At 39.6% G+C, this 144179-nt stretch overlaps 3 protein-coding genes across 4 annotated transcripts in view; all 3 read right to left on the bottom strand.

Moving 5' to 3' along the window:
• Positions 1-53105: 53105 nt before the first annotated feature.
• Positions 53106-83216, bottom strand: LOC127426168 (actin-binding protein WASF3-like). Its single transcript, XM_051672773.1, has 9 exons — positions 83163-83216; positions 79020-79192; positions 65760-65894; positions 64914-65067; positions 64644-64761; positions 62964-63145; positions 60849-61136; positions 55124-55440; positions 53106-54347 (listed from the first exon to the last, which is right to left on the bottom strand). The coding sequence occupies exons 2-9, from the start codon at positions 79150-79152 to the stop codon at positions 54190-54192; spliced, it is 1485 nt and encodes a 494-aa protein (XP_051528733.1). The 5' UTR covers positions 79153-79192; positions 83163-83216; the 3' UTR covers positions 53106-54189.
• Positions 83217-88611: 5395 nt separating this feature from the next.
• On the bottom strand, positions 88612-136523 carry LOC127426182 (E3 ubiquitin-protein ligase RNF167-like). Of its 2 annotated transcripts, XM_051672829.1 has the most exons (10): positions 136324-136523; positions 130455-130583; positions 109160-109240; positions 108927-109067; positions 102856-102943; positions 102269-102359; positions 94675-94780; positions 93894-93987; positions 90982-91062; positions 88612-90289 (listed from the first exon to the last, which is right to left on the bottom strand). In XM_051672829.1, exons 2-10 carry the CDS (start codon positions 130542-130544, stop codon positions 89841-89843), a joined length of 1221 nt encoding a protein of 406 aa, XP_051528789.1. In that variant the 5' UTR covers positions 130545-130583; positions 136324-136523; the 3' UTR covers positions 88612-89840. The 2 variants fall into 2 exon arrangements, with proteins under 2 accessions (XP_051528789.1, XP_051528780.1); XM_051672820.1 differs by lacking the exons at positions 130455-130583; positions 136324-136523 and adding an exon at positions 111953-112066.
• Positions 136524-143638: 7115 nt separating this feature from the next.
• Positions 143639-144179, bottom strand: part of LOC127426366 (sperm-associated antigen 7 homolog) — a 13395-nt gene continuing 12854 nt past the window's right edge. Inside the window, exon 7 of the mRNA XM_051673141.1 lies at positions 143639-144179. This exon is cut by the window's right edge and continues 129 nt beyond it. The gene's annotated coding sequence lies outside the window, so the exon portion shown is untranslated.

Raw genomic sequence — 144179 nt, 5'->3', positions numbered from 1 at the left:
AACGGCCCTCAACCATGACATCATCGGGAGTAGAAATAACTCTGAGACCCTTCCGGGACTTTGCTTGCCATGTGTAGATGCAGCTCATTGCTGCTCTCAGGTGTAGCCTGAAGTAACATCCGACTTGAAACTGTGGCCATACAATCTCCTTCGCGCTGGACGAGTTGAGATTACTCTGTGTTCCACCAAATACTTTAAAGGATCCGAAGGAGACCGCCGAGCAATCCGCATCTTCATCCGTTTGCCTGCAGAAGTGAAGAGAAAAAGATTTCTCTTCCATCTTCAATCAAGTCGACATCGCTGATTTCTCCGCCAGCCCGCCAAGAATCAGCAGCCATACCGCCCGCCGACAGAGCAAGGAAACGGCCTCCCGTCATCACCCGAGCCTCGAGGAAGTTAAAGGACGGATGAACACACATTCTACCTGCATCCTCATATGATTCAAGTAAGAGGTTTACGTATGGGCAGAGATAGAATATTATAGTGTGTTGTTCTTGTGTATCAAGGTTATTACTTGTACAGTTACGGACCGCGAGTCCACTCATTGCTGCTAATAATACTCAAGATATTACTGTAATGTACTGTTATCATGAATGAGATCTGCTGTGTTGTAGTCCAACCACATTGGACTGTTGTGTATTTCTGCCATCACGGGTGAGACCGGCACACTGAGTTTATCCTTTAAAGAACCAAATACCGCGGGATGGTTTACAAGCCATCCACCACGTCTCTGAGTGATAAACTAACAGCTGCTTTCTCTCCCACGATCGCGAAACCGGCTTTGGTGCCACCACTTTAATCTCTCTCTCTTTCTCTTACTAACCACACACACACGCAACCCGTCACAAACATTCTCACACACACTTTTGGCTAGTAGATAACTTCGTGATAAAGCTCAGCTTTGTCCCTAAGTTATCGTACAAGCGGAGACACCCGGTAAACGGGCAGACGCCATTGACCGGCTTCTCTCCGCCCACATTCGCGGCCATATTTTCTGGCCGTAAATCTCATGTGACGTACTGTCCACGAGAGTCACGTCTGCCATTTTGTGCGTGTCACATCTTACACACACACACACACACACACACACACACCTACCTTCCTCACGTGTTATAGGCTTATTTTGGCTACCATATCTAATCATGTCACTGTTTAGTATGTAGTTGTAAGTCGGAAGTTTATTGACTGCATTGTATTGATTATTAATTGATATTAATGCATAAATAAACTTTGTTATATTTCAAAGAGAAGTGTTTTGGTTTGTTTTGCATACACCTGTGTCAAATGCTGACAGGGGATGTCAGTGCTCGGATTCAAGCCTTCATTGTTTCTTTTCGAAGGTCGATATTCTTCGGATGTCGATTTTCCTAAGAGAACAATCTAATATTGAGACTGTTATACTGTATGGTTATTAGTCCCTGATTCCAGGGTGGTGCCCCGGCGATATTAATCCTTATTAATATTCTATTGATTTTGATAATTGATAATTAACTTTGATGATTGTTGAATTTGAAGGATCAATAAGCTAGTGTTAATTATTAAAATCAGTGGAACATTGATTAGAATTAATGATTATCTTTGATAATAATTAATATTCTATTGAATTTGATGGTTATCTTTGATTGTTGATGTGAAGGATTAAAAGAGCTAACATTGATTCAAATCAATGTTTTATTAATTTTAATAATCGATCATACTCTTTGATAATTATTAATTATTGCTAATAACAAAACCCGCTCCTGAACGTAGTGCACTACATTTACTGGTGCCCCGTATGAGGCTTTAATGAGTTAGATTATATTATTTAATTTAAATATTAATTAATAACTAAATAAATAATTATTAATTATTTCTGATAGTAACACTGATCTAAACAACCAGTAGAACCTACAGCTGCATTTTTCCATTGATTTGCACTTTGATTATTAAACCGAGTAAATGATAATTTAGCGCTGTGATTTTTCCAAGAAAGCCATCCTTTACTCCTCGCCTCGCGTAACACATGATCTTTATCGGATGATCTCAGAAATTTGGCCAGAATTGATCAGGGCCTGCCTCCCTCCATGGCTCACCAAGCAGGAACCCTGTGAGCTTGCTCAATTTCCAGCTTATGGCCTGCTATGTCGAGCAGATTCGGAAGGAGCCCATCTAGGAATTTCACCATATCCTGTCCTTCTTCGCCCTAAGGAATTCTGAGGAAACGGATGTTATTCCACCAGCTATGGTTCTCCATGTCCTCCAACTTCTCCCAGACACGCTCCAAATCCACCGTTGTCGCTAGTAGATTAGCAGATAATTCCCTCTCCGATGACTCCAGATAATCGATCCGTTTCTCGACATCCCCCACTCTTGTAACCACCTCAGTAAACATCGCCTCCATGGCAGTGATCGTTAGACGTATCACAGCAAGATCCTCCAAGTAAGCAACAACCATTGTCAGCATTGCTGACATGTTCAGCATCTCTCGCCGCATTTCCCGCACTTCTACACATCAAATCTCACCGGTTTATGTAATTAAAAGTGTTAAAACTAGCAAAGTGCGCAGAGCTCACCGTTCACACGTCCGATCCTCGCATGGCGTCACGTGACTCTCTGTCAGAATCAAGAATCAGAATATGATCTATTTTTAAGAAGTAACGTGTTAAATATTGGGGATGATTCAACTCACTAAACAAATGGAAATTTGGTCATTAACATTGTACCTGGACACTCATCCAAGGATTCAGCAATATATTGGTTTCTGGCAAACTTTTAAGCACTCATAAGAGAAGTCAAAATCAAATCAAATCACTTTTATTGTCACACAACCATATGCACAAGTGCAACAGTGGGTGAAAGTCTTGGGTGCAGTTCCGAGCAACATAGCAGTCATGACAGTGATGAGACATATACCAGTTTACAATAACATCAAATTTACACAACAAAATTTACATATCTAATATACACAACACAATAATAATATACAATGTACAGTATACAATACACACAATATAGAATACATATTAATATAGAATACACATGCAATAAAAATAGTATATAAAGTGTATATAAAATATAGAGTAGGTTGTATTGTACTGTATTGACATTCAGGCTGTCGGTTGATAGTCAGTTGCCAGTAGTGTTGTTAAGAGAGAATATAATTTATGACAGTCCAGTGTGAGATAATAAGATTAATAAAAGTGCAGTGCTGATGTATATTGATCATGAGAGATCAAGAGTTCAAAAGTCTGATTGCTGGGGGAAGAAGCTGTCATGGAGTCGGCTTGTGCAGGTCCTGATGCTGCGATACCACCTGCCTGATGATAGCAGTGAGAGCAGCCCATGGCTCGGGTGGCTGGAGTCTCTGATGATCCTCCGAGCTTTTTTCACACACCGCCTGGTATATACGAATGTCCTGGAGGGAGGGAAGCTCACCTCCGATGATGTGTCTGGCAGTTCGCACCACACTTTGCAGGGATTTGTGGTTGTGGGCGGTGCTATTGCCGTACCAGGCAGTGATGCAGCCAGTCAGGATGCACTCTACAGTGCTGGTGTATAACTGTGCGAGGATGTGGTGATTCATTACAAACTTCCTCAGCGTCTCAGGATGAAGAGGCGCTGATGAGCCTTCTTCACAATGGCCTCAGTGTGGACGGACCATGCGAGTTCCTCTGTGATGTGGACACCGAAGAACTTGAAGCTGCTGACTCTCTCCACTGGTGCTCCATTGATGGTGATGGGGCTGTGTTCTCTGTCTTTTCTCCTGAAGTCCACCACAAGCTCCTTGGTCTTGCTGACGTTGAGGGAGAGGTTATGCTCCTGACACCAGAGTGTCAGAGTGTGCACCTCCTCTCTGTAGGCTGTTTCATCATTGTCAGTGATCAGACCTACCACCGTCGTATCATCAGCAAACTTAATGATGGCATTGGAGCTGTGTGTTGCCACACAGTCATGTGTGTACAAGGAATACAAAAGTGGGCTGAGAACACAGCCCTGCGGGTCTCCAGTACTGAGGGTCAGTGATGAGGAGATGTTGCTACCCATTCTAACCACATGGCGTCTGCTTAACAGGAAGTCCAGGATACAGCTGCACAGCGAGCTGTTTAAGCCCAGAGCCCAGAGTTTCACATAAAGCTTGGAGGGCACTATGGTGTTGAATGCTGAGCTGTAGTCTACAAACAGCATTCTCACATAAGTGTTCCTTTTTTCCAGGTGGGAGAGAGCAGTGTGTAGTGTAGATGCAATGGCATCATCAGTGGAGCGATTGTTGTGGTAAGCAAACTGCAATCAAAGCATTAGCTGATGATGGGGGTCAGAGCAACAGGACACCAGTCATTTAAAAAAGTGATTTTGGATTGCTTTGGTACAGGCACAATGGTGGACATTTTGAAGCATGTGGGGACTACAGACAAGGAGAGGGAAAGGTTAAAAATGTCCATAAAAACACCAGCCAGTTGGTTCATGCACGCTCTGTTGACACTGCCCGGAATGCCGTCTGGACCCACGGCTTTACGGATATTCACCCATCGGAAGGATCGGGTTACATCCGCTACAGAGACGGAGAGTGAACTAACCTCTGTAGCTTTGGCCGTGAGAGCTATCTCCACAAGGGCAGTGTTATTTCCCTCAAAACTACAATAAAAATTATTTAGCTCATCCAGGAGAGAGGCAGCGGTGTTCACGGCGGAGTTTTTATTCCCTTTGTAGTCCGTGATGATATTAATTCCCTGCCACATGCTTCTAGAGTCGGTGGAGTTGAACTGTCCTTCAATCTTGTCCCTGTACTGGCGTTTGGCTGCTCTGATAGTTTTGCGGAGGGCATAACTGGCTTATTTATGCTCCTCCGCGTTCCCGGAATTAAAAGCGGAGGTCCATGCATTAAGTGCCGTGCGAACATCACTATTAACCAATGGTCTCTGGTTGGGGTAGATCCGTATTGTTTTGGTCGGAACAATGTCTTCTACACACTTTCTGATGTAACACGTTACGCTATCAGCGTAAACCTCGATGTCGTCAGAGGCGGACCGGAACATCTCCCAGTCCATGTGATCAAAACAGTCTTGTAGCGCAGAATCTGACTGGTCCGACCAGCATTGGATCATTCTGAGGGTGGGTGCTTCCTGTTTCAGTTTCTGCTTGTAAGCGGGCAGAAGGAAAACGGAAGAGTGGTCTGATTTGCCAAATGGTGGGCGGGGGAGTGATTTGTAGCCATTCTGGAAGGGACAGTAGCAATGGTCCAAAACCCGGTCCCCTCGTGTGTTGAAACTGATGTGTTGGTGCGATTGATTTGAAATTGGCTTTGTTAAAGTCCCTGGTCACAATGAACGCGGCCTCAGGGTGCGTGGTTTCCTGCTCACTTATACTCTCATACAGTTCCTTGAGTGTCCGGTCAGTGTCGGCTTGTGGGGGGATGTACACAGCAGTGATAATGACCGCTGTGAATTCCCTCGGTAGCCAGAATGGTTGACACAGAAGCATGAGAAATTCCAGATAAGGAGAGCAGAAAGACTTGATAGAATGTACATTCCTCCGATCACACCAGGATTTGTTGATCAAAAAAACATACACCACCACCTCTGCTTTTACCTGAGAGGTCTTTCGCTCTGTCCGCTCAGATGCACTGAGAACCCCGTGGGTTTGATGGCTGAGTCTGGAATCTCCGCAGACATCCAAGTTTCTGTAAGGCAGATAATGCAGCAGTCCCTCGTCTCTCGTTCAAATGAGATCCATGCTCTCAGCTCGCAAAGCTTGTTGTCCAGAGATTGAACATTTGCTAGTAGAATACTGTGTAGCGGGGGTCGATTTGCACGACGTCTTACTCTGATGAGAATGCCGGCTCTATTTCCCCTTTTCCTTCTGCGTTTCCTGGCATGTTTGTAAAAAGCGGGTCGGCATTGAGGAATTTGAAGTCCTGTTTTTGGTGTGCAATTGCAGAACCAATGTCCAAAAGTGTTTGTCTATCGTATAAAAAAAGGCAGACAACATCCAAGACAAAAAAAAACAACTTAAGAACTGTAAACAAAACAAACAAAAAACTGCAATGTTGTGTCAGAGCTCGCAACGCAGCAGCCATAATCAGTGCCATCTTGAGTCCAAAGTCACTGCTTGTCTGAAGATTTTTTTCTTTTTTAGAAAGTCGGCCACTTTTTTAAGCAGTTTGGCAGCTGTTTCTGGTGCAAAGAGTAGGCTGAATGTTGATTCTCTGTAAATTCAGAAAAATATAATTTTTTACTGCAATTCACCTTTAAGTGGATTCAAATTACAAACATTGCCATGAATATCTGGTCAAATATTTAATGAATGCTTATATGAATTTTTTGGTCAAATATTTATTGAATGCTTATATGTATTTTTTGTGAATCAAATACCATGGTGAATAATTGATTAAATTATATGAATCTTTCTAAAAACCTAACTTTCTTAAAAATGCTTTATGCTTAAGCTTAAAACCAGTAACTTAATCTACATGACAATTTCATCGTCACTAGTGTGGTTCAATAACATTATCTCTTTATGGGTTAGTTAACCCAAAAATGAAAATTCTCATAAATTTTATCACCCTCATGCAAACTTCCTGTTCCGGTTGCTGCCGGCATGCTGCATGAGTCTGTGTTTGTAGCTTGCTAGCCTGCTTAGCATTGCTTATTCTTATACGTTCACTGTTTTATCCTTTGCCATTTTACCGCATGCTTCGGTTTTTCTGCTTTTCTACTGTTTCAACTGCGTGTATTTTACAGTGCGCACCCGTTTCTCTCTTTTTTATTTTCTTTTTTTCCGCTTGTCTACATCTCACGTCTCGATTGCGTGCACACAGATTATTGCATCAATATCAAACATCTGCTGATCAGGAACCACATCAAACCACATCGATCTCAAACCCCCACTGCTCAAGAAAAACCATAACAACAACAACAACAACAAAAAAAACAACTGCTGTAAGTCATGGCATCCGCTCATGTTGTTGCTTCCTGCATTGCATGCCACATGTTTACTATAGCTTCATTTGTCAGCAGTGAGTGATTCACATGTGATAAATGTAAGGAATTAGTCAGGCTGACGGAGAAGATTAATGAGTTAGAGACACGCATCCGAACGCTAGTGTAGGTCAGTGAGAAAGAGAAGCCTGTAGATACCGTTTCGGATGTGAGTAGAACAGCAAGCAACACACACTTTGGTTCTGGCTGTAGAGCCCCTGCAGCGGGGCGTTTGCGTAACGTCTCAGCAGTATACTCATAGGGCAAAGCGACACCACTCTCCCATTCCTGTTAGGGTTTCCAATCGATTCTCCTCACTCAGTGATGCACCCACTGAGAATCATGTTGAAAGAACCTTAGTAATAGGCGATTCTATTGTAAAGAACGTGGAAATAGAGACTCCAGCCACTATTGTTAAATGCATTTCGGGGGCTCTGGCATCTGACATCAGATCAAATTTACAAGTGCTGGCTAATGCTAAATGTAGATTTTCAATTTTCTTTTTATGTCGGCACTAATGATGTCTGGCTTCGCCAGTTGGAGATCACTAAAGATAATGTTAAAGAGGTGTGTGAAATTGCAGAAACGATGTCAGACACTGTAATATGCTCTTGCCCCCTCCCTGCTCGTCGTGGTGATGTTTATAGTAGATTAGTGTCACTGAATGGCTGGATGTCTGAGTGGTGTCCGGAGAATAGCATGAGATTTATAGACATTTGGAAGAGTTTTTGGGGTAGACCTGACCTGCTAAAGAGAGACGGACTCCATCCCTCCAGGAAGGTGCCACTCTCCTCTCTAGTAATTTGGCTCATTGTATTAATAGTGATAGTTTCTGACTAACTGGGGCCCAGGTCAGGAAGCAGACAAACTGGTTAATCCGAATGTCTGCTAGCTGCCTTGAGACATCACACAGGTCACATAAACTAAAACACAGAGACTGCATCACCTAGATATCATATAGAGACTGTGTTTGTTCCCCAAACTACCAAACATAAACCTCTCACTAAATAATTTATAAAAAAATTTGATTAAGGTCAAACATGAAAAAAAAAAATTAAGATAAACATCATATAAAGGTAGGGCTACTTAACATTAGATCTCTTTCTACCAAAGCACTAATTGTATATGAAATTATTACAGATCATAGTTTGGATGAGCGCTGTTTGACTGAAGCCTAGCTTAAACCAGATGAATATATTAGGTTAAATGAATCTACTCCCCCAGGTTATTGTTATAAACATGAGCCTAGTCTGAAGGGTTGAGGAGGAGGTGTTGCTACAATTTACAGTGAAGTTTTTGGTGTTACTCACCGGACAGGATATAAGTTTAAGTCTTTTGAAGTAATAATGCTTAATGTGACACCGTCAGATATAAATAAAAAAATCTCTGTCGTCTTTTGCACTAGCTACAGTATATAGATCACCCGGGCCATATTCTGATTTCCTTGGTGAATTTGCAAATTTTCTATCAGATCTAGAATTTACTGTAGATAGCTTTAATTGTTGGTGACTTATGAAATAATGAAAATTACACATTGGGATTAGCATTTATTGATATTCCCAACTCTCTTGGAGTCAGACAAAATGCGACAGGACCAACTCATCACCGTAATCATACGCTAGATTTAATTCTGTCATAAGGAGTTGATGTTGATACTACAGAAATTCTACTGCAGAGCGATGACATCTCAGATCATTACCTCGTCTCTTGTGTACTGCGATCAGCTAATGTCACACAATCTACACCACGCTATCATTCAGGTAGAACTATTATTTCGACCACTAAAGACAGCTTCACTAATAATCTTCCAGAATTGTCTCACATATTCAGTAAGCCAAAAGGTCTAGAATAGAGGTGCCTAAACTTTTTCCTATGAAGGGCCAAAACTCAAACTTGATGAGGGCAGTGGGCCAAAAGTAGACATTGCATATATGAAATTGTATTATTTTAAATATTTATATAAATATTAATACTGCAAAACACACAGAACTATAAAATTAAAATGTCAAGTGTCCTATGCTTGTATAATGCAAATAATTGATTTCAATATAATTTTTATGTATGCTGTGTCTCTCTCATTTGTGAGTCACTTTGGATAAAATGTCTGCTAAACGACTAAATGTAAGCATCTCTTAAAACATGGTTACTGTCTCTTTAAGAACAGCGCATCTCCTCACATTGAACACACGGTAGTTCTGTGCGGTTTTGGAGAGAAGAAGATACAATGGCATGACGTAATACTATCAAGTAGGATATTGTTTTGTTTTGTGACAAAGAAGATATTAAAGATATTTCTTATCATAGACCTAGGCTACACATTGTCCTGGATTTCATTCAGTATTACCATTTATTGGGACTGCCAAATGTAATAGGATTATTTAATTAAACAAAAGCTGTTAGCCTACTTACTTTTATTTTACATTAAAACTGTTTTCCTGTTGTGATATCAAAAACTTGAATTGTACTTTTGCTTCTTTTCTTAAGAGGTGTTGGATTAATGCATTACATTATGAAAGGAAATAAAAGCTACAAAGCACATTTCTGCAAATTAAAAAATTGAGAGGCCTATTAATTTCGTTGACTCCAAAATATGATTATGATTAAGAACCTGCCGAAATATGGCATTGTATCTTATGGTTATTAAAAAAACTTTCAGCTATCTGTTTTTAGGCAGATACAGTGAATATAAAAAGTCTACACACCCCTGTTAAAACAGCAAGTTTTTGTGATGTAAAAAATTGAACAAAGATAAATCACATCAGACTTTTTGCTCCTTTAATGTAAAAATTACAACCTATGCAATTCCACTGAAAACCAAAGTGACACATTTAAAAAAAAAAAAAAAATAGAATAACCTAACTGCATAAGTGTGCACACCCTTTTATAATTGGGTATGTAGCCGTGTTCAGAATCAACCAATCATCAAGCTAATGTGAAACAGTACATGCCTGTCTTCACCTGAAGTGACTCTGATTGACTTTAAATAAATCTCAGCTGTTCTTGTAAGATTTTTCTGACATCTTCTTGGTTGCATGCTACTACAAAAGCCATGGGCCACAAAGAGCTTACAAAGCATCAATGGGATCTCATTGTTGAAAGGTATCGCTCAGGTGAGGGCTACAAAAAAATTTCCAAGGCATTAGATATACCATGGACACAGTGAAGACAGTCATCAACAAGTGGAGAAAGTATGGCACACCAGTGACATTATCAAGAACAGGACATCCCTCCAAAATTGATGAGAAGACAAAGAGAAAACTGGTTATGGAGGCTGTCAAGAGGCCTACAGCAACATTAAGGAGCTGCAGCTCTTTCTGGCAAGTACTGGTTGCTCCATACATGTGACAACTATCTCCCGTATTCTTCATCTGTCTGGGCTATGGAGCAGGATGGCAAGACACAAGCCTTTTCTGATGAAAAAAAAAAACATCCAAGCCTGCAAAAACCTATATCCAGTCTACCAAAACCATGTGGAAAAATGTGTTATGGTCTGATGAGACAAAGATTGAACTTTTTGCCCAAAATTGTAAAAGGTATGTTTGGTGCAAAAACAACACAGCACATCAGCAAAAGAACACCATACCCACGGTGAAGCATGGTGGTGGCAGCATCATGCTTTGGGGCTGCTTTTCTTCAGCTGTAACTGGGGCTTTAGTGAAGGTGGAGGGAATCATGAATAGCTCCAAGTACCAGTAAATTTTGGCACAGAACATTCTGGCATGTGAAGAAAAATGAAGAGATCTTTCACCTTTCAGCATGACAATGATCCAAAGCACACATCCAAATCAACAAAAGAATGGCTTCAGCAAAAAAAAGATTAATGTTTTGGAATGGCCCAGCCAGCCCTGAATTCTATAGAAAATCTGTGGGGGGACCTGAAGAGGGCCGTACACAGGAGATGCCCTCACAATCTGACAGATCTGGAATGTTTCTGCAAAGAAGAGTGAGAAAATATTCCCAAGTCAAGATGTGCCAAGCTAATAGATTCTTATTCAAACAGACTGAGTGCTGTAATAAAATCAAAGGGTGCTTCAACTAAGTATTAGTTCAGGGATGTGCACACTTATGCAGTTAGGTTATTCTAAGTTTTTTTTTTTTTTTTTTCTGAAATGTGTCACTTGGGTTTTCAGTGGCATTGCATAGGTTGTAATTTTTACATTAAAAGGTGCAAAAATTCTGATATGATTTATCTTTGTTTGATTTTTTACATCACAAAAACTTGCTGTTTAACAGGGGTGTGTAGACTTTTTATATCCACTGTAGTTGCAAGTAAATGAGATATCCTCACCTTTGACAAATGAATTACAGTATGATGCACACAGATATACACACCCCAAAATGGGTTTTAGTCAGAATAAGAAGATGAAATATGAAGAATTAGTTTACATCATTACTGTTTTTGTCTAGCTGGCAAGGCAGAAAAGGGATTTTTGAGAGTACTGGTCTGTTCACTTATAGTGTTTGTCATAATGTTATGTGGTGTTTGGAGTGAATGGAACCATTGTTTATATTGAAATGCTCCCTCACCTGACTTTATCAAGCCCGCTTCACGGGTGAGCTTCAGTGGTCGTGTTCACGGGGATATGAAATGCTGCACGACATATAATGCACGTTCAAGCTTGGGCACCTCTGGTCTAGCTCCACAGTACTTAAGTGACCTTCTACCATGCTAAACTCAGCAAAAAAAGAAACGTCCTCTCACTTTCAACTACTTTTATTTTCAGTAAACTTAACGTGTAAATATTTGCATGAACATAAAAAGATTAAACAACTAAGACATAAACTGAACAAGTTTCACAGACATGTGACTAACAGAAATGGAATAATGTGTCCCTGAACAAAGGGGTAACAGTCAGAAGTAACAGTCAGTATCTGGTGTGGCCAACAGCTGCATTAATTTGCCAGTTCTTGCTGTGAGATGTTACCCCACTCTTCCACCAAGGCACTTGCAAGTTCCCGGACATTTCTGGGGGGAATGGCCCTAGCCCTCACCATCCGATCCAACAGGTCCCAGACATGCTCAATGGGATTGAGAGCCGGGCTCTTCGCTGGCCATGGCAGAACATTGACATTCCTGTCTTGCAGGAAATCACGCACAGAACGAGCAGTATGGCTGGTGGCATTGTCATGCTGGAGAGTCATGCCAGGATGAGCCTGCAAGAAGGGTACCAAATGAGGGAGGAGGATGTCTTCCCTGTAACGCACAGCATTGAGATTGCCTGCAATGACAACGAGCTCAGTCCAATGATGCTGTGACACACCGCCCCAGACCACGACAGACCCTCCACCTCCAAATCAATCCCGCTCCAGAGTACAAGCCTCGGTATAACGCTCATTCCTTCGACGATATACGCGAGTCCAACCATCACCCCTGGTGAGACAAAACCGCGACTCGTCAGTGAAGAGCACTTTTTGCCAGTCCTCTCTGGTCCAGCGAAGGTGGGTTTGTGCCCATAGGCGACGCTGTTGCCGGTTATGTCTGGTAAGGACCTGCCTTACAACAGGCCTACAAGCCCTCAGTCCAGCCTCTCTCGGCCTACTGTGGACAGTCTGAGCACTGATGGAGGGATTGTGCGTTCCTGGTGTAACTCGGGCAATTGTTGTTGCCATCCTGTACCTGTCCCACAGGTGTGATATTCGGATGTACCGATCCTGTGCAGGTGTTGTTACACATGGTCTGCCACTGCAAGGATGATCAGCTGTCCTTCCTGTCACCCTGTAGCATTGTTTTAGGCGTCTCACAGTACATACATTGCAATTTATTGCCCTGGCCACATCTGCAGTTCTCATGCCTCCATGCAGCATGCCTAAGGCACGTTCACGCAGATGAGCAGGGACCCTGGGCATCTTTCTTTTGGTGTTTTTCAGAGTCAGTAGAAAGGTCTCTTTAGTGTCGTAAGTTTTTATAACTGTGACCTTAATTGCCTACTGTCTGTAAGCTGTTAGTGTCTTAACGACCGTTCCACAGGTGCATGTTCATTAATTGTTTATGGTTCAACGAACAAGCATGGAAAACATTGTTTAAATGCTTTACAACAAAGATCTGTAAAGTTATTTGGATTTTTACAAAATTATCTTTAAAATACAGTGTCCTGAAAAAGGGACGTTTCTTTTTTTGCTGAATTTATATTCCATCACATTCATTACGATCACAAAATTCTGGCCTGTTAATAGTTCCTAGAATATCAAAATCCACAAAAGGAGGAAGATCCTTTTCCTATTTAGCTCCAAAACTATGGAATAGTCTTCCTAACACTGTTCGAGACACACTCACTCAGTTTAAGTCTAGACTAAAGACTCATCTATTTAGCCAGGCATACACCTAATTTATCCATCAACTCACAATTAGGCTGCTTTACTTAGGTCTGCCGGAACCACAAACATTTATCAGAAAAATGTCTCAATCTATAACTCTGCAATAAATTGAATGGCATCTACGCTAATATTATTCTATTTGTCTACTCGGGATTCATATTACCAGAGCCGGCCAGATACAGCTCCGTTCCTGCTTGGCGTCGGACTCCACTGCTACGAGTGATGACGACAAACTACAGCCAGTGCTAGCCAGACATCACTTCAGTCTTTTACGATGGAGTTCAGAGATGCCAACTCCAACTGTAAGACATCAGATACTTCATATGCCACTGCCTGAACCTTGGACTTAGGATGGACCCCACCAAACCTCACCAAATGACCTTCCGGCTGAACTGCGATGCACCTCATTAATCTCTGCCTGCATCACCTTTGTTTATTGATGAACTACAACTGATCAATAAGTCTTCACAAAAGTATTTTTTTTACTGTAACTCTCCACCTTCACATTCTTGTCATGTTTTGTTGATTTGCATTCTTTGTGCATACCACCACCTACTGGGCAGGGAGAATTTATAGTAAAAAAGGACTTAAATATTGATCTGTTTCTCACCCACACATATCATATCACTTCAGAAGATATAGATTTAACCACTTGAGTTGTATAGATTACTTTTATGCTTTTTGATCACCATTCACTTGCATTGTATGGATCTACAGGGCTGAGATATTCTAAAAAATTTTGTTTGTGTTCAGCAGAAAAAAGTATGTCATACACATATGGGATGGCATGAGGATGAGTAAATTGTGAGAGAATTTTCATTTTTGGGTGAACTATCCCTTTAAATTTGATTTCATCCATACTTACCAATGGGATCACTTTCTACTCTGGAATCCTTGTGGCCATCCTAAAGGCTAAAAATAAAAACAAACCTCTAATTAATTAATTGGTTTTAATTAAAAGTTCCATTTTTAAGATGAACACAAAACCATTATCATGGTCACAATTAGCAACTGTTAGATACATGCAACTTAATGAATAATACTAATAATAAGGGTTGCCAACGGTCGCCGGTGAGGGGGGACTCCCTTCAACATTGAAAAGGATTGCATGCGTGTTAGGAAACAGGAAGTTCGCTGGCTGGGGCTTTTGAAGCCCCTTTAACACACTGTAGGGCTCTGCTGGTTGTTTAGATCAGTGTTACTATCAGAAATAATTGGTAATTATTTCTGTAGTTATTAAGCAATATTTAAATTAATTAATTGGATCTAACTCATTAAAACCTCATATGGGACTCCAGTAAATGTAGTGCGCTACGTTTAGGAGCAAGTTTGGTTATTAGCAATAATTAATAATTATCAAAGATAATTATTATTTATTAAAATCAATAGAACATTGATGAGAATCAATGTTAGCTTTTTTTAATCCTTTAAATCAACAGTAATCAAAGATAATCGTTAATTGTTAACATCGATGAAACATTAATTAAAATTAACACTAGCTTATTGATCATTCAAATTCAATCAAAGATAATTATCAATTATCAAAAATCAATAGAATATTAATAAGGATTAACATTGACGGTGCACCACCCTGAAATCAGGGACTAATAACCGAATATTAAAACAGTCTCAATATTAGATTGTTTTCTTAGGAAAATCGACATCCGAAGAATATCGATTTTCGGGAAAAAAACAATGAATGAAGGTTTGAATCCGAGCACTGACATCCCGTCAGCATGACACAGGCGTATGCAAAACAAACCAAAACACTTCTCTTTGTAATATAAACAAAGTTTATTTATGCAGTAATATCAATTAATAATTAATACAATGCAGTCAATAAACTTCCGACTAACAACTACAAACTAAACAGTGATATGATTAGATATGGAAATAAAATAATCCTATAACACATAAGGTGTGTGTGTGACAGTGTGTGTGTGTGTGTGTGTGTCAGTGTGGTTAGTGAGAGAGAGATGATTAAGTGACAGCCCGAAAGCTGATTTCGCGATAGCTGGAGATAAAACAGCCGTGTTCATCACTCAGAGACACGGTTTTACGAGCGGGGCTCGTAAAAGTCTCTTGTTATTTGACTCTTTAATGGATGAACTCAGTTGCTGTCTCACCCGCGATGGCGAAAATGCACAACAGTCCAATTTGGTTGGACCACAATACAGCAAAACAAATTCGTGATAATTAATACCCTGAGTATTAATAATGAGCGGACATGGAGGTCCGTAAACTGTACAAGCAAAAACCTTGAAACACAAGAATAGCACACTATAATATTCTATCTCTGCCCAGACGTAAACCTCTTACTTGAATCGCATGAGGACACAGGTAGAATGTGTTTTCCTCCGTCCTTTAACTTTGACCCGGTTCCTTGAGGCTCGTGTGATGACGAGAGGTCATTTCCTCACGCTGTCGGCGGGCGGTACGGCTGTTGATTCTCGGCGGGCTGGCGGAGAACTCAGAAATGTCGACTTGATTGAAGATGGAAGAGAAATCTTTAATCTCTTCACTTCTGTAGGCCAACGGATGAAGATGCGAATTGCTCAGCGGTCTCCTTCGGATCCGTTAGAGTGTTCGGTTGAACACAGAGTAATCTCAACTCGTCCAGCGAGATGGAGATCGTATGGCTACAGTTTCAAGTTGGACGTTACTTCCTTAAGCCACGAGGTTGCACCAGAGAGCAGCAAAAAGCTACATCCGTATTTGGTGAACAAAGTCGCTGGAAGCCACTTTGGAAGCATTTCAGAATTAGTCCTGATGATGTCATGTTTGAGGGATGTTCTGTTGTGTGCCTCATCCAATAGGAGTTGAGTGCTCGATCCTTTAGTGGGCAAGGCTTCATGGATCTGTAGTCTGTTTTGGACTCCCTTTGTTTGATTTTGGCGCGACTTTTGTCAGTAAAATTTACGACTTAGAAGGAGGGGGCTTGAGGAATGTTTTTGACTGTTAAGCCTGCCTTTGTCTTCTATCTGAATACATGAGGCCCAACAACACTGTCTAGCTACATCGGGCGCGCGTCCATTGACGCGATGCGACGCAGTGGCTTGAGGCTGTCTACACTGGATGCGTTGATGCAAAAGTTATAAACCATTTAATTGTCTTGATAGCAGGAAAACGGCGTGTGCAGTACAAAAAGGAGAGTGGCATCCGTTTACTCTCACAGCTTCATTAATTATAATGTGATCTATCTGCTTTTGAAGCAATGCTCATGTCCGGTCATGATATCATCATTTACAGTGATGATTGGCAGTGGCACCTGCAACATATGAGGGTGGTCCTGAAGTCGTTGAGATGGGCGGGACTCACGGCAAACCCTAAGAAGTGTGCAATTGGATGGGTGGAAATATGGTATCTGGGCTTCCACTTGGGTTATGGGCAGGCGCGGCTACAAATTGATAAGATTGCGGCGATTGCAGCCTGCCCAAGACCCAAGACCAAAAAAAGGAGGTGAGTTCCTGGGCTGGCTGGCTATTATCATAGGTTTGTGCCTAATTATGCAACCGTCACCAGCCCGATGACTGATCTTACTAAAAAGGGGGCACCAGATCCGGTCCAGTGGACGGAGCTGTGTCAGCAGGCATTCACGCAAGTAAAAGCTGCACTCTGTGGTGGGCCATTATTACACTCTCCTGACTTCTCTCTTCCTTTTATCTTGCAGACGGATGCATCGGAGAGGAGGTTGGGAGCAGTACTGTCCCAGATGGTGGAGGGGGAGGAACGCCCTGTGCACTACATTAGTCACAAGCTCTTGATGAGAGAGACTAAGTACAGAACAATCGAGGAGTGTTTGGCCATCAAGTGGGTGGTCCTCACCCTCCGGTACTATCTGTTGGGACGTGCTTTCACCCTCTGTTCGGACCACGCCCCTCTCCAGTGGCTCCATCGCATGAAGGATGCCAACGCGCGGATCACACATTGGTATCTAGCTCTCCAGCCTTTTAAATTTGAGGTGGTCCATAGGCCGGGGGCGCAGATGGCTGTTGCGGATTTCCTCTCCAGAAATTGGGGGGGGGGGTTGTAAGTGACAGGCCAGATGGCTCCCTGGCCTGAGTTGGGCGATGGGGGTATGTGGCGATGGGGGCGTGGCTGAGCGATGTCTGTGGAGAGCGAGGCAGAGCGCGTGAGTGCGGAAGGGTTGGCACCTGTATTGTGTTTGCAGTGACAACGGAGAGTGATTTAAAGGGTGATCCAGACCGCCGGAGGAGAGAGAGAGCCAAGGCTGCACGTGTGTGTCAATGCAGCGAGCATTTGCGTTTTAAGCTTTTGAGTTTGAGAAAATAAAAGTCCCTTTTGAGTTTGATTCGCTGTCTCTCACTTCCTCCTTGAGAGAATTAAGAACTTTTGCCACACTATCCCTAAATTTGACAGAATCTTATTGAGAGACAGGAATCTATTAAGAGAATTCTTATTTATAATTCATAAATATAGCAGCTGACTTTCCATCTAATTGGTCTTGACAAAACCAAAGATAAAATTACTTAGTTATCTTGAGACAGGATTATAATACCTCCAAACTGTAGTGAAAAGCCATTCAAAATCTCTACACTGCAAAATTCAGTATATTTTTATTGTATACAGTCTTCTTATTTTGTGTATACTGTATATTATGATTTTTTATTTTTTTGTATACAGTCTTCTTATTTTGTGTATACTGTATATTGTATATTATTAGGTGTATATTGTGCTGTCTAACAAGATGTGTAAACTGTGTTATGTGTAAATCAGATGTTTACTGTAATTGTCATACTGCTATGTTGCTTGGAACTGCACCCAAGACTTTCACCCACTGTTGCACTTGTGTATATTGTTGAGTAGGGTGACCATACGTCCTCTTTTTCGGACCTTAAAAAAGCATCCGCCGGGATTTTCTAATTCGGCTTTAGTTGCATTATGATGTGCATCTGGTCTAATACTTCATTGCGTGTGCGCGCATATTTGCTTGCAAGTCCCGCCTTCTCGCACACCAATTGGTCAATTATAAGAGGCTTGCAGCAACTACGGGACAAATTCCTGCCTGTCAATCTCTCCGCGAACGCGCGAAGCGCTGTTGTGTTCGGCATCAAATGGTTGCTTGATAGTAGCAGCAAATGACAGCTGAGTGGAAAAAATGCCCAAACGAAAGTGCACATTTACAGAAGATTTGCACAAAAATTCCCATGCTTTCGTCCAGGTCGAGATCCGTGGGAAGCAGAATGTATGAAATGTAAAGCTGGCACTTATGTGTCAGTTGCTAATAAAGGTGCAAGTGATTTAGAAGCACACATTAGCTCTGCCAAGCATAAAGGGTCAGCAAAAGGTGAAAGTTCATCAGGTAAATTAACGGACTACTTTTTGCGACCAGGTAAAATTATCACATTGCTTCATTTTCCATGGCCATTCATAATACTAATAGTAAATGAAGGTACATTCATGGCATCAAATATTTTAATTTAGTACATGGACATTCAAAAGAATGTTGGAAATTTTTATTTATATATGTTATGCTAATAGTGTCTTTTTCACTGAATTAAAGTTTGCATTCATAGTAACACTGTTTTGAACCCTATTATTCCACCCCAAAATGGCTGCCGACACAGGTGTAAACTCATTAAATATTTGTATAACTGAACTGCAGTATATCAAAGAAACTTTCACATGTCAAGCATCACACAGTAACTCTAAGCACTTATTTATTACAATTGGCTTGGACGACAACTGCAATAGAACACATTTCAAAGAAAAATACAAACAGAAACTCACCAAATCCATGGTTCTCAACATACTCCAGATCAATCCACCATAAATATCAAATATTTTGAAGTAAAAATCTATATAAATTCGTTTCTGAAACTCATAAGCAATCATTTTAACCAAATCTTCTTCTTAAAGGAATAGTTGTACTTCTGTTTTAAGGACCTGACAGAGCGCTATCTTCTTCTAAAAATCTTAATTTGTGTTCAGCTGAAGAAAGACAGTCATTCACATCTGGGATGGCATCAGGGTAAGTGAATAATGAGAGAATGTTCATTTTTGGGTGAACTATGTCTTTAATTTCCTCCCATTCAACTTTAATCAACTGGTCTTCTCTGACCTGTCAGCACGCACTCTCCCACCTCCAAATTTTTAAAGGGACCACGCACCTTTTTTTCATTCGTGTTCCATTTGGACTTATCCATTGATGTATTTTGTAACACAGGCGCTGCGTCCGAATATCTAAGTTTTCTACTATATAGTATGCCAAAAACGATATGTCAATGGAGTAGAATGTCCGAATCCACAGTATTCAAGAAGCAGTAAGCAAGAACTACCCAGATGTCCAACTATTTCCAGCAAGATTTTTAAGTGCAGATCGACTGGACATTTAACGATCCCATATTCCCTCGGGAGTTGAGGTGACTTCATGTTCAAAACACTGGATTTAAAGGAACGGCGGTGAATCGCGAGGTGGGCGCCTCTTCTCAACTGTAAGTGCTATATATACACCAAGATAATTGTTCCTTGTGCTTGAATGGGGCTTGTTTAACACAACCAAAGCAGATAGTTTTCGAGGTTATTATGTCATATATTCGGGTCACGAGACGATGCCAACGTCCCCGGATGAAGTATGTCTGAATTTTATTCATACTACTTGCATGCATACCTAAAAGAACGTACTGTTTTGCCAGCAGATAAGTGCACCCTTCATCAAATACAGAACATTCTGTGACAGTACGCTGTGTCGGACGCAGCAAGGGTGTCATATTATTGTTCCTTTTATACTGTGCATATTGCATTTGTCATTTTGTATTTTTGAGTTTTGTAAATCTAAACCAGATTAAATTGACCATAAAGAAGGATTACTGTAGTAGATTGACACCCAGGTAACTATTATTTCTAAAATGAAATGAATCAAATACAGTAAACGCATAGGCTACTTCTCTCTCAAAAATGGCATTTCATGTCAAAAATGTTTACCAAAAAAGTAACGCTCTTGTAAATTATTTCAAAGAACATGGTGCTGATGTAAATCTCAAAAATAAATCAGCCTCATGTTTAAATGTATAAGATTTATGTGTGTATTTAAAAATAAAATTTTAAAAATAAAATAATATTTTGGGTTTGCTTTTATTATGCCAGGCAATTTAAGAGCTGAAAAGTGTTAATGGTTGCATTCTGCAATAATTTATTGCATGTTAACTCATGTAATATTTTAATGTTGACTAAAACAAGGTGATGCTTTTTTTATTTAATTTACTTAGATCTGGACACATTTAAATTTTCTTCAGTGTAACAAAAAATGCCACATGTCAAAAAAATGTATTTATCCAAATTTGTGTTGCTTAGGAAACAATTTACAATATGTAAATGTACAATTGAAATATATGCATGACATGTACATTCAAGATTATTAATAAGTACATTTGATTGTGTTTTTGAATCACATATGTAGTAGCACTAAAGTGTGTTTTAGTAGCAATTCAACTGTAAACAAGTAGCAATGTAGTATATACGCCAGCACATTTAAGATATTATAAAAATACATTTTAAGTGCAATTTGAAATATATTTTAGAATTGCAGACTTATTTGAAATAAAGTTACAGTACAACTAATATGTAATTAATTACATCCAACATTATACTTTAATATATTCTTAATACATTAAAATATATTTTAAATATATTTAAAGTGCATTATAATATAACATATTTAGCACTACTTTTATGCTACTTAAGTGGGTCAAAAAGCATTATTTAAATACAACTTATTGCATTTAATATACATTTAAACAGTACTTAAATATAACATAAATGCAATTAACATGCATGTGTCTGAAAACAATACATTCAGTTCACACTTAAGTATGTTTTTTGAAAGTACATTATTTCCATTGTACTTGTTTAAATATACTGTATTTCAAACGCATTATCAGATAATGTCCTGGAAGTGTATTTCTTGAAAATATACTAAAGAATATTTTAAAATGTATTAACTTTAAATGTAATTTCAAGTAACACACTATAATTAAAATAAGTGTACTTTTGTTTATATGTGCTTTAGTATGTTAGTCAATAAATCCAATTCATTATACTTCTTTAAAGCACACTAAAAGAGTATTAAAACATAATGATTTAAAATGTATTTTTAAAATAATAGTCTTAAGTTAACATTAATGCAAAGTGCACTTTTTAAAAGTGTGCTTAAGTACGTTAGGAAAAAATACTCTTGAAAGTGTACTCCCTTCAAGTACACTAAAGTATCCTTTAAATTTATTTAAATTATATTGCCTGTAAGTATACATTATATGGCCAAAAGTATGTGGACACCATATGTGCTTGATGAACATTTGATTTCAAAACCTTAGGCATCAGTTTCCCCCTTTGCTGTAATAACAGCTTCCACTCTTTTGGGAAGGCTTTCCACTATACTGTATGTAGTAACATGACTGCAGGGATTTGCGCTTATTCAGACACAAGGCTATCAGTGAGGTCAGGAACTGATGTTGGTCAATGGGGCCTGACTTACAGTTGCTGTTCCAGTTCACCCCAAAAGTGATCAGTGGGGTTCAGGTCTGGGCTTTGTGCAGGCCAGTCAATTTCTTCCACACAAGACACAGTAAACCATTTCTTTATGGATGTCACTTTGTTCACAGGGGCATTGTCATGCTGGAACAGAAAAGGGCTATCCCCAAACAGTTGCCACAAATTTGGAAGCACGCAAAGAAGCCTTTACATAAAGAAACATTAAGATTTTTTTTTACTGGATTTAATGGAGTAACCAAATTCGTTAAATAGAAGGAGGTGTCCACAAACTTTTGGCCATATAGTGTACTTTACAAAAACTTTTTGGATTTCAAGTACACTCCAAGAACACATTTATTACACTTAAGTGCACTTATTTTTCACAAGGGTCCGCATATTTGCAGACAGTACATGATATAAGTATGATATTTTCCTTTTTATCATTAGACAAGAAAGTAAAAAGTTACAGGAAAATGCTGAGGTGAAGCTGATAGAATGCATGCTTTAGAGGAAGAAATATGAGCACTCACAGGACACTGGATTTGCTCAAGTTTTGTGAGGTTTGTTTATTAGATCTGTTTAAATGAGGTATTGGCATATTTGCAGACGGTAGATGATATTAGTTTTATTGATATTTGCCTTTTTATCATTAGACAAGACAGTTAAAAGTTACAGGAACTGTTGATGAGCGAGAGTGAAACATGCAAGCACTTTATGACTACAATATGAGCTCAGACGCATGTATCACAGCTCTGATATGCGGACCATTTAAATGAGACTGTGTTGCACACTGGTCTATTATTGTACTAAACACCATGTCATGTAACAAAAAAGTTAACTGTTCACTGTTTACATGTCTCAGACGCTTCACGTGAAAGCAGGCGATTCTCTGCACCCTCGCGTCCTTAAGAAACAAATCGACCAAACTGGAAAATGTATCGGCGATGTATCGGTCGACCAATAGCGACAAGTATGGGATTACATTCCATCAACAAAAACATTCTTTGGATTGAATACCCATGCAATGCAATACCACTGAAGGTCTACAGCCTGTAAAACAAGCTCCATGCTTGATTAAGATTTTTATAATTTGTTTCAATCCAAGTGCAGCACATGTGCTAACAATGGGGTAGTCATGATGACGGCATTCGTCCATGCTGCTCTGGAAAGCTAATCGCGACAAAATATTCATGGGGAAAAAAAATACTGATAAAATACAAAACCAAAAGCCTAAATATATCACTTAATACTAATTAATTATAAAGCCATTAACAGATTCTCGCACTTTTACACACAAAACCTGAACAAGAGCACCTTCAAGGATAACTCTACTTCCAGGTCAAAGAACTCTCACTCAAAATCTCACAAGCCAATGAGAACTCCTCCCGCCCACACAAGAGTGTTGTGCCAGAACTGTGAATGAAAACGTCTTGGTTACGTTACATACATAACCTCGGTTCCCTGAGATGAAGGGAATGAGACAATGCATTTATTAACGCATATGGGGAGTGCCTTCCTACACGACTTAGTTGAAACTTCTCTACAATAACGACAATATTCTAATATTGGCTATGGTGTTTGAGCCCCGCAAATTTTGGCGCGAAGCTGTCTGCTATAAAAGCAGGTGCACAAACAACATTTCCTCAGAATTTTCTGACTGAGAACTAGGAGCGCATCACTCATATCTCAAGAACTCTGAGTCTTGTAGTGCGGCTAGCGTTCGCAATGTCTCGTCCCCTTCGTTTCAGGGAACCGAGGTTACGTACATAACCGAGACATTCCCTTACGACTCAGTACATTGCATTTATTAACGCATATGGGGAACAGAATACCATCACGCCACACTACATGACATAACCTCCCAGAAAGGAAGCATGATGCCGCAGTCTCGTGGGATGGCGACCGACATGAGTATACCGCAGTGAGTGACCCTTGTTTTGGGCCAGGAGGGGAGCACTCAGGATGAATATATGAACTATAGTCATTAAGTAAAAAATTAACTCCTTCACGAACCCAGTAGGAAAGGGAGTTTATTTATAATGTAAGTGCTTGTGACTTATGGTAAATTGCAACGGCCTAATGCAGGAGGTTGTGTAAAAGATGGGGAGCTCATCCTAAAAGGGAGGAGCATAAGTATATATATTTGGCCAATGGATAGCAAGCACTCTAAACAGGGAGGACTTGTGAAGAAAGTGACATTACATCTAGGTTGTAAAACCTTGTGAATGTGTTTTGAGAGGACCATCCTACTGCAAAACATATGTCCTGTAAGGACACACCATTCGTCCATGCCCATGAGGAGGCCATGCCTCTAGTTGAGTGTGCTTTAACACCAATTGGGCAAGTCTTACCCTGCGACTTATAAGCCAGGGCAATTGCATCAACAATCCAGTGAGAAAGTCTTTGCTTGGAGACGGACATTCCTTTTGTGCATCCTCCATAGCATACAAAGAGCTGATCAGACAGCCTGAACTGGCGTGTATGCTCAACGTATGAGTGTAGTGCCCACACAGGGCATAACAAATGCAATGATTGTTCCTCATCCGAATTAAATGGAGGAGGGAAGAAGGCCTGAAGGTGATCCACCTGCGCTCTGAAGGGCGTGGTTAGGACCTTAGGCACATAGCCTTTTCTGGGTTTGACAGTGGCTCTTGAAAGACATGAAACTCCAGACATGAACTGTCGATTGATAGTGCATGCTGACCCGTTTTACTGAGGCCAGAGCCAGCAGTACTGTGGTCTTAACAGAGAGCAAGCGCAAATCAACAGAGTCCAAAGGCTCGACTTTGAGTACCAGAGGGGACAGTGGGTATTCCCCACTGAGACAAATAGATCATTTTCTGCTTTGTCGAATATTTCCCAAATCCTCAACACAGTTTGAGAATGAAGTCTCCATTCGCCCGGTATCACCCTTTGGCGTGACAGTAGGTCCGCGCCATAATTCAGGCAGCCTGGGACATGACGTTCGCTCCATAGGAGGCGCCGACGTGTCAGTCTCAACAGTGAATTCTGCCTTGGCAGTTTATATATGCCACAACTGTCATGGTGTCTGAGTGAACCAGGACATGACAGTTCGCTATTTTTGACTGAAAAGCCTTTAAGGCTAGAAATACAGCCGATAGCTCTAGGTGGTTGATGTGCCATGCTTTCTTCACCCCTGTCCAGGTGCCGAAAGCCGGGCGTCCGTCGCACACCACCTCTCAACCTGTGTTGGAAGCATCTGTAGGATGCCGCAGCCATAAATCCCAATGCTTTCTGAAACAGCTTCAGTGGAAGTGTTTTCCCCAGTTTGAACTGAGACAGACACTGTACAATGGCCTGAACGCGCTCGCTCGTGAGGTGCGCGCGCCCGCTCGTGGAGTCAAGGCTGACTCCTAAAAAGGAGATATGTTGGCTGGGAGAGAGCGTGCTCTTCGCCCAGTTCACATTGAGGCCCAAGCTGTTTGGATGCAGAAGCAGTAAGTCTCTGTGCTGGCATATCAGAGCCTCCGATTGCACCAGTAATAGCCAATCATTGATGTAGTTCAAGATGCGCATGCCGCTCAGTCTCAGAGGGGCGAGAACTACTTCGATGCACTTTGTGAATGTGCAAGGAGCCAGAGACAATTGATTTGAATTGATACGCTGTTCCCTCGAACGCTAATCTCAAAAACATCCTGCGATGTTGTACAATTTGGATATGAAAGTACGCATCCTTCAGATCTATCGACGCAAACCAATCGTGTGGGCGTACATGCGATAAGATCCGTTTCCGAGTAATCATTTTGAATGGGCGCTTTGTGAGTGCGCAATTTAAATGTCTCAGTTCCAGGATCAGCCAAGGATCGGCCAAAACCCGCCATCTTTCTTTGTGACAAGAAAATAATTGCTGTAAAACCCTTTTTGGGCTTGACAATTTGGTACAATCTCTATCGCGTTTTCACAAGGAGATTGTGTATTTTGGCTCGTAACACTGGCGCGTCTTCGGATGAAACTGTGGAAGACAGAACGCCGTTGAAACGGGGTGGCCGGCATGCAAATTGGATTGTATAACCATGTTCAATCCTTTTTTGCACCCATTCTGAAATATCCGTAGTAGAAATACACGGTAGTTGGCATAACTGTTTTCTTCCCATGATCCACATTACAGAGGATGGTGTCACTGCACAAGCCTGCCGAGAAGGGTGCGCACCAGGAATTAGACAGTTCTTTTTGAACTCAGAGGATGAATGGGGCAGATTTGCGGGACGCTGCCGTTTGACGGCGTCCGTACTGCAGGAACCATTCATCGAGGCAAGACTGTTCAGGTTCCTCTGGGGGAGACCACTCAAGATGAAGCTCTTCGACCGCCCTTGTAAGGACATGGAGCTTCTCCCTGTCAGTGGCGCGTGCGCGTTCCTCGCCGTCGCTGGGGGGAGGGGCAGCAGCATCATCCATTGACCACTCACCTGATGCAGTGAGAGACATGACATCGTCAATATTTACTCTCAGCGTCAGAACCACTGAACGAGACGTGGCCGTCCCGCTCTTTCAGAAGGCACATAGTGTATCGGAAAACATGCACTTCGTAGAGGTTGAGGGGCTCGTGGGGCATGTGCCGCCATGAGGACCACCTCAAAGTCATCCTGCTTGACTTCGCGGCCCCGCCTTGCCTCCTCGTGTGAATCCTCGGGTATCACAGAGAGGCGGTTGGGAGGGTGCGTGAGGCTGAATCGTCCCTCAGAACGAGGGTGATTTGCGAATGAAGCGTCTTGAGACTCATGCCCTCACAGTGAGGACAGTCTGTCTCCATGAGAGCTGACAGCGTGGGCGTGGCCCAGACAGTAAACGCAGCTCTCCTGCGGACCTGACAGCGGGATGTGTCTCTCGCACAAGGAACACTTACGGAATGACATCTTTAAAAAGACGCGAACACGTAAGTTACACTTTTAGATATATAAACATATAAATAAATATATATTTATATTTATATCACACAATACACAGTATACAATTGCTTTGTAAGGATACACAAACCCTGCAGAAGCACTGCAGGGAATCAGGATACTGAGGCATGTTCACCAGTGACGTGTCAAATGCTGAGGCGGTGTGATGTTTGCCGGAGCACTGCAGGAGAGCGGAAAGTCTTCCCATGAAGATTCCGCCCGCTGACTCGTGTATATCGACGGCGAAGTTAGAGGGCTTCTAGACAAGAGATGATCACTGTCTTGAAGGAAGAAATTCTGAGGAAATGGTGTTTGTGCACCTGCTTTTACAGCAGACAGCTTTGCGCCAAAATGGGCGGGGTTCAAACACCATAGCCAATATTAGAATATTGGCGTTATTGTAGAGAGGTTTCAACTAGGTTGTGTAGGAAGGCACTCCCTGTATGCGTTAATAAACACAATGTCAGGTGTACCGAGTCGTAAGGGAACTCTGGGGGCCGGTTGCACCAGCTATATGTAAGTTACAACTTAGGCTAGTTGTGGCGTAAATGGGCACTAAGTCACAATTTACGCACTACTAAATATTTGAGTGTTGCACCATTAAACTTAGGTAGAACGTAACTTTACGAATAAACAAACAATTTATGGAAGCCTCTGACCAGGAGTAACGGTTGGAATAATAAACACAATGATATTTTATGACATCAATGAGCTCATGTTTTGCGTGACAGGCTTCAATCCTTTCGACATACAGTATTGACATTGACATTTACACTCGTTTACATTCATGAGAGAGAAAAAAATAAACGTTTAAGCGGCTCTTCAGCATGAAACCGTTCTAACGGTGCAGTTTTCAGGGCGTGTTGCCCGGTGTCAAGTTTCAACACTTTCAAAATATATATAGGATATTAAAATGAATAAATGTCTATTTTTCCAGCCTGTTGTATTAGTATTTATTTATCACCCTTTAATTATTTTAGATACAGTTCCTATATATTGTTATTTACACAGGGCAAATAAACTATTTGTCAAATTTTATTACGTATCTTATTTTAACAGGGGTACAGTTTATTACAGCTGACAGTTATGTGAGCAAACAAGGTTTGAACATCAATCGTAACTAGATCAAATTGAAATTCATGGCTTTTTAACACTTGTGTACAAATTTGAAGGCTGTTTATTGGATCAATACAGGTAAACGTCATATTATGCGACTACGCATTACAGAGAGCTTACAACCTACTAGCTATGTCTTGCCTTAAGAACAGGTGGTGCAACCAAATTAAGCACTGACTTAGTTACAAACTAACTAATAGTTAATAAACCCTTAGGCTACATTCCACTTCACTTTTAACATCCACTCGCTAACTCCCCTAAACACTTCCCCTCGGGGGAATCCCCGCCACCATTTTGAAAGTCTGTTCATCTTTGTTAAGTGAGCGAGGGAACTTTCTGTTGACAAACCCTCAAACCCTCAATTTTGACCGAGGGAACAAGCCTACTCTGATGTATGCTTCAGGCAGCTCCATATCCCACAATGCAACTTGATTGTGACGTGACAGCATATAGTGCTTCATCAACCCCATCCCCACACAACTCTAATGTATAATGAAAATGAAGTTAGGTCAGTTAAGCAGTTATATTGAGATTTAACAGCATAATACTTGTAGCTGCCTTAAACTATCTGTTTCTCACACAGTTATAGCCTATGTGTTCATTGTTATGTTACCATTTTCGTTTTGTAAAGCTTGATTAATCATTTCTAACAATTAATTCTAATTTTTAAAAGAATTAAACATACAAGATTTATACATAAGCCTCTGAAATCAATCTCCGAAAACATTGTTTTCTCAGGTGCAAAAATCACTAAATAATCCACAAATTGACATCAGCCTTCAACATGCTCCAAGTGGTTAAGGGTGTTCCAGTTAAACCGGCATGTCTTCTGCCAGTAGTGGGCACTCGCGCAACGTAAGCAGTGACATACATCCAAGTCCATGAGATGGAGTAAAGTTTGTGAGGGAAGGGGATAAAAATTTGAAATGGAATGCAGCCTTGGTGTGAACTTTACTTCCCAACTTACATGAGACCTTACGCACAGCTGGTGCAACTCTACCCGGGAGCCTAAATGAAGACTTTGGAAGCGTGAGTGAAAACACGAGAAATGCATTCATAAGTCCTGATCAACGAACGCAAGCAGAGTTAACAAAGTATGCAGTTTATTTGAAGACTAAGTGTTAATTTTGCCTTTGAATTTATTTATTTTTTCATTTCAGATTGTTTTTATTCATTCTCAGTTTATATTTTCAGTTTCAGATTGTTTTTAATCATTCTCAGTTTATATTTTTATTCATTTCTTGAAAAGTTATGTTCGAAACAATTGGCACAAAAGTATTCCCATAGGACAACCACCCAATATACCCCATTAGGTGACCAGCAATAAACCACAAATAAAACGAAAAAGAAACTATACACAAGCAAACGACCAACCACGACAACACACACACACACCACAACCGAAGAAAAAACTCTCAGACACACACAAGCTAAAACAAACCGCTTTAAAATATCCACTAGGTTTCACTCGCGTCCGCGACTAAAGCAGCGCTCACATTCGCCAGTGGAATCCCAAGTTATGATGTAGGAAGGAAATCGCTACTCTTGTAGCACAACACCATGGCAAGCCGCGATGAAAATGTGTTAAACACAAGCACTCAAACAAATGTACCAATTTTTTTAGGCCTACCTGTAACACAATCAATTGAACATTGCACCACATTTACTGGCTCAAACTAGATTATACTTAACAGACAAGCTTTCATTAATAAGTGTCCCGTGGTCAGTACAAGGTTAAAAATAGCCAAGTAACCTACCGCAAACCACGCTGCATCTGGGAACAACCATCAGGCCCACACCCTGAGGTAGAAGAGTTTAGAGAGCGAGAATGAGTGCAGTCCTAAACACGGCCCAACTCCCGGGCATAATTTCTAAAGTTGTCAATTGGAATTCACGAGGAGCACATGGATGTTGTAGAAGTTAAACAAGGTAAGTTTGCTGTTTGGATTTCAATAATCATCCCATTGAATGTTAGATAAAACCGGAATTGGTTTGCAACAGGAGGAAAAATCTGTATGAGGAGACAATTGTCAGCCTGGCTTCACTGAAGAGCTGTTTTAACAGGTAAGAGAATAGACAACAATAGCTAAGTAAAAAAGATTATACTATCTGTTTTTATTTGCAATGTAGATACTTTTGCAACATGCAGTATAACAATAGTCTTATAAAATTACTGTGTTTCAGATAGTTATAACTTTTAATGACCCAAAAATGTAAATTCTGTCATCATTTACTTAACCTCATGTCCTTCCAAATCCATGTGACTTTATGTATTTTGTATTCCATAAGAAAAGTAAACCATGGTCACCACTCACTTTCATCATATGGACAAAAACATTCTATAAAATATCATCTATTGTGTTCTACAGAAAAAGTCATTTTGGTTTGGAAGGACATGAGGTTGAGTAAATGATGACAGAATTTACATTTTGGGTGAACTATCCCTTTTAATGTATGTATAATACACTTCTCATCTCTTTTTTTTTCTTTTTTTTTTTTTTTACGTATTGTTATAAAAAAAGATGATTATTTTCCAAATGTAATTTCTAGGCATGGGCTTGGCTCTTGCAGAGAGGGTTGCTGGCAGCAGGAAATGATCTTTATATCTTACTGATTTTTTTTTTTTTTTTTTTTGCAGTACAAGCTTGCCCAGAGTTTTCCTAAGCCGTTTGGAGTGTGATGCAGCACATGTTTCCTTGTCAATGAAGTGGAGCCTGATGTTAATGTAGCTTTCTGCAATGCACTTTGATTATGAAGATGTGATTGTTGTATGGTTCTAGGTTGAACAAGTTGAATGCAGAACCACCATGGAGTTCCAGAACCTTTGTGGAGACCCTGGATTTAAATTTGGTGTCAGATTCAGAGATGGGCCTTGTGAGTGTGTACTTTTGAATAAATCTCTCAGCTGTCTTGCAGACTTTCAGGACGTTGTCTGACAGTCTGATAAGTCCACCTCAGGAATTCATGTTGATCAGTGTGTGTCCAAGTTCATCTTGGGAAGAGCTCTCGACACTGAGTGCTGATAAACAGGTAGTGCACTGAATCTTCTTCATAGTTGTTTTAACTACAAAGCCTGCTATGTTCCCCACCACAGCCTCTTTGAACATGGACAAGCTGGGAAAACTTACAGTGACGTTTTCCTCTGTCTTCTGTTTCAGGCTGAACGTCACTTTTCCAAAATGCCAGCATGTCAGAAGGTGTTGCCTCCTGTACCACTGTGCTATCCAGTGGAGAACAGTTGCCACTAGTTCTGATGGCATGTCTTGCTACCATTCTTTTGAAAGCTGACTTAAATTGCCTTGCTGTGGGATTGTTGTTAAATCCATTAGCAGATTTGTCCCCACATATCTTTGAATTTTTATTTTATTGTTCAGTTTAATAGTCAATTTTTGTGTGTACTTGGAAGCTTCTGTTATTGAACAAATGTATGATTTCCTTGAGTGTGCATAAATGTCAATAAACCTCTTTCTGATTATGATTTAATAGATCAGGGGATTGTGGAAATATTGATTTATTGATTGGCCAATGATTAAATGCTCACTAGCTGGTAAGCACATATTCCAGAAACGTATAAATGAATGCAAATGCATGGGATAATTCCATTAAGTAAAGGTAAATTCATGTGTATATACTACATACTGCATATTAACTTGTATATGTGTATATATACTATACTACATTTTTATATTTGGCTCTTCTGGATTTATTCTGAAGAGGTACTGTCTAGTTACAATATCAACACAAAGCTAGTCATTTTTATTAACAATCACTGATCTCAGTGATTATAACTTTCTTAAAACACTATGAAGGCAGAGAAATGTTGCATCCTGTAATAATCTGCAGATGTCGCTACTGGATACTTTTGCTTTAAAAAAGGGGTCATTTATACACTTTGATGTTGAATGTTTACTGTTGATTATTAAAGATTATGATCTTTATCCCCACTCTACATGGGGATAATGACTCATTTCTTAATAGGTTCACAGTCTGTATAAATTACAACCTGTGGGCACTTTTGCCACATCCTTTAGTGAACGTTGTTTCGCAGTTAAACGCAGCACTTCGGGGCTGGTGGGTTAAAATTATCCCCTTGTTTTGATGCGTTCAGCAATCCATGGTCAGTGGTGTCGTACAGAGATATTTTTAATGACTTTGTGTTACAGAGTCATATCAGTACGTCCACAGCGTGAAGGTTGGATGTGGTTTTATGAATGAAATACTCTTGTTTTAAAATCTTCCCACTCTGCTTCCAGTTGTTATGACATCCTCTGAACAGTTTAAAAAACTCATGATAACTTTTGGCAGCTCTATAACCTGTTAATCCACTTCGCTATCTAATTACACTTTGACATCAATACCATAGATATCTGTATAGTAAACGCTAGCCCGGAAGTTCAAAGACAAAATTTTCAAGATGGCTGCGCACTTGTTTCTCTGGTGCATAAGGTCAAAACACTTTTGGTACTTAAACCATTATAATTATTATTCTTTTTTTTTATGTTTATACTATTTATAAGAGATAGATTGAGGAATACTAAAAAGGTGTGGGCACAACTCCAAAAAATAGATGAGGTATAGGAGGTGGAATGAGGTCCCAGGTCACTAAAAACCATAGTTTAATCGTTTGAGGGTTAAATGGCACATTTTTAGCTCACACTTCTTTTCTGGTAATATTGTTGAAAACTATACTGTGTTGAAAAAATGCATTTTAACAAAACATCTGTCATGCTGACAGATACAGTGATGACCCCTGCACCGCACTCAAGCAGTTATCCACAGATCAATATAACATCTACACCTAAATATCCATTGTCTCTGAACTTTATAGAAGCGCAAAGAATCTAGTCTTTGGGGCCTCCACCACTGACAGACAGCTGAATAGTTCTGCTTATTTTGTCTCAACCTACGTACCACTGTCTCTAAACCATCGTGACATCTCCATGTCCTGGACAGAGACACCACACACTAGGGTGCCATAAAATCTTAATCAAGCCTTTTAATCCTCTCTACAGTCAGCCAACCACAGTTGTTTACTCACGAGACATATAGTTGAGCTCATAAGGAGTTTTAAGTTGGGAGGGAGTGAGGGGGCACTGTACTTTCCTGCTTCAGGGTAGAAAGTATGGGCTCTGAATTTTATTTATAAATATACAATACAAAACATGATCCAGGAATGCCTGAATTTTAAGTAAAAATATTTACTAAAAAACTCAAAACGGCCCAAAAATCTGTGCTGAATATGCACAGCGCTTGCAGGTGGTTTTAAATACCAGGTTGTGGTGTGAAACTGGATCAGAACATCAACTGCTCTCTCAGACAAGCAGGAGACTTTGTTCCGTAGATATGCTACCCAGAACTGTGTCAAAGTTTTTGCCTCCAAAAGCATTTAACTAGGTTGCCTAGAAGTGCACAACATAACCAAATTAGCAAAAAGCAAATCAAATCTGAAAAGACAATGGAAATAAGCTGCAACTCAATGAAATAAAGCCACAACAAACTTAAGCCACAGCACAGCAAAATGAACAGAAAACAAATAGTTTTTAAGGACTGTATTTTAAGTCTTGTGGCAGGCATGAGAGATCAAGAGGCTGCTCAGAAGATGCAGAGAGCTTCCGTCCCACTGCAAGTCACTACAATAGAATGAACGTAAGCCACAACATGATGAAATGAATAAGATACAACACAACAAAAGTATAAAAAATTTAAAAAAATACTCCACATTTCTGGTGCTAGTTTGTGATTGGTCAGGGTGGTCTACAGCCCACCCTCAATGTTTGCAACACAGAATCTGCCCCCAGATTGCTTTTAAACAATGCACAAATCGTAAATTTATATATATATATATATATATATATATATATATATATATATATATATATATATATTATACTGTTTGCCAAATGTTTTTTTTTATCCCCTTTCTCCCCAATTTAGAATGCCCAATTCCCACTACTTTGTAGGTCCTCATGGTGGCGTGGTTACTCACCTCAATCCAGGTGGCGGAGGACAAGTCTCAGTTGCCTCCGCTTCTGAGACAGTCAATCCACTTATCTTATCACATAGCTCATTGTGCATGACACCGCAGAGACTCCCAGCATGTGGAGGCTCATGCTACTCTCCGCGATCCACGCACAACTTACCACGCACCCCATTGAGAGCGAGAACCACTAATCACAACCACGAGGAGGCTACCCCATGTGACTCTACCCTCCCTAGCAACTGGGCCAATTTGGTAGCTTAGGAGACCTGGCTGGAGTCACTCAGCACACCCTGGATTCAAACTAATGACTCCAGGGGTTGTAGTCAGCATCAATACTCGCTGAGCTACCCAGGCCCCCATTTGCCAAATGTTTGATTGGGTGGGCAAGACTCACGTTTGGGTGGGCTCAGCCCACCCCTGCCCATACCAACATTCGGCGCTGCTTGTCAGGCAGGAGCAAAAAATCAATGGAATCATAAAAATCATCATTCATTTTCACTCGTATATAGCTCACTTAGTCCACTGCTTACTGCGTACGATTGCTGCTCCATGATAAAGTTGAAGTTTTTCTATAACTGCTGGTTAGTTTCTCCTACCCAAATCCAAACCCTAACTGTTAGTGGGATAGGAGAAGCTGACTCTGGATGGCTTCCATTCCGATGGAAAAACAAATTATTATATTTTGTAAAAAATTGTAAAAATTATATATTCTTGCTCGATTCACTTCAATAATTATCAATAGGCATAGTATGGAAATGTTATCAATTAACAAAATAATTTATTTGGACCGGTGTTTTTAAATGGAACATACAGTATGCTATGCAAAATTGCTTTTTTTATGGAATGTATAGTGAAAATTTCAAAACGGCAGCTTTTTAAACTCAACCTCAACAGATTAAATGCAGTGGGTTTGGTGTGGTTATTGGTTTGAAAAATATCATTAGCTTACCAGGGCTACGTTTCCCAAAAGCATTATAAGTCTAAGTAGGTCATAGAAATCATTGGCGCCAATGGTCAACTTTCAACTTCAGCTTGCGATGCTTTTGGGATATGCAGCCCTGTACGTTTTAGATAACAGTGTTTCTTATTCCATATGTTCGGGCAATGGCCCTGTGAAGATTGCAGTCTTTATCACACACTAAATGTATTTTTTATTTTCTCAAACATGAAGACATACTGTAAACTCCTGCTATTATAACAGCACATTTTTAACAGACTGTTCATATTAGTCTAATTTAGTGGCATTGATTGTCTCACCAACCAAAAGGTATTTGTAGAGGAGGTGATTGGTTCTTAAGAACTCTAATTCATTGATTTGAGCCAATTACAACATCCTGTTCGTAAAGTTACAGAGTCAAACAAAAGAACTGATTCTTGTATTAGAGTCAACTCCGATACTGGGACGAGTCAGAGTTGAGGAATCGACTCTTTTGGAGTCGACTCTCCATCACAATTTTGCTGCCTTCTCTCCCAAGAAAGTAAGTAGGGTTAAGTGAACTTTAAGTAGCTTAAGGAGGGTATGGTGAACTATCCTACTCTGTGGGACTTTTTTGCCCTTTGCTTCATTTGGCAACATGAATATTGACTTGATACAATGCTTTGATCACAGCACTGTTTCTTCTGACTTAACAGTTCCAATCAAAACATTTGTGAACAACAGTTTCTACAGAATGAATAAGATCAATAGATATCCTAATGAACCTATTTTATTAAAGCTGCATCACACACAATACACATAAAGTACAATGTGATTGTAAGTAACTCACTTTGACAGACAATAGTCCATTATTTGTGCTTATATAAACTGTTATAAACTATATAAATTCTAAACTATTTTTTTTTTTAAATGAACGTATAACTTATTTTTTTACACTATTGAAGCACTGCTTTTTGAAATGTTTGTTGTTTTTCTCATGACATGAGGAATTCAAATTTTCTCTGTATTTGGACATGGTACTATATGGTACTATAAAAAGCATCAGTGCATGACTGCCTGCACTATGAGGTGTTGCATGGGGTATAAATCAAACTTCACTTATGCATACATACACTGATCAGCCACAACATTAAAACTTTGTCAGTTCGAACCAGTCTTGCCATTCTCTGTTGACACATCAACAAGGCATTTCCATCCACAGAACTGCCGCTCACTGGATGTTTTTTGTTTTTGGCACTATTCTGAGTAAATTCTAGAGACTGTTGTCCCAGGAGATCAGCAGTTACAGAAATACTCAAACCAGCCCGTCTGGCACCAACAATCATCCAAGCGATTATCTAATCAGCCAATCGTGTGGCAGCAGCGCATGAAATCATGCAGATACAGGTCAGTAGCTTCAGTTAATGTTCACATCAACCATCAGAATGGGGAAAAAAATGTGATCTCAGTGATTTGGACCTTGGCATGATTGTTGGTGCCAGACGGGCTCGTTTGAGTATTTCTATAACTGCTGATCTCCTGGGATTTTCAATTTTCACTCAACAGTCTCTAAAATTTACTCTGAATGGTGCCAAAAACAAAAAACATCCATTGAGCGGCAGTTCTGTGGATGGAAATGCCTTGTTGATGAGAGAGGTCAACAGAGAATGGCCAGACTGGTTCGAACTGACAAAGTCTACAGTAACTCAGATAACTGCTCTGTACAATTGTGGTGAGAAGAATGGTATTCTGAGATGCGGGTTGGCACTGTTTTGGTGGCACGAGGGGGACCTACACAATATTAGGCATGTGGTTTTAATGTTGTGGCTGATCGGTGTATATAAAACACTTGCATACGCATATGTAAATTACTCACACATACTGTACATGCATACTTTGGAATGCTCAAACAAATAAATATGAAATGCTTGCACACACCAATGTAAAACGCAGACAGATACATCTACATTACACTGACACGTACATACAAACTGGACATACTTATGAAATCCTCACACATACACACAAACTCAATACAAACATTTACACCTATAAAACACTCATGCTTACATACAAACTCTATGCAAGCATATATACTTTTTAAACACATATACACTGGCGGCCAAAAGTTTGGAATAATGTACAGATTTTGCTCTTATGGAAAGAAATTGATACTTTTATTCACCAAAGTGGCATTCAGCTGATCACAATGTATAGTAAGGACATTAATAATGTGAAAAATTACTATTACAATTTGAAAAAAATGTTCAGAACTTCTTAAACTACTTCAAAGAGCTCTCATCAAAAAATACTCTACATGCAGCAATGACAGCTTTGCAGATCCTTGGCATTCTAGCTGTCAGTTTGTCCAGATACTCAGGTGACATTTCACCCCACGCTTCCTGTAGCACTTGCCATAGATGTGGCTGTCTTGTCGCCCTGACAGTCAAAAGGTCCACCCAACAGGAAATCGGCCATTTTGGATTGTTTGAAAAATGCATGCTCTGGAATTTGAAATACTCCTCCTAGGGGATTCATGTTACAGGTACCAAATGTGGGCAACATCATGCCAAGACATTGACGATGCTAAATTGTGAACGGATTTTTGATATATCAAACAGTGTTACCATGGCGACACGATAAATTAACGTCAAAAATGGTAAACAGGACGTGTCTCATATCTTCTGCATGCACAGTGTGTTTTACATAAAAATTTAGCTGTATATTTGGCCTTGCAAGCTGATCACATTGATGTGGCTATTGTGGGTCATGGTCATAGCGCCACCAATAGGCAGAAAGAAGTGTGGCACTTTTAACAGACTATTTGAAATATCCCTCTTATGTTTACCTGAATTGCATAAAATTTTCTTAGAATAATGTCAAGACAGTGCAAATTAAAAATTCTGAAAGGTTTCTTGATATCTTAAATAGTGTTGCCATGGCAATGCATTAAATGTCATTATTCCTTTTTATGTATATTCACATGTTTTGAGGTACTTGGCATGCTTGAATTTTCATGATATTTTGCACACACATCAGAGTTGTCAGCCATTAGGCCTATGCAAATGTTAACACATGGGCATAGTCTGGGAGCTCTGTAGCACAACCTTTTGACAAAAGTGGTGGGGTCAGTTTCTTCTGTGGTCACCAAACTTCCTACATATATTGTTCTCATCAGCCGGAAAACTTTCAAAATTACAGTCATTAGCTCTGCCCAACAGGAATTCGGCCATTTTGGATTGAGGGTGCATTTTTTGAAAATTGCAGGCCCTGAACTTTTGAATACTCCTCCTAGGGGATTCATGTGATTGTCACCAAATTTAGGCAATATTATGCCAAGACATTGAAGATGCTAAATTGTGAACGGACATTTGATATATCGAACGGTGTTGCCATGGCGAGGCAATAAATTAAGGGCAAAATGTGAAACAGGAAGTTCTTTATATCTTCTATATGCATTGTATGATTTTGATGAAAATTCAGATGTAACGAGTGTTGATCAAAATTATGCAGCTATTATGGGTCACGGTTATAACTGACAGCAGGAAGTAAGGCAATTTTAACAGACTTTGAAATAGCCCTCTTGTGTTTGCCTGAATTGCTTCAGAATTCTTTAGAATAATGCCAAGATACTGCTGGTGTAAAATTGTAAAGGGATATTTGATATCTTAAATAGTGTTGCCATGGCAACACATTAGTTGTTATTATTCCTTTCTTCCTATATTTGGGAGTAAACTTAAACAGTTGTAACTCATGAATGCTAGGCAGTACAGACTTAAGCCTGGTCTCTTTTTAAAGAAGACACTTGGCAGTTTATTGTGCAAATGAAAGCAGTTTTTAAAGTGAAATAAAAAAGCTATAGAAGTCTAAGTTTATTGTAATGAAAATATACTGCAAACTTTTTATTTATATAAATTAAATATAATAAACATTTCAACTGAAATTTAAAAATATTAGAAAATCAAAGCCATATATCTATGTCTAACCCAGTTCTGAGGGACAAAGTGCTCAGACGCAGAACCAGAAATGTCCAATAGAGGACAGCCAAGTTCCATTGGTCAGAGGACAGCCAAGCTCCAAGATGTCCTCACTGTAGCCTGTAGCGCAATGACATACTGGATTTTGGTGACGTCATGATTGTTTGAACATGCTTGCACTAACTCAATGGCACCCATGAACTGTTATTGTATGTGTTTTTAGCGCTCATGTTGTCATTGTTTGGTAAAATTGTCGTTGTTTATGTCTAATGATATATATATATATGATATAAGCATGCTCAATGTTTGTGTTTGTTGCAGAGCTTCAAATATTTTTTATCACATGCTCTTAGGTTTAAAAGCTAAATGTATTTTGTGATTAGTATAAATTCATAAGCAATTAGTAGATTTAATGTGTGTAAAATGCTTTGTCATTTTTAACGTGCTTAGTATAAATAGCCAGTATGAAACAATCATCTTTTAACAAGCTAAGGGATGTAACCATTTTATATGCATTAATGTAAACACATTTTAAAATAAAACCAGATTTGTTTATTTGATTTGGGTCATATTAATTTGCTGATGTGTATAAGCAAAGACGAGACTACAGTTTATATCGATATATTTTGATGCTGCATTACACAACCCGTTTCTTCCATAAAGCCATGCGGTGTTTGCAGCTCTACAATCTCAAACTCTCCGTGCAAACCCGCCCCCATTCTCCCTCTCTATGGCCCTGTCCCAATACCCTCCACTTACGGTTTTGGTCTTGCCTACTTACCCACTTGTCTTACGTATTTCCGGTGTTTGGCCACTAGTGTGCAAGTAGACCTGAAGACTGCGAGTGTGTGGATGACTTTTGATTGCACGTTTGGACGCTCGTAGACTTAACGATGTTGGCGCTGGTTGCAACAGCTGTTTTAGTCTTTTCACTCAGCGGGAAACTGATTGTTTTTGGTAGCGGTGACTGTTATAGCCTACTTAAAATAATAAATAACTGAAAAATGTAGCCATCTTTTCATTTATTAATACACTACTGGTTGTTGGAAGTGTATTGTGCTGTAGAAAATATGTAAGTAAAATTTTTTATAATGTTTTTATTGTGTGAAAATAATTGTAAAAGTTAATTATTTTTATTCATTTTGATTTTCAATACATTGCACATTAAAATGTTTAACTGTAAAATTGCGTCATCCATAACTGCTGTAAAATATAAAATATAAGCAATTTCTTTCTACTTTGTTTCTCTAATACACTGCATAGAACTTAATTTAAAAAAATAAAAACTTTATTCTATAAACCTGTGTGATCCATTAATAGCTATTAATAAAAACCATTTAAATTATATGCTTGGCTTGTCATTTATATAAGACGACCAAGGATTGTTTTGCACAACTTATCAGTGTGTGGTTTCATACAACAAATAAAAAGCATTAAAACTTATATTTTAAATACATAAAGTTGAGAAAGAACCTGTGGTAGTAGTTGATACATTTTTAATTTTAAAACAACATTTACTAGATTGCATATTGTATGCCACACTGGCTGATAAATGACCAAAATGACCAGCGGTATTAGGCAAGAACTAACAAAATAAGGTGATTACTGGGTGAGAAGTATAACAAAGAGGTATATAAATATACACATAAATAATAATTTGTAATTATGATGCTGATATTAAGTAATCCCAAACGCGTTATATAATGTTGAATACTTTCAGCTATACCAAAATAAATATATGTTTCCGTATCTGATTATAATAAATAACTTATGTTGAAAAGCTTTCCTTGATGTCATCATGGCGAAAATACACCGATCGCTCAGGAAGGTGGGATGTGGGCTCCTGATCATGATGAACTCTGGGATACACTTAGCCTGAAAGACTGCTCCGAAGCGGTATTCGCACTAGTGTGGATTTAGTATAGGTTAAGTGCACTGAGCTTTGGCATGTTTTAGACATGGGACAGTCTTGAACACTTACTTCTTGTCGCGTGCACGCGTACTCAAGTGGCCAAAGCTGCAAGTGTGGGTATTGGGAAAGGGCCATTCTTTTTCTTTTTTCAATCCATTAATTAAAAGCAGCATGCCGCACATGCCTTTGAAAATTATTTTCTTTTATTATATCAAATGAGTCAAGTGATCTATTGAACTGTTGTACTCTCTATCGATGTCTGTGGTTGAAACCTACAATTGCAATTAATTTTATGACAGTTTTGTTTCTGCACTTTTCGTCTGGACAGATGAATCTCATGGTTCAAAGTTGGCTGTGATCACCATATCATCTCCCAGATACATTCACCAGCAGAGCTGGAGTGTTTTTGTCATGTGTATTCTGTTGATTCATGTCTTTTATTTTGAAATGTTTAGTTCTTGTTTCCCTTGTCATGTGATTCCTGTTTTCCCTCCATGTTCATGTGTCATGTTTTCATTGGTTTATTGTTTAATTATCTTGTTATCAGTTCTGTTTGTTCATTGGTTTATGTTCCCCCATGTCCATGTATTTAAGCCTCATGTTTTCCATTGTGTAGTTGTCTAGTATTGAATGTGATGGATGTGAATGTTGTTTTGTTGTCAAGTCAAGTCAAGTCAAGTCAAGCCAAGCCAAGCCAAGCCAAGCCAAGCCAAGCCAAGCCAAGCCAAGCCAAGCCAAGCCAAGCCAAGCCAAGCCAAGCCAAGCCAAGCCAAGCCATAGTCAAGTCTAGTTTATGTCAAGTTCATGTTTTTGTTAAATCACGTTTATAGTTAGGGTTTTGGATTCACTTTTGTAAATAAATTGCACTTGGGTTCTTCATCTTCACGTCTTCGTCATTGCCATCATTGTCAGCAGCCAACATCGTTACAGAATACTAGACCAACCATGAACCCAGCAGTTCGGCTTCTGCGCCTACGTCAGGGGAATCGTCCCCTGGAGGACTATGTTGAGGACTTCTGCGGTCTAGCCAGCCAGGTGGACTTTAATGAGGTTGCCCTCAAAGACTGTTTTAGATTTGGACTGAATGAGTCCATTTCTTTTTTGATGCCTGGCGGTCGCAGTTCCCTCAGCTCAATATATCGACCTCGCCCTATGGTTCATTGGTTCCCCGTTCACTGTGGGGGAGGCGGATGCCGAGCCAGAGTTCCACGTCATGGCCGCCGCCGAGCCAGAGTTCCACGTCATGGCCGCCGCCGAGCCAGAGTTCCACGTCATGGCCGCCGCCGAGCCAGAGGTCCACGACATGGCCGCCGCCGAGCCAGAGGTCCACATCACAGCAACGCCTCAGCCTGCTCCATGCCACGTCACACCACGGGTGGTAGGCCACTTAGGTCTTCCGCATCCTGTCCAGGGGCCAGACGTGGAGATTCCTGAGGTCTGGTCACGGGTGCCAGATGGTGCCCAGTCCCTGAGACAGAAGGTCCTTCTTCAGGGGAATTCGCCGGGGGGGCTGTTGTGAGGAGCGTAATATCCGAGAACCATGTCTGGGTGGGCCAGTAGAGTGCTACTAGGATGATCTGCTCCTCATCCTCCCTGACCTTGTACAGGGTCTGTGCAAGTAGGCTCACTGGGGGAAATGTGTATTTGCGTAGTCCAGGGGGCCAGCTGTGTGCCAGCGCATCTATACCAAGGGGTGCCTCGGTCAGGGCGTACCAAAGCGGGCAGTGGGAGGATTCCCGGGAAGCAAACAGGTCTACCTGTGCTCGACCGAATCGACTCCAAATCAGCTGGACCACCTGAGGGTGGAGACTCCACTCTCCCCTGAGGGTAACCTGACGTGACAGCGCGTGGCAGCTACTGATGCCCTGGATCAACGGCCGAAACCTCCACAGGGCGAGCAGTACTGCCAACAACTCTAGGCACTTGATGTGCCAACGCAGCCACGGGCCAGTCCAGGAGCCGGCGACTGTGTGCCCATTGCATACGGCACCCCAGTCCGTCTTGGAGGTGTCTGTTGTAAGCACAACGTGCCTGGAGACCTGCTGTAGGGGAACCCCTGCCTGTAGAAATGCAAGGTCGGTCCAAGGGCTGAAGAGGCGGCGACAGATCGGCGTGATGGCCACGCGATGTGTCCCACGGACTCGAGTCTGAAGCCAGTGCTGAAGCGGTCTCATATGCATCAATCCGAGTGGTGTGGATGCAATATGCCCCAGGAGCCTCTGAAAAAGTTTCAGTGGAACCACTGTCCTCCGTCTGAACGCCTTCAAACAGTTCATCACCGACTGCGCGCTCTCGTTCGTGATGCACGCTGTCATCGAGACTGAGTCCAACTCCAAACCGAGAAAAGAGATGCTCTGAACCAGGGAGCTTGCTCTTTTCCCAGTTGACCCGAAGCCCCAGTCAGCTGAGGTGCCGGAGCATGAGGTCCCTGTGTGTGCACAGCAACTCTCGAGAGTGAGCTAGGATTAGCCAGTCATTGAGATAGTTGAGGATGCGGATGCCCACTTCCCTTAGCAGGGCAAGGGCTGCCTCTGCGACCTTCGTGAAGATGTGAGGGGACAAGGACAGGCCGAAGGGGAGGACCTTGTACTGGTATGCCTGGCCTTCGAAGGAAAACCGCAGGAAGGGTCTGTGTTGAGGTAAGACCAAGACGTGGCAGTATGCGTCCTTCAGGTCTACTGCCGTGAACCAATCTTGATGCTGGACGCTAGTTAGAGTGCGTTTTTGCATCAGCATCTTGGACGGGAATCTGTGCAAAGCCCGGTTCAGTACTCGCAGGTCCAGGATTGGTTGCAACCCACTGCCTTTCTTCGGTACGATGAAGTAAGGGCTGTATAACCCTTTCTTCATCTCGACTGGAGGGACAGGCTCTATCGCGCCCTTGTGCATAAGGTTAGCGATTTCTGCATGCAAGGTAGCAGCGTTCTTGCCCTTCACCGAGGTGAAGCGGACGCCGCTGAACCTGGGCGGGCGCCTGGCGAACTGAATCGCATAGCCGAGTCGGACGGACCGGGTCAGCCATCGCGACGGGTTGGAAAGCACGAGCCATGCGCCCAAACTCCAGGCGAGGGGGAAAAGGGAATGATCACTTCGGACATACCGGCGGGTGGGGCCTCACAGCGGGGCGGAACTCGAGGTGCCATGTCGAGGGGACTCTAGCCTCATGGCCGTGCTGAGTCCAGGGACATCGAAGCACTTACCTGGCTCCTGCCACCCACCATAAGATTGGCCGAGGAGGGGGGAGGAGGAATCTCGTTCACTGGAACCAATCCCATGTGGGCGTGTTTGTGCCACAGCTGGGCGCACAGGGGCAGGGGGTCCGCCATTGGAGCGCCAAACCTGCCAAAATGGGACGGTGGACGGTGGTCGTGATGACGGCCTTGTGCACTGGATATGTGACCCAGGAGATGAGGGAACCATTCTTTTGTCAGGCTTTTGGGTGCCGCAGCCTCCTGGGCATGCAGCGACAAAAGATTCTCCTCCCGGCCCTCCACTGGGGGATGGAGTGGTCTGTCGACCAGCCCCAGAGAAGTGGATCTCCTCGCCCCTGGGTCGCCTGTCTCGGGGGCGCTTTGAAGCCTTCCTCGGGTTCTTAGCGGCCGGCCGCGAGACAGGTGGTGTCTGCTTCCTGTGGAGGGCTCCACGCCGGAGCCGGGCCACAGGGGCGGGCTGCGGCTGAGCCCGTGTTGCTGCTGCAGGAGGACACCCTCGGCGACGAGCAGACATGGTGCGGGGTCTTAAGCCATGCCGGGACAGGATATGTTGTAAGGCCTCCGTCTGCTTCTTCACCGCCGAGAACTGCTGGGCAAAGTCCTCAACCGCATCACCAAACAGGCCAACCTGGGAAATGGGGGCGTCAAGGAACCGTGCCTTGTCCTCCTCTCCTATCTCGACCAAGTTGAGCCAAAGGTGGCGCTCCTGGACCTCCAGGATGGACATCGCCTGCCCGAGAGACCACGCCATAACTTTTGTCACCCGGAGAGCAAGGTCGGTTGCCGAGCGCAGTTCCTGCATCAATTCTAGGTCAGAACTACCCTCCTGCAGTTCTTTTAGCGCCTTGGCTTGGTGGACTTGCAGGAGAGCCGAGCCATGCCATGTAGGGCGGAGGTGGCTTGTCCAGCGGCACCGCAGGCCACAGTCATCATGAACGACGTAAACCTACAGGCCCTGGACGGGAGCTTCGGGCGCCCATGCTAGGTGGCGGCGCTCTGCGGACACAAGTGCACCACGAGCGCCTTATCCACCTGGGGGATCACCGAATACCCCCTGGCCGCTCCACCATTGAGGGTAGTGAGAGCGGGCGAGCTGAAAGACCGGGACCGGGCAGTAAAAGGTGCCTCCCACGATCTTGTCAGCTCCTCATGCACTTCTGGGAAGAAAGGAACGGGGGCAGGGCGTGGCCGTGGGACTGGGCGACCGTTCCTGAAGGAGGAAGCCCAGCCGAAGCCTCTGCGTCAGACTGGACGAGCCCGTTCTCCGATGCTGCGCTAAATAACTCATCGTCTTCCCGAGCTCCGAACGAGAAGTCAAACTCGTGCTGAGACGAGCCGGCGGTCTCGTGCGAGAGCCCGATCGGGGCAAGCAAGTGTGCTGGGGAATGGGAGGTCCATGGGGGGATACCCGGCAGAGGTGGTCCCATTGATGTCCCCAAATTGCCCCCAGTGCTAACCAATGCAGCCTCAAACCCATAGGTAGAAGGACCGGAGCGGGGAGCCGCTGGGGTAGCTCGCTTTCTTATGAGCCACCTGTAGCTCGTTTTCTTACGAAAGCAAGCCACAACCGCAATGTTGCCATGGTGATGTTCTCGCAATGAGGACATGACTCATCCATGAACGATGTCTCCGCGTGGGCAGTGCCCAGACACGTAAGACAGCGATCGTGGCCGTCAGAAGTGGAGAGATAACGACCGCAACCAGGAATAACACACAAACAGAAAGCATCTTTAAAAAGACATTCTGTGTGTGTGCCGCTCTTTTTGTGAATGAAAATGTACTCTTTTAGAATATACTCTCTTATTTTCGCTCTGCCAAAGCACCCAGGGGCATTCTCTGTACTCCACAGGTGCAGAGGGGGAGAAGCCGCTGAAATGCACCGTAAATCCAGCAGTTTTGAGATGCACCTTTGGAGGGAATTGAATTCAGTGCACTGAATACAACCGCTCGGCTCCAAAGAGAAAATCTGAATGAGTGATTGCATACCAGCTCCTTTTATACCCATATGTCCGGGGGAGTGGCATGCAAATTCCACTTGCCAATTCTTATTGGCCTTTTTTAAAAAAAAGCAGAGGTGTTTGGGGCTCCCAAGAGTGACCCCTAGTGTCACTACATCAACACAACGTCGAGTGAGTGACAGATAGGGAATGTAAATTTTTCACCATAACGGCTGGTAAATCCCCTGTTTTACCAGCCATTTTCTTTTTTTATTTGTATTTTTTTTTTAAATCAGGGACAATACTAAGCATTGTGTCGATGTAAATGTGCCAGATTTAGTCAAGATGTCTCTTATTTGCCATGTTGATGTTTCAGGTTTGAAAAAATACACTAACCAAAATTATCTATACAAATTATACAAAATCATAAAAGAAAGAGATCACAGAAAACATACCAATGCCAATTCCAATATTTTCCAACTGAAATATATAAAACAGCCATACTCAACACATTTTGATAAAAATGCAAATAATGCAATGAATGTGATAGAAAGTGGCTCTTTGGAAAAATTAAAACACAACCATAAGAAAATTGTTACAACCCTAATTTATAGGCTATATCTGATGAACTATGATAAAATATTTACTAATAAACTATTAATTCTTTATTATAAAAATTCATACATATCTATCTATATACAGTATATAAATATATATTTAATGGCTTACAAAGAACAATTCCTGCCCCTAACCTTGGAAAAGCACTTGGATCTTTATATGATCAACTTCAATAGTGTCTGTTAAAGGTGCATTCAGTAATTTTTTTCTCATTAAAAAAGTTTAACTCTAAAGACATGAATTGTAATTTTTCAATATATGTAGGAAATCATGACCACTCACACTAAAATGAAGACTCCAGTCATATCCGTAACCTTATAAAAGCTGTTTTATTCTACATGGAGAGGGTCCGCACATGGGGGCTGCCATGTTAGAATCATATGACCAGCCGAATACAACTCGCTTAATCTCAGTAGCCATCCTGTTATTTGACACTTTCACTCATTGATTAAAGTAATCATGGCTGACTGTGAAAACTACATTTCTACAATGACACCTGAAACTGAAAACTATTGATATTAAATTATGCTGCATCCAAGCCACTAGGTGTCAGTGTAAGTCCAAGATGACACAAAGACAAAAGTTACCGAGGCTACTTCCACATTAATCCGGATACATTTGAAAATGGCATTTTCAAAACGCTCTCCATCCACTCTGCCGTTTTTAAGTGTTTTCCAAAAGTTGCTCATCCACACTAAAACATATGAAAACGCTTAAATCCCCATATTGCGCATGCATAAAATCGCTGTTCCGTGTATGGGCTGAAATGCAGTTGTTCTCGTGTTTCCTCGCCAGACAGCAATTCAGAGTAAACTTTGGGTTGCCTATGAAAGAATGCATTGTGAAGGTTGTACAAAGTAAAATTTATCTTTAATAATGCTCTCAAAGTGAATAACAGGCACAATAACGCCGCTACGATGTGGGCCGCCATCTTGATTGTTTGGGTTGAATGGATCACATGACTGCGTCAAATGACAACAAATACGTCATTGTTTTCAGATATCTCCATCTTCCCCTTCCACACTACAATGCGAAGAAGGCGTTTTCAAATGTATCCACTTTGGAAAGCGTTTTCGAAAAGCTCAGTTTTTGCTGTCAAAAATGCTGCCTCAGTTTAGATGAAAGGCCAAAACAGAGAAAAAGATGCATTGTCAAACAAAAACATATTAGTGTGGACGTGGCCTGAGTGCACCTTTAACTATTCAGACCCAGTTTAGGTTACCCCTCAAGTTGTTGTGTTAGATCATTTTGCATCACAACACATGCAAGTGGATGATAAAGAGTAGCAAGAATGGAAGAGAATCATCTTGCTTAAGTAGTACTGCCTTTGAGGGGGCTTTGAATGATGATGATGTCTTACTGGAAACCACATTGAGTGTGTTTTCATGCACTTTAAAAGTTTTATTTCAGTCAGATTAAAGCAAAAATTTGTCTTTAAAATGTCATGTAAATGTGTTAGTCCGACCAATCCAGTCAGGTTTTTGGGAAATCGAACCAACAGATCTTGATAATTCGATTGTAGATCGGTTCCGTCCAGCATGTATACACATCAATCGGACCGCAATAGGGCTCGGTGCTATGTGCATGATCCAAAAAACAGAGGTGCTGCATGACATGTATTAACCTGGAAGTCAAAAGCAAAGCAGAGAAGAAGAAGAGCAACAACACTTATGCGTTTCATTCAGAATTTATCATCAATATACCCTATTCCCTTCAAAGCTTTGGAGGTCTGAAAGGTGTGGGGCTCTAAAATAATGTTTATTCGAAACTCAGAACTTTATTCGTTAATTTTTGATTGGAAATTCTGTTTGATACGATCTTACTGTGTGGCTATTATGATTCTTCCTCACTTCCCCTTTGCAGTAGTATTAAATGTATTTCTTTATATATATATATATATATATATATATATAAAAACAACTACAAAAAAAAACTTTTTCATGATCTTACATGGACTATCTTCACAAGTTCCCATCATAAAATACAACAAATGAGAGTAACATATACTACAGCATACTATGGCAAAGGTTAGCATGCTAGTGTTAGCATTAGCGCCATGAATGTAAACATTACAAATTACACGACATACTGCATATACTGTATCTTACTTTCAATTATTGAGTGTTTATAACAGCTTTTACTGTTCTCATGTGGATTACATTCATAGAATTAATCAGAAAGCATGATGTTTATTGAATATGCAGCCTGAAGCAAATTACAGGTACAGATACGGAACTATTTCATGTATCGAAAATCGCTAAGAAGATATAAACAACACATTTGCCTTCGGACATCACCATAAACACAACGGATAATGTCTGATCTGCACCAAAATCAACGTGTAAATAATGAAAGAAATGCACATGGCTGTAAAGTTTTCCATGTTGTTGTGGCTGATGTGTGGGTCTCACTGTAGCTGACTTCTTCAACGCTCTACTATGATGCAAAAGGTCAACCAGAAAACTTCTATGTCACTTCCTCAGCTGACGTCCTTTCTTCACCTATTCGATTGCGCGTAGTGTCATGTATCCTTGGACAGAGAGATGAAGATTCTAGTTCAACAATGCAAAAACCTGCGGTAGTTCGATTGTAACTACACATGTAAATGTGTCCAGTGACTGGCAAGTAAGCAAAATTACCTGTCACTGCACAAAAGCAACTGCATTTGGCTGGTGATGGGTGGTAATTTTACACCCTGATAGTGTTCATCAGTATGTATTCTCTAGAGAACTGTGAAATAACTTCAAAATAACTTTCTTTGGCAAATCCATGATTACATGCCATTAGTCTCTTTGGGCAAGATGGCATAGTCGGTCATCGATAATCAAATTTTCTTGAAACTGCACAGAAATAGTAGAGGGTTGTTTGAGATCTAGCAATCCTCAGTTTAATATTTAATGGATCTTTAGTGCAATGATTCAATAATCAATAATTAACCAAGATGTCTTCGGAATTGTCCTCAACAGGTCTCAATAACTCTGCCACCCTCATCCGTCTCAGATCTCCAACACTACCATCAGCTCCGGGGGTGGGGGGATTGTTGGGGTTTGCTGTGAGGCTCCCTCAATGTGGAACTGAAGAGTAGTCCCTCATCCTTCTACTCGGACCACAGGGGCTGGGATAATCACATTAGCGGAAGATGGGAAGTAGACAGTGGCGTGAAAGCCTCGAGAGCAATGGCACGACTAATCCCGTTACTGCTGGGAGAGAAAAGAGTGACGCTGCCTCTCCGTGGAGGCTGAGAAAAACCCTACTTTCCCAGGAGTGAGTTCACCTGTATGGTAACACACAGAAGTTGGTTTTTTGATGCCTATTACAAGGACACAATTGCCACTTGGCACGTACACTGCTTTTGTTTTGTTTTTTCTTAACACTGCCTCGCAACATCCCACCCTCCCCAACTCTCCTAGTTAGGCACCATTGCATATTGTCACTATAAACAAAACAAAACTTTGTTTTAGAGGACAGACATTCCATGAGATCATCTTCCCACTGGTGAAGACGTTCCCCGCAGCAGGACCTGCTGTGTGTGGAAAGGATAGGGATGGGGTGGCACTGCCAAAAACATAGGACTAGCTTTATCTGCTAATTGTTCCTGCACACGAGTTCAACCTTAATACAAACTTAAGCAAGCCCAGGACAAAAGGATGCGCTCTATAAAACCGATGCCCTGCTGAATTCACTGGCAGATGGCCATGGTCAAGGACAGTCCTAGACTGACTATGCATTTCACCGGGTGGACGGGAGGGGACGTCCTGCATGCCTGATAGTTTCTCCTCAGGAGGAGTGCTAGTGCCCACAACCAGGATTCCTTACTCTCCCTGGCAACGGTGGGAAAACAAAATGGTCAGATCTGATCCATCAAGTTTTTAAGCCCTCTTCTTCTGTCTGTCTTTCTCTTGTCTTTCTGGATTGAACTGTTGCATTGGAATAGGGATTAAGCGAAGTGGTAAAACAGTGATTTAATGAACTTTGCATGGCAGTATGCCACACTTAAACCACTAGCACAAACAAGCAACGCCAGTGGGAGATCGCTATGGGAACTTTTCTAAACTATATGGAAACAGGGGCAAGGGCTTTTGAGGGTATGGGTATTTTAATTCCACTAAAAAAACAATTTTGAATACTTGAAAACAACAGAGTCAGAGTGTGAGAAAGAATGTTCGGGGAAAAAACAGACAGACCACCAGGTGCTGTGTACGCGTGATGCAGACAATGAATTAAAAAAAACAATGCAAGAAAGCAATGCATCCACTCACCAGACTGTTTTTGTTTTCTTTGCCGTGTATGAGTTTGTGCTACCTTTCATCACAATAACGCTAAGCTTTAAATCTTTTACACTGTGGATGATGCGTCATCCTGTCTAAACCGCTAGCTTTAAAATCATTTGTTTCAATTTGTGTGATTTAATTTTCTTCCCATGATCAAGGATGTACAGGTGTTCTTTTAAGCCTTTCAATGAACAAGCAAGTACTTTTCGTCTTTTGTTAATGCGAGTATGGCTCTATCAACACCACCTACCCCCGAGAAATGGAATTTAAAAGACAAGTGGACCACTTGACAAGTACATTTTTATGGATACTTGCATAGGTTTGCATGTATTGGATCATGAGGATATTCCCTTATTTTGTCATAGGACCCTCTCATGCATTCCATAAAAGTATCTTCAAATCATCTACATAAAATCCCCTGTAAATGTTTATATTAACTGAAAATGTCTGCAAGACAAAAAACACATTCATAAAAACTTCCTTGCATGCATTGGATTATTTGAGTATTCTCTTATTCTGTCACTTCATCGTTTTACAATATACGCTTAGTCTTCATACAACACCTTAAAAGGACTATGTAAATCAAGCTAAACATGTTTGCAAGAGGCAAAACATCAAACTTAACCACATTTGTATCAACTTTCATTTTACCCAGAAAATCTGAATACCAAAAATATGTGAAGTATGTGACATGTCTGGGGTTGTGAAAAAGGTTAGCATTAATGCCGCTATTGTGGTTTGTTAACTTATCCCATTCAGGAGCCCTACAATAGACCCAACGGTTGGTTTGAATCATTAAAAGGTTGTAATCCCCAGTTATTGTGTTCAGACAACGCTACATTTCTAGGTCTTAAATCAGAAAGAACTTCAATAGTGAATATCCAGAATACATTTCCTGACCTTTCCCAGTGTCATTTTAAGAACCCTTGATTTAGCTGTGAATGATGTAATAAGCAAAGCCTGTTTAGACAAAGAGACAAGCTAAATTTTGTTTGTTCCTGGAACAATCAAATTAATTTATTGAAAAAAGTCTACCTGTTTAGATTTCTAAAAGATGAAAATACTTTTGAAAATGGGGGGGGGGGATTATGTCTACCTGCAGATAAAGAATAGTTACGGGTAATCATGTCAATCACCACAATCACATCTGAGAATCTTGACATTTTTGAACTTCTGTTGCCTTCAAGCGGGTCATAAGGAAGAAGAAACATTTATGGTAGAGCTGTCAACGTAAATGTGTTAAATTATTAGATAAATTAAAGGAATTTTTCGGGTTTGTGGCATAATCTTGATTACCACAGAAAAGAATTCCGACCTGTCTCTTATTTATAAAAAAAGAAGCAAGAATCGCTTATTGGTGTAATGTCATCATGACAACAAAGTTGTAATATTTGTAACAGTTGTAACAAAGTTGTAATATAACTGTAGACAGATAAGATTAGTCAGTGATTTTTTCACACTAAAATCATGTTAATATGTATACAGTAATTTCTTGTCTCGTGGCTATAATTTTGAAACGGTGTGTATTTTAATGTTCATGGACTGGTCCCATTCACTTCCATTGCAAGTGCCTTCCAAGACCACCATCATATAGTAAATACACAATATAACACTGTCATCAACAAAGATTTACTAAGTGCACCTATTATGCACAATGCACTAACAGTAGCCATACACTGCAACTTAATTGTGTCTTGTTTTCAGAGAAATCGAACAAAAGTTAGTAATGTTTATGTTTAAAAAAAACTATTTGGGGCAAGATGGGGTAATATAAATAAACTTGATTCAAAAGGAAAACTAGTTTGTTCTGTTTTATTACCCCATTGGCAAATAGTTTTTTTCTTGTTTTAAGCATACACCCCACTACATTTTGCTAGACCTATATCAAGATAATATTTATATACAGTTGTGCTCAAAAGTTTGCATACCCTGGCAGAAATTGTGACATTTTGGCATTGATTTTGAAAATATGACTGATCATGCAAAAAAACTGTCTTTTATTTAAGGATAGTGATCATATGAAGCCATTTATTATCACATAGTTGTTTGGCTCCTTTTTAAATCATAATGATAACAGAAATCACCCAAATGGCCCTGATCAAAAGTTTACATACCCTTGAATGTTTGGTCTTGTTACAGACACACAAGGTGACACACACAGGTTTAAATGGCAATTAAAGGATAATTTCCAACACCTGTGGTTTTTTAAATTGCAATTAGTGTCTGCGTATAAATAGTCAATGATTTTGACTTGTTAAAGATGTTGAGATGTTTTTTTACTAGACAATAAGACAAAAATACTAATTAAGAACATTATTTCTTTTGCATTTCACAATTCAATTCGTGTAATGCGCATGCTCCAACAATGCTCAGAATTCAGCATGTAGGCCATTCCCATTCCCACCTCTTCTCGCTATTGTTTCCTGTCTCCTTTCTGACTGTACCTGTCTTTAAAAAGCTAAAAATAAAATTATGTAGATTAACAGGAACAAAATGGTGATGAATACAAGGCACTATAATGTGTAAGTGGTAAATACTGTCATAATTCTGCTTAGATATTTATTGTTGAATGGCATATGAATTCATTTTTTAATACAGTCCAAATAAGAATTTTTTCAACTAGGAAAAGAAGGCATGGAATTTTTAAAGTGTTTTATGATACAGGATAAGTCTACATTTAAATATCTGCAGGAGGAGAGAAAGAAAGAGAGAAAGAGTGAAAGAGAAGAGAGAGGTCAGGCACATGGGAGCTTTGCTTATCATAATGCATTGTTAACACAGATTTTTCCACACAAACATTTCTTGGTACAAGCTGTGGAACAGAAATAAAAACAGAAATAATAAATAATCATGACTTTTGCACATTCGCAGATCATTAAATAATGACTGTGCCATTGTTTAAAAAAGGTAAAAATAATGCTACAACACCTTTGCAGGTCGTGTTAGGTTCTTACAGTACCTCGATTACTTACTCAAATTTTTAATCTAGAAATTCTGAATAATTATTATTTTCTGTACAGATCATTCCCAGATTTAACCCAAAAGCCTTTAAAAATCAGGCCTTAGAAAATCAGCTACAAATTGGACATTTACCTTTTTGAATATATGATACAGTAATATTTGTCTCTTCAGTTTGTTCACAGCTCCCATCTATTTTACATAAGCATCTGTTGTTTAAGAAGTCATTTTTAATCCTAAACTATATACAGTTGGTTCAAATTTTTTAAATCCCATTTAAAACTGGAAAAATAAGTAAAAAAATCCAAAAAACAATCCTAATAAATATTCAAGATGCTATTTAAGATTTCTAGGTCACTAATCAAATGTAGATTTTTTTGCTTCCAGTGAATTGGCCAGCTTTTCATTGAAATTGTCATGCTGATAATATAATATGTAATGGACAAAAAATTCTCAAGTGGAAAAAGCATTTTTACTAGTCATTTCAGACTTTTGTTCCCTACTGTGTGTGTGAGAGTGAAAGTGTTTGTGCTTTTATATTTAAGAGGAATGTCTCCATACGTCATTTGCATACCATTTGCACAGGAACAGTATATAAAATGGTCTGCATGCGTGTGTGTTTGACTGTGATCAGTCAGACCACTCATTCTCATCGAATTCTGAGTCATCTTCTGAGTCGCTGTACTCCACAGCAATACGGCGGGAGAGTATAGTGGCCACGTCATTCCCCACTGGCTCTCTTTTAGCTTGCTGTTCCTGCTGCTCCTGAACTTTCTTCAGCTGGATACCTGAACACACACACACACACACACACAAACAATGAAAGCAAGAAAACGCACATGTATACACTGGACCAACTTGTTTTCTGCAGAGCCAACAGCTGGACAATCTTGAAAAATTAACATACAATCATTTACTTGTTCATTGAACTATGGTATAAAAGCAATATCTGAGACCATCGGGGCGCCGGCGGAGCAGGAGGGCAAGGAGCAGACGGTGGGGTAATGAATCATTACACCCCTACAAGTCGCGTCTCCTGTGCACTGTGCATGAGGAGCATGGTTGGTATGATGTGCAGATTTGCTACCTATTTAAAGTGTTCCAAATCAGTCACATACAAGGCTCCATTTCAGTTAGAATGGTGCCACAGAGGGCCGCTGCCTATTTAGGCAGTAGGCAGTGAGGCAGCTCACTAGGTTTTGAAATAGACCTGATGTCTGTAGGAATATTCCAGTAGCTGTACAGCATGTAAAGCTCTTTTGGAATAAAAGCTTAACCAGAATATGGACTTTGGAATATTGATGAATATGGAAAATGATGTGCATGTAAATGTGATTGATGATTTTCTAGATGAAACTACAGACTACATTAAATCTAAAGTGTTATATAATACATCATTATAATAAATCATAAATAAAAACAGTAAAATCAATGAACGGGGCAGAGCAGAACGCTAATATATCAGCAAAGAATAACAGCAGTCACATGCTTAAAGTGGACAACACTCAACTAATGCTGTATACAAAATACATAAAATATAAGTGCACAAATACACTCGGCTCACCCATGCGTATTGCTGAGAGCAGGTCACTGCGTGGATCTGTGATAGGCTGCAGATCTTGTCTCCGTCCTTCTCCAAGTGCTACTGGATGAGTAGGTATGGGAGGAGCTGGAGGAGGTGGTGGACCTTCAGGAGGAGGGGCTAAAGCGGGTCCAGAAGGTGGGACAGGTGGAAAAGGATAGCGTAAGGCTGAGGTGACTGATCCAGGATGAGCAGGAGCCGGGCCCGCTGGAGGTGAGGCAAAAGCTGTCTGTGCAGATGGAATAAGGGGACCCATAGGAGGAGGAGGTGGCCCTGAACTAGCATAATACTCCATCATACTAAAACAGAGAAAAAGAGAATTCGTAAAGGTGTGATACATTATTTTGAATCTTGTAAGTCATTTCCAAATGAAAGGAGCTTATAAGTAATTTACAGAGACACCCCTGCTGAAAAGACCAGCATTGATGGACAACAGTATATATTGTTGTTGGTTTTTTTTATGCTGACGTGATGATGTCCACACCAGGCTTCTTAACTAGCTTAACTTGAAAGACTTCCTCTTCCTCCATTTTTAATATCATCTGTTACCATAGTGACAGTAACTAAAGTAAAAATCAAAGATGGCAACGTCAATAAAACCAGAAAACTTTACCACAACTGACTCTGCATTAATGGGGTCATGACATACTCTTTTGTTTTATAATTTTATTATTTTCCCTGAGGTCCACTTATAATGTTACTTGTTAGCAGATTTAACATGTTAATGTGGGTAAGACATATTGATAGGAAATTGGTCTTGGCAGACTAGATCTGCTATGCTGCTGCTGCTGCTACTGCAGAGCATGTATGAAGACTTGCTAATGCTAGAACACAGACATACTGAGTTTAGCATGTGGACATGCTGCTGCTGCTGCTGCTGCACAATTAGAAATAAACAAGACATGCTGCATCAAGCATGTATGACATGCTGCTGCAAAATTAGACATAAATATAATCCCCTAGCAAAGCAGGGACGCTGCACAAATGCATAACACAAATGACAACCCCCAAAACAAGCTGATCTACCACAAGACTTGTGTACTGCTGCTGCTCTAAAGAGCATATGCTAGCTAAGTGTGTCTTGGCCTGCTTGGCTGAATTGTATAATGCTAATGAGCTAAATCACTATGTGTGCCTGGGCCTGCTTAGCCAAAAGGCTTACACAGCTAGTGACCTGACTCATCATGTGTATCTGGACTATGATAGCCCAGAGCTTATTTAAATAGAGACTTCCCTAGCTATGTGTCGATTTATTTAAACTAATGACCTAAGATAGCAATATGTGCCAGTGCCTGATTTGGCTACCGCTTGCCTTGATAAAGGCGTGCTTCAATGTGTCATTGCCAAAGCAGGCTTTAACATGCAAACTGTTAAAAGAAAAAGCCCCAGCAACCACTTGAGCAAATAGCATTTTCGGAGAAAACTCTCACAGCACTGCAGTGAAACTGGCTTACTTGCAATCTTAGCAAATTTAAATGTTAGGCAAAGAGAAAGTACGCAAGTTGATTGGCTAACAGATAAGTTCAAAGAACCTATCAGCACCATTCAGAATTGCATGCCGGAACTTAGTAATTTCAGGGGTTTACACATAACCCATATTCAACACATTGCATCCGAATGTATCAAACTGTTTATTCAAGCCTAGCAGCACCATAAACTATAAATATCATGAGAGATGTATTATTAATGAATGAAACTGTTTACTTCTGGTTACGGTTTTGCGGCCAGGTCCAATAGTGTTTTTTACTGCCCCATCTTTCAATAACAGTGCCTTTTCAAAGCTTGAATCATATTTTGACTGGTTTACAAGCAATTCATGCTAATATGAGCCAAAAATAACATATAATACATGCTGAAATGAGACGAACACATATAATTTACGGTGAAATGTGTCACACACACATAATACAATCCACAATGAAACGTGCCACACACAAATAACTGCACTGATGCGATCAGGAACTATTGAACTTCAGAGGCCAAAGCAGAGATGCTGGTCTTGATGCTGGTGGGTGATGATACAATAATCAATACAAACAAGTACAACCCCCCCCCCCCACCCCATTTTTTATACCATGATCAGTGGAAACATGGAAATGCTTCACGCTGCAACCCCCCCAGTATTCAAGCCAAATCTATGCCCTTGCTTCCATGTCTGTTTACACACAGGACGGGGCGGGGTTCTCATAGCCAGCGGAATGAAGCAGATCAAGATGCATTTTTAGAAGTTGTTCTGCCCAAAAAAAAGCTTTGCACATCACCAGATACGCATCAAAACTGTAAAAAATGTCCATCTAGTGCAGAGGTGCCCAAACTTTTTCCTACAGAGGGCCAAAAATCAATCTTGATTGAGGGCTGTGGGCCAAAAGAGAACATTGCATTATAACAAACTCAGGGGCTGGAATTTTCCAAATGTTTTGGCTATTAAATTAATAAACCAATGTAATAAATCAATGAACATTAGTCAGAGATATGAAGTGCTTAATGTTCTGTAAAATGATTACTGTATCATTAATAACATTTTATTTAACATCAAGGCTATTTAACACATCCAGATATTATTTGTATTAATATTATTATTAACTACGTTGTAGCATTTGATAATTTTAGCACGTGAGCATGACACCGAACTGATGCAAAGCGTGAGAAGCGGAGTGCCCGTCTGACGCATCCGCCACTGACTCGGCACCATCTGCACAACGGACGGCATGAAAAAAAAAATAATGTTCAGCGAAAATTCAAATGAAGAACGCAATGGATATATAAATTTGGAACTATATCAGATTGCAGGGGGATTTTTTAACCCAGAGCCTCCGTTAATTTCCGACCCTGGATGGAACTAGAGATGTCTCTCTTCATCATGCAGCTGGCACATTACACAAAGTATTTTTGTTATTTCTGCCTTTCTTGCAAATGTGCTGCATTATGAAAAATGAGGGAACGGCAAGATATGAAAGGTGTTCGCCGTCACACACTTGCAATTTTAAGAGCTTTGTTGATTATCGCTCGCTTACGGAGACGTGGGATAATACCATTTGCATGTTGAATTAGCAGGTTTAGAAAGGTTTATACATCTGTAACATCTTAAGTTCAGTATCTATGCGACAAAGCACTTTTTGCACTTCGCACGCTCACACTTCTGACAGCTGCACGAGAGCGAGAGAGGGAGAGACAGAGTGGATTTATTTGCACAGCTTCTGGAATTACAGTTTGATACAAAAACAAGTTTATTGATTTGATTTGTTCATCTGTATCTATTGGTTTAATAATATAGAGACTAATTTGCAGCAGCACTGTAAAGAGAATAAAAGTGTGCGGGAATTTCACGCATTATGAACGTGGAAATTGCGGGAATTATTAAAATTGTGCACAATAGCCGTAATCCCGCGCCAAATTTCAGGCTCTGCAAACTGTTTTGTATTAAAATATTAAAGTTGCCCTGGTTCCCCTCCTTTATAATTCCATTATACAAAAAAAAAAAAAAAACTCTGCAATCTGCTAAAGTAATGCAATGAAAAGCTGCATCAATAGCATTTTTTTTTTTCACTCTTGTCATATACTACAAGGCGGGCCAAATCAAAAGTCATCGCAGGCCAACTATGGCCCTAGTATGGGCATCTCTGATCTAGTGCATGTTTACATAGACCAGCAATTAAAAATAGTGCAGATGGGCACTAGAACGCTTCCAGGACATGTTTATACTCAAAACAGTAAGACACGGTGCAGCAGAATGAAACAAAAATGGGGGTCTCCTTTTAAAAATTATAACTTGACACAGCTTCTTTTTAAAGAGGCACGAGATGCATGACAACAGCCAAAGACGTCTGTCTAGTGCATTTTTATTGAGAAAAATAATTAAATATAGTCCAAATGGGCACAAGAAGTTGCCTATCTATCCTGCTCTCTCTTCAGCATACCGACTGAGCATCAGTGGGCAGGCCAAGGGTGTGATGATGTAAAAATAGGTGTTGATGTCTTGCTGTGGAGGCGGCCATGCATTAATGAGCCCCCGTGTGACGTCACAAAGTCACGGAAGTAGAGAACGAGCCGTTTTTGCAGCTTGGTTTCAATAATGCTTTTTGCATTTGGGAGGAACAAGGAAGTTTTAAGTTCTGAAACTTACTGTAGGTTTTTATAGTACATTGAACTCTTAAGAGTCCAATCGAGGTGTGAATTCATCCACCAGATCTTAGTTAACCGACAGCAGATTTAAATGCATTTTACCCAAGAGCAGAGCAGCTAGATCTTCGGATAACACACAACCCATATCTCCGTCTATGTGAGTTTATGAAACCCCACATGAAAAACACTAGACATGCATGTGTACAGTGCATTGTGACTCTCACATATTATGACATGACAGACAACTACTTATCTAATATGGTTCCATTCACACAGCACGGGTTTGTCGAAAATGCGGTTGTGAGTCCTGAAAATTTACGGGTGTCACTTTGGTTATAGAATGCAGTTGTCACTCTTGTAAATAACCAAACTTTGTGTGAACGCAATTGTATTAAGCACTCAAATACAGAACTGCCAACCATATTCTGCTGTTGTGTAAAACTGACCTTAGATAAACTTTACTTAGTGCTATGTTATGTGAATAAGGGGCTATTCACACTGAACGTGTTTTTGCGTCTGTCCACGCTGTTTTTCATTGTGCTTTTTAGCGTCTCGCACAAGAGCACTGTGATTTTTTAAAGTTCTTTGGTCAAGTTAAAAAGAACTTCAACTGTTAAAAATGCATTTTGAGACACCTGTGTTTTGCTCTATTCAATGCGCTGTGTCTTGCTTTTTTAGTGTAAGAATGTGTTCGGTCTGAACAACCTTTAAGTCTTTCAGAAATGCTAGAAAAGCTTTCTGTGCATACTCCTGCTGGCAGAATTATATAGAAACGCTTATTTAACTTACAATAAATGGAATATAATAGTGCAAATTAGATCATTAAAAACAATTGAAAGTAAAAGTTTAGATTCATATAATGCATATGCAGTATGTAATATTAAATACATTATTTTTAGGTTTTTAGGTCCATTTTAGTTCAGCTTTAGTTCAATCATACAGTAATAATGTATTTTGTATAGCAGAAATGTTTACTTGACTTACAATGAATGGAATATTGTAGTACACAGAAGCTGGCAGTTTTAAATGTCATGTTAAGTCACATAAGCACCTTGCACCTTTAATTTTTTACTGACACATTGTTAAGACTGACATGTCATAACTGTAATAAAATTGTGTTTACTTAACTTTGGATGTGGCATTTAATTTTTATTTTCAACTTGTAATATTGTTTAATCAACATAAGCTTAAGCAAACAATATATGAGGTATATTTGATATAAGAGTCAATGACTCGGCCTAATTGCATCTAACAATTTTTTTTTCCAAGATTTGCAAGAAAAGCAAGATTTGATTAATTTTGGGAAATCCAGTGATTAATATGTTCTCAAAAGTGCTGTGTATAAGCTTGGTACCATGTAAACACAACAAAGTTTTCAGGCAAACATCCCGACTTTTGAAAGTTTGATAAAAGCAAGGAAATCAGACTGGAATGCATCAGATGGCCATGCATTCCAGACTGACTGTGGCTGTTCCCTGGGCATGCTATCTGAGGCTGAGATGGACCAGCACAAATCAGCATAAACAAGCATAGAAATTCAAGGGGCTAAGCTGGTCTCACACAACTACAACATTCAATTTATTACCTATAGTCTGTTGGTGGCAGGCTGATGTTTCCATTGACTCCACTTTCAGAGGGCAGATACTGCGGAGGAGGTGGGTGTGTTCGATTGAGTGTGCCCACTCTATAACCCACAGCAGCACTCACACCCACCCCTATCGGTCCTCCGATGCTGTGGTACTCATGCTCTATCCCTCCATTTGCACTAGAGGAAGCTGTCTCCACAGGCATGAAAGGATGTGGCTGTGTGTGTATGTGCCTCGCTAGCACTGGAGCGTGACATACTGGGACAGGGAAGTCTGGGCCATGTAGTCTGTTAAACAGAAGAACATTAATGCTGAACATGAGGAGTTTTGGAGGATCTGAACCTCAGAGATTTAGATATTATTTTTTATTTCTTTATAAAAATATGCAACACTTAATTGTATTAAATGCAACTTGTTATAAGAGGTCCAATATTTTGAGGTTCCACAATATACAGTGGCCCCAAAAAAAATTCAAATACTTAAGTCACACTTAAAACTTGAATGTTATTGCATTAGGTAACAACTTATACAACAGTTAGTTCCTGTCCTCAAATCTGTTTGGATGAGAGGCGTTCCAAGAGGGCTTATAGCTCACACCATCAGCACTTGGATGCTTTACTGTTTGTACCATTCTGCTTGTGTTTCTGGATGTTTTCCTAATGTGTAAGAGCAGCCAGATGTGTGAATTTTAATTCATCCCTGTGACATTACAGATTCGAGCCAGCAGGTAGTGACAAAACACCATCTTGTGCTATGAGCGAGTTGAGCTGATGTTGACAACCTGTGTGCGAGTCAGTGCGCAAATTTCTTTGAAGTCATCCGTAATTTTCTCTTACTCCATCATCACTCAGATTACTATGACTGTACACAATAGCTGAGAAATAGAGTTAAACGAACAGCTTCGGTATTACTGCCGATCACAGCTAAGAGTTGCAACAGAAAGAGTAATCAAACAAGCAGGGTGCCTGCCTGATACAAGTTTACAAGTTGGGAGAAGACGTAAACTTTCAACATGATGGAGGAGAGAACACTTTCTCTGTCAGTGAGTTCCCCAAGAAATATCCCCCCAAGAGTTCTCCATGTTTTCACTCCTACAACAAAACACTTTAGTGAAATACTTGTAGGATAATTCCGATAGCACATATTGCAGCATCAATCAACGATCTGTATGGATTACTACCACACTACAGCTAAGGAATAGAGTTAAAAAAACAGCTGCAACATGTTCATCACTGTAACAGATGCAGGTAATCACACGTTCAGTCTCTCTTACTCTCTCTCTCTCTCTCTCTCTCTCTCTCATACACACGTCCTTTTATCTCCAATAACGTGTTAGAAACTGTGGTTACTAGTTCTAAAGTGACATTTTTGAATTAGTAACTGAGACTTGGGCGCATCTTTCGAACTAGCTGATCCTGTGGCGTAAGAAAGTTTTTTTTGTTGTTTTTTTTTTTTTGTGAAAGCCTTAGTTTTTTTCTACTTATTTATTTATTTATTTGTCCTTCTGACTTTTGTATAAAAGCAATATCACACTCGCAATCGTGCTGTATTCTCCATCTATCAGCACGTCTGTGATTACTTGCTCTGCTGATGGCTGGACATACAGAACTCTTGCTTGTATAACATTGTTTTAATATCAAACCGAGAGACATTATTTTTGAGAAAGATAGCACAAGCACACTTATCAAGCAAAACAATTCACAAAAAGAAGTTGGTTACATTAAAATGTAAAAAAAAAAAATAAGAATACTGTTTCAAATTAAGACAAAAAGAACTGTAACACTTTCTAGTTGTAAAACATTCTGGTTCATTACATACAGTACATTCAGAAAAAGTCACTGTAAAAACAACTAGTTCTGAGTTAGTTCTGAGAAAAGGTCTAGCATAATTTGTTTGCAAAAGCAAATTTTTTTGATATTTTGTATCTAATGCAATTAATTTCCTACATTTTAAGTGTGGCATTTTAAGAAGTTTCAAATAATTTGGGGCAACCGTATTATACCAGCAATTTTATACCATCAAGGATTAGTATGCTTTCATAGATCATAGCATTCTTATTTATGTGATTATATTCAAAATCTGAACTGAAAGTTGGGAGTAGCATTTAAACAGACCTGCCCTCTGGAGACAGCGAGCCCTCTGACGATATACCCTTGTGAAGTGTATGATGATGTCGATGGTCCGGCCGCAGCTCTTTGTCAAATGCCATCATGTTCCACTCTTGCCTGCGGTTATGAGCCTTACGAACCTTCTTCACCTCCCGCGGCAACGTACCATCAACACAGCGCTTCTGCTCCTGTGTGAGTGTGTTGATGAAGGAGAGAGAGTCAGTATGTAGAATGAGAGATGTAAATCAACCCTCTACGATCATGTTGGAGAAAGAATCGTCATTGGCTAATACATTTTTGTTTTTACTCGCCAGACTTTTGACGACATGTTAGCATAATGTAACTAAAAAACATATTAAGCAAACTGAGAGAGGGGGCCTATTCATATATATTCACGCAATATAGTATAGCTGCTCCCTGAGATGCACGGAGTTCAACTGAATGAGACACAAGTGCTTTTTCCTGCACGCTCATGGAAATACGAGGCTGAATCCAGCTTCTTAATCAACTGCTTTTTATTCAGTAAAAGGGCTTCGGTGCTTCAACACTACACAACTCCACTGGCGAGTGAAATGTTAATATTTACTTGCCAGTGGCTAATAACAGACGTTTTTTGGTCACATAGTGCGAAATTTGATTGAGTGATTTACTCGCAATGTAAAGTTTAAAATGTTTTCAAGTTAGGTCTAGGGAGTTACTGGGTGGTTGCTAGGGTGTTCTGCAAGATTGCTAGGTGGTCACTAGGGTGTTCTGAGTGGATGCTAGGGTGTTCTGGGTTGTTGCTAGGCAATTACCACATAGACAGATAGACAGAAAGACAAAGAGATGGACAGATAGAATAGCTCTAACTGCACATAAAACATCTTAACACAAAAATGTGCTCAATTATGATAAAAAATAATGTCAGAATCTTAGGCTTCATTTTCATTTTGCAAAAATACAATTTCTTGTTTTTGTCTTTTAAATTTGGGGTGAAATATCACCCGGACATGTTATTGACTGGCTTTAAGAGATAATCATATTTGCATATACAAGCTTACAAAGTTATCAGTATCACTTTACATTAATGTTCCCTTTTGTTAATGAAGGACAATAGACCTTATTCACACTAGCGCAATCTTTTCTCTTCTTTTCAAGGCGCTGTACTGCAGTTTAAAGTGTTTTTGGATCGTTCCATGGGCAAAACATTGAAAAAATATCTGTCCAAGAACATTCATTATACAAAAACCTCCAGACAACATGAGATGTGGAAAATCAGATGTGATCTAGGAGCTTTATACAGCTTTATACCGTTTGTGCCATTGAAGAGATGGTAAGTCTATCCCTCACAGCCTCGTTGTCATTCCCATTCAAAATCAAAGATGGCGCTAGAGTGAATAAGGTCTATTCATTTACAAACGCATTCCAAATCATTGATATGCATTTATAAAATATATAAAAAGGGTGAATTTCATCCAATACAGTGAGCCATTTGATCTCACATATTATAAATACTTAATAACACTTTTTGACAAGTATTGCATGAAAGCCACCCTTTTTATTCATGTTGTTATAACTGCATATCAGTGATTTTTAATACCTCTGAAAACCACTTAGGAACACCTTTATAAACCCTTAACAAGGGAACATTAATGTAAAGTGTTACAAAGTTACCACATTTTCTACATGCACTAAAAGGTGTTATACCCTCTGTTTTCTCTTCACTTTCCTCTTGTCTTCTGTGTCTTGAAGCATTTTCTCCTTCCACAAGTCAAAGAAATACGAGGGGTCTGTGTAGAACTTAATTCCATCAATATGATCATCCCTGCATAGAACAAAAAAAAACACAGCAATACACATTATCACTTTAAAATAAGCTTACTTATTTTTTTATAGGACATCACTTTTTTGGGACATATCTATCATAAAAATGGAGAAAGAACAAACACACACACACACACACACACACACACACACCTGTAGGCAGAGAGTATGTTGAGAGGTGGTGGTTTATCTGTGGTGTTGTATGTCTCTGCAATGGGGTTTGGAATGCTGCTCTTTGTCACCACCTGCTGGTCCTGAACAGTAGAGCTCTTAAAGGCTTTACGCATATTGATATCCTGAAGTGACACTATGGCAATATGGGAGAAAGATAGATTACTACACTAAGTACATCATCACCCATCACTCAAGTAATTGTAGGGGCTTTCTGTTGAAACAATCCAGTGGTAGCTACTAACTTGATGATGATGTGTGGTTGACCTAACTGTCAATTAAAGGAATATTCTGGGTGAAGCAGAACTTAAACTCTATGGATAGCCTCTGTGGCATGCTGTCAATTACCAAATAAAATCATTTTAACCCCTCATTTTGTAAAAAGACAACAACAATTCTTTAAAAAAAAATATATATAATGGAAGTCTGTGAGTGTATTTTACAATATATAGTGCATTTTAACACAGTGGTTCTCAACCTTTTTGACTCCAAAGCCACCCATTGTCCAAGACAATATTTGAAGGCCCTATATACAGTAGGCCAAGAAATTTAATTTAGTAATTTTTTGTCGAGAATTGTATAAGTTATTCAGTAAAAACAGTACTGTTGTTGTTATTCAGTACAATTGTAGTAGGGAGTTATAGAAATAAAATAAGAAATATGATGTCAGTTTACATGTTTACATCTTGGCTTTTTATATTTGTTTTATTTATTATAGCAAGTTAGATTATTATGTTATAGCTTATTAACTTGTTTTAAATACTATTAAGTCATTTTGAGGCCTCCTTGGAAATTTGCTGAGGTCCTTCATTTGTATTTTTGACTGACCTTCCTCCACACTAGAGTCCAACTGCGTGACCTTGATTGTGAGTCTGTCAATGCGGTCCTGTAGAGAGTTGGCACGCAGGTAAAAGGTATTGGCCTCATTGAAGAGCTCACCAAACACATCCTCTGCATGTTTACCTACCATGCATGAAAAAAGGGAGACAGACAATGACCAACGAACCTAGAATATTAGACCAAGGTGAACTAATGCAATGCATGTCTTAAACTTAGACTTTTCCACCAACCTTAATTTGCAATTAAGTAGTCATTTAGCAGATGCTTTCATCCAAAGAGTCCAAAAATACTTTCAGTATTTTTATTACAGTGACAATGTTCAGGGTCACTAGTTAGCATAAAGAACTCAAGCCAGTGTTCTTAACGGATTTAGGAATCAAAAAGGATAACAGTACTCTCATTGGAGTTTCTATTCTATTTTAGGTTTCCAACATAATACAAAACAAAGACTAAATGTTTTAGAACCCAATAGGACTAGTATGATTCCTTGTAGGATTAAATGTACCTGTAGAACATCATAAGGAAAGGAATTTAAAGAAAATCTTTTAGGATTTCAAAACTGTCCATTAGCAAACCGTTATTTCAATACAATACAAGTAGAGTTATGACTAAAATGACACAAGATCCACCAGGAAGAAACTGAAAGAAATTCCAAAAGGAATCCTACAGTATGCACATTCCTTGCCAAATATTAGAATTACCTGATTTTCTCAGCCTGATTTCATGAAAATGATGTGACCATGGCAACGTTTTTGCAAATGATATTATGTAGCTCATTACACATTCATTACACACAACAAAACCTACCGCCCTACCTTAAACCTAAACCCAACCGATAGTGTCATAAAAAGCAAATGTGAGATGAAAAATGCAAATGCTGAAGTGACAACATCATTTTGTGGTGCTTCTATGACACTTTCGGCTCATGTGTCCACTTGCGTGCTCTTCAGGATTCGTACCCAGTCTTTAGCATTGGAAGTGCAATGCTTTATTAGTTAAGCTACCGTGCAATTTGACTGTGGTTGGACACGCTTGTAAATGCAGTTGGTTATGTAATGCAAACGGTGGTGGTGGTGTGGTTCGCTCAGCACAGTGATTAACAAGGAAAATTAAAAATGGCACTTCATATCAGAAAGGTTGCTGACCCCTGTCACGGTCCTGTAACTCTGTCAGTTTGGGTTTTTGTCTGACAGGACAGTTGCATCATCGTCCCATGTCCGTCTTGTGTTTCATTGTCTGTCTTTGTGTGAGCGCAACGGTTTTGTTTTATTCCCTGCCGTGCGCTCTTCGGTCTGTCTTTTTTCATGTCCGGAGCATGGTGTCTGGATCCTGACTTCCTGTCTGGTTCGGTTTCGGTCTGTGTCAGAATCCGGACACTCATGCTCCATGTTCTGTCTGTTATTGACGTGGGTGCATCGTGCTTATGTCATGCACTCAAGTTAATAGTTTATGCCTGTCTCTCATGAACATGGGTGCACCTCGCGTTGTGCTGCGCGCCCGGGTTGCGAGCTGTCTTGTGTTTCATGTCCGGCGCATGGTGTCTGGATCCTGACTTCCTTGTCTGGTTCAGTTTTGGTCTGTGTCGGGATCCGGACACTCATGCTCCATGTGTCTGTCTGGCTCGCTTTCTGCTGCGTGCCTGGGTCACGAGCTGTCTTCACGTTGTGCTGAGGTTTGGTCACTTTGGTCTGTGATTTCAGGTTTGTGTGTGGCCAAACTCTTGCAAAGGTGTCCTGTCTTGTTTTTGTCACCTGTAGCGTGCATCGCGTGGCATTTGCCTCTCTTTGTTTAGCGTTGCTATACATCCTCTCGTCTTGTTTTTCAGTTGGCATGGGCATATATTGCTTTATCGTCTTGGCGATGTGCACTCATGCCATTCGGGTGTTTTGTTGTCTTGTGAGAGCATGTGGCTTTGTTTTGTTTCTGCATTGCCGCATGTCCCTCTGTCTTACGTCATACCCCACCTACTTGTTTGCTTATTATGAGTTTGGCCTCACTAAATGTTTTGCATTAATGCCATATTTTTTCTCTGATTCTGTGGATATTTTCTTTGAGACTTTTGGGATAATCACTAGAGAGAGACAGTGGCCAGAATCTGAGTGGGTCACCCTTATTAGGAGAGAGCTGACTGGTAAGGCTCAAGAGGCCTATGTGGCCCTTAATGCCATTCAGTGTGGAGATTATGAGACTGTTCAGCAGGCTGTGTTGAGGGCCTATGAGTTAGTGCCTGAGGCATATAGACAGCAATTTATAACAGCTAGGTTGAAACCAGGTCAAACATATGTGGATTTAGCTCGTCAACAGGAGCCGTTGTTTGACAAGTGGTTACAAGCAACAGAAACATCATGAGTTGAAGGAGCTAGTTGTATTAGAGCAGATTTAGGAGAGCATTCCAAAGCACTTAGCAGTTCATCTTAATGAGCAGGTGATAACTAATGCTCGCACTGTGGCAGAGAGGGCAGACAACTATGTGCTGGTTCACCAGGAGTCATGGGTGGTAGAGAGGAAGCTGATACATCAGAGGCAGCAGGGACCCAAACGGGAAGCAGAAATGCCAAGAAGGGAAGGTAAGAACAGTGAGAAATGTGTCTCCAAGGTCCAGGTGTTTAATAAGTCGGGTAAAGATGTCATTTGTCTTTTTAGCAAGAAGCCTGTGCACATAAAACCGCGCTGCCCTGCTCTACAGAGAGCGTGAGAATCACCCAGTTACCTTGGTGTCTACAGTGGCACAGAGCTCAATCAATTCCCAGGTAGAGTCTGACAAGGGAGCCCTGTCGTCTGTCTATAGTGGGATTGTATCAGAGGGTTTTGTTTCTGTGGCCGAAGGAGAGCCAGAGGTCCCCATAACTATGCTTAGGGACACAGAGGCTACCCAGTCTTTGCTACTCCAGGGAGTAATTGATCTGTCTCCTGAAACTGCTGAAAATATAGCAGTTCTAATTCAAGGGGCCAGAGGAGAGTATAGCGCTGTACCCCTACATAGAGTGTTTCTTAAGTCTAACTGTGATGAGGAGGAGGGTGTGGCCGGGCCGTGATGGTGCATGGCCGGCGCTGAATCAGCTGATCAGCGGGAGAGTGAGATAAAGGGGATCCGGAGACACTAGTTCGAGAAGGAGAGAGATGCACATGGCCGCGTTGCATGTGTATCTGAGTTTGTGTTTGTTTCATGTTGTTTTAAGTTTGTGTTTAACATTAAAATGTTATGTTTACTGTTCAGGTCCTTACCTTACCTTTATCTGTTACACTAATCTTGTAAATGGTGATGTTGTGGTGGGTGTGGTGCCCTCCCTGCCTGTGACAGGGGTTACCCTTCTGCTTGGGAATGACCTGGCAGGAAATCAGGTTTGTATTACCCTGCTAGTCAGTTCTGCCCCGTGTGAGCTCAATAAGATGGGGGAGCTAGAAAAATAATTTTCAAATGTATTTTCAGCATGTGTGGTTACGCGTTCACAGTCTCATGTGATCGAGGCTGCAGAGCCTAAGGGTGATGTAGCCGTCGGGCAGAAACAGGGAATCAGTCTGACGTCCCCTTCCATGGATGGTGTCATGCCGTTAGGTGATGATACCATCCATTTTTTTTCTCACCTATTGTGTGGGGGGGGGGGGGGTTTGTAAGCAGTTCAGCTGGGATGCCCTTACTGAAGCCCAGAAACAGGATCCTGGGTTGGCGTCACATAGGGAAACTGCTATTATGTGGGCAGAGAATAAGGAAAATGCAGAAGGGGTATACTGACGTGATGGAGTGTTGATGCGTAAGTGGCGACCAATGGAGTGCCCCGCTGCAGAAGACTGGAGTAGCCTGGAGCAGATCGGCTTCCCCAGTGTTTTCGTGAGGAAGTTTTGCATCTAGCACATTAGTCACCTATGGCTGGTCATTCAGGTATTAGGATTTCATGCATGAACTTGTGATCGAACAGATAGTGTCTCCACTCTATCACCCTCAGTCACAGGGAGTGATAGATAGATGTCATCAAACTTTAAAAATCATGATTAAGACTTATTGTGTGACTGGGATTCAGCCATACCTTTCTTACTGTTTGCCATTAGGGACTCTGTAAATGACTCCACCGGGTTTACGCTTTTTGAATTAGTGTTTGGGTATGAGGTGCGGGGTTCTCTAAAGTTGTTACAAAATAACAAAGTAAGAAACGGATGCACATTGTAGAGACAGAACTTTTTTATTCATTTATTTGATCATTCTTCGAAACTGAAACTAAACACTGACAATGAGCGCAGCTGTGCATGATGCATATTACTACGACAAGCCCTGAGGGGAAAAATACACAGTGCACACAGACACATGCGCAAAGTCACTTGGAATCAAATAATAAATTACATCTTTAAATTCACTGCCCGAAATTAGCATAATCCCAGAAGTGAACTTGGATTTATTTCTGTTTGGCGGGCAGAGATACATTGATGTGGCCAAGTGTAAATGGATATTGCTTATTCAATCGGATAGCAAACCAATCAGTAAAAACGTATGAAGTGACCAAGTGTAAATACCCCCTATAGTAAAAGTATTTAGATGCCGTAAGATAGCATTGCGTGAGGAACAGCGCAAAAGTAGGTCTAAGTGTTTAAGAATTGATAATCTGCCTTTTTACTCACGATTTATGTAAAACAAGTTCCTTTGCAATGTTTAGCTGTTACATTCATTTGGTCTTTATCTCTTTCAGAGGCACTAAACCCAGCATAAGATCAAATCCCTTGTGACATCAACCCACATATTATTTAGTCATTTTAACAGATATTTCTTACTCTATTTGGATGAGTCATGTTCAAAGCCACTGTAAAATAACTATAAATGCACACCTGTGACCTTGCATTCTATATTAATGTGGCAAGTTGCTACATTGCTTGGCAACCGCAAACAACCTATAATTATGAAATAAGTATATTACTGAACGTAAGAACTGTTACTTTGTGGAACAATTCTTTATTTCCAATAATTATCAATAATTAATTTAAATGTTTATTTATCTGTTGTCAGCATTATGCTTTATTCTAAATGACAGCAAAGCATAGTCTTCTATTGTTTTTATATAAATTAAAATCCAATGATAATTACTATATATTAACCCTAACTTTATTTACCAAAACCAACCTTTTTGCTTTATTTATGCAAATAAATAAATACATTTATAATTTCCAATTGAGGACATCCCTGAATGTCCCCAAAGGGAGGTTTTGTCATATTTAGCTCTTTACTGGGGAAAAATGTTGTTCCAAATTATAGCTATGTACACACACACAAAACACGTATACATACACAGACAGTAACACACACATACAGATGCGCACACAGGAATATGCAGGCAATAAGTCTGTGAATTTGTCCTTGTCTTTGACCCATGCCACAGAGAACAGAACACACACACACACACACATACTCTACGTCCACATCTGTCAACCTCTCAGTGATCTTTGTGGGATTAAGCTTTAGAGCATTTGCTAGGACGCATTGTCATCTCATCTCATTTGCTCTGTTGAGTTATAATATCTCATGTAGAACAGAACTACTCAGATGTATAGAGGTTGAACTATTAAGGCATTTTCATAGATTATCTTCCTCTCTGCTGAACCTCTGTAATGGACTACAAAAGATGCATAGGCTACAAATATAGCGTGTTGATGCCATTTGATGCCAAACGGCATTGGTTCTCATGCATTTTGTGACCATTTGCCAGATTTGATGTTTTTTATTTGTTTTTGTTTTTTGGAGCTTGACAGATAAATTCTCTATTCACTTTCATTATATGGAGAGAATTGGTCAGGGTCTTCTTCATAAATTCAACTTTTGTGTTTCTCTGAAGATTTACAGATAGTCATAGAGCACAAAGAGCAGCACAACGCACTACGACCATGAGCAACATCTTATCTATTTTTTCGTGCCATGCCAGCGCAAAGCGCAAGTGGCCGTGGGTGGGAGTGTTTGCACTACTGTGGGTGTAGGTGTGCAAACTGTGGGTGTATTGTATGTAAATGAAATGGAGCAAAGTGCAATTTGCTATTTTTGTTGTTTGCTAAGATGTTTCAAAACCACCTCTTATCTCACCGCAAAGTCCAAATTCAGTTCCTGCATTTGCAGTTTGGAGATTTCACCAGCAGGTGGTAATAAAGTTCATTTCCAAATTCTGAAAGTAAAGAACATCAAATTATGTCCCTTCAATCACTGCCGCTACCTTGCGTGCGGAGATTGCTACCCTTCTGCACAAGGGTGCGATAGAGCCTGTCCCTCCAGCCGAGATGAAGAAAGGGTTCTACAGCCCTTACTTCATTGTACCGAAGAAAGGCGGTGGATTGCGACCAATCCTGGACCTGCGAGTACTGAACCGGGCTTTGCGCAGACTCCCATTCAAGATGCTGACGCAAAAAACACATTCTAGCAAGTGTCCGGCATCAAGATTGGTTCACGGCGGTAGACCTGAAGGACGCATACTTCCACGTCTCGGTCTTACCTCGACACAGACCCTTCCTGCGGTTTGCCTTCGAAGGCCAGGCGTACCAGTACAAGGTCCTCCCCTTTGGCCTGTCCTTGTCCCCTCGCGTCTTCACGAAGGTCACAGAGGCAGCTCTTGCCCTGCTAAGGGAAGTGGGCATCCGCACTGGCTAATCCTAGCTCACTCTCGAGAGTTGCTGTGCGCACACAGGGACCTCGTGCTCTGGCACCTCAGCCGACTGGGGTTTCGGGTCAACTGGGAAAAGAGCAAGCTCTCCCCGGTTCAGAGCATCACTTTTCTCGGTTTCGATGACGGCGTGCCTCACGAACGAGCGTGCACAGTCGGTGCTGAACTGTCTGAAGGCGTTCAGACGGAGGACAGCGGTTCCACTGAAACTTTTTCAGAGGCTCCTGGGGCATATGGCATCCTCAACGGCGGCCACACCGCTCGGGTTGATGCATATGAGACCGCTTCAGCACTGGCTTCAGACTCAAGTCCCGAGATGGGTATGGCGCCGCGGGACACATCGCGTGGCCATCACGCCGATCTGTCACCGCCTCTTCAGTCCTTGGACCGACCTTGCATTTCTACGGGCAGGGGTTCCCCTAGAGCAGGTCTCCAGGCGTGTTGTGGTTACAACAGATGCCTCCAAGACAGGCTGGGGTGCCGTATGCAATGGGCACACAGCCGTCGGCACCTGGACTGGCCGGCAGCTGCGTTGGCACATCAACTGCCTAGAGTTGTTGGCAGTACTGCTCGCCCTGCGGAGGTTCCGGCCCTTGATCCAGGGCAAGCACATATTGGTCCGGATGGACAACACAGCAACTGTAGCGTACATCAACCATCAAGGCAGTCTACACTCCCGTTGCATGTCACAACTCGCCTGCCGTCTCCTCCTCTGGAGTCAGCGGCGCCTCAAGTCGCTACGAGCCACTCACATCCCGGGAGACCTCAACACCGCAGTGGATGCGCTGTCACGACAGGTTACCCTCAGGGGAGAGTGGAGACTCCACCCCCAGGTGGTCCAGCTGATTTGGAGTCGATTCAGTCGAGCACAGGTAGACCTGTTTGCTTCCCGGGAATCCTCCCACTGCCCGCTTTGGTACGCCCTGACCGAGGCCCCCCCTAATATAGATGCGCTGACACACAGCTGGCCCCCTGGACTATGCAAATATGTGTTTCCCCCAGTGAGCCTACTTGCACGGACCCTGTGCAAGGTCAGGGAGGACGAGGAGCAGATCGTCCTAGTAGCACCCTACTGGCCCACCCAGACGTGGTTCTCGGATCTCACGCTCCTCACGACAGCCCCCCGGCGAATTCCCCTGAGGAAGGACCTTCTTTCTCAGGGACAGGGCACCATCTGGCACCCATGACCAGACCTCTGGAATCTCCATGTTTGGCCCTTAGGCGGGACGCAGAAGACCTAAGTGGCCTACCACCCATGGTGCTCCCTCTACGAGGCGCCTGTATGCTTTGAAGTGGTGTCTGTTCGCTAAGTGGTGTTCTTCCCGATGCAAAGACCCCCAGAGATGTGCAGTCGGATCGGTGCCTTCCTTCCTGCAGGAGAGGCTGGAGGGGCGGCTGTCCACGTCCACCTTGAAGGTGCACGTAGCCGCTATTTCGGTTCATCACGATGCAGTAGATGGTAAGTACTTGGGGAAGCACGACTTGATTATCAGGCTCCTGAGAGCTGAGTTGAATCCCTCCAGACTGTGCCTCGTCCCCTCGTGGGACCTCTCTGTAGTCCTTCGGGGTCTACAGGGAGCTCCCTTTGAGCCCTTGGAGTTAGCTGAGCTTAAGGCACTCTCTTTGAAGACTGCCCTCCTGACTGCGCTCACTTCCATCAAGAGGGTAGGGGACCTGCAGGCGTTCTCTGTCAGCGAATCATGCCTGGAGTTCGGTCCGGGTTACTCTCACGTGATCTTAAGACCCCAACTGGGCTATGTGCCCAAGGTTCCCACGACCCCTTTTAGGGATCAGGTGGTGAACCTGCAAGCGCTGCCCCAGGAGGAGGCAGACCTAGCCTTGGCGTTGCTGTGTCCAGTGTGAGCTTTACGCATCTATTTGGATCGCACGCAGCGCTTTAGAAGCTCCGAGCAGCTCTTTGTCTGCTTTGGTGGACAGCAGAAAGGAAGCACTGTCTAGAAACAGAGGATTGCCCACTGGGTCATTGACACCATCGCGATGGCATATCAGGCTCAGGACGTGCCACCCCCTGCGGGGTTATGAGCCCACTCTACCAGGAGTGTGGCGGCCTCCTGGGCCCTGGCCAGTGGCGCCTCTTTGGTAGACATCTGCAGAGCAGCAGGCTGGACAGCACCCAACACCTTTGTGAGGTTCTTCAATCTCCAGGTTGAGCCGGTCTCGTCCCGTGTATTGGCAAGCACAAGCAGGTAAGTTCCGGGACAGCTGGCCGGGTGTACCGCTTGCGCATAGCGCCTTTCCCCTCCCTTGAGGTGAAGAAGTGCGCTCTTGACTCCCAGTCGTGTTCACAGACTGTGATTCCTGGATGACTTTCCTCCTTAGCCCTCTGGCAGCTGAGTTTGCAAAGAAACTCGCTGACCGGCCCAGTACGTGCGCTAATGAGGCCCTGTACTGAGGTAGGTGCTCCACATGTGCTGGTTCCCCGAAGGCAACCGCATGTGATATCTTCCGCTAAATTGTTTCCCTGTTGGTAAACTGCGTCACCATGCTTTGTAGAAACTCCTCCCCCTTCGGGTAGGACCTACCATGGGACCTCTCCACATGACATACTTCCGAAAAGACTAGGTAAGACCATGTGACGTGTATATATATATATATATATATATATATATATATATATATATATATATATATATATATATATATATATATGTCGCATTGTGGCAAGTTGTCATAAGTGTTTAAATGTTGTAATTTTATTACATTCATTGCCTACAATGTCAGTTAAAACAATAGTTTGGTATTTTTGTCATTTAAAATTTTTGCATAAATTGTTTTGTTTTTTTAATTCATTGTTTAACTGTTTAAATATAGCTTTGAAGCCATTAAATAGTCCATAACACATTTTAAATGCAAATATCTTGTGGAAGATGCCTTTTTTTACTTTTACAAACAAAGGTATTCTTCTCAAATCAGTGTCAATAAATGTTTGCTTCTCTCAGTGTATTTGAAATGCTTTTATTTAGTTCTTTAAATATGATAATATAAATATTTAAAGGCTTAAACTTGAATGCTTCTAAATAGTTTTTTAGACAAATATAAACTGTGTGTAGACAAAGGGTGGCTACTGTACTTTGAAGAAGCTCAAATATAAGTTGAATTTTGATTTGAGGAAATATGAGTGTTGATTTGTTCAACTTTGTTTGGTCACTGCGTATTTCCCCTACTTCTATTTATGCTATTTCAAAGTTTCGATTACTTAACTCTTATTCTAAAACATATACAGTTGAAGTCAGAAGTTTACATACACTTAGGTTTAAGTCATTAAAAAAATGTTTTAACCACTCCACAGATTTAATATTTGCAAACTATAGTTTTGGCAAGTCGTTTAGGACATCTACTTTGTGCATGACACGAATAATTTTTCCAACAATTGTTTTGCAGACAGTTTGTTTCACTTTTAATTGACTATATCACAATTCCAGTGGGTCAGAAGTTTACATACACTAAGTTAACTGTGCCTTTAAGCAGCTTGGAAAATTCCAGAAAATTATGTCAAGCCTTTAGAAGATTAGTCAATTAGCTTCTGATAGGAGGACTACTGAATTGGAGGTGTACCTGTGGATGTGGCCTACCTTCAAACTCAGTGCCTCTTTGCTTGACATCATGGGAAAATCAAAAGAAATCAGTCAAGACCTCAGAAAAAAAATTGTGAACCTCCACAAGTCTGTTTCATCCTTGGGAGCAATTTCTAAACGTCTGAAGGTACCACGTTCATCTGTACAAACAATAGTACGCAAGTATAAACACCATGAGCCCACGCAGCCATCATACCACTCAGGAAGGAGATGCATTCTGTCTCCTAGAGATGAACGTAGTTTGGTGCAAAAAGTGCAAATCAATCCCAGAACAACAGCAAAGGACCTTGTGAAGATGCTGGAGGAAACAGGTAGACAAGTATCTATATCCACAGTAAAACGAGTCTTATATCGACATAACCTGAAAGGCTGATCAGCAAGGAAGAAGCCACTGCTCCAAAACTGCCATAAAAAAGCCAGACTACAGTTTGCAAGTGCACATGGGGACAAAGATCAAATGTATTTGGCTAAGGTGTAAGGCTAAGGTAAACTTCTGACTTCAACTGTATATATATATATATATATATATATATATATATATATATATATATACACACACACACACACACACACACACAGTATATATACTGTACACACACACACACACACACACATTTATATGTGTGTGTGTGTGTGTGTGTATATATATATATATATATATATATATATATATATATATATATATATATATATATATATAATGAGCAGATGTGTCCATACTTTTGATTGGTAATGTACACTACCGGTCAAAAGTTTTGAAACACTTGAATGAAATGTTTCTCATGATCTTAAAAATCGTTTGATCTGAAGGTGTATGCTTAAATGCTTGAAATTAGTTTTGTAGACAAAAATATAATTGTGCCACCATATTAATTTATTTCATTATAAAACTAAAATATAATTAAAAAAAAAAAGTTTTTGAAATTGATGACTTGGACCAAATAATAAAGAAAAGCAGCCAATAAGTGCCCAACATAGACGGGAACTCCTTTAATACTGTTTAAAAAGCATCCCAGGGTGATACCTCAAGAAGTTGGTTGAGAAAATGTCAAGAGTACATGTCTGCAAATTCTAGGCAAAGGGTGACTACTTTGAAGATGCTAAAATATAACGTAGTTTTGATTTATTTTGGATTTTGTTTAGTCACAACATAATTCCCATAGTTCCATTTATGTTATTCCATAGTTTTGATGACTTTACTATTATTCTAAAATGTGTAAAAAAAAAATAAAAAAAAAATATATATATATATACAGGTGCATCTCAATAAATTAGAATGTCGTGGAAAAGTTCATTTATTTCAGTAATTCAACTCAAATTGTGAAACTCGTGTATTAAATAAATTCAATGCACACAGACTGAAGTAGTTTAAGTCTTTGGTTCTTTTAATTGTGATGATTTTGGCTCACATTTAACAAAAACCCACCAATTCACTATCTCAAAAAATTAGAATATGGTGACATGCCAATCAGCTAATCAACTCAAAACACCTGCAAAGGTTTCCTGAGCCTTCAAAATGGTCTCTCAGTTTGGTTCACTAGGCTACACAATCATGGGGAAGACTGCTGATCTGACAGTTGTCCAGAAGACAATCATTGACACCCTTCACAAGGAGGGTAAGCCACAAACATTCATTGCCAAAGAAGCTGGCTGTTCACAGAGTGCTGTATCCAAGCATGTTAACAGAAAGTTGAGTGGAAGGAAAAAGTGTGGAAGAAAAAGATGCACAACCAACCGAGAGAACCGCAGCCTTATGAGGATTGTCAAGCAAAATCGATTCAAGAATTTGGGTGAACTTCACAAGGAATGGACTGAGGCTGGGGTCAAGGCATCAAGAGCCACCACACACAGACACTACAGTTGTCGTATTCCTCTTGTTAAGCCACTCCTGAACCACAGACAACATCAGAGGCATCTTACCTGGGCTAAGGAGAAGAAGAACTGGACTGTTGCCCAGTGTTCCAAAGTCCTCTTTTCAGATGAGAGCAAGTTTTGTATTTCATTTGGAAACCAAGGTCCTAGAGTCTGGAGGAAGGGTGGAGAAGCTCATAGCCCAAGTTGCTTGAAGTCCAGTGTTAAGTTTCCACAGTCTGTGATGATTTGGGGTGCAATGTCATCTGCTGGTGTTGGTCCATTGTGTTTTTTGAAAACCAAAGTCACTGCACCCGTTTACCAAGAAATTTTGGAGCACGTCATGCTTCCTTCTGCTGACCAGCTTTTTAAAGATGCTGATTTCATTTTCCAGCAGGATTTGGCACTTGCCCACACTGCCAAAAGCACCAAAAGTTGGTTAAATGACCATGGTGTTGGTGTGCTTGACTGGCCAGCAAACTCACCAGACCTGAACACCATAGAGAATCTATGGGGTATTGTCAAGAGAAAAATGAGAAACAAGAGACCAAAAAATGCAGATGAGCTGAAAGCCACTGTCAAAGAAACCTGGGCTTCCATACCACCTCAGCAGTGCCACAAACTGATCACCTCCTTGCCACGCCGAATTGAGGCAGTAATTAAAGCAAAAGGATTTTGCTTTAATTACTGTACAAGTATTGAGTACATATACAGTAAATGAACATACTTTACAGAAGGCCAACAATTCACTAAAAATGTTTTTTTTATTGGTCTTATGATGTATTCTAATTTTTTGAGATGGTGAATTGGTGGGTTTTTGTTAAATGTGAGCCAAAATCATCACAATTAATAGAACCAAAGACTTAAACTACTTCAGTCTGTGTGCATTGAATTTATTTAATACACGAGTTTCATAATTTGAGTTGAATTACTGAAATAAATGAACTTTTCCACGACATTCTAATTTATTGAGATGCACCTGTATATATATATATATATATATATATATAAAATAAAGAATGAGTAAGTGTTTCAAAACTTTTGACCGGTAGTGTATATGCACTGAATCAATATAAACCAAAACAATTGATCGACTTCTGCCTTTAAGAATCAAAATGCATTTGTGTTCAAATTATATAATAAAATAGTAGTAAAGTAAAGTAAGGTCTTACTTAGGCTGCTGAGTTGTCGAATGATGGCAGAGAGTGTGTTGTTGGTCACACACTCCAGCTCATTGCTGATGGTGTCAGGTAAAGCTCCTCTGCACAGGTGCCTCGGCTCAATGTTCCTCTTTACCAGCGGCATGACTGCAGCTCACCAAATACACACAAATAAACCTCAGCAACTGTTAAAGCACAAAAACACACAGTAAATCAGACCAAAATATCCAATGTATTCCCATAATTCCCATTATCACATAAAGAAAAGTAAATATAAATGTGCAGATCTGAAATTCCATTATTATCCCATATTAATATATAATCATTATACAAGATCATGTTTTCACATGGATAAATATTGTTATATATGTATTCATTTTACAATAGATCAAAATCATTTTGAAAAGTTATCTCTCTTTCAAAATTTACATATGGTGTTGTATTGTTTTCTGGTCTGATTTAGAAGCAATATTTAAAATAATTAGCAACATTTCTGTCTGCATGAATGTAACAGCTTTCTGTAGGCCAGCGACAATGTGAATCGCATGTTTTGACGAAATTGGTAACCTACAGAACGGGAACACATTTAGTAATATAAAAGTAACCTTTTTTGGTCACTAAATAATTAGCATACTTCCATTTGTGTTATATAAAAGTTTGAAGACTTTATTAATATTCTAAATTGTAGAAAATAGCAATAATAAAAAATGAGTAGATGTGTTCAGACCTTTGACTGGTAGTGTGTATATGGACATTATGAATCTATTTATTATAGATCTATCAGTAGAAAAGAGCCAAAGATGCCTCTGATGCTCTAACGCATGTGTACATAAATAAATTTTGCAGGCAGAATGCAAAATGCCTTCTGTGTGAACGTCCCCTTTCAGTTTAGCAGTCTAGGTGTTATGAATGTAACATCTGCCTTCATGAATCTGATGCAGTTCAACTATACATTGACACAGATCAAACAGGTCAAAGTTGTTTGAGACAAAATTTTAAAGCATTAGACTAAGTGTTTATGGATAAACCAAAAGGTGTTACAATTATACCAGACCTCCCCTACTTATAATATTGTTAACCCTTAAATTCATGGTCATTTTCCCAAACACTCTTCCATTTTCGGGTCTTTAGAGACCAGGCACTTATATCTATCAAAAAAGGATGTACAAAATGCCCAGATAGTGTCAAATTTTCAAAATATTTTCAAGACAACTAGGAAATAATAAAATAAAATATATTTTCATGTTTTATTTTTCATAAATCAAAGAGATCATGAAAAATCAAGAACAGGATTCATTATTTTCACACTGAAATTTCATGAGATGCAGCTGGCTGTCAAACACATATTGAGCTACACATAACACATAATCTACACATAAGAGCTACACCTAAGTTACACATACATTTATTAAGTCTAAATAGATGCACAACTTACATAATTTTAGTAGTACACCCAAATGACAATAGTCTTATCGTATTGTTCATGTGTTATACTTGCTATAGTTTACTTCAATGCTGTTTCTACTAGTAATGTCAAATGTAAATCAAATCAATCACTGTAACATCAGTGCAACCTTGTGTAAGAAATAACAAGTATAATATGTATGTGTACACATGTGGGATACTGGTAATTTACCATTGTTGATAGTTCATACTTGCATAGAAAATCAGCGTGATATAGTGTATTTGTATAAATATAGTACTCATTTCTCTTATAATACAAAAAGAAATAGATATCCTGTGATAGTAAACTTAAACAGATATGAAATAATAAAAAAATATATAATTTATGGAAGTGCAGAAAAAAAAAACCCGACACTCTTACATACCTCGGGTCCATAAAGACCCTATACACTTTTGGTACTTAAACCATTATATAATTTTTTTTTTTTTTTTTTGAAATGTTTACTTTTGTGCGTGTGTGTGTGTGTGTGTGTGTTACACTATTTATAAGAGATAGATTGAGGAATACTAAAGAGGTTTGGGCACAAGTCCAAAAAATGGATGAGGTACAGGTGGTGGAATGAGGTCCAGTGTTATGTGTTAATACAATAATTGTATTATTTATCAACTTGTCTTCTACATGTTATGTTAGTTTTATCCGGTGGTATGCAGAAACAAGGTAGGTGGCTATCCTACCAGAAGATTATTCAGGGGGAGGCTGGCACTCCCAGCCTCTCAGGATTAAGTTATTAGATGCACACACACACACACATATACACACACACAATGGATTACAGCAACTCGCTCAGTCACACAAACTCCAATGACACCGCTGAGAAAGAATGCTGCTGCTAGGAAGCATCAAATCATACACGTTTGCTTATAAAGTAACTCAATAGATCATTTGTGTGTTAAGTGAAAGAGTGCAGGTGCATTAAACCCAGTTAAAGGAATGATAGCTGTTTCTGCAAAAACCATTAAATCCACAACATTTTTTGTTACCTTCCTAAAGTGCATATCTGTACAGTCATGAATGTTTGCTTAGTTTAACCTATGGCGAAAGGTTTCCTTTACTGGATAGATTTTCTATAGGCATTTAAGCAGGTTTAAAGTAACTTTCCATCTCATTATGGTTAAGGTTAGGTTTCAGGTTTCAGGAAAAGCTTAGAGTAAGTGTAAATGGTCAGCATCTCTCAGGCCACATCCTATCAACAGGCAGACAGGGCAGTGGAAAGGTCCATTAGCTCCAATGGAAATCAATGGCTTTCACTACATAACATTGCTCCATTTCACTAGTAAATGCACAGATCTTACAGTATCACATTGTCAGTACATCATGTTTTCATGAAAAACAGTTTATTTGACAAATAATTAAGCTTAATATATAGAACCGTATTATTAACCATAATAATCAAAGAACATAACCACTGTAATGATAGAAATGCAACAGGGTGGAAGTAGTAGATCAGGACATTAACAAACTAACTAAAAAAGTTATAATCATATGCCATCTCAGCAAAGGGAATAAAAAAAGAAAAAACATACCATGTTTTTAGACATGGTACAATGGTAGCACCATGGTGTTCTTTAAAGCTTTAAAGCAATGCCATTGAATAGATGAGAAAATATTAAACCAAATGCCTGTTAGGATTGAAATAATAAAACAGTAGATATACTGTTCAAAACTAAGAATATTTTAACACATTCTGGTTGTCAAATATGAATGAAATGTGAATGTGATGAACTATGCCTGGATACTCTGCTAGGATACCTATGTGAACTCGAGCAAAGAGAAAATAGAGGAAAAGCATGTATTTGCTCCATAGGCTAAACATGAGAAAAATGGCGCCATCTGGTGGAAAATATAAAAAAAAATATACATTTTGAAGCCAGGGCTCTGGAATGAAAGCATAATATTATAGAATTCATGATTTTATGCTTCAATTGCACTGGGATCAAATATTGTAGTTTTAATGGGTTTCAATGGGGACATTTGTGTCCTGAAGGTCCTGAGTGTAACTATTTTGTGTAAACAGTGTATTATAGATATATTATAGGAACTGAGGTTAAAATATCAAAATTCCCCCCAAAATACACACCTTTGGCAAAATGTATGCAGTTGGCATTAAAATGATCGGAAAAATAAAAATGAAAAAGACAAAAATGTCACGAAGGTCGCACAAGGGTTAAAAAAAAATCTTGAGACCAGTAAATGTCATTGCAAAAATGGCTCAGAAAAAGTTCGTTCTGAGAAAAGATCTACAGTTTGATATTTCGTTATCTAATGAAATGACATTCATACATTTTTTTCAGTGTAATTTAAGTGTCTAAATACTTTATGGGATGAATGTAGCCTAAAGGGTCCATTCACATTGCCATCAGATATCATGATACAGCCACAGTAACTTTTGTAAGTGAATTGGACCACACAAGGCGCTTCCGACACTGAATGGCTGATTCATAGTGAAGTTGAGCACGATTGTTTAAAATATAACATAATTAATATACCATGAATGACTGAATACTGCAGGAGTGCCGCTGCGCGTGGACGCAAACACAAGATTTTTTATAAGGGACCGTTAATCCCGCAACCTATGACCGAAACATGACCAAACTATTTAGACAAGCCCCGAGACATTCAAGAGAAATTATATTTTAAGAATAAAGAATTTACCAACATTTGAGTATATATTTCACAACATTTTCGCTTACCAAAAGTCGCTTTTACGCAGATGTAGAATAAAACGTACCGTCGGTCTGCGCTGCAATCCTCATTCTGTAAAAGGGCGGGGTTATAATCTTGATTGGCAGTCCTGTGCACAAATCAGTTCTCACCATAGATTTTACTGTCAGATTAAAACTGTGAGAACCAATAAAATTAGCGCATACAAACAGACTGGCATTCATAAGAAAATGCGTAGAGCTGTAATCAGAACGTTTCAGGACGTCAGATCATAAAATAACAATGGAATATGAAAATAAATCAAATTTAAATACAAAGTTTATGCATAGCGGGATCCAAAAGTGTAAAACCATATACAAAATCTGTGAAAATATTTTAAATTAAGTTTCAGATTAACTGATATTACAGGTTATTTTCATAAAATTATTTACCCGTTTTATTGTTGTTATAAATATTATTATTAACAGTAGTTTAGTAAATTATCCTTGTTATTCATTTCGCAATGATTCACTCACTATAGCTTTACCGTGACTGATAACCTACATAATCTGTTACCTGCCCTGCAGTAACATGTGATGTTTGCAGACAGAGGATCTCTGGCTCCTCCTCTTTATATTCCCACAATCACACAGTACAATACAGATCAATATCTCAATGTCATTCCAATGTGGGGCAGAACTAAACGTTACACATGAGGCTGATGGTAAACAAGCTGCACGGAAAAATCTGTTTATGTTTCTAGGCTATGCAAGGCAATGCAAGTTTATATACATACATATATATATATATATATATATATATATATATATATATATATATATATATATATATATATAACAGTTGTGCTCAAAAGTTTGCATACTCTTGGAGAATTGGTAATATTGGTACCATTTTTAAAGAAAACATGAGTGAGCAGGCAAAACACATTTCTTTTATTTCTTATGGGATTCATATTCAACTGTAGGTTATAACAGAATGGCACAAACATAAAACAAAACATGGCAACAAAGAAAAAAATTAAATGACCCCTGTTCAAAAGTCTGCATACCCTTAGTTCTTAATAATGTGTATTGCCCCCTTTAGCATCAATGACAGCGTGCAGTCTTTTGTAATAGTTGTCTATGAGGCCCCAAATTCTTGCACGTGGTATAGCTGCCCATTCGTCTTGGAAAATGCCTCCAGGTCATGTAAAGTCTTTGGTCGTCTTGCATGAACTGCACGTTTGAGATCTCCCCAGAGTGGCTCGATGATATTAAGGTCAGGAGACTGTGATGGCCACTCCAGAACCTTCACCTTTTTCTGCTGTAACTACTGGAGGGTCAACTTGGCCTTTTGCTTAGGGTCAGCGTCGTGCTGGAAAGTCCAAGAGCATCCCATGCGCAGCTTTCGTGCAGAAGAATGCAAATTGTCTGCCAGTATTTTCTGATAACATGCTGCATTCATCTTGCCATCAATTTTCACAAGATTCTCTGTGCCTTTAGAGCTCACACACCCCCAAAACATCAGTGAGCCACCACCATGCTTCACAGTGGGGATGGTATTCTTTTCACTACAGGCCTTGTTGACCCCTCTCCAAACATAGCACTTATGGTTGTGACCATAAAGCTCTATTTTGGTCTCGTCACTCCAAATTACAATGTGCCAGAAGCTGTGAGGCGTGTCAAGGTGTTGTTGGGCATATTGTAACCGGGCTTTTTTGTGGCAATGGTGCAGTACAGGCTTCTTTCTGGCAACTCGACCATGCAGCTCATTTTTGTTCAAGTATCGTCATATTGTGCTCCTTGAAACAACCACACCATTTTTTTCCAGAGCAGCCTGTATTTCTCCTGAGGTTACCTGTGGGTGTTTCTTTGTATCCTGAACAATTCTTCTGGCAGTTGTGGCTGAAATCTTTCTTGGTCTACCTGACCTTGGCTTGGTATCAAGAGATCCCCGAATTTTCCACTTCTTAATAAGTGATTGAACAGTACTGACTGGCATTTTCAAGGCTTTGGATACCTTTTTATATCCTTTTCCATCTTTATAAAGTTCCATTACCTTGTTACGCAGGTCTTTTGACAGTTCTTTTCTGCTCCCCATGGCTCAGTATCTAGCCTGCTCAGTGCATCCACGTGAGAGCTAACAAACTCATTGACTATTTATACACAGACACTAATTGCAATTTAAAAAGCCACAGGTGTGGGAAATTAACCTTTAATTGCCATTTAAACCTGTGTGTGTCACCTTGTGTGTCTGTAACAAGGCCAAACATTCAAAGGTATGTAAACTTTTGATCAGGGCCATTTGGGTGATTTCTGTTATCATTATGATTTAAAAAGGAGCCAAACAACTATGTGATAATAAATGGCTTCATATAATCACTATCCTTAAATAAAAGACAGTTTTTTTGCATGATCAGTAATATTTTGAAAATCAATGCCAAAATTTCACAATTTCTGCCAGGATATGCAAACTTTTGAGCACAACTGTATATATATATATATATATATATATATATATATATATATATAACACATTTCATACACAGTGGTAATTCAAAGTGCTTTACATGGAAATTATAAAGAAAATAAAAGATACATAAAGTTTTAAAATCACTTAAGAAAAAAAAAGAAGAAAAAAAAGAAGTATAGCATGTTAAACAACAGGACACGTCAACTACCCCTTTATTATTGATTGTAAAGGCAATTTTATATATTCTAGGAGTTTAGTTGAGAGGGATAATAAACAATGTTTAGTTTTACAGATTTTAAAACAAATGTGCCTCTGGAACAGCTGCAACATTGCCCCACAAACTCCAAATGACATGAGAGGCCTCAGGACACAAAGGGGTAATAGAAGGTAATAGACAGACGCGGCCTTCAGACAAGCATATTCCCAAAAGGTGCTTTATTGTGCCAAGTACAAGGACAGGGGGAGCTATAAAAAAATACAATTTCAATACACTGTATATAAAATATATTTACCACACTTAATTCAGAATATACTTTAACTTCCTCAAAGAAAATTACAGTGTTGTGTAAATTCAGTTTTCTATTTACCAGAATCTTTTCAACATAAAATTAATTAATTTCATTCATACAGAGGCTGCATATAGATATTTGTGCTCACTTCTACAACGCTGCTCTACAGCATTTGTGTTGAATGCTATGAAAGTGCATATAGGCTTTTCTGTAAAACAGGGGGACACAGCTGTCAGTAGGTGGCTCGCACAGACCCAACACTTACAGTGCAGTATTAATATGTTACAGTATATATTAATATTTAAGTCTGATATAAGTATGATATTAATATATGCATTTTATTTACTTTTAATATTTGTTGAAATGTAAAGATTCAAGTATTGCAAAATAATTGCAAAATTTTGCAAAATTAGCTGTAAAAATAAAGGGCATCTTGTGGAGCACTTGCTTCTGTTTCACATATGACATAAAAACTGAGCACAAGCTGGTCCTGAATAAATTATTTAATCAATTACAATAATGGCAATTGTGCTGTTGCATTGTGGGATTTAAATGTATCCAAGCGGTTGGAGTGTTTTGACTACATTCACCAAAATTTCTTCAGATTCATTCATTGATTCAGTGACCATTTCTGGTGATGCCAGAAGGTGGTGACAAATGAGTGTCTTGTGTGAAATGAGTTCACTGAATCAACGATCAAAAGAAAATTTTAATCCTTTAAAATTTGTATGTCTGCAGACCTTCAAAGAGACTTTAGTATAGATTTTAAGCATTATAAGAACAAAGCAAATCTATCATTTCCCTACATTGTGTGAGATGCTGAGCATGACTTTTATCAAAATACAACAATAGTCTTATAATAATTATGAGTTTCAATAACGTCTATACGTTTTCAAGTATAAAAAAAAAGGTGTGCCTACATATTTATTCACTTCAGTAAAATGCATGTGTTCTAAGAACACATTCACTTTAAAGCACTCAGCTCATGCAGACTAAGATTGCAGTCATTTGCAGTTTAATAATCACACTAGGACATATCATGATTTTAATTTGATTAACTGTGCATTAATATTTCCCTCCAAATATGTCAAATTTGTGTGTGAGCATTTGGAAGCAGTTGTGTGTCAGTCAAACAGCACATGGGTATCGAATTGAGTTGATGCTCAATACTTCAGAAACAATGGCATCGTCACACCTTTTTATTTTTACTATCGACGTACCTGTACTTTTGACATCGCTACCAAGACCTTATCACTGTTATTTTTATTTTAAGTCCTACATTTTGTTTTAAACAAAGCAAAATGCAATTTTTTTTCATGCACCCCCATTTGGGAATCACTGTTCAAGATGCTATTACAGCCTGGCTAAGCCGGTGTTAAGCTAGTTTATCTGGCGAACCAGCTGACAAGTGACCCAAACCTCTATATAACCATCAAACCCGACCAGCAAAACCAGCCAGGTGGCCAGCCAAGTTCAGAAAACCACCTTTTCAGCAGGGTTCCAATCGTCCATACAGGAAACCATTCAACATTAGAAAGTTGGTAATTATTTTTTAATAATTACAGACATTATGAATCGCCAATCACTTACAGTGTTTAACAGTGTTCCCAACTATCAAGACTCAATAGCTTTAATTTAATCAAATGGTTAAATCTGTTAATGGAGCTCACAAAACGAAGAGAAGACATGACACAGTAAATAGGTAAAATTGTCTTTATGGCACAAAATGAGCAATGGTACAGTCCAAAATCAATCAATCAATCAATCATCAAAGTCAATTAGAAAGCAGCACTCAATGATTACACATATATTGATTTAAAATGAAATATTGGGTAGAAAAAATAGTTTATTAAACAGCATTGGTCCCATAAGACAGGATGCCATGGATGCAAACCCTATAATTCTTTATAGTAGTGCTAGTATTTGCTTTATATTTATCATTTAAAGATTAATAGGAACAAATGAGGTAAATATATCTGAATGCTCTGTCCTAATGACTTTCAATTCTAGAAAAAAATGTCAGTGGTATCAAAGACTGGGTTTGAACCTTGAACTAAAACTGCATCACAAACATAAAAAAAAAAAAAAACCAACAACGACAGACATGTGAATGTGATTATTATTTTCACTGAACAATAACTTGGACAAAAGGGATAATGTTACATCTACAAATAAAAGAGTTTACAGTATGCACAGTTTCATTTAGTTTATACATAACAGGTTCTTACTCATTTGAGATAAAGGTGTAATCTAACAGGACTGTAAAAGGTTAAACAAGAGTATAAATATTGCCATGAAGTCTATACACTGTCTGCCATAAAGCAAATTGTAATTTAAAAAAAGCAGCTAGCATTTGAATAGTGAATGTCTGTAGAGAGTGAGCCTGTTTGTCCATCTTGCCAAAATATCAATAACAAAAATCAACATTGTATATCTGAATGACAGAGAATAATGCAAATGATCTCAAATGCAGAGAGGGAGATTTGGAGGGAATTGGTTCAGAAATGTGGTTTATGGATTTAACAAGTAAAAAAAAAAAAAAAAAAAAAAAAAGGATTTTAAAACAGCAACCCACCAAAATAAATACTAAATAATCAGGCTCTAAATGTGAATCCTGTAAAATTGTATTATTTAATCACTTGAACAGGTGGGGAATTTAATTATGCATGAGTTGCTTAATAAAAAAACATAGTTTTTTTTAAGTTGGTCATCAAACAGTGTAATTCAGAAGCCTGCAATGATCTTTTCCTGACCTCTGTTTGTAAAGGAAATACTAATTTACAAACTGGTAACCTGTCCGTATTGCACATAAATGGTGACCAGGCATTAACCACCAACTTAAAGGAACAGTTCAACTAAAAATACAAATTCTGTCATTATTTACTCGTTACTTACCATCATGTCGCTATAAACCCGCATGACTTTCTTTCAAACAACGAAAGCATACAGTTACCAAGGGCAGTCAAGATGCAAAAAGTACAACACACCACCATAAAAGTAATCCAAATGAACTGTGCACTATTTTCCAAGTCTTCTGAAGTCATAAGACAGCTTTGAGGAACAATGAAATTTACGTCGTTATTCATTGAAAATGCTCTCAAATTTCATTTGCACACAAGCATATTCAAACTTCCTCAAGCTATCGTATGGCTTCAGAAGACTTGGAATGTAGCGCATGAGCCATATGGGCTACGTACTTTTATGGTGTTTGTTTTGTCCTTTCTGAAGCTCGACAACGCCTGGCCACTTTGTGCTTTCACTGTATGGAAAAGAGCAGCATGAAACTCCTTTTCTCCTTTTGTGTTACAAAGAAAAAAAAAGTCAGACATACGGGATTGAAACGACATGTGATTAAAATAATGACATAATTAAACAAACAGCTTTCATGTTACCTTTAAACCCTATTTGGATATGGGCCCAAATTTTAAAAACTTGACAAAAACAAAAAGTTTTGTAAACCATACCAATCTGAAAAGTTATTATTAACATGCATTTGTGTTAGAAACTGTAAATATATTGCACATATTCTGTGTAGTGTTGGTCGCACTAGCTACCTAAAAGTGGCATGGGTGTGCATGTCTGTCAGACTGGAGCAGTGTCCAAAAATGTGTCTCAAAAACAGGGTGTACATTTCTTTGATTCAGGTCTAGCCTGTGACACAACTTCCGACTTTGTTGCGAGAAAACCAAAGTGACCAAGATAAAGGGTTGTATTTAAATCAACGGCTTTCCAAAAATTCTTATGCTCCTACAGAGCTCCAATAAGCTCTGTGGTATCATTATCTGAGGGGAGACCCTCCTCATCCTTGGTACCTTCAACAGAGTCCCCTACGGGTGAGTAGTATTCATCAAAGCCCAGGTGGAGCAAGTCGTGCTGCGGTGTGCACGGCAAGCACTGTGCGGAGGTTGTTACAATAGCAACAGCTGACGCTGACACTATTGTTGAGTCGTATGTGGGAGGTGGGCTGGACGAGGAAGGGGACGCGAGGTTAGAGGGGTGGAGCAGAGGGGTGCGCTCAGAATCAGCCTCACTGATTGCTCCCTCCTCTTCCTCATTAGCCTCGTGTGGCCCCGCCTCTTCGTCAGAATCTGAAGACTCTGAGTATTCCGGGTTGGGACGGGTCACACGCTGCTTGCACACAGGGCACGTTTTTTTGGTCTGGGTGAGCCAGGGGTCCACACACCTGCAGTGATAAGCTGAATGATGGGGACAAAAAAGAAATTGATACTTTTATAACAAAAAACTAAATGAACTAGGGAGGCAACAACTAACTGATAAAATCAAACCAATAAACAAATTAATTAATTGCATGAACTGTGGGAACTTTCAAGTTTTAAAATATTTTTTTTTGTCTCATTAAAACTGAACTGGAAACTTTTTACCAGGCCTTTATCTTTTACTTTTGGTACTTTTCAAAGTGTGAAAATATTTAACTATGGCCACGTACACACTGCAGCTAAATATGGTTGTCACTTCACCTTTGAGTACTTAATCCTGTTCTTACACACACAGTAACATAATTTATGGAGTGACAACCGCATTCTACAACCAAATTAACATCCGAAAATTTCCACCTAGTGTGTACAGAACCGAACTGAACAACTAGTTGTTAATGACGTGATTAATAGTGCATGTGAGATGTGTCTGTCTTCTTGTGCAGATCACACAAACAAAGGTATGCGTCTTCACTCATTCATTCCAGTCTCTCTCTCCACTATAGTTTCTCTCAACAACCCAGCGGTCTCGGAGTAACCCGTACATTTCAGTCCAGAATTGCATATGGCAGGACAATGTCTTATTAAGGGTAAAGGCATTAAATGCAAACAAAACAGGTTCAAAACAAACAACCTTGCGTGTACACACACAGAAGATTGAGCGGCTCAATTACCGTGTGAACATGGCAGCACTCTCAGCTTATCTCCCTCTTCATATTCATCCAGGCAAATTGCACACACATCATACTCATCACCTGAGAAAAATAAAGAATTATGAAATTGTTAGATGTTCCACTAGATCCACAATTTTCAAACTCCCAGGGGGGTACAAGAAAGATGCATTAAGTATTTTCCAGAACTCAGCACATACAAAGAAAAAACTAAAATATGTGGAACAAAATCACAACGTGTCCATTATTTAGAGCTCAACATGATATCGGGTTCACGTGTCTTCATGTGTTTGTGACATAGGAGACTGGCTCACATGATGTGAGTTTATCATGCATAAAGGCTTAAAAAATTAAGTAATCCGATTGTCATAAGAACAATTATATATTTTTAATAAAATAACATGGTTTTGTATAATTAATAGAATACTTTATGAGCAATGGAAAAATGTCATGTGGTCTGATGAGTCCAGTTTTACCCTATTCCAAAGCGATGGGTGCGTCAGGGTAAGAAGGGAAGCGTATGAAGTGATGAAGTGATTTTTCAATCATGCACCAGTGTCTGATGCATTGCCGAATGAGTCTGTCTGAATTTAAGGTTATTGATCATCATTGGTGAACTGCTCCAATGTCTGAAATATGAAACAATTTAAAAATATAACACTCGAGGACAATACCTGATAAAACTTCAAATAAGTGGCCAAACTATCCTGCTGTTTTTAGTGGAAGAAATATATATTTCGCACACTCGTTTCGTTTTACCACCTTTAGCTTTGATTAAAGCACATTCGTTGTGGCATTGTTTCGACAACCTTATGCAACGTCGCAACATTTACTTCCATCCAGAGTTGCATTAATTTTTGGCCGAGATCTTGTATTGATGACAGGAGAGTCGACCCACTCCGAAAAGTCTTCTCCAGCACATCCCAAAGACTTTCAGTGGGGTTAAGGTCAGGACTCTGTGGTGGCCAATTCATGTGTGAAAATGATTCCTCATGCTCCCTGAACCACTCTTTCACAATTTGAGCCAGTTGAATCTTTGCATTGTCATCCTGGAATATGCCCGTGCCGTCAGGGAAGAAAAATCCATTGATGGGATAACCTGGTCATTCAGTACATTCAGGTTGTCAGCGGACTTCATTTTATTGCCGCATAAAGTTGCTGAGCCTAGACCTGACCAATTGAAACAACCCCAGATCATAACACTGCCTCCAGAGGCTTGTGCAGTGGGCACTATGCATGATGGGTGCATCACTTCATACGCTCCCCTTCTTACCCTGACGCACCCATCGCTTTGGAATAGGGTAAAACTGGACTCATCAGACCACATGACCTTTTTCCATTGCTCCACAGTCCAATCTTTATGTTCCCAAGCAAACTGAAGTCGTTTTTTCCAATTAGCCTCACTAGCAAGTGATCTTCTTGTGGGCACACAGCTTAGTCCCAAACCTGTAAGTTCTTGTCGCATTGTGCGTGTGGAAATGCTCTTACTTTCACTATTAAACATAGCCGTTTTTACGATGTGACTTCAAGCATTTTAGTGATCTCCGATCATGATCATTCAAGATTTTTTCCCGGACCACATTTCTTCCACGAAGCTGACGGTTCACCACTATCCTTCCAGGTTTTAACAATGTGTTGGACAGTTCTTAACCCAATTCCATTGATTTCAGCAATCTCCTTAGTTGTTTTCTTTGCTTGATGCAGGTCAATATTTTGCCCATTTTGAAACATTTCAGTTTAAAATGTTGTTGACCAATATTATTATTATTATAAACTTTGCTCAAGAAACTTAAGATCTTCTCAAAGCAATGCTACAAAAATATATAAATCCAATGGATGTAAACACTTCTTGAAGAAAATAAATACTAAATAAATATCACTAAATAAATAAATGGCCGAATTAATACGGAGTTCATCTTTTGGCTTTCATAATATTCTTTTGCGTACTTCATTTTGAGGTGGTAAAACAGATTGCTTGTATTACGAGTGATTATCGTCAATGTTTCTGCTCTGTACACAATGTCGCACCTGTCTTAACAAGCTCCTCTTCATTTTCTTGACCTGTTTGGGAGTCGTCCCATTCTGTGGAGATTTCTTTCTCCATTTGGGGTTTTCCTGGGTCAAACATGATTGAGTAGCACAAGTGATCCCGCTCTGAGCTCTCCTGTCTCTGGAGCACAAATATCGAAAAGCCTACTGCACTTCGAAGCTCAAGAGACAGCGCGCACAACAGTCACGTGGAACATTCGTGTGTCAATTGAGAAGAATATTTTGTGCTTTTAAAGCGCCAAACAAGTGAAGAAGGTCATTCAATTTGCATGGGTGGCCGCAGAAAAATGTTCAATGCCAGAAAAAGCCTGTCCATGTTTCTTCAATTCTCTCAGTCTCACGTGAAGTCCTCCACACTGATAGATATGCCCACGCTGCACACGTGGATATGTACATATCGCGATATACACGATATAGCAAAATCTCTATCGACTGACACTTTATACTGTCGCTACAATATACAGTATATCGTCATATCGCCCAGCCCTAATATATCCCGATACTTTTCCTCAGAATAACGTACTTTAGATCCCTGTATGAATCTTTTTATTTATCTATTTGTGTATTCATATCATGACCAACAGTAAATTAAGAAGCAGGTCCAACTTCGCCATTCCTCAGTGCGGTCAGAGCTACTGCTTTGAGGCACAATATAGATTAAAATTGAACCTGCAGATTCAACATTTCTTTCACGGAACTGCAGGGCCTCTCTCGCATGTTTAGCTCTGTTTCAAATGCAATCCAATTATGATATTGTTATGCATCACAATATATTGAATTGTGACATATATATATACGTATAGTACCAGCCGCCAGCCCTAAAATCTACAGCATGCCACAGATGTTAAGTTGCATATGTTGCTCACCTTTAACAAACTTGTGAGTGGGGATTTTCTTCAGCTGTTCTTTGGAGAGTCTGTTTTTCCGGAGCCTCTTCCTGTGCTGCACACACCGAACGATCTGGACCAAACACAGGGAAGGACATACATCATCACCCCCACTCAACATATCATTGTCTATGTTCCAAACCTTATAGAGCTGCCAACTAAGGCAGCATTTTAAGCTATCACAGGTGTGCTCCTGATGTGACAGCTGCTCCAAACAGTAGAAAGTAACATTGTCTGCCTTTTAAGATTCCTAATTTTTGCCAAAACCCGAAGTAGCATTAGCACAGCATGTGAAAAAAAATTCTCTTTTATTTTCCCTTTTTTCCTTCTGCTCTGGTTTACACTTTAAGCTCATAGATGAATTGTGGTACTGCTAATACAGATGGCTCCTCTGTCATAAATATTTCTTTACATAAAAGCATCTACTAAATTATTAAATGTAAACGAGAGAAATGTAGAGCGTTTCAAATCAGTCACTCAGGAGGTTCCATTTCGGTTAGTATGCTGCCTTAGAAGATAGCTGTATGTACACAGCATGAAGCTAGGCAGCTCAGAAGGTTTGGAAGGTCCAGAGTTTAAAAACATGTGTGGTATTACAAAAAACTAAATACTAAAATGTAGCAAATTGCCATACAATGTTATAAGATAGAATATACAGTACAATAAGCATACAAACACAAAGAATATTTGTATAAATCTAAATAATGTTCAAGACCCATTTAATTGAATGTTGGATAAATCCACATAAACATTTACTTACCAGTATGATGACCATGACAATGATGATAATGCCCACCACGCCGGTGAAGGGGATAAGATAATAGGAGAGAGGGAAGGAGAACTCCGGCTTCAGAATCACATAAGCCCTGCAGCAAAGAATGTCATCAATTCACACAATAAAGATGGTTTTCAGATTCAGATGTATATACAGTATATATTTTAAACTGAAAATTCATTTGAAAAATACAAATTATTACATGTTTAAAACTATGAAAATCTATACAAAAAGTTAAATAAACATGAACCATTTCAATATTTATTGTGGGAAAAGATTCCTATCAATTATTCAAAAATTACAACTGTCCCACAGTTGAAGAGTCACTTCCACCAAACCAAACAATTTTGCCCTCAACAAAAAAAATTTCAAAAGTTAGTGTACTTAACCAAGTCGACAAAAGTGTCAGTGGACAGTCATGGTAAACATCACTTGCAGAATATTTATATTGGGTGTCATTTCTAATCAATCTGTAATTTTGCCAAATTATATAAAAAGGTTAAAATATTATTTAATTGTATTTACAATACATAAAATGCAATCTATGAAATTTGCCTGAAGGAGTAGTACATTTTACTCCAAAATGTTACAATTGTCATTTCCATTACTGTCATTTCCAGCACAGAATTCTATTAAACACAATACAATGGAAATTACACTGTAGTGGGAATTTTAATGACTTTCAGAAAAAATGACAAATTTAATAAATCTCTTGTATCTATCTATCTATACAGCTGAAGTAAGACATTTACATACACCTTAGCCAAATACATTTAAACTCACAGTTCATGACATTTATTCGTAGAAAACATTCCCTGTTATTAGGTCAGTTGGGAAAACTACTTTATTTTAAGAATGTGAAATGTCAGAATAATAGTAGAGAGAATGATTTCTTTCAGCTTTTATTTCTTTCATCACATTCCCAGTGGGTCAGAAGTTTACATACACTTTGTTAGTATTTGGTAGCTTTGCCTTTAAGTTGTTTAATTTGGGTCAAACATTTTGGGTAGCCTTCCACAAGATTCTCACAATAAGTTGCTGGAATTTTGGCCAATTCCTCCAGACAGAACTGGTGTAACCGAGTCAGGTTTGTAGGCCTCCTTACTCGCACACGCTTTTTCAGTTCTGCCCACAAATTTTCTTTGTGATGGCCACTCTAATACCTTGACTTGTTGTCCTTAAGCCATTTTGCCACAACTTTGGATGTATGCTTGGGGACATTGTCCATTTGGAAGACCCATTTGTGACCGAGCTTTAACTTCCTGGCTGATGTCTTGAGATGTTGCTTCAATATATCACATAATTTTCCTTCCTCATGCTGCCACCCCCATGCTTCACAGTTGGGATGGTGTTCTTCGGCTTGCAAGCCTCACCCTTTTTCCACCAAACATAACGATGGTAATTATGGCCAAACAGTTCAATTTTTGTTTCATTAGACCAGAGGACATTTCTCCAAATATTAAGATCTCTGTAGTCTGGCTTTTTTATGGTGGTTTTGGAACAGTGGCTTCTTCCTCGCTGAGCAGCCTTTCAGGTTATGTCGATATAGGACTAATTTTACTGTGGATATACATCCTTGTCTACCTGTTTCCTCCAGCATCTTCAAAAGGTCCTTTGCTGTTGTTCTGGAATAGATTTTCACTTTTCGCACCAAACTATGTTCATCTCTAGGAGACAGAATGCATCTCCTTCCTGAGCGGTATGATGGCTGCGTGGTCCCATGGTGTTTATACTTGTGTACTATTGTTTATACAGATGAACGTGGAAATTGCTCCCAAGGATGAACCAGACTTGTGGAGGTCCACATTTTTTTTTCTGAAGTCTTGGATGATTTCTTTTGATTTTCCCATAATGAAAGCAAAGAGACACTGAGTTTGAAGGAAGGCCTTAAAGGTGTCATTCACTGCATTTTTATTCACTGAGGTCCACTTATAATGTTAGTAAAAAATTTTCATCAAAAATAGTCAATTTAGAAGCAATTGTCCATTTTCTATCCTGTTTTTGGCCCTCTGATTAAAAAGCTCAGTTTTTGGGTCGTGTCCCCTTTAAGACTTCAATGTAAATGGCCACTGCTTTGCATATGAAATAAGTGCAAAAAATCCTATTGTTATAAAGTGTTTTTGTCTTGTTTTCCATTTAAAATTGTCTAAAAATCCTTAAAACAAGATACATTTACTTGAGAAGCAGCATATAAGATATTTAGACTTACTTTAAGAGAATGTATCTTAAATATAAGTGTATTTTGTATATAAGTGTATTTTTTCACTTGGTTATACTTCTGCGAGTGCAGTAAAAACAAAATATTCTTATTTTCAAGATCTATTCTCCAAAAGCAAGTCTAATTATCTTATATGCTGCTTCTCAGGTGAATGCATCTTTTTTTAAAGATGTTTAGATATTTTAAAATATTTGTATTTGTAATATTATATTAAACATTCTCAGATAACAATTTTTAGCAGTATAGCTGCTAAAGAAAATGTACGTTGTTTTAAAGGAGTTCCTAGATATTTATTTTGGAAAACAAGCCCAAAAATAAATAAATAAATAAATAAATAAATATCATAAACGTATTTTGTTGCAGTGTATGATGGGGCGAAGACTACCCTCTCTCACCTTTCTGTTCACTTCAATCCATCTTTAACTCTCAAAAAACAAACTCTCTCTTATTAATAAAGCTGTGTATTGCCAGTTTTCTTCACGATAAGAAATGCACCGTGACACATATATTATGATTCAATAAGTCACGAGCCATCACGTTATAATCTAGCTGCAGCAAGTGTGCGCTCGAGGGACGAGCGTCCCCCCAGAGTGTGCCTCAGCTGGGTACAGTTTCAATCTCTTCCCCTCAGATTGGGCACTTCACGCAACACATAGAAGAGGCACTGACCGCACAGAGAAATGGCAGTTTCGGAGTTTGCGCGCACGCACGCACGCACACACACACGCAGTAATATGAAGCAATACAATTAACATGGATACTCACACTTGTCTTTTGCGACATTACTGTTGGGTCCAAAATAGTTGGCACTGCATCAACTTTTAATTAAAGTCCCTCTGCAAAGCCTGTATCGAACGGTGTCTTGTTTGAAAAATAATCCATAGTAAAATGAAGCGACCAAACAAACACTGTCTTACTGACGCGATCCGGGACTTCATTAAAAATAAACGTCAGCCACTCTTTCCTAATGTTAGAATCATTAGGAATCAAATGCAACGAGTTTTTCCACAACCTGGCACTGCACAACGTTTTGTAAACTTTGCAGGCATCTTGAACCTCTTATTGCTCCAATAATCCCTGTGTTCCTCCCTGCCGTGCAGACTCTTATCACTGCTCTAACCGCGAACCTGTGGGCAGGCCAAAGAGGCGATGATGAAGTAGGCATTGACCTGTTTATGCAGAGGCAGACTTGTGCTGATGTATTCATCTCTATTATGTAACAGAGACGAGGAAGTAGAAAACAAGTCATTTAGGAATATTGGTTTCAATAAAGCCTTTTTTTGGACTAACGAATACGTTTTGAGTTCTGAAACTTACAATATGTTTTTATAGTACTATGACCTCTTATATGTCAAAAGATCAAGGAATTCTCAATGCATGACACCTTTAAAATACAGCCACAGATACACCTCCAATTTAGTACACCTCCTATCAGAAGCTAATTGTCTAAAGGCTTGACATCATTTTCTGGAATTTTCCAAGCTGCTTAAAGGCACAGTTAACTTAGTGTATGTAAACTTCTGACCAACTGGAATTGTGATATAGTCAGTTAAAAGTGAAACAATCTGTCTGTAAACAATTGTTCGAAAAATGACTTGTGTCATGCACAAAGTAGATGTCCTAAACGACTTGCCAAAACTATAGTTTGCTAATATTAAATCTGTGGAGTGGTTAAGAAGTTAGTTTTAATGACTTCACCCTAACTTTATGTAAACTTCTGACTTCAATTTTATACACAGTTGAAGTCAGAAGTAAACTTGAAGTCTACTTTGTGCACGACACAAATAATTTTTTCAACAATTGTTTGCAGACAGATTGTTTCACTTTTAATTGACTATATCACAATTCCAGTGGGTTAGAAGTTTACATACACGAAGTTAACTGTGTCTTTAAGCAGTTTGGAAAATTCCAGAAAATGATGTCAAGCATAATTTAGCGTCTGATAGGCTAATTGGAGTCAATTGGAGGTGTACCTGTGGATGTTTTTTTAAGGCCCATCTTCAAACTCAGAGCCTCTTTGCTTGACATCAAGACCTCAGAAAAAAATTGTGGACCTCCACAAGTCTGGTTCATCCTTGGGAGCAATTTTCAAATGCCTGAAGGTACCACGTTCATCTGTAAAAACAATAGTATGCAAGTATAAACACCATGGGACCATGCAGCCATCATACCACTCAGGAAAGAGACGCATTCTGTCTCCCAGAGATTAACATATTTTGGTGCAAAAAGTGCAAATCAATCCCAGAACAACAGCAAAAGACCTTGTGAAGTTGCTGGAGGAAGTATCTATATCCACAGTAAAACTAGTCCTATATCGATTTTATAAAAAAGCCAGACTACAGTTTGCAAGTGCACATGGGGACAAAGATATTACTTTTTGGAGAAATTACCTCTGGTCTAATGAAACAAATTGAACTGTTTGACCATAATGACCATTGTTATTTTTGAAGGAAAAAGGGTGATGCTTGCAAGGTGAAGAACACCATCCTAACCGTAAAGCATGGGGGTGGCAGCATCATGTTGTGGGGATGCTTTGCTGCAGGAGGGACTGGTGCACATCACAAAATAGATGGCATCATGAGGAAGGAAAATTATGTGGATAAATTGAAGCAGCATCTCAAGACATCAAGAAGTTAAAGCTCGGTTGCAAATGGGTCTTCTAAATGGACAATGACCCCAAGCATACCTCCAAAGTTATGGCAAAATGGCTTAAGGACAATAAAGTCAAGGCATTGGAGTGGCCATCACAAAGCCCTGACCTCAATCTGATAGAAAATTTGTGGGCAGAACTGAAAAAGCATGTGCAAGCAAGGAGGCATACAAACCTGACTCAGTTACACCAGTTCTGTCTGGAGGAATTGGCCAAAATTCCAGCAACTAATTGTGGAGAAGCTTGTGGAAGGCTACCCAAAATGTTTGACCCAAATTAAACAACTTAAAGGCAATGCTACCAAATACTAACAAAGTGTATGTAAACTTCTGACCCACTGGGAATGTGTTGAAAGAAATAAAAGCTGAAATAAATCATTCTCTCTACTATTATTCTGACATTTCACGTTCTTAAAATTAAGTAGTGATCCTAACAGGCCATTTTTTCTACGATTAAATGGGAATTAAATCAGGAATTGTGAAAAACTGAGTTTAAATCTATTTGACTAAGGTGTATGTAAACTTCAGACTTCAACTGTATATTATATATATATATATATATATATATATATATATATATATATATATATATATATATATATATATATATATATATATATACACACACACATACATACATATATATATATATATATACATACATATACACACACACACACACACACAGTATCTACCTAGCTAGCTAGAGCTCTGGAAAAAATTAAGAGACCACTGTACAATTATCAGTTTCTCCGGATTTACTATTTATAGGTATGTGTTTGAGTAAAATGAACATTTTTGTTTTATTCTATAAAGTACTGGCAACATTTCTCCCAAATTGCAATTAAAAAATATTGTAATTTAGAGCACGTATTTGCAGAAAATGACAACTGGTCAAAATACCAAAAAAGATGCAGTGTTTTCAGACCTCGAGTAATGTAAAGAAAACAAGTTCATATTCATTTTTAAACAACACAATACCAATGTTATAACTTAGGAAGAGTTCAGAAATCAATATTTGGTGGAATAACCCTGATTTTCAATCACAGCTTTCATGCGTCTTTCACATTGCTGTTGGGTGACTTTATGCCACTCCTGGCGCAAACATTCAAGCAGCTCAGCTTTGTTTTATGGCTTGTGGCCATCCATTTTCCTCTTGATCACATTCCAGAGGTTTTCAATGGGGTTCAGGTCTGGAGATTGGGCTAGCCATGACAGGGTCTTGATCCGGTAGTCCTCCATCCACACCTTGATTGATCTGGCTGTGTGGCATGGAGCATTGTCCTGCTGGAAAAACCAATCCTCAGAGTTAGGGAACATTGTCAGAGCAGAAGGAAGCAAGTTTTCTTCCAGGATAACCTTGTACATGGCTTGATTCATGCGTCCTACACAAAGACGAATCTGCCCGAATCCAGCCTTGCTGAAGCACCTCCAGATCAACACCGATCCTCCACCTGGTCATCTAATGGTTAGACGGAGACCTGGAGAGGCCATCAAGCCACAGTGTCTCGCACCCACTATGAAATTTGGTGTGAATCCTTGGATTTAATAACTGGTCGATCCTCCTTTGGCAGCTATAACCTCAACCAAGCATTTCCAGTAGCTCCGGATTAGACCTGCACAACGTTCAGAAAGGAATTCTGGACCATTCTTCCTTACAGAACTGCTTCAGCTCAGCCATATTCTTAGGATTTCTGGTGTGAATGGCTCTCTTGAGGTCATTCTACAGCATCTTTATTGGGTTAAGGTCTGGGCTTTGACTTGGCCACTTTAAAAGGTGGATTTTTTTTTTTGAAGCCATTCTTTACTTCGATGTTTAGGGTCATTGTGCTGCTGCATTACTCAACTTTTACTGAGTTTCAGCTGGTGCACAGCCACCTGACATTATCCTGTAGGATATCTTGACAAATTTTATATCTTGACAAATTTTTCCCTTGATGATGGCAAGCAGACCAGGCCCCGAAGCAGAAAAGCAGCTCCCTCCACCGTACTTCACCGTTGGGATGATGTGTTCATGTTGGTATGCAGTGCACATTTTACACCATAAGTAATGCTGTGTGTTCTTCCCAAACAATTCAACCTTAGTTTCATTAGTCCACAAAACATTTTCCCAGTATCATTGTGGAGTGTCAAGGTTGTCTTTGGCAAACTTAAGGTGCACAGCAATGTTTTTGTTGGAAAGCAGCGTTTTCCTTCGTGGTGTCCTGCCACGAAGGAAATTCTGAAATCTCTTTTTTGTGAGGCATGGTCCACATCAGCAGATGCTTCTTGTGAATAGCAAACTCAAAATGTTTGAGTGCTTTTTATAAGTCAAAGTAGCTTTAACCCACACCTCCTATCTAGTTTCATTAATTGGATGCCAGGTTTGCCAACTCCTGACTCTAATTAGCTTTTGTTGATGTCTTTAGCCTAGAGGTTAACTTACTTTTTCCAAAGCACTGTGAATGTTTAATGGGATATGTTCAATAAAGACATGATATTATAATTGTTTGTGTGTTGTTAGCTTAAGAACATTGTGCTTTGTCTATACTTGTAACTTTAATGAAGATGAGATTACATTTTATGACCAATTAATGCAGAAAGCCAGCTTATTCCAAAAGGTTCACATACTTTTTCTTGCCACTGACTCTATATAAACATTTAACTAAATGATTTGGTATACTATTTATAATATATAAATATTTTCCTTTTTTAATGTACAATTATTCTTACCCTTTCTCTGGTATGATAAAGTTGTGTAGTATTTGAGAGGCATAGTAGCTTGTAAACACAGAGGGTATCTTGATCTCTTCAGCAATGGTGTCTAAACAAAACAAAAAAAGACATCAGACAATGGAGATTACATGTAAGCCTATTTATTTAGCTAAGGACCCTGCTATTACTATTATACAACAAATATAAAAAGGTGGACAAATATCAAAAGCTAAGTTGGAAATGGAACACTGGTGTACTGCTTTTTGGCAAATAAAGCAGGTCATCTAGGTATAACACATAGACAGAAGAATATTTCAATAATGCAAAGTTTACATCCTGCTCACTGCAGAACAAGTAAGTGTAGAACGCAAATAAGCCACATACACACTGCAGCTAAATACAGTTGCCTTTCTTTCTCTTAATCTCATTCTGTTCAGTAATGTACAGGAGCATTATACAACCGAATTCACTCCTGAAATTTCAGGTAGTGATAACTCGCAAAACTTTGCAGTGTGTATGAGGTCATAGAGTAGGTCCGAACAGACAGTTTCCTATACTGCTCAATAGGAACAGTGTGCTTAAGTATACATGTGTTTTTCTCTCACCATTGCTGTAGCCCATACTGAGAAGTGAATTGGAGTTCATGTTGTGCACTATTGCTGCACTGAAACCGGCCTGCTGTGCATGCAGCACCTATGAGAGAAAAAGTAATGTCACTCACTTATTCTTTTATTCATTACCCACATACAGCAGTTCAAAACATTGATGTGGCAAGATAACAAGAGTTTAAAGCCCAAAAACACTGTCATAAAGAATCTAAAAGCAAGATTACTAACATATCAAGGACCCCATTTACTTCTGGCATTATCATTTTTGGGGGGTAATCCAATCAGAAGTGGACAACACTAAATAAACAGTGTTCCATGGGTCATGTAAACAGCAATCTGACTCAGCTGAACACTTGTGATCGAATCACTCAAAAAGAATGATAATGGGAGTCACGTGATGCCATGCGAGGTTCAGACGTGTGAACGGTGAGCTCTGCGCACTTTACTGGTTTTAATACTTTTTATGACATAAACCGGTGAGATTAGATACACCCTGATTCTTAACTGTTCTAGGAAGACAATATGTCAAAGAATTCAAAATCCTCAGGCTCTGGAGACATTAAAAGACACTTACGTGCTCAAGCTGAAGCCCCTCCGGAGGCCTCGAGCCCAGGACTCGATTTGGACGTTGCGGTGGAAAAGATTCAGCGTCAACTGTCGAGCATGATGGCAATGCTGACAAAGGTCGTTGCTGACTTGGAGGATCTTGCTGTAATACATCGATCGATCACTGCCATGGAGATGAACAAGAGTTGGTTACAAGAGTGTCGGATGTTGAGAAATGGATAGATTCTCTAGAGTCTTCGGAGAGGGAATTAGCTGCTAATCTGCTAGCGACCAAGGTGGACTAGGAGCACGTTTGGGAAAAGTTGGAAGACTTGGAGAATCGTAATCGGCGAAACAAAGTCCGAACTGTTGGAACTCCTGAGAACGAAGAAGGCCGAGATATGGTGAAATTCCTAGACGGGCTCTTCCCGAGTCTGCTTGACATAACAGGCCATAAACTGGAAATTGAGCAAGCTCATAGAGTTCCAGCTCGGAGGTCTGCTGAGGGAGACAGGCCCGATCAATTCTGGCCAAATTTCTGAGATCATCCTCTAAAGATTTCGTGTTACACGAGGCGAAGAGTAAAAGAAGGCTTTCTTGGAAGAACCACAATATTTATTTGTTCCCAGACTTTGCGTATTCGACAAAAGAGAAACGTGATCGATTCAAGGAATGCAAGAAACTCCTACATCAATGGAAGGTCACTTTTGCACTGATGTTCCCGGCCAAGATGAGAATAGATGCTTAGGATGGCCGCAAAATATTTACATGCCCACAGCAAGTGATGTCCTTCATAAAGTCAATGGAATGAGTAAGTCATAGTGTGATTCTCACATTGCAGTCGAGTGGACCTGACTCACTGAACATTCACTTGACTGTCCGAGGAAGCTGGGTGCCTTTTTTGTTTCTTTTTGTGCTGGTTCCTCCTAGCGGCTGGAGTTTGTTTTGTGGAATAACACTCCTTCAAGAAACTCTTGCATCGACGGAGGGTTGCTTTTGCACTGATGTTCCCGGCCAGGTTGAGAATAGATGCTAAGGATGGCCACAAAGTATTTACTTGTCCCCAACAAGCATTGTCCTTCATAAAGTCAATGGAATGAGTAAGTCATTGTGTGGCGCTAGCTTTGCAGCCGAGTGGACCTAACTCACTGAACATTCACTTGACTGTTGGAGGAAACTGGGTGCTTTTTTTGTTTCTTTTTGTGCTGGTTCCGCCTGGCGGCTGGTGTTTGTTTTGTGTAGTAACACTCCTTCGGGACAGTGTTGTGGATGAATCTGCAAGTTGTTTGTGGTTATGCCTCCTATTGGATGGAGTTTGTTTTGTGGAGTATTTTTTGCAGGACATTGGAAGGATTAGGTCATCTGCTGCACCCATGTAACAGCTTGCTCACTGAACATTCATTTGACTGTCCGAGGAAACTGAATGGCTTTTTATTTTGTGTGTGTGTGCTGGTTCCGCTAGAGGCTGGAGTTTGTTTTGTGGAGGAACACACCTTCGGGACAGTTATGTGGATGAATCTACATGTTCTTTGTGTTTATTCTGCCTATTGGCTGGAGTTTGTTTTATAGATTTTCTTCTGTTATGTAATTATGTCTCACAAAATCTATAAAGAAACACCGGACTTGAGCAATCCGACGGCAAAGTTGTCGCAGGGACTCTCGTAGGCGTACATGGACAGTTTGAGTTTAGAGGAATGGACGCCGGTTGGCGCTGTCAAACACGGGGTAAATGCGCACGATTTTCTTTTTCTGTTTGTGAAGGTGGAGTTTTGGCTGTTCAGGGCAAGACAGTCATACTTTGAGTTGGGGGACAAAGCAGGGAAGCTTTTGGCTAGATAGAAAAAGACTTTCTCTGCTTTATATACCATTCCCTCAGTGAAATCTGCTGGTGGTGAAATTTGTACCTCGGCCATTGATATTAATAATGCTTTTAAAGAATTCTCTCTCTAAAGTTATACATCTTCATCTACTGATGAAGATATTATACATTGTGTGGAACCTTTAGAACACCCTAAACTAACGATTGAGCAAAAAATTATCTTGATTCTGAGATAACCTTTGAGGAGCTTGGCGAGGTAATTAAGGCCTTGCCTACAGGCAAGTCTTCGGGGCCAGATGGCTTTGCCGCTGAGTTTTTTTTTTTAGATCTTATGCTACAGAACTGGCTCCAATTTTTGCAAGAAGTTTATACGGAATCATTAAAGAACGGAAAGCTTCTGCCAACCATGACGCAAGCCCGGATCAGTCTGATTCTTAAAATGACAAAGATCCAAGCGAGTGTAAGAGTTACCGTCCAATTTCCCTGATCCAGCTAGACGTTAAAATATTGTCAAATATTTTGGCTAATCGATTATGTAAAGTTATGACATCTCTTATACATCTAGATCAGGTGAGGTTTATCCGGGGCCGCAGCTCTTCTGGTAACATTAGGCGTTTCATCAATATCATGTGGTCACTGGCGAATGATCAGACTCTGGTCACTGCCATCTCACTTGACGGCGAAAAGGCGTTTGATATGGTAGAATGGGATTATCTTTTTTAAGATTTTGGAAATTTACGGGTTTGGGAGTATGTTTATTGGATGGATTAAGTTACTTTATAGACACCCGTTAGCGGCGGTACATACAAGTGTATTAATTTCAGATTATTTCACTCTGGATAGGGGCACACGGCAGGGTTGCCCTCTTTCCCCATTATTGCTCTGTCTTGCCCTGGAACCATTAGCAGTTGCGATAAGAAAGGAGGATGGATGATTTTCCAGGGGTGGTGGCGGGAGGTGTGGCGCATAAGCTTTTGCTTTACGCAGATGATATTTTAGTATTCGTCTCCGACCCTTCTAGATCTATGCCTTGCCTCCACAGAATTATTAATTCCTTTTCTAAGTTCTCAGGATACAGAGTCAATTGGTCTAAATATGAAGCTTTGGCTCTGACAGCGTACTGCCCAGTAACAGCTTTTCAGATGGGTGCCTTCCAGTGGCCCAAACAGGGCATTAAGTATTTGGGCATTTTATTCCCAGCAAATTTGTGTGATTTAGTTAGAGTTAATTCTGACCCCTTATTAAAAAGGGTTTCGAGCGATGTGGGCAGGTGGGCTTAATTACATTTATCTATGATTGGGAAGGTTAATGTTATTAAAATGAATTTTATTCCAAAATTTAACTACCGGTTACAATCTCTCCCTGTTGATGTCCCCCTCTCTTATTTCAAGCAATTTGATAGCATAGCGAAGTCCTTCATTTGGAATGGTAAGCGTCCCAGATTATATTTCAATAAGTTACATAGGCCGCATGACAAAGGTGGGCTAGGCCTACCCAAGATTTGTTTTATTATTATGCATTCTGTCTCACTGGTCGCTTCCACCTGAGAGAGCCCCTCCCTGGTTTTGTATTGAACAGGAAGTTCTTGCCCCTATTTCGGCATTGCAAATCCTTTCTATCAAACTAATCGTAGAAGTTAAGTTATACCCCGTTATCTCGTATTTGCACTCGGTATGGACAAAAGTGTCCAGAATGTTTAATTCTGACATTTATTTAAATGTTGCCTCGAGCATATGGCAGAACCCAAAATTGTGTATTAATAAGTCCCCTTTCTGCTGGTCAGAGTAGATTGTGAGGGAGGTTAATACGCTTGGTGACCTATATGAGAGTGGAGTGTTGAGATCTTTTGAAAATGTGGTTAAAAATTTTGGGACTCCCAGATCTCAGTTTTATAGGTATTTACAACTGCGCCACCTGCTCTGTACTATTTTTGGGAGTAGCATACACCCCCCCCCCTAAAGCAGCAGATACTCTGGGAATGGTGATTACTGCTTTTGGAAAAGGTCATGAGGCATCAGTGTATTACTCCCTGCTAATTCAGAGTCTGGGGGATGGAGCTTTAACTTCTATCAAGAGATTATGGGAGAAAGATTTAAACTTGGTACTGGAGGAGGGAGTGTGGGCTAGGATTCTAAAAAATGTCAAGTCTGCATCTAGAGATGAAGGGTGCGCCTTATGCAATTCAAGATTTTGGCGATGCCAATCGGAGGATGGAGACACGGCCCATGTTTTTTGGTGGTGTGTTGAGATCCAGAAATTCTGGTTGAAGGTTCCGAGTTTTGTATGTTACGTGTTGGGCACTCGGGTTTCATTTTGCCCCAGATTCTGTGTTTTGGGCGATGGGGCGGTCATTTTTGGAGAGCTCTGGAGAGAGTAGTATAGTTTTAAATGTGTATGATTATTATATATTTTTATTGTATTTTTTTTTTTGCTTTTTTGTGTGTGTATATACTCATGTGTGACCACAGGGATGTCTGTTGGGGGTCAGGGCGGGGTTGGGGATTGGGAGGGGTGGTTGTGGGGTTTAAATGTTGATTGTATGTATATATGTTTTTACTTTTCTTTATTGATTGTAAGAATTAATAAAAAATAAAAAAATTACTACAAAAAAGAATGATAATACCAGAAGTAAACTGGGCTAAAAAGGAGAAAAGGTCTCAAGATCTTCTACTATGTCCTCATAAACACTCATGAGCAAATACATTCCACAACAAACACAACACTTAAATATAACTTATCTTTCCTGTAATACAATGCAATGTATCACAAGCCCTTTCAACATTGAATTATGTGCAGGATATGAATTATAGATACCTATAATTTAATTTTCACTAGTAAAACTGCTAATTCTTTATATCAGCAATGGAATTACTAATAGTGAAAATTACTACTAGTGTACTTTGCACTATTAAAAACCTTATTTTTTTAATTTAAAATATGACGTCATTTCTCACCTAAATACCCATTCTTGACATTAAAAATGGAATTTCAATTAGTAAAAGTACCACCTTAATTTTTTATATCTATAACTGCATTTTGACTAGTAGAATTTCACAATTATCTGTCATTCACTCCTGTTCAAAATGCAATTACAGCTATCTATAATTATTTTAACACAAGTTGGAATTCCAAATATACATATCAGCTATGTACTTCTGACTAGTAAACATTTCTGATAACTGAATTTGGTTCTTATTAGTGGCTATATTCATTTCAGATATCTATAATCATATTGATCAAAGATTAATAATTACTCTTCAATTTATTGCTATCTGAAATTTATTTTCCAGATATCTAAAATTAACATTGCCACTATTAAAAACAGCATTTCAGATATCAAAAATGAGCATTTTTACTAGTTGTATTTCAATAATTCATATCAGGAATGGACATTTTAACAAGTGACAATGCAATTATTTATTTAAAAATGATCATTTTTACTAGTAAGAAGTACATACCTGTTATGTTTTTTACAAGATAAAATTCAATTTTTATATCAAGAATGGGTATTTAGGTGAGTAGTGATTTCATTTTTAATGTCAAGAATTAACATTTTTACTAGTAGTACTTCCATTGCTGACCTCAAGAACTAGCATTTAATCAAGAGATTACATCTGTAATTCATATCCTGCATGATTAAATGTCGAAATGGCTTGCGATAGGCAGCCACGCTTGAATTTTCCAGCTGTACAGCAACATTAACCTTGATATCGAAGTTGCAGTCATAGCGTCGAATGAGGACGATGTATTTTGTAGTGCTGTTGGGATCGGAGGGGGTGGGAGAAACAGGAGGGGGCTCTATAGGGATGCAGGAATTCTGAGGATGAGCTTCAACCAGCACACCCTGAGAGACAGAGACAGAGAGTGAGTTAGAAAAACTGTATTTTATTCAGAATATGGGCAAATGACAATAGTCTAGTATTAGGGATTATTTACCATGAGTCCATCTTTTGGTAGGGGAGAGCCAAAGAGAGCAGGCAGATCTTCAAACAGCATGGATGTCATGTTACTGTAATGCTGTATGGAGCACAAAAAAAGCCATCAGCAACTAATTAACAGAGGGACAATGTGCATTAATCTAAAATCAAAACCTAAAAAGTCTCATCCAACCTCCCCCTCCCAACATTAAATGATTAATTTACTCAAAAATGAAAATTCTGTCATCATTTATTAAAGGGGTCATGTCATGAGGAAGCAAATTTTCCTTGATATTTTGACATATAAGAGGTCATTGTATAATAAAAACATACTGTAAGCTTCAGAACCTTCTCCCCAATGCAAAAGAAAATAAATAAATACAAATAAAACATTTATTGAAACCAAACTGCAAAAACGCCTTGTTTTCTACTTCTGTGTTTTCCTTAAGTCACTTGGGGCTCATTAATTCATGACCGCCTGGACAGCAATGACATCAACGCCTATTTTTACATCTTCGCACCCCTGGCCCCGCCCACTGGTGCTCAGTCGTTAAACAGAGAGAGAACAGAACAGATAGCCCTAGTGTCCCACCAACTATTGCTGAACACCAAAGTGGACGAACTCAGGACATCTTCGTTTTCTCATCTCTGGACTATTTTGAATAATTTTTTATACAAATGCACTAGCAGGGTTGGGAGGGTTACTTTTGAAATGTATTCCACTACAGATTACAGAATACATGCTGTAAAATGTAATTTGTAATATATTCTGTTAGATTACTCAAGGTCAGTAACGTATTCTAAATACTCTGGATTACTTCTTCAGCAATGGTAGATTTTTTCACTTGTTTTGACTATAAAAACTCTGCCAGTACAGTAAGACAAAATACACATGTTAAAAATACATTCTCTGAAAAACCTAAATATCTTATGCAGTGTTGTTTCTAAAACAAGATAAATCAAACTGATCTTGTTTTAAGGATTATTAGATATTTTTACAGGAAAACAATACAAAAATTATCAAGAATACGATTTTTGCCCTAATATCAAAGGTCTTACTAGAAAAAAGAAATTATGATTCAACAAATTTTCTTGATAAAAAATATGATCATGCCTGGTAACGTGCATGTAAAATGGCAAGAAATAGCATTTTAGCTTAGCGTAAAGCTGACAATTTACACAAGGTTTATTTCTATTTCTTCTGCTCCAAATTTCTCTGTCTGCTCGTATGAATGTAACGCATCATAAGAAATTGTTTCACCGCTGTTCAAATGTACTTTGGATCGCAGCATTTATATGTATAAATGTTTTCAATCTGAAAGGACTAAATATTAAATGAAACAAATGACAATAAAATGCAAAGTAATCTCTTCAGTAATCAAAATACTTTTTGAATGTAACTGTATTCTAACTACCAATAATTTAAATTGTAACTGTAGTGGAATACAGTTACTTATATTTTGTATTTTAAATACGTAATCTCATTACATGTATTCCGTTACTCCCCAACCCGTGTCATGCATCTCTCGCCGCTTTTAAATAACGCTGTGTCAAGTTATAAATTTTAAAAGGAGACCCGCCATTCTGTTTCATTCAGCTGCACTGCGTCTTGCTGTTTGGAGCCAAAATTGTGATGCTCCAAAAAGCACATAAATGAATCATAAAAATAAACCATAAGACTCCAGTAGTTAAATCCATGTCTTCAGAAGTGATATGATAGGTGTGGGTGAGAAACAGATCAATATTTGCAATTGATTGCTAGACATAGATTCATTTGTGAATCATCAAAAACACAAGAAGAAGAAAGTGAACATGATATGTTTCTCATCCACACCTACCATATCACTTCTGAAGATATTGATTTAACCACTGGAGTCTTATTGATTACTTTTATGCTGACTTTGCCTATGCTGTGATTTTTTTCAGCATAAAATGTTGCACTGTATGGACCAAAAAGAGCCGAAAAATCTTCATTTGAGTTCAGCAGAAGAAAAAAAGTCATACACATCTGGCACGAGGGTGAGTAATTGATGAGAGAATCTGCATTTTTGGGTGAACTATCCCTTTAAGGGCTCTTGTCAGATCTGGATGAATTTGTCAATAAGAAGAGAGGTTTGGAAACATTTCAACCCCAGTCATGGAACACTCGCTGTGTCAGAAACCGCCCCCTATCCACTATATAGTGGACTATTTCTGGTGTACGCCATTTTGTAAGTGTCTGAATTCTGAGTGAGCCACTCGTTCCGCTATGCGCCCAGAAATGCTATCCAGCTTGTATTGCAGTTTAAAGGCCAGCACACTGCACAAGTCTGTTTGTTAGTACCTTGCTTAGCATTGCTTATTCCTCTACGCTCATCGTTTTATTTTACCGCGTGCTTCGTCCACCCCCCCCGCGCTTTACTACTGTTTCAACTGCGTGTATATTACCGCGTGCACCCGTTTTCTTTCCTTTTTTCTGCTTGTCTACATCTCACATTTTGACTACGTGCATTCATTTTCTCTGTGTTTTACATGGATTATTGCATCAATCTCAAACATCTGATCAGGAACTAACACAACAACAACAAACAATTGTGGTAAGTCATGGCATCCGCTCAATATTATTGCTTCCTGCATTGCATGCCACATGTTTACTATAGCTTCTTCTGTCAGCAGTGAGGGGTTTACATGTGATAAATCTAAGGAATCAGTCAGGCTGACAGAATAGGTTACTGAGCTAGAGACACGCATCCGAAAGCTAGTGAAGTTCAGTGAGAAAGAGAAGCCGGTAGATACTGTTTCGGATGCGGGTAGAACAGCGAGCAACACACACTTTGGTTCCGGCTGTAGAGCCCCCACAGCAGGACGTTTGGGTGACGTCTTGGCGGTATACTCGCTCAGCAAAGTGACACCACTCTCCCGTTCCTGTTAGGGTTTCCAATCGATTCTCCCCACTCAGTGATGCACCCACTGAGAATAATTTTGAAAGAGCCTTGGTCATAGGTGATTCTACTGTAAGGAACGTGGAAATAGAGACTACAGTCACTTTTGTTAAATGTATTTCCGGTGCCAGAGTGTCTGACATCAGATAAAATTTACAAGTGCTGGCTAATGCTAAATGTAAATTTTCTAAAATTGTTATTCATGTTTGCACTTACGATGTCCGGCTTCACCAGTCAGAGATCACTAAAGATAATGATAAAGAGGTGTGTGAACTTGCAAAAATGATGTCAGACACTGTAATATGCTCTGGCCCCCTCCCTGCTCATTGTGGTGATGAGGTTTATAGTACATTAGTGTCACTGAACGGCTGAATGTCTGAGTGGTGTCCAGAGAATAGCACAGGATTTATAGACAATTGGAAGAGTTTTTGGGGTAGACCTGACCTGCTAAAGAGAGATGGACTCCATCCCTCCAGGGAAGGTGCCACTCTCCTCTCTAGTAATTTGGCTCATAGTCTTAATAGTGATAGTATTTGACTAACTGGGGCCCAGGTCAGGAAGCAGACAAAACTGGCTAATTCGAACGTCACACAGGTCACATAAACAACAACACATAGAGACTGTATCACCAAGATATCACATAGAGACTGTGTCTGTTCCCTGAACTACCAAACACAAACCCCTCCCTAAATCATTTAGAAAAAATCTGATTATGGTAAAACTTGAAAATAACAAAAACATTTCAGATAAACATCATATAAAGTTAGCACTACTAAACATTAGATCTCTTTCAACCAAAGCACTAACTGTAAATGCATATTTGGATGTGCTCTATTTGACCGAAACCTGGCTTAAACCAGATGAATATATTAGTTTAAATGAATCTACTCACCCAGGTTACCATTATAAACATGAGCATCACCTGAAGGGTCGAGGAGCAGGTGTTGCTGCAATTTACAGAAAAAGTGAAGTTTTTGGTGTTACTCAGAGGACAGGATAGACAGGATTAGTTTTTGAACTAATAATGCTTAATGTGACACCGTCAGACACAATTAAATAAATCTCTGTCGTCTTTTGCGCTTGCTACAGTATATAGATCACCTGGGCAGTATTCTGATTTCCTTGGTGAATTTGCACATTTTCTATCAGATCTAGTATTTATTGTGAATAGAGCTTTAATTGATGGTGACTTCAACATTCACATAGAAAATTAAAATGACACATTGGGATTAGCATTTATAGATATTCTAAATTCTCATGGAGTGAGACAAAATGTGACAGGACCAATTCATCACCATAATCATACGTTTAATTCTGTTATATGGAGCTGATACCGATACTATATAAATTCTGACACAGAGTGATGACATCTCAAATCATTACCTCGTCTCTTGTATACTGTGATAAGCTAATTTCACTCAATCTACACCATGCTATCGTTCAGCTAGAACTATTAATTCGACCACTAAAGACAGCTTCATTAATAATCTTCCAGATTTATCTCATATACACAGTAAGCCAAAAAGTCTAGAAGAACTTGAAGTAATATCAGAAATACAGTCTTCTCTAGCACTCGATAGTGTCGCCCCCCTTCGATTAAAAAAAATGAAAGAAAAAAGCCCCGCACCATGGTACAATGATCACACTCATGCTCTCATGAGAGCAGCTCAGAAAATGGAGTGCAAGTGGAAGAATACAAAATTAGAAGTATTTTGCGGTGTATAGAAGGATAGTGTCTGTAGCTACAGACAGGCACTAAAAGCTGCCAGGTCAGCATATTTTAGCAAACTCATAAAAAATAACCACAACAATCCTAGGTGTTTATTCAGTACTGTGGCTAAATTGGTTAGGAATAAAGCCTCGACTGAACCAGATATACCGTCGCAGCACAACAGTATTGACTTCATGAATTTCTTTACTGTTAAAATTGAAATAATCAGAAATAAAATTGGAATTATGCAAACGTCTGGCACAGTACCACAGAAAACAATATCTCATCATTTTCCTCACGAGCAACTTCAATCCTTTGCTGTCATAGGTCATGAAGAGCTAACAAAACTTATCAAAACATCAAAAGCCACAAAATGTATGTTAGATCCAATACCAAATAAGCTCTTAAAAGAGATATTCCCTGTAATATCAGAACCTCTTCTTAATTAACTCCTTGCTATCCTTAGGACTTGTCCCAAGACACTTCAAAATAGCAGTTATAAAACTGCTTATTAAGAAGCCACAACTTGATCCTGATACAGTTCTACTCAGCAGTCATTGAGTCTGTCCTCTACACTTCAATAACTGTCTGGTTTGGTTCAGCTAAGAAATCAGATATCAGAAGACTACAAAGGACAGTTCTGACTGCTGAGAGGATTATTGGTTGCCCCCTGCCCTCCCTTCAAGAACTATACACTTCCAGAGGAGGAAAAAGGCTGGAAAAATCACTCTAGACGACACTCACTCTGCCCATTACCATTTTGAACTGTTGCCTTCTGGCCGACGCTTCAGAGCTCTGAGCACCAGAACCGTCAGCCACAGGAACAGTTTTTTCCCTCAGGCCATCCATCTCATGAACAGATAAAATTGCCCGATTGAGCAATAATTATGTGCAATACACAGTTTAGTCATATATATATATATATATGTGTGTGTGTGTGTGTGTGTGTGTGTGTGTGTGTGTGTGTGTGTGTGTGTGTGTTATTTATTTATTTATTTATTTATTATTATTATCTATGTCTTGTTGCTATTTTTGTATTGTTGTGCTTTGGAAGCCTCTGTCACCAAGACAAAGTCCTTGTATGTGTAAGCATACTTGGCAATAAAGCCGATTCTTCTTCTGAAAATTGGCTAATTATAGACCGATTTCAAATCTCCCATTTATGTCGAAAATACTAGAAAAGGTAGTGTCCTCCCAACTATGTTCATTTCCACAGATAAATAGATAGTACATATGAACATTTTCAGTCAGGATTATGCCCCATCACAGTACAGAGACTGCACTTATCAGAGTTACAAATTACTTGCTCTTATCATCTGATTACAGCTGCATTTCTCTTGTGTTTTTAGATCTTAGTGCTGCCTTCCACACCATAGACCACGAAATTCTCTTGAATAGGCTGGAGAATCATGTTGGCAATTATGTGGAATTGCATTAGCATGGTTTAGGTCCTATTTAGCAGACCGCTACCACTTTGTCTGTGTAAACGAGGAATTGTCAAATCAAACAAAAGTATGGCGTGCCACAGGGCAACCCTCTACGATCATGTTGGAGAAAGAATCGTCATTGGCTAATACATTTTTGTTTTTACTCACCAGACTTTTGATGACATGTAAGCATAATGTAACTAAAAAAATATATTAAGCAAACTGAGAGAGGGGGCCTCTTCATATATATTCATGCAATATAGTATAATATATTCGATTTTGCGTTATGATTTTAATCACATTTTAGCTTTTTAAAAATTTACAAATTTCACATTCTATCAATTTATATGATGTCATGAAATCACATTTTTAATAATGATACAAGCTGTTGTCACTGTTTGAAATTTTGTACACTTTTTTTTTTTGAAGGCTTGCTTTAGTAAGCACAATTTTATTTACTATTCTTGTTATTAACATTTTTATTGATTCATAAATTAACAGAAAAAATACAACATATATATAATGAATCAAACACTTTAAACATTAAACCCCCACTATATCCCCTCCCCCTACCAAACTCTCAACCCACCCTGACCCCCCCACGAACACCCCTGTGGTCAATAGAATATAGACAAACACAGAGAGAAAAACTAAAATAACATAAAATAACATACAATAATCAAGTATAATAAAAAAAAAACTAAACTCTAAATTACTCCCACCACCCCACCTCGAGATTCCCTCAAAAATGCTAAATAATTGCCCCATTTCTTATTGTAAGATTCCCTAACCCCCATCCTAATGCTCGACCCCTCCTCGAAGGCAGCCACCCTCCCCATCTCCACGCACCACTCCGGGAACGAGGGTGCTCCATCCGACTTCCAACTCCTCAAAATAACCTGCCTACCAATCATCACACTGGTCAAAACCCAGTCCTTCATGCACTTATCTACCAAATCCATGACCTCCCTATCTCCCAAAATACAGAGTCTGGGGCAGAACGAGACCTGAGTGCCCAACACATCACACACAAAACTTTGCACCTTCAGCCAAAATTCTTGGATCTTAAGGCACCCCCCAAAAACAAGGATGGTGTCTCCATCTTCAGTATGGCATCGCCAGCAGATGGGTGTGTCCTTCAGACCAAGCCTATACAATCTAGAGGGGGTCCAATAAAATCTATGTAAAATCTTAAATTGCTTAAGGCGAACCCTTGCATCTCTAGATGCAGACTTTGTTTTTTAGAATCCTAGCCCACACTCCCTCCTCCAATAACAAATTTAAATCTTCCTCCCATAATCTTTTGAGAGAATTTAAAGCTCCGTCCCCCAGACTCTGAATTAACAAGGAGTAATACACTGATGCCTCATGACCCTTCCCAAAAGCAGCAATCACTACTTCCAGAGTATCTGCCACTCTAGGGGGGTGTATGCTACTCCCAAAAACAGAGCAGAGCAGGTGGCGCAGCTGTAAATACTTATAAAATTGAGATCTGGGAATCCCAAAATGTTGAATCAAATTTTCAAAAGATCTCAATACTCCACCCTCATTTAGGTCACCAAGTGTATTAACCCCCCTCACAATCCAATCTGACCAACAAAAAGGGAACTTATTAATACATAGTTTAGGGTTCAGCCATATGCTCGAGGCTATGTTTAAATAAATATCAGAATTAAACACTCTGCACACTTTTGTCCATATCGAGTGCAAATGCAAAATAACGGGGTGCGACTTAACCTCTCAAGCTAGTTTAATCGAAAGGATTTGCAGTGGCGAGATAGGGGCAAGAACTTCCTTTTCAATACAAAACCAGGGAGGAGCTCTCTCAGGTGGAAGCGACCAATGAACCAAATGTCTAAGGCTGAATGCATAATAATAAAATAAAATCTTGGGTAGGCCTAACCCACCTTTATCAATCGGCCTATGTAACTTACTGAAATTTAACCTGGGACGTTTACCATTCCAAATGAAGGACTTCGCTATGCTATCAAATTGCTTGAAATAAGAGAGGGGGACATCTACAGGGAGAGATTGTAGCAGGTAGTTAAATTTTGGAATACAATTCATTTTAATAACATGAACCTTCCCAATCATCAATAAGTGTAATGAAGCCCACCTGTCCACATCATTCAAAAAACTTTTTATTAAGGGATCAAAATTAACTCTGACTAAATCAGACAAATTTGCTGGGAATAAAATTCCCAAATACTTAATTCCCTGTTTGGGCCACTGGAAGGCACCCGGCTGGAAGGCCGTTACTGGACAGTATGCTGTCAAAGCCAAAGCTTCGGATTTTGACCAATTGACTTTGTATCCTGAGAATTTGGAAAAGGAGTTAATAATTCTGTGGAGGCAAGGCATAGATCTAGTAGGTTTGGAGACGAATAATAAAATATCATATGTGTAAAGCAGAAACTTATGCACCACACCTCCCGCCGTCACCCCTGGAAAATCATCCTCCTTTCTTATCGCGGCTGCTAATGGTTCCAGGGTAAGACAGAACAATAATCGGGAAAGAGGGCAACCCTGCCGTGTGCCCCTATCCAGAGTAAAATAATCTGAAATTAACCCATTTGTTTGCACTGCTGCTACAGGGTGTCTATAAAGTAACTAAATCCAACCAATAAATGTACTCCCGAACCCATACCTTTCCAAAATCTTAAAAAGATAATCCCATTCTACCATATCAAACGCCTTTTTGGCATCGAGAGATGGCAGCAACCGGAGATTGATCATTCGCTACTGACCACATGATATTGATGAGACGCCTAATATTATCAGAAGAGCTACGGCCTTGAATAAACCCCACCTGATCTATATGTATAAGTGATGTCATAACTTTACTTAATCCGATTAGCCAGAATTTTGGACAAAATTTTTACATCTAACTGGATCAAGGAAATTGGGCGGTAACTTTTACACACGCTTGGATCTTTCTCCTTTTTTAGAATCAGACTGATCCGGGCTTGTGTCATGGTTGGAGGAAGCTTTCTGTTCTTTAATGATTCTGTATAAACTTCTAACAAAAGTGGAGCCAGTTCTGTAGAATAACATTTGAAAAACTCAGAGGAAAAGCCGTCAGGCCCCGGAGCTTTGCCTGTAGGCAAGGCTTTAATTACCTCATCAAGCTCCTCCAAGGTTATCTCAGAATCAAGAGAATTTTTTTGCACAGTCGTCAGTTTAGGGAGATCTAATGGTTCCACAAAGTTCCTAATATCTTCATCAGTGGATGAAGACGTGGAACCATAGAGATCAAGAGAGAACTCTTTAAAGGCATTATTAATATCAATAGCCGAGGTAAATATTTCACCACAAGCAGATTTCACTGAGGGAATGACAGAAAAAGACTCTCTCTGCTTTATATATCTAGCCAAAAGTTTTCCAGCTTTGTCACCCGACTCAAAGTATGACTGTCTTGCCCTGAATAACCAAAACTCCACTTTCCGTGACAAAATAGTATTATATCTATATTTCAATCGGGTCAATTCTCTGAGGCCATCAGATGACATACGCGCTTCACATCTGCCTCGGCACTTTTAATATTTCCTTCCAACTCCACAAGTTCTTGTGCTTTGGATTTTTTAATGAATGAGGCATACTGCATGATCCGACCCCTAAAAACCGCCTTAAGTGCCTCCCAAGCCATGCTCACAGAGGATACTGAGGACCAGTTGGTCTCCATATAAACACTGATTTCAGTCTTTAACATTTGTTGGAAATCAGGATTTTGCAAAAGGGACACATTAAGGCACCAACTATATGATTTCTTTTTCTCTGTATATGGCAACACCTTTAAACTCACCAGAGCATGATCTGAGTCTAAGATATTTCCAATTGAGCAATCAACAACAGATGAAATGAGGGATTTGGATATCAAAAAAAATCTATTCTAGAATAAATCTTATGGACTGATGAAAAAAATGTATAGTCCCTACCAGATGGGTTCAAAAGTCTCCAAATATCTGTAAGACCAAGATTTTTACACATCCTGTGAAGCGTCAATGTTGCTCTAGGGGACTTACACACTTTTGTTTCACTATGATCAAGGACTGAGTCCATCAAAAGATTAAAGTCTCCTCCCAATATTATATCATGAGGGGTGCCAGTGGCTTGCAGCATCCCTTCAAGATCTATAAAAAAGCCCTGATCATCAGCGTTAGGTGCATAAATATTAGCCAAAATCAACTTTTGCCCTTGAATTTCAGGTAAAACAATAATGACTCTTCCTAATTTATCTTTAATCTGTTTGAGACATTTGAATTGTAGATGTTTATTTACCAATATAATGACTCCCTGGCTCTTACTTGAGCCAGCACTAGAAAAAACATGTCCACCCCATTTCTTCCCAAATTTTTCAGCTTCCTGCGGGGAGAGATGTGTTTCTTGAAGAAACACTATATCATATTTCTTACATTTAAGAAAAGTAATAACCTTCCTTCTTTTTATGGGGTGCCCCAACCCATTCACATTCTATGTGGAGAGAGATAGTACAGGTGCATCTCAATAAATTAGAATGTCGTGGAAAAGTTCATTTATTCCGGTAATTCAACTCAAATGGTGAAACTCGTGTATTAAATAAATTCAATGCACACAGACTGAAGTAGTTTAAGTCTTTGGTTCTTTTAATTGTGATGATTCTGGCTCACATTTAACAAAAACCCACCAATTCACTATCTCAAAAAATTAGAATACATCATAAGACCAATAAAAAAAACATTTTTAGTGAATTGTTGGCCTTCTAGAAAGTATGTTCATTTACTGTATATGTACTCAATACTTGGTAGGGGCTCCTTTTGCTTTAATTACTGCCTCAATTCGGCGTGGCATGGAGGTGATCAGTTTGTGGCACTGCTGAGGTGGTATGGAAGCCCAGGTTTCTTTGACAGTGGCCTTCAGCTCATCTGCATTTTTTGGTCTCTTGTTTCTCATTTTCCTCTTGACAATACCCCATAGATTCTCTATGGGGTTCAGGTCTGGTGAGTTTGCTGGCCAGTCAAGCACACCAACACCATGGTCATTTAACCAACTTTTGGTGCTTTTGGCAGTGTGGGCAGGTGCCAATTCCTGCTGGAAAATGAAATCAGCATCTTTAAAAAGCTGGTCAGCAGAAGGAAGCATGAAGTGCTCCAAAATTTCTTGGTAAACGGGTGCAGTGACTTTGGTTTTCAAAAAACACAATGGACCAACACCAGCAGATGACACTGCACCCCAAATCATCACAGACTGTGGAAACTTAACACTGGACTTCAAGCAACTTGGGCTATGAGCTTCTCCACCCTTCCTCCAGACTCTAGGACCTTGGTTTCCAAATGAAATACAAAACTTGCTCTCATCTGAAAAGAGGACTTTGGACCACTGGGCAACAGTCCAGTTCTTCTTCTCCTTAGCCCAGGTAAGATGCCTCTGGCATTGTCTGTGGTTCAGGAGTGGCTTAACAAGAGGAATACGACAACTGTAGCCAAATTCCTTGACACGTCTGTGTGTGGTGGCTCTTGATGCCTTGACCCCAGCCTCAGTCCATTCCTTGTGAAGTTCACCCAAATTCTTGAATCGATTTTGCTTGACAATCCTCATAAGGCTGTGGTTCTCTCGGTTGGTTGTGCATCTTTTTCTTCCACACTTTTTCCTTCCACTCAACTTTCTGTTAACATGCTTGGATACAGCCAGCTTCTTTGGCAATGAATGTTTGTGGCTTACCCTCCTTGTGAAGGGTGTCAATGATTGTCTTCTGGACAACTGTCAGATCAGCAGTCTTCCCCATGATTGTGTAGCCTAGTGAACCAAACTGAGAGACCATTTTGAAGGCTCAGGAAACCTTTGCAGGTGTTTTGAGTTGATTAGCTGATTGGCATGTCACCATATTCTAATTTTTTGAGATAGTGAATTGGTGGGTTTTTGTTAAATGTGAGCCAAAATCATCACAATTAAAAGAACCAAAGACTTAAACTACTTCAGTCTGTGTGCATTGAATTTATTTAATACACGAGTTTCACCATTTGAGTTGAATTACCGGAATAAATGAACTTTTCCACGACATTCTAATTTATTGAGATGCACCTGTACACTCATATTAACATTTGACATTTTGATATAGTAGAAAAAATAAATTGTGTGTCAAAAACAAACTTATACAGACCACATTCCCCATTAGTGAAACAATCAAACCCCGAACTTCCCCCCGAACAAAACAAACAGAAAAAAGAAAAACGTGCGCTTCAACCCCACGCACGACAGCACCAACCGGCGACAATCCCTCTAAACTCAAAAGGTCCATGAACGCCCATGAGCCCCCACGACAACTTTGCCATCGGATTACTCAATTTTGCCTCACAAATTTGTGAGGCAAAATTACATAACAGAAAATACTTTGTAAAATAAGCCCAGTCAATAGGAAAAATGAACACACAAAGAATGTGTAGATTCATTTACAGAACTGTCTCAAAGGTGTGATCTTCCACAAAACAAATTCCAGCTGATATAAAACCGTTCAGATTCCTCGGTCAGACAAACAAATGTTCAGTGAGCCAGCTGTTATGAGTTCAACGGATGAAGTAATCATTCCAGTGTCCCGTAAAAATACTCAACAAAACAAACCACAGCCAGCAGAAGGAATAAGCACAAAGAACGAACAGATGAATCCACAGCTGTTCCAAATGAGTGTTATTCAATAAAACAAGCTCCAGCCGCTAGGCGGAACCAACACAAAAAGAAACAAAACCGGCATCCCGGTTCCCCGGATGGTCGAGTCAATTCACTCGGAGGCCGCATAAAAGTATATACCATGACTTACACAATCTGTCAACTTTATAAAAGACATCCTTTGTGTGAGCATGTAGATATTTTGCGGTCATCCACAGTGTCCACCCCCAGACCGGCCTGGAACTTCAATGCAAAAGTAATCCTTCATCAATGCAAAAGTCTCTTCAAGGAAAAGTGTTACTCACAAAACAAGCTCCAGTCGCTTGGCAGAGCCAACGCAGTTTACTCAGCCAATGATTCAATAAAAGACATTGCCTGATTTGGACATGTAAATACTTTGCGACCGACCTTCGTTTCTATTCTCAATTTGGCCGGGAACATCAGAGCAAACAAGATATTTTTCTGATGTAAGAGTTTCTTACATTCCTTGAACCGATTGCGTTTCTCTCTTGTCGAATTCGCAAAGTCCGGGAACAAGAAAATATTATGGTTCTTCCAAGAAAGTTTCCCTTTGCTCCTCGCCTGGCGCAACACCAGATCTTTATCGGATGATCTCAGGAATCTGGCCAGAATCAATCAGGGCCTATCTCCCTCAGCAGATCTGTGAGCAGGGACTCTGTGAGCTCACTCGATTTTCAGCTTGTGGCCTGTTATGTCGAGCAGACTCACCATATTTCACCATATTTCTGCCCTCCTCATGCTCAGGAATTCCAACAATTCGAACATTATTCCTGCGGCTTCTATTCTCAAGATCTTCAAGCTTTTCAAGAATACGTTCCAGATCAACTTTGGTCACGGGCGGATTAGCGGTTAATTCCCTCTCCGAAGATTCCAGAAAATTCGTTTCTCAGCATCCGACACTCTTGTAACTATCTCAGAGAATTTTATTTCCATCGCCGTAATCGATCAACGTATTACAACGAGATCCTCCAAGTAAAAACCTTCGTCAACATCACCGACATGTTGGACAACTGACGCTAGATATCCTCTCCCGCCGCGCCATCCAAATCAAGTCCCCTGTCGGGGCTTTCATCCTGAACACGTAAGTGTCTTTTAATGTCTCCAGAGCCCGAGGATTTTGACTTCTTTGCCATGTTTTGCCTCAAAGATCAAATGTGTAACTGGGTGTATCAAATTTCACCAAATTATAACATGAAAATAATCAAAAATTTAGCTCGTCATTCACACGTCACATCTGCTTCTTGCATGGCGTCACGTGACCCTCCATTTTGTACACATTTTTAACAAAACAATTAGGTTGTATGATTTCCTTTTCAGGCTTCAAAAACATATGAATGACAGTCAAATATAAAAGTATACAATTTAATTATCAAAATATTTCAATAATATTTTTATCAATAATTATTTGTCTGATTTACTTTTGATCCATTGGACTTTTTCAATGTTTTGTTTTCTTTTGCTTCTTTTGTAACCCAGCAAACCTGTATAGCTATTATATTATATTATATTATATTATGCAATAGTAAAATATTTCTGCCTTAAATTCTTCACTTTCACACATTATTTTAAGGCTCTCTGATTAACTCACAAGCCCTTAATTCTCATTAAGGAAGACTTTGAGATTCTGTTTCTTCCATTTTATCATCTCCACAGAAATAGACCAGGGCATCTCCTCCGTCTCACTGCGTGTTATTAATACTGCGTGAATAAACCCACAATGACCATGGACATTTGCTATTACATGGCCAATGAAATTTCACAATTCTCCAAATTAGCAATGTATCAATGAAATCAAAGTCCGGATGGCCAGAAATTTCCTTCTACTCAATTCTAACAAAACAGAGGTACTAAATGTTGGAACAAAAACCTCTAAAAATAAGCCGCTAAAATATCATTTGACTCTCGATGGATGTACTGTTACACTGTCTTCTACAGCTAAAAACTTAGGTGTTAGATTTGATACCAATCTGTCCTTTGAAAATAAAATTTCCAATGTTTGTAGAACAGCATTTTTCCACCTCAGAAATATTGCTAAGTTATGACACATGCTCTCTGTTGCTGATGCCAAGAAACTAATTCATGCGTTCATGACCTCAAGACTAGATTATTGTAATGCTTTACTGTGAGGTTGTCCAGCAAGTTCAATAAATAAACTTCAATTGGTTAAAAATGCAGCAGCCAGAGAATACTGACTAGAACCAAGAAATATGATAATATTAGCCCCATTTTATCGTTGTTACATTGGCTACCTGTTAAATTTCTTATTCATTTTACAATTTTTTTTAACTACATACAAAGCTTTGAATGGTCTAGCTCCGCAGTACTTAAGTGACCTTCTACCACACTATATTCCATCACGTTCATTACAATCGCAAAATTCTGGCCTGTTAATAGTTCCTAGAATATCAAAATCCACAAAAGGAGGAAGATCCTTTTCCTATTTGGCTCCTAAACTATGGAATAGTCTCCCTAACTCAACCTCAGGATTCATATCCCGAGATTAACAGAGCCGGCCAGATCCAGCTCCGTTCCTGCTTGGTGTCGGACTCCACTGCTACGTGTCTCTGAGTGATGACGACTAAATGCAGCCGGTGCCAGTCAGACATCACTTCAGTCTATTACGATGGACTTCAGGGGATGAACTGATGCCAACTCCAACCATTAGACATGGGATACTTCATATGCCACTGCCTGAACCTTGGATGTGGGATAGACCTCACTGAAATGACCTGCTGGTTGAACTGCAGTGCACCTCACTGATCTCTGCCTGCCTCACCTTAGTCTAATGATGGACTACGCTCTTAAAATGCAATACATAGACTTTCAATTATTTGCCAACAAAAGCCTTCATCTGCCAACTAACAAAGGACAATGCATCTATGTGAATTTCTGCAGTTAATCCAGGATGAACTTCAAAGATATTAGTCATTAATCTTATAGTTCATACAAAACCTTTGTATAAACACTGGCCCTTAACACTTACTTAGTTTGCACTGCACATGAATGACTAATATTGGCATTATATTCATGCTGGTTAGCCAGAGGGGAACTGGCCCGCACAGTGAGCCTGGTTTCTCCCAAGGTTATTTTTCTCCATTAACCAACATCTTATGGAGTTTTGTGTTCCTTGCCACAGTCACCTTCAGCTTGCTCAATGGGGTTCTAAATACAATTATTATTTAATTATTTATTTTTATACACAATTTACAATCATATTTAATCAACTACATGATGACTCTAACAGAAAATGAAACTGTAATATCTATAATGCATGATTTTCTGTGAAGCTGCTTTGAAACGATGTGTTGTGAAAAGTACTATACAAATAAAAATGACATGAAATGACTTAAAGATACTAAAGTATAACAAATAAATACAATAATGTACATTTGATCAAATGTGTTTACTCTTTATATTAACATTATATTATATATATATATATATATATATATATTCAAAATGACAAACAGAATGAAGATTTATTGTATTAATATATCATTTAATAAGAATAATAAGGCCCAAGTATTTTAAAAGTTCATATGTGACGTTTTTTTCTGCGACAGCCCGAGCTCCAATGCTCAGTGTATACGTCAGCATCCGAATTCACTCACTCATTTCATTCACTCACTGCTGAGATATAATGCACTCACTGCCATTCACTATATAGGAAATAGTGAATGAGTGAACGATTTCAGACACAGCCGCTCTCTTCGCCATATGATTGCCTAGCATGAGCAGAAATGCTGTCTGTTCGCACTCCAGTTGTGAATCACGTGAACAGCAGAGCAAAAGGCATGTACACTTAACTTGGATGTTTACATGGATTTATACAGTTAATCAGCCCAAAGTAGCTGCGATAGTTGCCAGTATCCCCGCGAGGGTGCAGGGTAAATGCATATATACTGCTCATGACATGCGGGACACGGGACAATATATTGCTGCACTGATTTAAAAATGTACACTTAAAAACGTATGTCATAAGAGCCCAGTTACAGAATCACCCTTAAAATGACCACCACCATGACATGAAATGTCATGAAAAGCCAGCGTTATCATTATAGCCACAACTTACCTCAGAGTGCTGCCATAAGTATGAGCTTCAATTTTAATCTTGAAATATCCACTTGTCTTGGTGTTAAATGAAGGCATTACATAATGAAACTACTCTTTTTTTTTTTTTTCACTGTGCGGGGCGAAGAATGTGCTTCCATTTGTTTGAAGAGCAAACAGTCTGTGACAGCGCGCACAGTTGAGTGACAGTCTGTGACAGTGCGCGCAGCTGTGTGAACTTCCGCTGTCGTAAAAGTCCCATTCAATAATCTCTCAATAAATTAAGCATTAATTACATCTAAACCTGGTAATGTAACGTCAGGAACGCCACCCATTGTAACTAAGTAAAAAAATGTCATTCTAATTTTTTTTATTATTATTTATTTTTATGAGAACAAGGTACATAGAATTGTTCAGTGACAAAAACACTTCCAAAGGCATTCTTTTTTCACTTTTTCTTCCCATCCCAACACAAAAACCCCAAATGCCAGAAAAAAGAGGGGGATTAATTTAAGTGGGTTGGGTGACTTCCATTCTAGAAGAATTCTAGCTATTAAGGTTGCAAAAGCCATAGCATGTTCTTTATCCTTAGCTATTTGAACATCATCTTCACTGGCACCAAACAAAGCCATTATTGGGTTAGGATGAATTCTAAATTTAAAAGCTGAATTTAAAATATCAAAAACTGAGAACCAAAATTGTCTCAGTTTGGAGCATGACCAAAACATATGGGTTAAATCTGCCTTAAAAGCATTGCAACAATCACATGTTTCATCTACATTTGGCCAACTTGGTTTTACTATAATGAATACGGTAGTGCACTTTCATCTGAATCAGAGTTGCGCACAAGATGAAGTCCCGTTCACTCTGTCAATGGCTTTGTCCCAAGTTTCTTTGGATATATCAGTGCCTCGCTCTACGACCCAAGCTGCTTTGATCTTTTCTATTGATATATTTTGAAACGACATAATTAAGTTGTATATATTTGAAATGGATCCCTTAATATGTGGTGCAGAACTAAATCCAATCTTGATTCAAGAGGCCTTTGAGGGAACACAGAGCACTGAGCTTGGATGAAGTGACGAACCTGAAGATAACGGAAAAAAAAAAACTGGATTTTTGAACATTAAATTTTTTAACAAGATCATTGTAGTTAGCAAAAATGTTATCAATAAAAAAAGTCACTACATTTAACTAGGCCCAGTTTCTGCCATTGCTTGAAAGTAGAGTCTAGTTTGGCAGCTGGAAAAAGATGATTATTACATTTGGATTTTCTAAGGAAAAGCCTGTAAATTGAAATACTTGTCTGAACTGATTATATATTTTGAGAGTTGAAATTACTACTGGACTTGAGGAGAACTGCGATGGTGAGAATATTGACTTCATTGTAATCAGAACAGCAAGTGATGTTGACTTACATGATTTAGCCTCTGCTGCGCACCAGTCTGTATGTGGAGACTGAAACCAATAAACGAGTTTTTGTAAGTTTGCTGCCCAATAATAGTTTAACAGATTTGGGAGAGCCAGCCCGCCATCCTTTTTTAGTCTCTCAAGAAACTCTCTACATATTCTTGGCTTTTTGCCCCCCCCCCCATATAAAAGATGACAGCAATCTGTTAGTCAATTGAAAGAAGGACTTTGGCAAGAAAAAAGGAAGACTCTGAAACAAATACAATAATCTGGATAACACATTCATTTTAACACAATTAATTTTACCAGCTAGAGATAAATATATAACACTCCATCGTCAGAAGTCAGATTCAAGTTTTCTTTGGGGGGGGGGGGGGGATTTTCCCCCCATTTTGGAATGCCCAATTCCCAATGCGCTCTAAGTCCTCGTGGTCACATAGTGATTCGCCTCAGTCCGGGTGGCGGAGGATGAATCTCAGTTGCCTCCGCGTCTGAGACAGTCAACCCGCGCATCTTATCACGTGGCTTGTTGAGCACGTTGCCACAGTGGCATGGCTCCACACATGTGGAGGCTTCACGCCATCCACCGCGGCAACCACGCTCAATTCACCATGCGCCCCACCGAGAACAAACCACATTATAGCGACCACGAGGAGGTTACCCCATGTGACTCTACCCTCCCTAGCAACCGGGCCAATTTGGTTGCTTAGGAGACCTGGCTGGAGTCACTCAGCATGCCCTGGGATTCGAACTAGCAAACTCCAGGGGTGGTAGCCAGTGTATTTTACCACTGAGCTACCCAGGCCCCCAGATTAAAGTTTTTTTTAAGTTTAGGGTTGTAATTCGCTTTAAACAGACCCAAGTATGAGCGAGTGATACTAATTCCTAAGTATTTAAATCCTGATTTTGATATACAAAAGAGTAAGTCTGTATCTACAATCTGATCTGCCTTATGGTTTATAGGGAAGCATATACTTTTAGAGATATTTAATTTATAAACTGAAAAGTGCCCGTAGTATTCTAGTATTTTCACAACTTCAGAGACACATGATAGTGGTTCAGTTAAATACAGTAAGAGATCGTCGGCATATAAGGAAACTTTATACTCGACACCCATTCTTTTAAAACCACTGATAGACTGTGATGATCTGAGTGTTGATGACAGTGGTTCTATAGCCAGAATAAATAGCAAAGGGCTAAGGGAACAGCCTTGCCGTGTACCTCTAGACAGATCAAAATATTGTGATCTTATTTGTGATTACAGCCACCTTTGGTTGATGATAAAGCATTGAATCCAGGAAGTAAATTTTGAGCCTAATCCAAATTTGTCTAATACCGCAAATAAATAATTCCATTCGACCTATCAAATGCTTTCTCTGCATCTAGAGAAATAATCACCTCAGGACTACTCTCTGACGCAGCAGAATGCACAACATTAAGAAGTTTTCGAATATTAATGAAGGAGTGACGCCCCTTAATGAAGCCTGTCTGGTCTTGTGAAATAACATCTGGTATTATATGCTCAATTCTAGAGGCTAGTATTTTAGATAACATTTTGACATCTACATTTAATAAGGAAATCGGCCTATATGAACTACAATCAAGAGTATCTTTACCTGACTTCAGGAGAACTGTGATATGGGCCTGTGTAAGACTTGATGGGAGTGTCGACTGTTCAAGAGAATGACTGAACATACTAAGGAGCAGCGGAGCCAATTTTGAGGAGAATTTTTTGTAGAATTCGATGGGAAATCCATCCAGTCCTGGGGCTTTACCACTCTGCATGGCTTTAATTGAATCCTCTATTTCTTGAAGTTGTAAAGGTTTATCTAAATTTCTCTTTTGTTCTTGTTTAACTGTGGGTAAGTTCACATTAGCCAGGAACGTTGACATATGAGAATCATCTTGTGGGAATTCCAAAGTGTATAAGTCTGAATAGAATTTTTGAAAAATAGAATTAATTTCTTGAGGATCAACTGTAATTTCTTGAGATGTTTTCCTAATCTTGGGAATAAGCTGATATGCTGATTCACTTTTTAACTGTTGGGCAAGAAGACGACCTGCCTTTTCACCATGTTCGTAAAACCTAGCCCGAGCAAAAACCAGATCATGCTGTTTTTTCTGTCGATAATAAATCATATCTCGTCTTAAGACACAGTTTTTCTCTATATAACTCAGGCGTTGGAGCCATAGCATATTGGTGATCATTTTCCTGTACAGATACAATAAGTTTCTCCTGTGCTTGTTTCTTTACTGTTACGTAAAGCAGAATACGATATTACTTCCCCCCTTATTACCACTTTAAACGTCTCCCATAGTAATGATGGCGATATAGAGTCTGTTTTATTTGTTAGTAGAAAATTGTCAATTGCACTAGATATGAACTGGCAAAATTGACCCCTTTAATCAGTTCTCATGTATGACTAACTTTCTTCCATGAAACACAAAAAGAAAAAAGTTGACGCTGCTCGCGCAAAAAATTAAATCATACAGTGACCATAAAGCAGTATAAAAAGTATTATAAAAGTAGTCCGTATGACTCTAAACTGTGCTATATGGCAGGTCTTCAGAAGCACTACGATAGCTTTGTGAGGAACAGACCAAAATGTCATGCCACTGTCGTAGTTCTCAAATCTTATTATTTTATTTTTATTTATTCAGTAGAAGAGGTGTAACGGTTCACTCATCTCACTATTCGGTTCACGATACTAAACTCACGGTTTGGTTCAGTTTTGATTCTTTAAACGAAGTCTGAATCAAGAAAAGTTAAGACTGAAAGTTTTTTTTAATTATTATTATTACTTTAAAGACATGCAAAAAAAGTTCCTTTCCTTTAAAATTTAGCTGAAATGTACTGTCCTTAAATGTGCTCAATGATCCATCAGAGATGTTCTGGGACTTAAAATCAGCCCAGAACAGAGCAATGGTGGCAATAAATGGGAATATCAGTCAACTGTTTAAATGAGCTGTTTAGGTGCAGTTTAGAAGATCATGCCACCAGCAAGGAACATTAATGTTACTGTACTGTCAAAAATGTCAAAATGTCAATATTTGCACGTACACGAACACAGATGAGGCAGAAGGTCTTTTTTTTAACACAAAGCTATCTTTAAAATTCAGAAAACAGTTACTCACAGCATAGATATATGCCTGTCCAGGAGAAGGCGCCAGAATGCAGCATAAGACAAGGCCCAAAACGCCCAGCCAGGTCCCCACATACCACATCCTGAATTAGACTGGGCCCTGATGATGGGCGATGAAGACCTGCACACAGGTTTAGAATTAAATGTTTTTAAAAATGTAATCATCGATGACAAAAGCTTTCAGTATGACAGTTACAGGGTTAAAGGGACTTCTTAAAACAACTTTTCACTGAGCTAGTAGTTAAAAAATAAAATGAACACATCTAGGCCTATAACAGAAAAAAAACAATGCGAGTTCTTTCTGATAAATTCTGGGTTTCCTACCAGGGGATCCATAAAGAAGATATAGTATAAAACATTAAAATGATCTTTTAAGCACTATAATGTACCGTAATAAAGCTTTTAATGAAGGTTATTTTAAAGTGAAAATCTAGCTTTTTATTAGTCTGTAAAGGCTGAAAACCTAATAAAAACACTCTTTGTCTATAACTATTTCACTACAGGAATATTCCAGGTTTTACAGGTTAAGCTCAATTCACAGCATTTGTGGCATAATGCTCACAACAATAATTGTGATTCCTTTGATCCCTTGTATATTTAAAAAAAAAAAAAAAAAAAAAAGAGAAGCTAAAATCACAGTTACAGTAAGGCACTTGCAATGGAAGCAAAAGGGACTAGTCTATAAACTTTAAAATGCACAATGTTTCAAAAGTATAGCCACAAAACTATACTATACCATAAAATCAGGGATTTACATGATTACAGGATTACCAGTGTTACATCATGCATAATTTCAGTTCATTTAAAGCGACTGATCACAGTTCAGAAGACTCTGGGCTGTCAGTAAAGGGTTAACTTTTTGACGTACGGAGTCATGTGACAAAACAACATGGCGCCGATCACCGCAGAGTTTGTCTTGGGAGAAACGCCAACAAAACTACATCTGGTAAGAAACCTAATTACGTTTTTACACTGAAATCTGTTTGAGTCAAAAGATTAGAGTCTCTGGTTTAATCCGATATGCCATTTTTAAATTTGAGCAATTTATAACGAAACGCCACGCTGTTAAACACAATGTACACTAATGTGTACGTAAGCACATTTTGTCCTCATAAATCCTATATTTACTGTGCATTATCACATTGAAAATTAATGGGTTCATCCAAAAGCTGAAAAATTGTGCTTTCAGAGGCATTATATTGAGTTATGATGAAAATTAGGTGCATTTCAAACTGTTTTGAGCCCAGTCCAGAAAGCCAGCACACTGGAGATTAAGTCATTCACTAAAAAGGGAGCCGATGCATTTGTATTAAGTGCCATTCCAAACATTCCACCCTGCTCATCTTTCCAAGAAATAATTATCCATAACTGTAAAAAGCGAGTACATTCAGGGATTTAAAGTGTTAATAAATGGCAAGGAACCTGCTGTTTAGATGAGTCATCAACTTTCACGGAAGTGAAACCAACAACAAGGAATGATTCTACTCCTTCAGGGATATCCACCATATTTTAAGACTCTCTGGGAGGAAACTGCTCTTTTATTCAGTTCACACTTTATCTTCATCATTGCAGAACCATAAACATCATAAACACACCATCTAATGTGTCATCAGTAGGCAAGGCTGCAGAACTACACAAGCAGCATTCATTTAGATTGAAGGAAAAAGACCAATAGATAAAGACATGCCAGTGCCCTCATAGTGTGTCTATAAGTCATCCAACATGTTTTAAAACTAAAATACTCAGGGTGGTTCAAATGAAGACCACAGAACAGAATAGGTCAACCAAAATAGATTCTGTACTGCTGACACTTCTAACTAATTTAGGACTAGGCTTAACTCGAGCCTAGGGAACAGCCTGTATAAGACCAACCAGCAAGGCACAATGCTTCTCAATTGACAAGTCAGTGTTGTTTTGAAGGAAGATTTCTCAGGAAACAACAAAAAATGAGGCATGACATTTTCCAGCTACAATTCTGCTACTGTAAAGACTAGACTGTGAATACTGACCTACCATGAGCTCTGTCAGTTAACCACTATCAGGAACAATTGGTAAAACACTGAGGGTGCGTCTCAATCAGCTCCCTAGTTCAGTAGTCAGGGCACTGATCAGTGAGACGGTCATTTATAGGGCTGTCTCAATCACAAAATTGTTGCAGCCAGTGCACTGAAACGTTTGCTCCCTAAAAATTCCCAGAATGCACCGTAAAAACCATGGAGCATCATTGCTCACTATGTTCCCTTACCGGAAATGTCATCATAACTTCTGAAGTCTTTCAAAGTCGTTAAAGTGTAAAACTACATATACTGTATCATTTGTCTTAGGTTGTGTAACTGTACATCTTTAAAGTTTGTCACCATTTTTAATCACTTCGTTCCCTTTACTAGTTCATAATGGTCCTGCAGTGTGACAAATTAATTTTAAGTATTCCATGTAGTCTTTCAATAACTATAAGATCTTAAAAACTGCATGCTTTCTTTTCCATACTCTAGTGTTGTATAAACTACACACATAACAGTTAAAAGAATAGTTCACCTAGAAATTAAAATTCTCTCATCATTTACTCACCCTCTTGTCATCCCAGATGTGTATGATTTTCGGTCTTCTGCAGAACACAAACAGAGATTTTTAGAAGAATATCTCAGATCTGTAGGTCCATACAATGCAAGTGAAGTTATATTTTGGTCTTTTCTCACCCAAAATCTATTAGATCGCATCTGAAGACATGGATTTAACCACTGGAGTCATATGGATTACTTTTATGCTGCCTTTATGTGCTATTTGGAGTTTTTGGTCACCATTCACTTGCATTGTATGGACCTACAGAGCTAAGATATTCTTCTAAAAATCTCAGTTTGTGTTCTGCAGAAGAAAGAAAGTCATACACACCTGGGATGGCATGAAGATTAACTATTCCTTTAATAAAAATAGTTAATAAAATAATAAGCATATATGGTTTAAAATTGTTTTTTGATGGAGTGCAGTAGAGTTGATGTATTCGAGTTCGGACTCGAGTCCGAGTCCAATTTTAATGGACTTAGACTTGTCACGGTCTCAGATGCATTTCTACTCGGACTCGGGATTATTTCTGAGTCTAGCCGAGTCCATGGCATTTGTGATGCAGTGAAAAACAAACCAAAAAACGTTTTAACGGACATGTCCTCTTTTTCAGACCTGAAAAAAGCGTCCGGCCACGATTTCAAAGTCTTCATATTGATGTGCTCTCTATAGTTAGCACTATCATACATTCTGTATATTTGATACTGCACATCAGTTTTCATGTGTATATGTCCTTACATGTGATTATTATGGCTGAGAGCGGCTGCGTGCACTCTTTCAAAGTACTTACTATCTCTCTCTCTCTCGCCCGCGCACGCGCGTGCTGTATGTGTATGCGCAAAAGAGATCACCACATTTGCTCTGCAACTCTCATCCAGAAACATCAATAACGTAGGTACACTTTTGAAAGTATGTTCCCCAACTCTGCAAATTATTAAATAGAACAAATGATTCATCAGACTCGCGTTACTACGCAAAGCAATTTCTGTAAATGAAAATGCTGTCTATATCGAGACAAAATCAAATTAACTATGTATCAGGGATATTTAACTAATATGATGGATGAAATAGACCATGGAAATTGTTCAACTCAGTCCGTTACATATTTGTAGTGCAACCTCCGTGTTATCTGTAAAGCTGGCACTTGCGTTTCAATGACAAAAAAGTCAGAAAATTCAATGAAGAACACAAGTGAGGGGAGAAGTCTATATTCACCTATTATCCATACTAAATATAATGTGAAATGAACAACACGTCAGCTCAAGGAGAGTTTGTCATAAAAAATTTGGTCTTAACTTTAGGGAAGTAGGCTATACCTGGACACAGCAGGAGGACTGAAAAGTGTGAAGTGTAGTAGAATAAAAATACATTTCTAATGGTATCTGATCTTTTCTGTTTAATTTTATGGGCATTATTAAATGTTTTAATATTACCTTTTATTAAATGTATTAAACACATTCAATGTATAGAAAATTAGCTTTTGTTTAAAAACTGTGTGTAAAGGATATGCACTAGGTGTGAATTTGAAACTCTTTGTACGTAAACTCAGCAAAAAAAAAACCTCCCTTTTTCAGGACACTGTATTTTAAAGATAATTTTGTAAAAATCCAAGTAACTACAAATCTTTATTGTAAAGGGTTTAAACAAAGTTTTCCATGTTTGTTCAATGAACCATAACCAATTAATGAACATGCACCTGTGGAACGGTCGTTAAGACACTAACAGCTTACAGACGGTAGGCAATTAAGGTCACAGTTATAAAAACTTAGGACACTAAAGAGACCTTTCTACTGACTCTGAAAAACACCAAAAGAAAGATGCCCATGGTCCCTGCTCATCTGCATGAACGTGCATGAGGACTGCAGATGTGGCCAGGGCAATAAATTGCAATGTCCGTACTGTGAGACACCTAAGACAGCGCTACAGGGAGACAGGAAGGACAGCTGATCATCCTCGCAGTGGCAGACCACATGTAACAACACCTGCACAGGATCAGTACATCCAAAAATCACATCTGCGGGACAGGTACAGGATGGCGGCAACAACAACTGCCCGAGTTACACTAGGAACGCACAATCCCTCCATCAGTGCTCAGACTGTCTGCAATAGGCTGAGAGATGCTGGACTGAGGGCTTGTAGGCCTGTTGTAAGGCAGGTCCTTACCAGACATCACCGGAAAACAATGTCACCTATGGGCACAAACCCACCTTCGCTGGACCAGACAGGACTGGCAAAAAGTGCTCTTCACTAATGAGTCGTGGTTTTGTCTCACCAGGGGTGATGGTCGGACTCGCGTTTATCGTCAAAGGAATGAGCATTACACCGAGGCCTGTACTCTGGAGCGGGACCGATTTGGAGGTGGAGGGTCTGTTATGGTCTGGGGCGGTGTGTCACAGCATCATCAGACTGAGCTTGTTGTCATTGCAGGCAATCTCAATGCTGTGCATTACAGAGAACACATCCTCCTCCATCATGTGATACCCTTCCTGCAGGCTCATTCTGAAATGACCCTCCAGCATGACAATGCCACCAGCCATACTGCTCGTTCTGTGCGTGATTTCCTGCAAGACAGGAATGTCAGTGTTCTGCCATGGCCAGCGAAGAGCCCGGATCTCAATCCCATTGAGCACGTCTGGGACCTGTTGGATCGGAGGGTGAAGGCTAGGGCCATTCCCCCCTGAAATGTGAGTGGGGTAACATCTCACAGCAAGAACTGACAAATCTGGTGCAGTCCATGAGGAGGAGATGCACTGCAGTACTTAATGCAGCTGGTGGCCACACCAGATACTGACTGTTACTTTTGATTTTTACCCCCCACCCCCCTATTCCATTTCTGCTAGTCACATGTCTGTGAAACTTGTTCAGTTTATGTCTTAGTTGTTGAATCTTTTTATGTTCATACAAATATTTACACGTTAAATTTGCTGAAATAAAAGCAGATTAAAGTAAGAGGACGTTACTTTTTTTGCTGAGTTTATATGTATTTCTAACCAGCTAAACAAGTGTATTTTCTAGAAAGCTTTATCGCTATTTTAATCAACAGGACAGAAACTTTAGTCAGCATTCACAATTACAACTTAAAGGCTAATAAAAACCGCAAAAAGTCGCGACTCAACGAAAATATAGACAATTGTCCCGACATTAATGGGTTTGACTTTAAGTCAGTAACTTCCCGTTCACAACTGTTCAAAAGCGACAGTTTTACCGAAATATATAATTAGATAAGAAAAGTACTAATAAACGCCATTTTGTCATAATGTCGAGGTGTCATTGTCAGGGATAGGATTGTATGTTTTACTCACTGTACACGCGGGTGCTGATCACTCTTATTTCTCAGCTGACAACTAGAGTCTCCCACTCACGTCGTCGCTTTAATTCAAATGTGGTAGCTGTAACACGGTGATTATTTTCCACAAAGTTCCTTCTCTCAACCACTCATCGATCTATATCGGTTGCTCGTCTGTTTTGACCCTTCCTGATCACCTGTTTGTTTACGATTCTGCAAAGCCAACAGGAAGTACAAGACATCGGATTATCGCGAGAGCGCCGCTCTAACGGGGGTCCGCGAACCACCTAGCGGTTTATGGTGGAATTGCAGGGGGTTGATGGACAAATTAAATAAGAAAAAATGTAAACGTAAATAAATTAATAAATAAAAATGCAATTAATATATATTTGTTTTAAATAACTAAAGGAATGATTAATAATAAATAACTGAGACAAGGGAAATTTGCCATACTGTTTACCCCAGTGCATACATATTTCTCAGGGTAGGTTATCTTTGAAAGTCAATTTCTTCATAGACACAAACCTTGTAATCTTGGCTAAAAAAAAAAAAAAAAAAAAAAATTATTAAACATTTACACCTTTGTAACAACATTCCCCAATACCCAATGTCTGTTAATGGCTTTTCATCAAATAAAAAAAAAAAAAAAAAAAAAAAAAAAACTAAAACCAATATGAATTTTTGGCACCAAAAAAAAAAAAAAAGAAAAAAGAAAATTACAGTTACAACTTGCCCGAGCCAGACATTTACAAAAATTAAAAGACACTTTTCCAGAGAACACAGGTCAACCATTCAGTTAAAATCTACCTTAATTATGTAGTTGACTTTTGCCCGAATGAACAGTGCATCCGGAAAGTATTCACAGCGCTTTACTTTTTCCACATTTTGTTATGTTATAGCCTTATTCCAAAATGGATTAAATTCATTATTTTCCTCAAAATTCTACAAACAATACGTGAAAGAAGTTTGTTTGAAATCTTTGCAAATTTATAAAAAAAATAAATAAAATAAAAAAATAAAATAAAAAAAAACAACTCACATGTACATAAGTATTCACAGCCTTTGCTCAATACTTTGTTGAAGCACCTTTGGCACCAATTACAACCTCAAGTCTTTAGTATGATGCTACAAGCTTGGCACACCTATTTTTGGGCAGTTTCTCCCATTCTTCTTTGCAGGACCTCTCAAGCTCCATCAGGTTGGATGGGGAGTGTCGGTGCACTGCCATTTTCTGATCTCTCCAGAGATGTTCAATCTGGTTCAAGTCTGGGCTCTGGCTGGACCACTCATGGACATTCACAGAGTTGTCCCGTAGCCACTCCTTTGTTATCTTAGCTGTGTGCTTAGGGTCATTGTCCGGTTGGAAGATGAACCTTCGTCCCAGTCTGAGGTCCAGAGCACTCTGGAGCAGGTTTTCATCAAGGATGTCTCTGTACATTGCTGCATTCATCTTTCCCTCGATCCTGACTAGTCTCCCAGTTCCTGCCGCTGAAAAACATCCCCACAGCATGATGCTGCCACCACCATGCTTCTCTGTAGGGATGGTATTGGCCAGGTGATGAGCGGTGCCTGGTTTCCTCCAGACATGACGCTTGCCATTCAAGCCAAAGAGTTCAATCTTTGTTTCTCATGGTCTGAGAGTCCTTCAGGTGCCTTTTGGCAAACTCCAGGCGGGCTGTCATGTGCCTTTTACTGAGGAGTGGCTTCCGTCAGGCCACTCTACCATATAGGCCTGATTGGTGGAGTGCTGCAGAGATGGTTGTTCTTCTGGAAGTTTCTCCTCACGCCACAGAGAAATGCTGGAGCTCTGTCAGAGTGACCATCGGGTTCTTGGTCACCTCCCTGACTAAGGCCCTTCTCCCCTGATCGCTCAGTTTGGCCAGGCGGCCAGCTCTAGGAAGAGTCCTGGTGGTTCCAAACTTCTTCCATTTACGGATGATGGAGGCCACTGTGCTCATTGGGACCTTCAATGCTGCAGAAATGTTTCTGTACCCTTCCCCAGATCTGTGCCTCGATACAATCCTGTCTCGGAGGTCTACAGACAATTCCTTGGGCTTCATGGTTTGGTTTGTGCTCTGACATGTACTGGTGACTGTGGGAACTTATATAGACAGGTGTGTGCCTTTCCAAATCATGTCCAATCAACTGATTTACCACAGGTGGACTCCAATCAAGTTGTAGAAACATCTCAAGGATGATCAGTGGAAACAGGATGCACCTGAGCTCAATTTTCAGTGTCATGGCAAAGGCTGTGAATACTTATGTACATGTGATTTTTTTCATTTTTTATTTTTAATAAATTTGCAAAGATTTCAAACAAACTTCTTTCACGTTGTCATTATGGGGTATTGTTTGTAGAATTTTGAGGAAAATAATAAATTTAATCCATTTTGGAATAAGGCTGTAACATAAAATGTGGAAAAAGTGAAGCGCTGTGAATACTTTCCGGATGCACTGTAAGCCAGCGTGGTTTTATTGAGTTCATTTGTTTACCCAACAACTATAGCAAAAATATTATGTAATTGTAATTGTACTTTGGAGGAGGAATTCACCAAATAAATAAGAGTGTAAAAAATCTGAACTAGTTGTATGAAACCAACATACAAAACCACTGCTAGAGAAAACACACGTGAACTTTTGACTCAAAGCATTGTAGTTACTGAGACATGGCAATTGTGACAACTTCCCTTAGTCTCCCATAATCAAAATGACACTTTATTCTGATGTTATTCACAAAAAGTACTCATTACATTTTTTATTTGTTATATTTATTGAAAGAACAATAGTTTAATAGAGGTTCAGCAGACAAAAAGGTTTGGAACAGACAATGCAATTCTACACTGATCAGCCACAACATTAAAACCACTGACAGGTGAAGTGAATACCATTTATTATCTTGTTACAATGGCACCTGTCAAGGGGTGGGATATATTAGGCAGCAAGTGAACAGTCAATTCTTGAATCTCATGTGTTGGAAGCAGGAAAAATGGTCAAGCATAAGGATCTGAGCGACTTTGACAAGGGCCAAATTGTGATGGCTAGACGACTGGGTCGGAGCATCTCCAAAATGGCAGGTCTTGTGGGGTGTATGCAGTGGTTAGTACCTACCAAAAGTGGTCCAAAGAAGGACAACCGGTGAACCGGTGACAGGGTCATGTGGGGAGCGAAGGCTAGCCCGTCTGGTCTGATCCCACAGAAGAGCTACTGTAGCACAAATTGATGAAAAACATAATGCTGGCCATGATTGAAAGGTGTTAGAACACACAGCGCATCACAGCTTGCTCAGACCAGCCAGAGTGCCCATGCTGACCCCTGTCCACTGCCGAAAGCACCTACAATGGGCACGTGAGCGTCAGAACTGGACCATGAAGCAATGGAAGAAGATGGCCTGGTCTGATGAATCATGTTTTCTTTTAGATCATGTGGACGGCCGGGTGTGATGCTCTGGGGAATGTTCTGCTGGGAAACCTTGGGTCCTTGCATTCATGTGGATGTTACTTTGACACATACCACCTACCTAAAGATTGTTGCAGACCATGTACACCCCTTCATGGCAACGGTACCCTGATGGCAGTGGCCTCTTTCAGCATAATAATGTGCCCTTTCACACTGCAAAAATTGTCCAGGAATGGTTTGAGGAACATAACAAAGAGTTCAAGGTTTTGACTTGGCCTCCAAATTCCCCAGATCTCAATCCGACTGAGCATCTATGGGATGTGCTGGACCAAGAAGTCCCTGGAGGACCCACCTTGCAACTTACAGGACTTAAAGGATCCGCTGCTAACGTCTTGGTGCCAGATACCACAGGACACCTTCAGAGGTCTTGTGGAGTCCATGACTCGATGGGTCAGAGCTGTTTTGGCGGCACGAGGGGGACCTACATGATATCAGGCAGGTGGTTTTAATCTTATGGCTGATCGGTGTATGACATTTAACAATTTTCATTTATGTTTGCCCAAATAGTCTTCCAACAGTTTTGTGAACAAAATAAAAGGATAAACAATTAACCAGTTAAGAGACAAGATACCCAGGACTTCAAGATTGATTATCTGGAGTCTTCAGAGAGAGAATTAGCTGCTAACCCACTAGCGACCAAGATGGACTTGGAGCGCGTTTGGGAAAAGTTGGAAGACCTTGAGAATCGTAACCGGTGAAACAACGTCCGAATTGTTGGAATTCCTGAAGATGAAGAAGGCAGAGATATGGTGAAATTCTTAGACAAGCTCTTCCTGATACTGCTCGACATAACAGGCCATAAGCAGGAAATTGAGGAAGCTCACAGAGTCCTGGCTCGGAGATCCATGGAGGGAGACAGGTCCCAATCAATTCTGGCCAAATTTCTGAGATCATCCGATAAAGATCTTGTGTTACGTGAGGCGAGGAGGAAAGGAAGGCTTTATTGGAAGAACCACAGCATTTTCTTGTTCCCAGACTTTGCGAATTCGACAAGAGAGAAACATGATCGATTCAAGGAATGCAAGAAACTCTTACATCAATGGAAGGTCCCTTTTGCACTGATGTTCCTGGCTAAGTTGAGAATAGAATCTAAGGATGGCCGCAAAATATTTACATGCCCACAGCAAGCAATGTCCTTTATAAAATCAATGGAATGAGTAAGTCATTGTGTGATGCTCTCGATGCAGCCGAGTGGACCTGACTCACTGAACAATGACTTGACTGTCCGAGGAAACTGAGTGCCTTATGTGTTTCTTTTTGTGTTGTTTCCACCTAGCGGCTGGAGTTTGTTTTGTGGAATAACACTACTTCGGGACAGTTTGTGGATGAATCTGCACATTCTTTGTACTTATGCCTCCTATTGGATGGAGTTTGTTTTGTGGAATATTTATTGCAAACACTGGAGTGATAAGAGCATTTGTTCCACTTATGTAACAGCTGAATGGGCTGACTCACTGAACATTTGTTCGACTGCCCGAGGAAACTGTACTTTTTTTTGTTTTTTTGTGCTGGTTCCGCTAGTGGCTGAGCTTATTATGTGGAGGAAGACACCTTCGGGTTAATTATGTGGATGAATCTACACATTCTTTGTGCTTATTCCGCCTATTGGCTGGAGCTTGTTTTATAGATTATTTTCTGTTGTGTAATTCTGTCTCACCAAATTTGTATAGAAGCACCAGACTTGAGCAATCCATCTGCAAAGTTGTCACGGGGACTCTCGTAGGCGTACATGGACTGTGTGAGTTTAGAGGGATGGACGATGGTTGGCGCCGTCGTGCGAGGGGTTAATGCGCACGTTTTTCCTTTTTCTGTTTTTTTTTTTTGTTCTGGGGGATGTTTGGGGGTTGATTGTTGCACCAATGTTGGAATGTGGTCTTTATAATTGTATTTTTTACACACAATACATTTTTTCTCATGTCAAAATGTCAGATGTTAATTTGAGCAGATTGTCTCTCTCCACGTGGAATGTGAATGGGTTGGGGCACCCCATAAAAAGAAGGAAGGTTATTTCTTTTCTTAGAGTTAAGAGTTAATTTGGATCCTTTAATAAAAAGGTTTTCGAGTGATCTGGGCAGGTGGGCTTCATTACATTTATCTATGATTGGGAAGGTTAATGTTATTAAAATGAATTGTATTCAATACCTGATACAGTCTCTCCCTGTAGATGTCTCCCTCTCTTATTTCAAGCAATTTGATAGCATAGCAAAGTCCTTAATTTGGAATGGTAAACATCCCAAATTATATTTCAATAAGTTACACAGGCCAACTGACAAAGGTGGGCTAGGCCTACCCAAGATTTTGTTTTATTATTATGCATTCAGTCTCAGACATTTGGCTCATTGGTCTCTTCCACCTGAGAGAGCCCCTCCCTGGTTTTGTATTGAACAGGAAGTTCTTGCCCCTGTTTCGCCATCGCAAAGCCTTTCTATCAAACTAATTGGAGAAGTTAAGTTACACCCCGTTACCTCGTATTTGCACTCGGTATGGACAAAAGTGTCCAGAGTGTTTAATTCTTACATTTATTTAAATATTAACCTGGAGCATATGGCAGAATCCAAAATTATGTATTAATACGTCCTCTTTCTGCTGGTCAGAGTGGATTGTGAGGGGGGGTTACTACACTCGGTGACCTATATGAGAGTGGAGTGTTGAGATCTTTTGAAAATGTGGTTCAACATTTTGGGATTCCCAGATCTCAGTTTTATGGGTATTTACAGCTGAACCACCAGCTCTGTACTATTTTTGGGAGTAGCATACACCTCCCTAAAGTGGCAGATAATCTGGGAATGGTGATTACTGCTTTTGCAAAAGGGCATGAGTTATCAGTATATTACTCCCTGCTAATTCAGAGTCTGGGGGACAGAGCTTTAACTTCTATCAAGAGATTATGGGAGAAAGATTTAAACTTGGTATTGGAGGAGGGAGTGTGGGCTAGGATTCTAAAAAACATCAAGTCTGCATCTAGAGATGCAAGGATTCATTTTATGCAATTCAAGATTTTACATAGATTTTATTTGACCCCCTCCAAATTGTATAGGTTTGGTCTTAAAGACACACCCACATGCTGGCGATGCCAATCGGAGGATGGAGACACGGCCCATGTTTTTTGGTGGTGTGTTGTGATTTAGGAGTTTTGGTTGACGTGTTGGGCACTCGGGTTTCGTTTTGCCCCAGACTCTGTGTTTTGGGCGAAGGGGCGGTCATCGATGTGGGGAATAGACACATAGAGAATTGGGTTCTGACCAGTGTGATGATCGCCAGGCAGATTAATTTGAGCGGTCGGAGGTCGGCTGGGGTGCCCCCATTTCGGGAGTGGTGCACAGAGATGGGGAGGGTGGCAGCTTTTGAAGAGGTGTCATTTGGAAAAATGGGTAACTTTAATTTGTTGGGAAATGGGGTAAATATTTGGAGTTTTAGGATGGCTCTCGGGTGCGGGGGGTGGAGAGAGAGAGGTAGAGGTATAAATGTGTGTGACTACTAATATATATATATATATATATATTTATTTTTTTTGTTAGCTTTTTTTTGTGTATATACTCATATGTGACCACAGAGATGTATGTTGGGGGTCAGGGCGGGGTTGGGGATTGGGAGGGGTGGTTGTGGGGTTTAAATGTTGATTCCATGTATATATATTCTTTATTTAATGTAGAATAAATTAAAAAAAATTAATTACAAAAAAAAAAACATGATCAACATCAGATTTGATCTGTCCAGTCTGTATAAACATGGGCATAATGGTTTACGACCCAAATTAGCTAGTGCAATGCACAAAAACGTGTTGGATACAGGTAAGATACGGATGCTCAGAACTCCATAAAACAGGCGGCAGATCTGATACACCTGCACATAAAAGACAAACATAACACTAGAACTCACCCTCAACTAAATTTATTTAAAACATTAAAGCAATCAAACAGTTACAAGAAACAACTGCTAGTTAAATGACAAACCGTCTCATGATTTAAAATATATATGACAAGATGATTAAAATGGCAATGGACTCAGACATCATACCTACCACTTACGTCAAAGCAATAAATATCATGACGGTTTTAAATACAATGGAATTGCAAAACAATGTTGAAACCAAACGCTAAAACTTTAAATGAAGAACTTATTTGAAACAGCTGTTAGAGATCACTGTGCCAAATGAATTCCTACAATTAAACACCAAATGTTTCTGCCTATTCTAATCACGATCTCTAAAACACATTGTTCTGGATGGTTAAGCCATAGTTATAGAGTTTAAAGCCTTGTTGATCAGTGCACTTATACAGTGGCAGTTCTGGACTTCAGTTATGTGCATGACAATTCACCTTCAAATCTCATAGGTAAGATTGTTCATGTAAAATATTGTTATAGGAGTAAAATACTGTCCAATCACACTTCTTTTGTGCAGAACATCTTATGTTT

This window comes from Myxocyprinus asiaticus, chromosome 3, assembly GCF_019703515.2.
Source record: "Myxocyprinus asiaticus isolate MX2 ecotype Aquarium Trade chromosome 3, UBuf_Myxa_2, whole genome shotgun sequence".
NCBI classification, from domain to species: domain Eukaryota; kingdom Metazoa; phylum Chordata; class Actinopteri; order Cypriniformes; family Catostomidae; genus Myxocyprinus; species Myxocyprinus asiaticus.
The sequence above is the reverse complement of the archived record's forward strand: the minus strand, read 5'-3'. Positions and strand labels throughout refer to the sequence as shown.

Excerpts from the sequence above, each read along its gene's own strand:
- LOC127426168 (XM_051672773.1), bottom strand. The coding sequence starts at position 79,152 with ATGCCGCTGGTAAAGAGGAACATTGAGCCGAGGCACCTGTGCAGAGGA. Across the intron at positions 65,895-79,019 it reads TCGACAACTCAGCAGCCTAA|GTAAACATGCAGAGGATGTG; the intron begins GTAAGACCTTAC and ends CATGCATGGTAG. Across the intron at positions 65,068-65,759 it reads GGACTCTAGTGTGGAGGAAG|TGTCACTTCAGGATATCAAT; the intron begins GTCAGTCAAAAA and ends ATATTGCCATAG.
- LOC127426182 (XM_051672829.1), bottom strand. The coding sequence starts at position 130,544 with ATGTGGTATGTGGGGACCTGGCTGGGCGTTTTGGGCCTTGTCTTATGC. Across the intron at positions 94,781-102,268 it reads TTTATCATACCAGAGAAAGG|GGCTTATGTGATTCTGAAGC; the intron begins GTAAGAATAATT and ends TCTTTGCTGCAG. Across the intron at positions 93,988-94,674 it reads TTGTCATGGTCATCATACTG|ATCGTTCGGTGTGTGCAGCA; the intron begins GTAAGTAAATGT and ends TGTTTGGTCCAG.